Source organism: Sus scrofa, chromosome 13, assembly GCF_000003025.6.
Source record: "Sus scrofa isolate TJ Tabasco breed Duroc chromosome 13, Sscrofa11.1, whole genome shotgun sequence".
Lineage (NCBI taxonomy): Eukaryota > Metazoa > Chordata > Mammalia > Artiodactyla > Suidae > Sus > Sus scrofa.
Window position 1 is genome coordinate 53069036 of NC_010455.5, and position 144179 is coordinate 53213214.

Genomic DNA, 144179 nt, shown 5'->3' on the forward strand with positions numbered 1-144179 from the left:
ATGAAGTTGCCCTAATGCAATGGTGTTTAAGTGACCCTCACTTATTATACTCCTAATGGTTTAAGCCACTGAAATTAATTTGGTGTTTTGCTTAATTCATACAATATTTCTTTTTTTTATCCTCAGTGAAAATTTCAAGCATGGAGTAAACACTGCTTAGAAAAATAAAGGCAGAGTGGGGAATGTGGACGTGTTATTTAAGCAACTGCAAAATTATAGTTGCCTAGCAGAAAAGGAACTGAATGTGGGGTAGGAGGAGTGAGGTACAGGTCCTACTCTGTGGTTCACTAGTTCAGGGACCTTGGGCAAGGGACCCTTCCTCTCTAAGCTTCAGTACCTCAGCTATGAAATAAGGGTGTTTCACAAGATGGGACCCCGACTCAGGTCAGCAACTTCTTCCTATGCTGTTCTTGAATCATCAAAGGTTGACTAGAACAAATGTAGGAAGCCCCTTCATAACCGAAGGTAAATAGGGGTTTATCTTCCTTCCAAGAAAGTCCACACCTGTTTGTATCCAGCAGGTGCAGCAGAGAAAGGTTCATCATTGAACATGGGCTCAGAGAGGTGTGATTACATAACTGACACTCTCGGGGCGGGGGCGAGGAGGGGAGAGAGAGGGAATCTAACTTGTACCACATCTTGGAAATTTCCAGTGGCAGCCCTGGGAGAGGGTCTCCCACAGAGTTTGAGTCTTGCTGGGCTCAGGAGACACCACCTCACCATCTAACCAATGGAGAGAGAGGACTTGCCCAGACTCACTTTCCACCACCACGGAATCTCTCTAGCGTAAACTCTTACTACGAGTCCCCAAGGCACAGCTAGCCTAGATTTTACACACACACACACACACACACACACACACACACACACGTATGTGTATATATATATGGCTTAGCCAATTATCTTTTTTTTAATTGGAGTATAGTTGATTTACAGAGTTGTGTCCATTTCTGTTGTACAGCATAGTGACCCAGGTATATACATTCTTTTTCTCATACTATCTTCCATCATGTTCTACCCCCAAGAGACTGGATATAGTTCCCTATGCTATAAAGCAGGACCTCATTGCTTATCCTTTCCAAATGTAATAGTTTCCATCTACCAACCCCAAAGTCCATCCATTCCACTTCCCCCCACCCCCATTCCTTTGATGACTCCAGCCCATGAACTGGGAGGAGGCCCGCAGGAATCTCAAGAAAACCACACTGGTTAGTTCACGAAGGTTGATGCTGGTGGCTTATATACAGGAATAGTGTCTTTGAAAGAATGATGGGCTGAGTGCCTTGTTTACCTTTTCTGCTAAAAGTTCACCTTACGATTTCTACAGCTTTTAAAAATAGATGATTTTCATCTATTTTGAGCTTCATACAATGAGCAAAGTACCTCTAAAAACTGGAGATAAGGAGCCGGTCACTAATAGACTTTGAAGGCAATCTGTTCTTAAAACCTGTGTTCTGTCCCAGGTAAATACATTTTTGTCCTCCAATAGTTCCATCTAGGAGTTCATTAGGCGTTTCTGTCTGCAACACGAGATTTAAAATTTGGTTTTGTAAAAAGTGAAATCTACAAATGGGGATGTAAAATGGCTACTGGGATTTGCTAGCACAGGGGTACATTATAACCAGGAGCCCCCCCACCCCACTGCCTTTTCACAGGTAGAAAGCATCTCGTCAGTCCAGAAAGTACCAAAGCACACGGTCACATGCAGTCCCAGTGACATCCTCACACTCAGACCTTGGCCATTTCAGGTGAATGACATTCCAGGTCTGCTCTGTCTGGGCTCCACGTGAGCAAAGAGATGGAACAAACCACTGAGGAGAACGACACATAAAGAACAATGTAACTCCCGTTTTTACACTCTTGGCATCTGACATATTCTCAAACTCTAGCCCAGCATCCAGTGGAAACTCTTAACAGTGCATAGCTTCTGCCATGGCGACTCTAATTCAGCTACAGAAATGCAAGAGGCGTAAACCATTCCTGAAGACAGGATACAACATCAACAAGAAAAGGAAGCAGATTGAAAACCACTAACCTCCACAAAAGTTTCTTCAGGGCCAACAATTTCTGCCTCTTGGCATGAAGATAATGCCTATTTGTTGATCAAGGTGAGTGACAATTTAATTACTTAATGGGGGGGGCATTTAGGAGGGGGATAGGAGGAATTGGGGGGAAGGGGTCCTAAACTTCTAAAAGTCCTGTGCGTTTTCTCTGCCTTCAAACCGAGAAAGCTTGCTTTCCTCTGGAGGCGCAGAGTTAAGAGACTCCTACAGGTGTTGGATCCACACAAATGAAGCATAATGGCTACATTTCCTTTAAAATGTTTCTTTCTTTTTCTTTTCTTTTTTTGTCTTTTTTGGGGCCACACCCGCAGCATATGGAGGTTCCCAGGCTAGGGGTAGAATCAGAGCTGTAGCGGCCAGCCTACACTACAGCCACAGCAACACCAGATCCGAGCCTCGTCTGCACCACAGCCCACGGCAACACTGGACCCTTAACCCACTAAGCAAGACCAGGGATCAAACCCTCATCCTCATAGATACTGAGCCAGGATGGGAACTCCTAAAGAGTTTCTTAAACAACGGGAGTAGACAGGTGTTATCAATAAGTTACTTTCCTACCACCTGAGCGAAGGCAGGTGCCTCTAAGCCCAGGTCACCACTTTCCTTTGGTCCCTCATTTTCTTTACATCTCCTTTGCTATTCTGCCCTCACCCCAGCCCTGGCCCTAAGCAGCCCAATTTTCCTGCTATCCTCAGAAATCCATAAACACTGTTATTTCCCACTATTCATTTAGGAATAAAAAAAGTGATTAGGGGAGGCAACAAGTTATTGTTATCATTCACATTTGTTAAAATGAGCACTTTTATCCTAAAAAAAAATGAGTCTTCATAAAAGTAAAGGGTTTCTGGTCTCCTTAGAATGTGATTTTAAAACAACTAGCCAAGTATCTAAAAATAAAACATAACCAAAGCAGGTCTACCTTGACCAAAACACTTACAGCGCCGTGAGACCTCAGTATTAAGACTTATATAAGAACAGCAGTTGACAGTTCAAAGTGGGCCTTCATGTGTAATTTTCTCATTTGATCCTCCCATCTCATGATGGGGGCATTCATTATCCTGCAGCCCAGATGAGGAAAAGGAGATTCAAAAGAGTCAGGCAGCTCATTCAAAGTCACAAAAACGAACAGGTTGGGGTGTAGGGAGGATGGGACTAGTCGTTTCATGCCAAACGCAGTGCTCTTTCTGTGGCCAAATAATTTCCTATGAGTGGCACGTGGGTTTCTTAGGATGGGCTCTCGGATGGGCTTATGGCAATATCGCTTCTCGATCTACACAGAGCAAAACCTCTGTGCTCAGGGCCCTATGTGAAGGTGGACTGTAACCAGGCCTGGGGACTCTCAGGTTAGTGAGTGCCACCCTTACAAATGAACACACACACTAGAAAGAGCCAAGGGCCAGAGCAGAGCAAAAAGAAATTCAAGGGTCCCCTAGATTGGAAGAGAGGAGGGTGCCACTCAAGCTAGAAAGTGCAGAACAGGCTTGATGTGGAAGGGGGCCCTGGGTCACCCTGGGAGCCCTGGAGAGGAGGGCTAAGCATGCGGGGCTGAGGGCAGAGAGCCCGGGCAAACAGTGCTGCAGCGAGCTGGCAGAAGGAGGTAGTGCCCTCGGCATGGTTTGCTCGTTGCTGAAATCTACAATATGGCTTTAAATTATCAAGGGTCCTGGAATGCCACAGACATTTTGAAAACTACCTTCAGGATCAGAAAGATATGTGGAGGAGAGATCTTCAAACCTAGTGTAAGAAATGAGAGATGGGCACGTGACCCCGCCTCACCCCACATGCGCTTATCAACCATAGGTGGTTGGGTGGCGGTGAGGCGGCTGTGCGCCAGCAGACCCTACAAACTTAACAGAAGAGGAACCTTCTATCATGTGTAGATGTGAGCGTTTTGCTTCCATTATTAAAGGGGAAATAAACACCTTCCGGAACAAATTTGTGTTGCCAAGGTACGAACCCTTCATTTTGTAAAGGCGTTTTGGGAAAAGCGTAAAGCTCGCCCGGGACAGTCAGGGGACCATATTTCGTGCAACAGCAATTCTTCTAAATATAGAAGGCAGAGCAATCACAAGAAGGATGAGAGCGGTGTCCTTGGATGCCCCATTGAACACACGGATGACAGAGCTGCTGAGAGGGTTTTGCATTGACATCCTCTGCTCCCCGATTTAGCAGAAGGCTTCTCTGGCTGGCCCGGGAGTGGATTGCAAGAGCAGCCCCACAGTAATGGCATTTTGAAGCCGGCTCCTTCACCTGGTGCTAAGGCCTGCCTTCACAGGTACATAAAAACCCTGAACTCAGGGAATTTCTTTTTTAGCAATTTCCTTATCCAAACTCGGGGCTACCTCTAACGTTTGCCAGATATCACAGACCAATTTCTTTTTTCTTTTCTTCTTTTTTTTAACCTCATCTTCACAGCAAAAACATAAAAGGGGAGATCTATAAACATTTCAGATTCATAATATACTACTTCCTCTCGGTCCTTCTAAGCGGAAACTTTGCTCTTGAGCAAAGGTGAGCATCTACTACGAAGTAATTTTCCCTGGCAGGAGGGCTGGCCGTGCACTCGGTCGCAGCTGAAATGTGTTTTAATAAGGCCTTTCTCCTTTACAAGCCCGGCTGGCTTTCAGCTCCATCCCACAGCCAAGCAGGGAGGAAGATGGCTCTCAGATATCCTTTTGTTACTCTAATCAGAGCCAGAAGGGCTGTATTGACTTTCTGGGCCTTGGGGAGTTGTAGTTCTTTTGTATCCATCTCATCCAAGAAATCAAGTTTGATTAATTTGTCATCAAGGAAAATGTGTGATCTGCTCAGAGCCAGGCCTTTGAAGTGGAAGGATGAACTTGGGGCTTGCAAAAGCCCAGGTCAGCAGGCGAAACAGCGGTGGTGCCGAATGGAGCAAGTTCTTCACAGATTGCCTGTTCTCATTTAAAGCACTTAAAAAAAAATTAAAAATAAAGGAAAAAAACAAAACAAAAAAACAAACCTTTTCCACAAGAACATTCAGTGTTGCAAGGCTCCCTGGCCAGGGTCTCCTTTTGTTTACTTTAATTTTGAAAATAGAGTTATCAGGGCTATAAAGCAAGATCCAGAGAACACTTAGCCATGCCACAAAGTGTGGGGCTGGGAGGGTCTGACCTCCTGCCAATCTTAAAAGACCACTGAGAGTGGGAGAGCAGAGCAGGCTGAACTTGGTGTCAGCACGTGCTCCTGGAATGAATAATCGGGAGAGGTCTCCAGCTGGGTCATGGGACAGATGCTCATTTATGATGCTCTGGTCTTGTTAACCTGCACTTAGTGGAGTTCCCAAACTGCTGAAAATGCATAAGGTAGCGCCCCCAAGATATTATTTAATCCTAGGCTTAGTGTCATATTTCTTTTTCAGATGCTATATATGCTTTATAAGGAATTACGGGGGCTTTTAAAAATGACAGAGTAAGCAATCTTTAGACATTCCACAGCGTAAGAATCCCCATATTTAACATGTTGGTGCACAGGCCATTTTATGATGCTTACCCCTCAGGTAGAGACATAAAGACACTCTGAATTACTGAGCAAAAGTCAAGGGCTCGCTTGGCTTTGAAAGATATTTGAAAAGCACCAACAAATTATCAACAGCCCTTTGCGGTTACTGAATTCATTGTCAAAACAATTATTAGAGAATTTTAAAACAATACTGAGATTAGTGAAAACACTCAGCTTTAGAAATCTAAGGATATTTTGACTTAAAAAAAACACACACCTCTGCTTACAATAACATTCAAGCATTCCTTCATTCAAATATGCATTGAGTTGGCAGTATGTGTAGGCATGTGGAACTCGAAGATGTTAAAGATCTACTCCCTGTCTTTCTCGTGGTCTAGGAGTTCAGGGGTTGTAATGATGTTTACCAATCGTCTTATTTGTAAGCTCCATGAAGAAGGGAAGATGTTTTGGCCTGGAAACATTTTCATCAGCTGAACTTCCTTCTTACACTCCTGAGTAATGATGGCAACTATGTCCTTAGGAAAGATTTAATTGGAAGGTCCATTCTGGTTTTGAAGTGGTTGATGGCAAACAGACTCAGAAGTCAGGTACATGGAGCTCAAATGAGCCAGGCAGATTTGTTTTCTCTGAATATGGTTTGATGAGGTAGAAAGATCAGTAAACAAACAGTTAAGAGACTAGTAGGCTTGGCCAGTGTTGCCACCAACAACTTGCAAGACCTCAGACAGCTGAAGCTGGGCCAATCCCTCCAGAGGAAAATGCAAAAGTTTCATTTGATCGGCTCATTCTCTCTCCGGGGTGTATTTCACCAATACAGCCAACCAATGGAAGTACTATATACTAACGCTCTGCATGAGCCAAGTGCTGAGCTGGGTGCCTAAATATGCTGTTTGCCTTGAAGAAGCTCCACCTTCTTCCTTCTAAAAAGGAGAAACGGAGGCTCACAGAAGATGAGTCACTTGCTCAAGGCACAAGCTAATAACGGGATTTCAACCCAGTAACACCAATGCCAAACTAAGATCTTTGCATTATGCCAGTTTGCTTTTCTTCACCCCCAAGGCCCAAGGCTCACACCCAAAGCCAAGATGGGCATCCTGGAGGGGTGTGACCCAGGAAGAATCAATCCTATAGTCTCCCACCAAAACCTCTATACCTTTATTTATTTATTTATTTTAACCAGGGTGCCTAACCCTCTGGTCAAGAAATCACATTCCCTCTCCTCTGCTTTTCTCCTCTGCAATCTCTGGTAGAAGCATTTGCAAACACAAATAAAGGTCACCAGTAAGAAGGAGAAGAGGGATTTTGCATGATCCATCTGTGCTGGGATAATCCAGAATTGGCCGTGAATATATTGAAGGGCCTACATTACACCAGTAATTCTTTTTCACCTGCCATGCACACCAGTCAAATGTGTTATTCTTGTACATTCTTTGGGGAAAAGTGTTAGGCATGTGCATCTACAGATTGGGCACTCAATAAGTGAGGCAGAAAAGCAAACTTCAAATATACATTTAAAAAAAAAATTCCCAGTTAAAACCTTGAGAAAATAAGCAAGTGGGTGGTGCGTCCTAGTTATAAACTGGTTTCAAGTCCAATCTGCTCGTGTGGAAATGATGCAAAAAGCAGATTAGAAACTGTGTATTTTTTTCCACATTAAGTATGGGATGGAAGAAGGATCATTGATTTTAAGAGCCAGAAGATGTGGGGATCTGCCTGTGACTTTGCCACCAACTGTGTGACCTTAAACACAGTCTTTATCCTCTCTGGGTCATTTCTTCATGTGTAAAATGAAAAGCTGAACAAGGCCTGCAGGGATTTTTCTTTTTCTTAAAGCTGTAGATCCTTTCCTTTAGAAACAAACTCTTAAGACAGAATCTCAAAATTCTTGTACAGCAGAATCTTCAACTTCCATCAAGGCAGCCTCACCCTGGGAGAACAGGCTGGCCATTACCATGGATATGAGTGGGCTCTGAGATTAACAGTGTGACCCTGGGCACGTTAGGTGCTTCTCTGAACCTCAGTTTCCGCATACAGAAAATGGGGACAACAAGATCTACCTCCTAGGGTTTTGGAAATGAGCTAATTAATCCATGTGCTTAGAGGGTGTGGACCTCCATACATATTTGCTGTTATTATTAACGATATTATAGCGCTGGACAGAGCAGCATACCTCAGCAGAAGCATCTCACACTCTGTCCAGTCGCTGACTTATGGGGATGGTGATTGTTTACAAAGTATCATTCTGCACTTATCATTCAAGGGCTTATAACTAACTTTTCTGAACTTGACTTTCCTAAGTAGAGGAGTTTCTATGTAAAAAGATAAAAGTGATGTTTTTCACTTGAGTGATAGAACCAGAAAGAAATGCAAGGAAATGCCTACTTGGGTCAGAGGAATGGTTATTTTAATGAGGCAGGTGGGGGCTGTGACTGGGAGGGGAATGGGACTCCTGAGGTAGCTGGCACAGTTCTCTTTCTTGACCTGGGTGCCATTATAAAAATGTTCTCCTGGAGTTCCCATCGTGGCTCAGCAGTTAAACAAACCTGACTGGTATCCATGAGGAAGAGGGTTCGATCCCTGGCCTCGTGCAGTGGGTTAAGGATCCTGCATTGCTGTTAACTGTGGTGTAGGTCACAGAAGTGGCTTGGATCCCAAGTTGCTGTTGCTGTGGTGTAGGCTGGTGGCTACAGCTCTGATTTGACCCCTAGCCCGGGAATCTCCATGTGCCATGGGTGCAGCCCCAAAAAGACCAAAAAAAAAAAAAGTTCTTCTCACTACAATTCACTACGCTACATGTTTGTTTAGGGTGGTTTTCTATATCTTTTGTTTTATCGTACAGTAAAAAGGTCTTAGAAGTGATGTTTCATAAAACAAAATCAATGAATAAATAAATTATGCTTGCCGGCTCCCAAAAATGTTAACATTCTACCACCCAATGCACATCAGCATGGATGTGTTACTGTTTTACTACACTTTAAAAAATATCTTTTACAATAGGAGTTTTGTTTGCAGCATCTAAAAGTATTTCTGTAGAACCAGCCACCTGGGGAACACTCTTTGAAAGCCAAAGGACTTCTGTTAAATTTTTGTTTATGATTGGGTTTCTTTTTTTTGAAAAGATACATGCTAAAAATCAAAGTCTTATTCTTCAGAACTTGCCTATCTTCATGAAACACCAATTATTTTTGCCTTAAAAGTGGGACTATTGCTTCAGTGTTGAACTTTCATTTGCCATTGTTCTCCAGCAAGAGTAAGACACCAATGGCCAAAACTTTGCTAAGGCCTGAAACCTTCCTCGAGGTCTGTGCTTTCCAGAATTCTATGTGTGCAAAAAAACCAATGATTTAAGCTTCCCGAGTGAAAAAGGTAATTGGGGAGTAAGAGCTTGTCCACATCTTTGAGGCTGGGAGGAGCACACACTTTTAACCATACCATCTGCACAAATGGAACTAGAGTTCAGCATGCTTATGACTAGAAGGGCTTATGATTTATGCTTGCTAGTTAAATACGCGTATGATTTAAACTTATTTTCTCTGGCAAGAAATAAGCTAGTCAGCACCATGGCCTGGCCAGATGATGGGAAGTGGACACATATTTCAATGATACACATTTTAACTTGCGGAGCCTTGCAAGTGCTACTGTTTTCTTTTTATAACAAAAGACCTACCTTCCTGTAGGATTCCAGAGATTTCTTTTTAATACATTCATTAGTGAAAGCAGCTAAAAATTCTTTAACAGCAGTTAAACATTAGAAGTCACTGGTGTTGGCCTCGAAAAACAAAAACAAAAACAAAAAACCCCTGTATTTTAGGTGGGAAAGCAAAGACTATGCTAATAAAACAACCAAGAACACATTCTAAAAAGTACATCGATAACCACGAGATGATAAAATACATACAGAATACATGGCAGGAGTAATCAGACTCAAATACGAGAAGGAGATATTAGGAAATCTTAACGCCTTCAGAGCGTTATACCTTGCCCTTCAAAGCTTTTATTAAATTCGCTGTCTTAAAATCAATTGGGCATCATATGCATAATCTTGAACTGCTTGCTTTTATAGGGAGATACAGGGAAGTCTGGAAAGTCTGCAGACGAATGGGAGAAATAAGAGTTGGCTGGTATTTTCTGTTTGTTTTTCAAGGGGTATATTAGCTAGAAAGGAAAAGTAAAGCCACCTGACTTGGCTGCATAAGGGACAACTGAATCTTATCGGCAAAAGAGAAACAAGTGTGATTGGCTTATTCTAAAATGAAACCATTCTTGGTAAAGGGGCAATAAACAGAATGAAAAGAAGAGAAATGTGTTTTCTAAGGCACCAAAATGGACTCTATCACCAGATATGTTCAGCATGAGAGTAGAAGAAAGAGAAAGAGCTGCTTCCTGCCAGAGGACCATGGACGACCTACTAGGCATCATACACTATGCTAGGGTATGGGGATGGGTAGGCAGGAAGTTTCAGTAGGTGCTGGAATAAACAGGGTTTGACAGTCACCACACATATACCTGGAACCTCATTAAGACGAACCAGTGCAGTTAATTAAATTGCATGTAATTCTACACCTGAGGGAGAAGAACGACATTTCTATACTACAGACCCTAACCACAGGATGAGAATTAGCGGCAACAGATTAGGGAAAAGGTCTACAAATTCTACAAATGAATGAACATTTAAACTCCATGAAGTTATAGCTGGAAAAAAAAAGGGGGGGGGCGCAAATTCACAGCAATAGAGTCCCAAATTAGAAAACGGCAAGAATTTTCGCATGACGAGGCCAAACACATGCACTAAACACATAAATCGCTACATTTGCAAGTAAGAAAAGTACCGTCTAGTCTTACCTTATTGCTGCAAAAGGCTGGAATAAAAATTACTGACTTAGAGAAGCAACTTTCACATGTATCTGAACATCAAACACAACACACAATACAAAATCAAAAATAACTAGAACAGAAAAAGTTTTCAGTCTGACCTTAAAAATACTGAGCAAATCACAAGATGAAGCCAGATCAAAGGGGAGGGCATTACACCAGCTTGTAGCCATATGTGAAAGGGCCCCAAATGCACAGGGCACAGATGGTAGCTGAGGGGGAGGAAGGGGCACAAGCAGATCCAAAACAGAAGGCAAATAAACCTGCTTCAACTTACACAGGTAAGACAGTTTGAAAGAATGAATAATTTTGAATGCAACTCATAAGATGCTTAATGTGGGACAAATGGTGCCGGAGGTCCCAAGCTAAAGTGGGCTCACTAGTGTAAGCTCTGAAATCCTTTTGAGTTACAATCTCAATGAAACAGAAGCCTCAGTGAGGAGACATGCAAAGGGCTGGTGACTTTCTATTAATCGATTACTGAGAAGACACTTCAAATTAAAAAAAAAAAAAACATATAATGGCTGTCAGCCACATTACCTGATGAAGGGCTGAGAAATTGGGGGGGTGGAGAGAAACTTAATGTATGCTCACACAATTAATAGCTCTATTTGAAAACAGAAACCCTGTGACTTTATTAGAATGCTCAAAGTTCTTTCGTATCTCTCATTCCTCATTAATGGGAAGGGCTAAAATTAAAATTTTCATCTCCTTAAACGTTCATTATAAGTCACTTGTTTGTATGTAAAAAAAAAAAAAAAAAATTCTATAGAAAACTCAGAAATGCTTATGTTTACTTCATGCTTGTTTCTCTCATGCAAAAGTGCCACTTCAATAAATCCCAAACACTTGTTCCAAAACAAAAGTTTTTTTAAAAGAAATCCTGACTTCAACATGAGAAGGTGAAATTTTCAGCAAGAAATCATACATTTCGATAAATGAGTTAATCACTTTTTTAAAGCAGCAACCAAAACAAACACATTTAAACACAGATTTCTTCAACCTCATGATTTCTGAAGGACACAAGAGCATAGAATATCCAAAAGGCTATTTTATTGGATATTCTAATAAGGTACAGTCAACACACACATATACAATGGGACTCTAAATTTTAGTAGCAATGATGAACAAAATAATATTGACTTCACAATGACTCCTTATTTGATTTTTTTGACACTTCTATGTATTAAAGAATCCTTCCAGTTTAGTAACAGCTTTGCTAAGCTAAGTCTAGGAGTGACAATTAATTTTAGTGGAAATTCATTCCCAGGCTACTTTGATAGTCATTTGAACAGTTTTGCGTTATTTTACATGCAATTTTATAGCTCTATAACGTTCATTTAATCTTGTTCAATGATGCTGAACCCCAGATGCCATAAGACATTATAGAAAAGTAGTTACTGCACATATGGGGTAACTACTTTTTCTGAACATTAATTTCTTTTCTCTTAACAGGCTGAAATGGTATTTAGAAAAGAGAAAAGCCACCAGTCTGTATTAAGGGCTTTATGTTATGGACTTCCGGAAATGGGCTACCCATCACTGCTTGTGGCCCTAGCCATAAAGTTCTTATTTACAACCATCATCTTCTCAAATCTAAGGAATAATGGCTTTCTCCAGCCTTCAGAAGGTTGCTGGTATGAGACATTTGAATCAGGTCACCTGAGAAGCTTGGGGGCGGGGGGGAGGTTCTCCTCATTTGTCAGATCCGAGGGTTGGAAATAATCAGAGGTTCGAAAAGTGGGGTCTGGGGACCACCCACATTACAATCACTGGGGCACTTGCTAAGAAGGCGGATTTCTAGGCCTCCCACACCTGCTGAATTCAAAACGAAAGGTTGGAGGTCAGGAAATCTGCATCTTAAGTAAGCACCCCAGTGATGCTTCTCCATGCTAAGGGGTGAGAGGCACGGGTAGATGATCTCGAAGGTCCCTTCCACTCTAAAATCCTAAACCTCTGTGAGTTTTAAAAGTGGAGTCCTGTCAGCCAGACCAACACAAGTGACTCTGAGCCAGAATGGGTTAACCTAACAAGAAGTGTTCTTGAATTTTGATGTATATGTAAAAGCAGAAAACAAAAACAGAACTGCATCATCAGATGTGTGAGGAGTATGTTTGTTTTTTTTTCTTCACGGGAGATGCAGAGGAAGACGCCACCGTTAACCACTACATAGAAGAAAAGGTTCCAAGGGATTTTGCACTGCCTTCCTGTTCCTATTTTTTTTCCTTCTCACCTGCTGATGCCTCTCTGCTGTTGAGGTAGTGCTCCAGGCATTTCCAATCCCGAGTCACCAAACTCTTAAGTAATTTGCAATCAGTCTGCATATACTCTTGCAAGAAATAAACTACCTACAGGCAGTCCTCTACTTACATGTGTAATGAGGGAAATGTTACAGAAACATCTATAGAGGAAAGGTGAATGGCCGACTTACATTTTTAAGGGGGAACTTTCATATTTAGGCAGCAAAAAAAAAAAAAAAAAAAAGAAAAAAGAAAAAAAAGGAATCAAACTCTAATTTTACTTCTCCCTTTGGGCACAGTATTTGCCCACTTGGATAAAATATTTCTGGTATTTCCTATATGTTAGTTTATTTCATTCCTTCTCTTCCTAACTACTTATCGGCTCAATGAGAGCCCACAATTTGAGGTGGTTTTTTTTTTTTTTTTTTTTTCAAGCACATCCGGAGTGTTCTATCTTTGACATATTTTTATTAGGTGCAGGAGAGCTAAACTTTTCTACTGGTAGTATCTCACCAAATTTTTATAAGATCACAAGAGCTGTATGCAGTCGAACCTTAAAATAATTATACAGAGCTGGATAAATTATGTTGCTGAGCCAGCACCATCGCGCGGGAAGGCAGCGCCACCATGTGATCGCTCCAAATGCTGTTAGAGTTGTGGCAGTACAAAAGTTAGGCTCCTCTAAGAGGTGGGCATCTTAGAGCAAAGGCCCATCTCCTGGAATAATAAGTTTATTTTCAAACACCAACCTGTGACACCGCTTCAGTCACTGAATGTGACAGGGAGAGAATGAGAGCTGTTTATAACAAGGACTGTGGAATAAGATCAATGGCCAGATTAGATCGGATATTTAGTGCTTGTACAGGGTGATTTGTTTTGGGGTTAGGGTGACAGACTTTGAGTGCTGTCTGTTTAAGGAAGCCTGGATCAGGATGTAGCCTGCAGACCTGAAAGCCCAGCTCTGTTACACTGGCTACTCCCCTGTCCTTTCACAAGGGACAATCCCTCTGTTGGGAGGTTATACATTATGTCTAGTGGACCCAACCATACTCGACATTTCTCTGAAGGATAGTGTCCTGTGACTGATATAGGGTGCAGCTAAATTCAAGACAGTGGAGAAAGTCAGAGTCAAGTTAAACTCCACTTAGGCTTTACTAGGATTGTGTTTTCCTATTCATGGGGTTTTTTTCCCCATCAATTCTATCTTGAATTTAATAGACACATTATATTAAAAGGAAATGTCCTGTATAAACTATACACTCTTAGTTCAGAAATGTGGGAAAGTGGCCAAGGAAATATTAAAATGGAGTAAGTCAGCATTTCAATAAGGACTCACAGAAGTAAGCTGAAATACAGACAAGTTACTTTAAATGGGTATTATCCATCCTTATGCGATGGGTGTAACTTGCTAGATGTAAGCAAGCACCTGAAATCAGACAGCCTGGGGAAGAATAGCAAGAGAAAAGGTGTATTGATTTCAGTCAGAGTCCCTGGCTCTGCATCACAGATCTTGAGGCGTGACAAAGACCAGAGGGTGAGCTCTCTGGCTTCTGGATGTCTCGATGCAGAGCCCAGGCTACACCTGCAAGGACGTGGCTGAAAGACATTGGGACTCTGCTGCAAGCGCTCACTTTTCCCAGCAACGGCCAAGGTGGGTTCGCCACCCAACACAAAAGTCACATGCCCTGCAAAATATTTTCTTCTATCTCACAAGAGCATTAGCTTCTTTAATCCAAAAAGGTAATGAGAGGTTTTTAAACTGATTAAATCAGCTTAGTTCATACACTGTCTCTTATGAACTCAATATTCAATTAAAACAATTTCCAGAGCAAAATCTGACAAAATCCTCCCTTAGAGGAACATAGATGATAGGTTCTTAACTCCAGCAAGTTAAATCCTTCTCAGGGTTGGCATTTTCCGCAGGGTCAGAAAGAGTTGCACAAGTTCTCTGGGACAAAAATTTACTTTGTGTGTTAAGCCACGTTTTGTGATCATAAACAAAAGAAACTAGAAAACAGTGATGGGAGCCTAACATTCCTATTTCTTTCATTTTATTTTTTTACTTCAAAAGCTACATACATGCAAAAGTTGAACATGTCATCACAATACTTTAAATAAAGTTCAAAAATAAAAATACTTCAAAATCCATTTACTTCTGGAAATATATATGACAATTATAATGAAGATAAGTCAATTATATCCTTTTTGTCTAATCTATCAGAAAAATACTTATATTATAAAAAAGAATTGAAATTCATGCCACGAATATTTTTCTAAATCCTTGATGAGTAATTTAAAAACAAGTTGGATGTTAGCACAATCTTTTAAAGAAAGAAGTTCCAGGCTTTTAAAAAATGGGTCTGATATACCTCATTCTGAAGTCAATGAAGAAAAGTTGAGAACAAAAACGTTAAAAAAAAAACAAACTATGATCATTGTTATTATGGCTGATATGGTTAGTAATGCAAGTGGAGGGCACAACTTTTGTAAATAGATACTGTCTGAAGTCCATTAAAATGCCTGAATGGCGAAGGTTATTTACAAACACAGGTGGACGGCTAGAAGCAGCTACCACCTCTCTCTGCTGGTCAATACTGCGAGAGGAATTAAAAATCCTGGGTACAACGGAGCTCTGAGTGCACCATCCTTTTGTGACATGTATAAGCATGTCCTGGCTTCCCTGACTCCAGAAAAATAGCCATCAGGAGGAAGGGTCTTCAAAGGGCCCTGCCTCTTTCAGGTAAAACGCAGCAGGAGGCTTGGCAGAGTGGAAAGAGGGAAATCGGAACATTCTGAGTGTTCCAGGATTGGGGGGGTGCATGGGGGGGGAGGTCACTTCCTTCTACTAAACCCAGTACTTATTTGGTAACGTAATAGGACGTATCTCAACAGTTCCAAAATTAATATGAACAGAACGCAGTTAAGAGTTCATCTCTGTGAATGTTCACATTCATTCTGGAAATGAGATTTAACTTCTGTTCCTAAATGAAGAAGGCAAGGGGGAAAAATTCCCCTAGCTGGAGGACGATCCATTACAGGAAATGACATAGGATGTGAGCAGGAAAAAAGGGGACTCGTTTAACAGAATGTGTGTGAATTGACTTGGAAAGCCCTAAGTGGGTATATGCACCTGAAATTCGGAAGAAGCTTAACTCAAACAATTAAAATATCACCTCCTCTTTAAATCAGAAATTATAAGGTTTCCTACTGAGACAACCCCCTTGCTACCACTCTAAGCCTTCCTTTGAAAAGGCCAAATTGAAATTCTGGTTAGAAAATATTTCCACAGAGGGTCCAAAGACCTAGAATTTGATTTATATCCTGATCCTCAACTGTGATTATAGTTTTCATGTTTGGCAACCCAACTATTATTTTCCTTTCATCTCTTAAAAAAAAATGCTTAAAAAGGAAAAATAAAAGATATGTGTGCTGTCAGTGCAAAAATCAGATTAAGTAAGGTTTTCCTTTTCCCTGGGACAGAAAAAAACAATGCCCAGTGCAGAGTATGTAGGAATGTGTCACAACAAATAATCAAAAGACAGGTTTCACCAAGCTAGTATTCCTCTGAGTACAGTGTGGTTTTCAAAAGCAGTATTATCATGATTATGCATATTCTCATTAACTAGGTACAGCAGAGCTACTTAAAGGGAAACCGATTTCTTGTGCCTCAATGAAAGGGGAGTGCAGAAAACAATAATTAGACTGAATGAGGAATTTAAAAGGGCAAAAAAAAAAAAAAAATTGGGGGAGTGAAAAGAACAGAGAATTCAGAAAGCCAAAAAAAAGCAAGTAATGTGCCGGTAGAAACCCACCCCATCTCCCCCCACCCCACCTGCCACTTTGAGTCCTAATTGCTCAATCTGCAAGGACAGAAACCCACTCTAAATGGACCAGCATCGGGCTTCGGCAAGTCTTCTCTTCACTCTCCCTCCTGTTAAGACCGTTTCCAAAACCAATCAGCAAAGGACAAAGAATTCTTTACAGAGTGCAATTAGTGTTTTCCACGTCCACCTTCAAAAGCATGATGCTCTTCATGGGCTAAAGGACAGAAAAAAACAAAAAAGAAAAAAAGGAAAGAAAACTTTAAGCAAAGGATGGGGCAACCCTCCTCTAAGGCATCTCATTCAGTTTCCCCAAATGTTGGCAAGAACTCAAACACCTTTTTTGTGCCAGTAACTGTTAGCTAAGGCGTGCATTTCCTGAGAAACGTAATAATGAAAATTAAAACAAGAAATAAACAAGCAATGGGCAGTCTGCCGGTTTCTCCTGGCTGAGCCAGAGAGGATGAATAATCCTGATGAGCTGATGGGCTACAGGCAAAGGCTGCGGGAAAACTTGCCCCACAGAACTCGGGCCTGGGACCTCACTGACCTGAGAGGGGGCCTTCACAAGCCTCAAATTCAAAATAAAATCAAACAAAAGTAAAACAAAACGAAGAACAATGCAAAGGTGGTGGCACTTTGCTTATGTTCCCCTCCCCCGCCCCCACTCCTGAACACCCTCTGTGGGAAATTAAGTTTCCTTCAATGGATGGGTCTTTTATTTCTCCCAATCATATGTTTTTCTGTTTTTGTTTTTGCTCCCCACCCTCTTTTTGTCCAGCCCTATTGTCTGGCTTGAAAAAAAACGAATGACAATTAGGAACTCTAGAATAAAAAAGAATGCTACCAAAAATGTTTTTCCAAGACTTAAACTTTTATAAAGTGGAAGCAGGAATTGGGAGACCTGTGAAACATATAATAGTTCCTTCAAGGCAAAAGGCCAAGTTTGAAAATCCACTTCCTGTGATGATAGTTAACCATCATCATGCAAAGGGGCAGAGTCTGTTCTCTCAAGTGAACAGACTGTAACTTGGGTCTGGTAAAGCCAAGGGCCCCTCAGGATCCCCGAGCTTTGCTCCCTCCACCCCCCACTGGCAGCAAAGGATGTCCTAGGGAAGCAGACAAGGGCTTGCCCATTTCATCTCCCAAGCCCCCCCAAGTCTGTATTTTTAAGAAGGACTCCATTCTTCAGACTAGTGAGGGCTGGGGATGAGGTGGGGAACAGGACCATTTTCTCTTTAGGGATGGATGTTCACCCAAACTTGCTATTCACTTGGATAAAACACCAGGAAAAGCACACTTGATAGCTCCCAGGGTTACCTCCGGTTGGCCAAATTCCTCATGGTGGTCAGTAATTTGAATTGATGTAAGTGAACATTTCTCACACGGAGAATTTTATAGATATTTCTTTCTTTCTTTCTTTTCTTTTCTTTTCTTTCTTTTTTCTTTTTTTTTTTTGCTTTTTCGGGCCAAACCTACGACGTATGGAAGTTCCCAGGTTAGGGATATACTCAGAGCTGCAGCTGCGCCTACACCACAACTACAGCAATGCTAGATCCAAGCCTTGTCTGCACCCTACACCACAGTTCATAGCAACACTGGATCCCTAAACTACTGAGTGAGCCCAGGGATCAAACCTCATGGATACTAGTCCTCATGGAAACTAGTAGGGTTCGATACTGCTGAGCCACAATGGGAACTCCAATATTTCACTTTTCATGCTGTTTTTTTTTTTTTTTTTAAAGAAAGATTTTTAGGGCAGACATCAAAGAAAACGTGACCTGCTCTGCAATTAAATATGCTGTGCTTCTGGGCCAAGCAGGAGAGCCACAGCCTTCTTAGTGATGCTGGGCTTCCAATTATACATCCAGAGATGAGGTCTGTCCACTGATCTGTACTACTGAGTGTGAGGGACAGTTTGGGGCAGTCACAGTTGAGACAGTGCAATCCTGATGGGTTATGGAGACAGAACATTCAGAATTAGGAGAGTTCTGGGGAACAGAGACAGTTCTGTAGCCTTAGGTTAGTCTTGGTTGGAAGGGAATAGAGAAAAGTGCAAAGCCAGGAGTCAGCAAACTTTTTTTTCCAGAAAGGGGCAGGCAATAAATATCCTAGGCTTTGTGGGCCACAGGGTCTCTGTCTCAAGTATTAACTCTGGCTTTGTAACATTAAAGCAGCTACAGATGATATGTATACACATGGGCAGTGCCAATACACTTTATATATATACTGAAATCTGGATTTCATACAACGTTCATGAATTACAAAATGCAGTTCTTTTGATTTTTTTCCCAGCCAGTTCCTGTTGTGGCTCAGTGGTAACAAGCCTGACCAGTGTCCTTGAGGATGGGGGTTCATTCCCTGGCCTTGCTCAGTGGGTTAAGGATCTGGAGTTGCCATGAGCTGCAGTATAGGTCACAGATTCGGCTCGGATCCCGAATTGCTGTGGCTGTGGAGTAGGCTGGCAGCTGCAGCTCCAATTCAAGCCCTAGCCTGGGAACTTCCATATGCCACACAGGCAGCCCTAAAAAGCAAAAAAATTTTTTAAATATTAAAAAATTAAAAAGAAAAAAAAAAAAAAAGGAAAGCCATTCTTAGCTGCAGCCCATACAAAAACAGGTGAGAGGGGGCAGATATGGCCTGACAGTATAGTTTCCTCTAAACAATGCTCACGTCAGAAGACATTTGTCATTCAGCTGTTCTGAAGAACCTGAAAGAATCTGGGGGAGTGGGGGAGGCCTCTGTCCATTTCAGTTGCTCAGTCAAATAACCAGTCTGTATCCAGCTCGTATACTTATCAACAGCTGGACTGTCACCCACCCGGCTGGAGGCCATGCCCAGATTCACTAGGGCTCTTTCTCCACGGAAAACCTGTGACGTGGCTGTCGTACACTTGGGAATACTTACACCAGGATCCCATTAACAAGACACAGGAAAAGCGTGGAGCTGGCCACTCCTGACCCAGCTCACTACCACTGTTCTTCATCAAGCTGGCAGGAACATTTCTGCCCCAACCTCATTTTCCACATCAATTCTGCAGCACGTGGGGTAGAGCCCTACTGAGTAAAGGACTGCCTGCTTTATTTCAAATCAAGACAATTGCTTGTTTTTTTCCCCATTCCAATTTCTATTTGAATAATCTCTGAATTTTTAATTTATGCCAATAAAATATAGATTTCTACTAAGACCTGTAGCCTGTTCTGCCTGACTCGCAAACTTGACAATGGCATCTACATTGAGGGCTGCAATCCTGCCCCTTTGTTCAGCTTCCATCCCCCGTTCCCAGCCATCATATCAGCTAAGTGATGACGCTCCCTTGCTTAGTCTTACCTGATGGCTGTCACTGCCCTAAAAATTAGTCTAACCACTCAGAGGCCTAATTACCTCTGTGGCCTAAGTGTGCCTATCATGTTGAACCTGCTGCTAACCAACGTGTTACCTAGAAATTTAATTGAAGAATTTTGAAGCAGAAGGGACCTTGGAGACCATTTAAGACCAACCTCCTTGATATTAAGATGAGCAAGTGGAAGGATGAGAAAGTGTGACATGCCCGAGGTCACAGTGTTGACATGGGACAAAAACCCACAGGGACAAAAACCTGACTTAAGATTCCAAACTGCTTTTCTCCTCCTTGGAGTCATATGTGGAGCAGGTTCAAAGGCAATAAACAATGTGTTTGCCCCGTTCATAACGGGCGGCAGAACACACTGCCTGCTGGAGAGATTCTGCTGGGGTAAGTCTCGTGGAGGAGAAAAAAAAGACCCCCGGTGACCTTTTCATTAGTATCTTCAGTTGAAAATACAATTACTGTTCCCTAAAGAATCAAAGTTGCATCTACAAATGCTCCAGTTCCACACTGCACAATCAATAAGCAACTTCTGCAGGGCCAACTCTGCCTCTTTTATGTAAACTTTTGTTTAAAATTCAGACGCCAAGCACGTCCGGAACACCTGCAGCAGCAGATCCGTCCCACTGCTTCAAGTCTAAACCACTGGGCCTGTGACTACGATTCCTGAGAGGGAGGCCTCAGTTTTCATGTCATCCTAAGACAATCACAAAACAAAATCTGATTTTTTCCTTCTCCTTTTTGACAAGGGTTTGGGAACAGTGAATCAATAATGGAGTGTATTTCACCAATTCTAAGATGCGCTCCCCCCACCAACCGGCCCTGCACATTTGAGGACCCCTGGGATCAAGAATGTGTTATAGTTTAATTAGGAGCCTTTTATTTTTCTTTCTCAGTCAAACTGAAATAACACTTCGCATCAAGGGCATCTTAGATTCAGGGAAATACCGTGGTTTTAAAAAAGTGGGTTACTAACTCAGAATCGCTGGGGAAATAGGAAATTCATCATCTACGCGTCGGGCTGTCAATCCTTTTCTCTAACTCATTGTTAAAACTATAACCCACAGTTTGATCTACCAAACATTGGTTTAATAGCACTAAGCTGTTTTCATTATGAAAAAGATGACTTTTTCAAAAGAGCACACAAAAGCAATGAACATGAATCATGATGGAAACAATGGGTCCACACACCTATTCACACTGTGAACATTTCACCACTCTGCGTGAATTCTCTCCTGTGTCACAGTCATCCGTAATGAGGACGTATTAGCATTTCAGTAGAACACTCAATCATGCCCATGCTCAGAACAAGTTCCTCCACAAATACAGATGTTATACATTATAAATTCCTGTTTATGAAGGGGATGATTGAAAATCTGCCTGCCAGCTCATAGAATAACATTTTTGTTATTGTTGCTTCACGTCAAAGGTAATTTTTTTTTTTTTCCTGAGAGTGACAAGTTGGAGATCAGGTTTAAATTTTTGAAATCACAAAAACAATATGTATCTCCTGTTCTGATCCATGTGTGCAGGCGACAATAAAAGCTCATTTTTAATTTCTGAGACTAAACTTTTCTTTTTAGCCGCCTAAGTGGATTTGGCTGAATTATTTACTAGATGATAGAATTTCAAGGGATTCTTCCTTCACCTCATTTGCAACACAGTGTCTGCCGTTAAAAAGTATGAGAGAATAAGCTAGAAAGCAATAACCAGAAATGAAGCACTTACGTTTATAAAATACTGCTTTAAAAGATATGTGGGGCAGAAGTTCATAGATCTTTTCTAAAACGGTGGCTTCGCCCACTAACGCGGCATTGACATTCCACACTTGGACGACGTCTTCTCGGTCCCGGACGCTGACACTGACTCCTATTACTTCGTCATCTGAGGGGACGGCAGGGGGAAGAAAGAAATGAGGAATCAAGTCCGCTGGAGCTGGTTTTTAAGCACTTATGTTATCTGTAAGTTATAAAGCAGATGATCAAAACAAGATGGCAAAGGAGAACCCAGAACCAATACGGTTTCTAAGGAGACTCATTGGACAAAAGCACATGACAGGGCGAGAGCTGTAGCGGTCACATCACATTTAATCGGGGACTGAAACAAACAGTGTCCCGCCCAAACAAATTTTCCAGATAAGTAACTGACCCTTTTGAACATGTTACCGAAGCTCTGGCCTATTTCTTACTCTGTTCTGATGAGACTTTTTCTAAAACGAGTTGCATAATGTTCAGCCCTCTGAACGCCAAGTGAACTCACATGAACTTTTCCTCGATGCTTGGCTGTCTTTGTGAAGAACAGCAAGGGTTTCTCCTGACCTTCTGCCAGCCATTCAGAGATCTGGGGGGCTTGGTGCTCTGTGCCCAGACTGTGTGTTCTGAGCTGCTCATTCTGCTTCTTGCGGTTTGCTGGTCTGCACCTTTCCTGTCAATGCTCCCCGCTCCCTACTGCTGCTCCCCAGCCACCCCTCTTCTGGTTTTGGCATTTTAACTGTGGGCTAGAGAATCAATGGCCATCTGTTAGCACTGTGTATAAAGTAAGAGTCGATGTCTTCTAAGAGTGGCTCTGCTATTAGAGCACTTTGGCAAATGGGCAGGAAAGCATTTATCTACCCTGATGAAGGGAGGGCTTTTTAAAAAACTAAATTCTGGATTGGGGGCTGCTTGGTGGATATTTAAGAGCAGTGGCTGGGTAAGTTAAGGCTGTGTACTGGTCTATGGAGCTGCTCTGTGTATGTTAATTTGCAGCAGAAAAATAGAAGACTTATGACTCCTGGTTTACACGTTCATGGCATATGACTAAAACAGGGTCACTCTCAGCCCTTGCACACTTAGCACCAACGAGTAAAGTGTGAAAGGTAAGCATTAGCAAAGTTAGGAAATTCTGCTCTAATTAATATGTTTTGCCCGATTTTCCTTGTTTACTGTACATTTGTACATCTCAATATTGGCACCATCAGTTTTCCCAGTTGTCTTCTGGAGCTTAAACTGGTCCCAGGATTTACATACAAGTTTAATGAAGACATGTCCAATTTACTAGAGGAGTTCCTCTTCAGTAAAATAATTCTTTTCTCCATCCTTCCTTTCCCACCTTCACTTGCTCTTTCCTTCTTTCCTTTTTAAATAAATTTCATTATGGCTAAATGCGTATGACAGGACACTAAATAATTCCAAGTAGAGAGATGTCTGAAAGGAGGCAGAATCAGTCTAAGGTGTCAGAAGTTTAGGCAGGTGGCTACCTCGGGAGGAAGAGAGGGCATGGAGAAATTCTGGATGGCAGGATGTTCTGTTCCTTAATCTGGATGGCTAGTTACAGGGCTCTATTTACTGTGTGAATATTCATCAAGCTATACACATCATAGCTGTGTCCTTTTCTGTATACATGTCACATTTAAACAAAAATTTTCAAAAAAGAAAATAGTACCTGATCATGGCCCTCCATGGAAACTTGCTATCCCATCAAGAATTATGTCATATGTACAGGTTTCTTATTTATTTATTTATTTATTTGGTTTCTTATTTTTTTAAAGCTACCTTCAAATTATATTTGCTAGAGCTCAGTGTTAATTTTTTCTGGCCACACCTGCGGCATGTGGAATTTCCTGGGCCAGGGACTGAACCAGTGCCACAGCTGTGACCCCAGCCACTGCAGCGACAATGCCAGATCCTTAATCCATTGAGCCACAAAGGAACTCCTCAATGTTAAGCTTTTTGTGACCACAAAATCATCAGGTAAAGCTTTGGCATTTTCCACTTCCAAGAATAGGCAAGAAGATTCTAGCTCAGCCTCTTAGGAAAACATCAGCGTTTTCCAATCGTTTGGTTCCACCCATTTCTACCCTCTCGGTCAGAAGGCATTGTGGATGGGTGCTAAAAATGCAGAATAGTCAATATTGCAGTTTGGCTTGGCTTCTGGTACCTAGGTGTAGCCTCCTTGCACAGTACTTTCAGAAAGGCTGCAGCTTCTATGCAACAGGGGATCCATCAGCAAATATGTAATAGGTGTAAGTAAAATAGATCAGCAAAATCCTGCTTACTTTAGGGTATAGGCAGCATAAGACCTTCGAGCCAGGAGGAGCCAGTGTTTAAAAAAGGGGACGTGAGGATCAGCAAGCTGACCTGACCTGCTGTAGTGGCAGAGGCAGGTTAATGCAGAGCTAGTGGTTAATAGTTAATGGTGCTCAGGTTCCCAGGTCAACGAGAGAACAATAGGTCTTCTTTACTCAAGCCTGGCTATTTATGGTTTCTTAGACTATGTTCGCTGGTTCTGGAAACAGGAATAATTCATACAGAAAACTTCCTCTCCCAGGGATTTATGTGTTTATCATTACACCAAAGAGGCATTTTTGGCAACATGTTGTAAAATGCTAACTACTCTCTATTAAAACAGAAGGAATCTGTACTTTTAAGACAATTTAATCTTAACCCAGGTTCTATCTTCAGTGAATAAAAAGAGGTGTAAGAATTAAGCCCAACAAAGGCAGAATGATTGACACTGTTAGCGAGGTCAATCTGAAGCCCGCATGGCCTTGGTTAGGCTGATGGGGTTCCCAAAGACCACACCATTTAAGAAGTCTGAGGGCAAATTAATCAATACCAGTTAGTTAAAAGAAATCATTACTGAAAGCTGAACAGGAAAAATGTTATTCTAAATGTGACCTCAGAAGCATCCAGGGGGAACTACTCAGGAAACAAACAGAACTTTAAAGCAGCAGTTCAACTTTCCTCACTGAGAGTTCCATGATAAAAACAGAGCAAAATAAAAATGGGGTAGGGGATTAAGGGATAAAAACTCTTAGGCATAAAATCAGCTGCAAGGATGTGCTGTGCAGCTCAGGGAATATCATCAATATTTTGTAGTGACTACAGATGGAGGGTAACCTTTGAAAACTGTGTCACTAAGTTGTGCACCTGTAATGTACATGGTTTTGAACATCAACAATACTTCAATTAAAACAAAACCAAAGCAAAATAAAAACGTACTCACAGGGTTCTCAGGAATTCATTCAATATTTGAAAATGGTCTTCAGAGTAAAGTCCTGAGGATTTTATATGTTAGCCTCAATTGTGGGCTCATGGGCACTCATGGTGATTGACCCCTAGCTGCTACCCTTTATCACTCACTTTGAGTGAAAGGGACCAAGAGAGGGACAGGAGGAAGTGGCAAGGGATTGAGAGTGGAAAAAAGGATCGTTGACTAACAATAAACTTCAGTGGACAATAAAAGCATGTGCCCCTTCTGGAAGAATTGGAACTGATAAATGAAAACTCAGCTCATTTAAAAATAGGTAGAAATAACCTCCACCAATTGCATGAGGAGCCCAATGTCAAATTTTCTTCTCTTTTCTGGAAAGAATATAATGTTGTGTGTCAACTACATGTCCCTTTTTATTTTAAATATTTTCTCCTTTTTTCCTGCCTATTTTAAACAAATGGTCATAGATACTATTAAGATGAGCTTTAAGTGCTAAAAAAATAAGCGTATACCCATATGCACATCCTCATAATATACACATATGTAAATATACATATGTACATACACATACAACACTAAACACCATGATCACATGGAAAAAAAGCTAAGTAACTGCATAGTTACAAAATCATTGACTTCAGAAAATCTAAAAAGCCAAACACACAAAAACAAACGTTGGCAAGGAACAAACACAAGCCAAGCGCACGTGAGCGGATGCCCGGAGCTGGGGGCTTTTTTACCTGCGGCGGCACAATCTGTGAATTGTTCCCCGATAGTCGCTAACAACAACTCTTTCCAAACTGTGGACTGGCGTGGGAAAAGAATAAAAAACAACAACAAAAAAAAACAAAACCAAAGGGAAAAACAAAACACACACATGTTTTTAAACAATTATCTTCAGGAGCTACACATATCACATTTTTTTTTTAAGTCACATTTTCTTTAACCTCACATGCTATTTCCATGCCCATACCTGGAGGCTGCAGACACCTCTGAATCACAAGTGTAAACACTCACATGGCGGCATATGATGCATTGTTTGACACGTAACTTTACACAGATAGGTGGGAGGGATCCCAAGGTATAAACTATGTGTCCCAAGTCATAGAGTCAATCTCTAGTGACACCTCTGATGAAATGCAGAAGAATGTGAAAAACTTAGAATTTTCCAATTTCTCTACCTCTTACTGATTCAAAGGGTATTGGCTGGTTACAGGTGAATGCTATTAGTAAAATCCTTCTCTTCAAAACCTTTTCCTATTTTTCTCATGGTTTGTGAGGTACTTCCAAGGTTACACAAGTGAAGAACACCTAAGGAAATATCTGGCTTATTGATTATCAGAGACTTGCAGATTTCCCTTCATTTGAAGGCATTTTGTTTCTGCTAAGTGACTGTGTGTGTGGTGCATTTCCCTGGGAGAAAGACTGCATGCTCTGGTCAACTTCTTCTCACTGAGAAGAACAGGCATCTCTTCTATTCAAGGCCACTAATGCCAGCATCCATGCACATGTAAACTAACTGGAGGCCTGCAAGTTCTTCTACTGTTCCTCCTTGAAAAGTTCTTGGTCCCATTTCTCTTCCTCATCATGATTCACAGGCTCTGACCTCTATGAGAACTAGGTTTGAACCCCGACAGCCGGCTTAGTATCTATGACCCGGGCAGGTTCTCAGCACCCACTTGAGTATCGGTTTTCTTTGGTGGATAGGGAACAAGAAAAGGATCGACCTCCCAGGGTTGTTGTGACCACGGAATTAGTCAACAAATGTGTTCGACAGGCTCAGTCCTGTGACTGCAACAACAGGACTGGAGATTTAAGATCCATTCCATAAATAGCTGCATGTTTGCTCTGGACCAGGTGCCCAGTATATATTAACTATAATAAGATTGTGTATTATCATGTTCTAAGCAACTGAAAGCAGCCTAGCTGAATTTTTAACCAAGACAAGAGCAGTTCACCATTGTGCCCTTTCACTCCCAAGGAGGGTTTTCTTTCCTCTTCCCTAGACTTCTGGTCTACATACCTCACGTCTAGAAACCATCCCTTCCATTTTCTATCTGTCCCATCTGTGGTCGCTTATGCAGACAGCGACAAAGATGAAAGTGTTAAGAAGAAATCAGAAGATGGGAATGTTCCCTCCCCCATTGTGAATTCAGAGAGGGTTGACCTCCTGAATGCCCACTGGCCAACAGTGAATAGTGGGCTGAGCTGCCTGGGAAGATGACGCTCATGCAGACACGAAAGTGTTATTATTTGTGACTGAATGTGGTCAGGTGAACTGACAAGGAGGGAGAACAAACGTGCCTCTCGGCTACCTTTTACCCACACTGACATCACCATTGCTTCCACTAGAATCCAGTGTCTACTGTGGATAAATAAAGGACATGGCAAGAAAAACGTGTTCTTACTGAAATTCACAACCTTCTCTCCTTTTAGATGGACAGGAAGAGCTTTACAGACCTTGCTTGCTTTATTCTTTGCTCCTCTGACATTTTTTAATACATATATGCCAAATAACGGGTGAACCTTATACATATATGCCAAATAACGGGTGAACCTGTCTGCATCTTAAAGACAGTTTGCAGCTTTAACAAACAAATCAGGTCACGTCTTTAGGTTTGTGCTTATTGGGAAACAAAGCCAGGTCAAGCCTGGGGTCCCTGAAGACATCTCAATTCTTTGAGCTTTCCCAGAGGAAAGAGACCATGAAAAGGCGAGACTGGGTGGGATCTTCCCTTTCATCCATTTTCAAAGAAGCTTTATGTTTCCCAAGGCTTAAGAATAGACGTGAACGTTTTTTTTTTCAGTCAGTACAATAAACTGGAGCCCACTCCTGGAAAACCCAAGTTTCTGAAGCTTGACCACTGCCAGCTAGCACCCCAGCAGACTGTCCCACCAACCAGGCTCTGATCAGCCCCAATTGGCGACTGGGCCCAGCCTGGCATGAAACCCCAGAGAATGGTGAGATGCAAGGCCTCCTCCACATCCCCACACTCTGTGCCAGGGTCATTCTCAGAAGTGCCTGTCCCCACAGTGGGGGAGGGATGAGCCTTTGCTGGGAAGGAGCCTGCTTGTCACCATGTAAACTAGCTTCCACATGATAAGTCATGGCTGTGGAGGGCCTGACAGCCATAATCAGCTCTTCTGTCAGGTTGACAGGCATGGGGCTGCTCAGACTATATCATAGAGCCACACTATTACACAGATTCACAATATATTTCCAAGGTGACACTGTAAGGTAGAACACCTCCAAGGTCAGGACAGACGTTCTCACCCCCAGCACCATCCTGAGTCTACCGGGCAGACTGTCTAAAACAAGAGGTTCATTGTATGCAGTCAACAATAATCCACACTTAGCTTCTAGAAAAGGATCACAACAAACCTACCGTGCTGTCCTTGGGAACTTTCATCTTCCATACGCCACCCTTTGCATTACTTTCCTCTTCCCTGGATCAAAGACCAATGTTCAAAGTTATATTCATGGATAAAAGTCCTACATACATTGAGTTTAACAATGGATGACATTGAAAACAAAAAACAGTGGCGCATTCTTCAAGAAACTCTCCCCCATTTGTTATACTGGAAACAGAAGCAGATGAAAGAAAAAGCAAGAGGGAGGAGCTGGGGAGGGAAGAAAGTGGGATTCAGTGGCTAACAGGGCAGGGAAGGTGATGAAAGGCCAGGTTCTCATCCTCAAGGAGGTGGTGATGAGAGGTTCCCCAGACACTGTGGGGATGGACAAACTAAAACAAGTGCCTCACAGATGTGAAGGCCTTGACAGTTCAGTGTCATGTTCCTGATGCTGCATTTCAACCTAGTGTCATAAGCCTAACAGGAGACTCGGTCCCTGGAGAGGATGCCTGCGGTTTCCTTGCCTAGTAACTGCTCCCTCCTCTGGCAAAAGCACTCCAATTTCCCTTTAAGAAGTTCCTAGTCCCCTACTCCTATATCAGATCCTTTCTGATGTGATTGATTCCATGTCCTGGCTTTAAAACGGGCTTATGACCCAGGTTCACCTATGGGGAATCCTGCCTCCTAGTCTCTGGGGTTGGTGAGGGATGGACAGGTAAAGTACAGTGGGCCAGTCTGGCATTTTAATGGGGCTGGGGAATGTGGACATAGATAAACTTGTAAGGTTAAGACTGGAGTTTATGAAAGCCTTTTTATCACCACAAATGGGAGAGCCTGCCTGAAAGTTAAACCAAGGCAGAGGAAGGCAACAACGCAAAGCCGATGGAGAGGATCAGATTCCCAATAATGAGTACCTAGATCTGCCCCAGATCAGCCCTACCAGTACACTACTCAGGTACTATGCCTCAGAGATTCCATTTTTTTTGGCTCAACTTAGGTCTCTATCATTTGCTACTAGAGAGCTAAAATACATTCCCATGTTATTAACGAGTCCATAGCCATAATCAGGGCCTGACAGAATGGTCAAGCGACATGATGCAAGGATTTACCACTAACTGGGACTCCAGCCCAGGCAAAATGACACACTGTCCACCACTCTCAACATTACACCAAGCTATTAAAAAAAAGAGACACCTTCCCCTTGACCCTGGGCCATGACTAGTATCATATACCTCCCATGGGGTCCACATGAGACAGGTCTGAGGTGCTAAGATCTTTGTTGAACCACACAATAGATGCAGGGACCACAGCTGTTCCTTTCCCTCCCCTCTAGCCTTTAAGCTTTTTCATTCCACTGTCCAGGTATCATTGAACCAGTGACAGAACGAACCCAAACGATGCCACACCCCCCTACAAAGACTTGCATCATACCTGCAGTGAGCTAATGATGGCCTATTTATGGGGAGACTGCACTGGGGTGGTCAGTGTCATGGTGGGAGGATTCTGAGACACCTGTTCATCAGCCACAGAGCATAAGGGGAAAGAGTAGTGGGAAGGGGCCTATTTCAAAATGAAATCATGGCTAAAATGACTTTCCAATACCACCAGGAGAAGAAGACTTCGGCATTCCAATTCAGCATGCAGTAAGTATTTTAAGTTCACAACCATTTCCCTCCCACTGTAGTTAACCCCAAATTACACAGGAGACACTTACCAAAGTGGTCGCCTCTCGCCTCTCATTAAATGATAACTACATCTCAAAGGCAGGCTAGTCACAGGAGGAATATTATTGTACACACTCCAGAATATCTTTAAAAGAAAAACACTTTGTTTAATATACCCAATATTCACTTACTGTGCCACTAGATTATAAAATTAATGCATTAAAGAAAAATCAGATTCTCATTAAATCCTCTCCATTCAAACTAGATCGTTCTCGGTATTTTTTTCTGATTCTCTGCTAAAAAATATAACATAACACTAATGAATGTTACTTTCTGAAGTTGGGGCTAAGCTGTATGCTTCAGGAAGCCATGGGTATTAGGCAAACATTCCTATGCAGTATGTATCCACATAAAACTGGGTAAGGACCTTGTTAATGATTTTTCTGACAAGTAGGTAGCATCTAACAGAGCCTGTAGTGCTGACAAGATGTACTGGACCCTATTTCCTTACCACACAAACTCTCCCTTCTTTCTAGCCTAGAAGGGTCTGCTAGACTTTGAATTAGGGGATGGGGTAGAGAGGAGTCAGCTATGTGCTCTGCCCTCCTTCCTTTCCTCTCTCAGAAGGAAAGAGGGACGGCTCCGTTGCCCAAGATACGGGACATGAAGGACTTCGTTTTTGTGTCCTTTCCCAGTGGGACAGTTTTAGGAGGTGGGGTCTTTAGGAAATGATTAGGCCATAAGGATGGAACCCCCATGATGGGATGAAGGTCCCCATAGGAAAAGGAAGAGGGTTAGCCTTCTCTCTCCCCCAGGTGAGGATATAATGAGAAGATGCCTGTCTGTAAACCCAGAAAGAGTGCCTTCACCAGGGCTAGCACTCTGATCTTGGACTTCCAGCCTACAGAACTGTGAGAAATCATTGCTGTTTAAACTACAAGTCTATGGTGTTCTGGTGTAGCAGCTGGAACTGAGCCACTGACTGGCGGGTAGACAGAAACAGATGCATAAAAACAAAAAAGTAACATCGACAATGATAGTAACAGCAGTAATGGTAACAGGGCAAGAATTCAGCCTATGGACTTTCAGATGTTTATGTAATTTGTCTTAATGACAACCTCGTACAGAGGTACAATTATTATCCTTGTTTTATAGAGAAGGAAACTGAGGCACACAGATGAATCTGCCCAAGCATCACTGTTTGGTGTGATCACTGGGATTAGGACAAGGATTGAGTTTACAAAGAAGAAAACTCCTCCCAGTTTATTTGAAATGGGACCTAGAATCATTACACTATGAACTCTATTCACATAATCATAACACAAATGAGAAATATCATTCTGTGTGGTAAGATGCATCAAGGGTGACTGACTGGGTCTCCTAGTGGATCTGAGGAGAACAGAACAAGCAACAGAACAATTATAAAAATGAATCTCAGCTCATAAAGAACAAAGTAGCATTGGTGGAATGAAATTGTGTCTATGCCGAACAATAATCCTTATGGGTCCATATTTGAGCCCATTAAAGCTGAATTAATTGCAACGGCAGCAATAATGAATGGCAGGGTAAAACTGAAGGCAAAAATCCCATCTGACAGTAGATTTATTAGGAGTACTTTGGGTCCCTTATACTCAAATGGTGCTAAAGTAGGAAGTAGCTGCAAAGAGCTTTGTGGTAACAGCAGGTCCTCAAACAAACATCTGTCTTTGTGAAAATACCTAACTTATAAATGGTTTGCTAATAGTGCAAATTAATAAGATTACATCAACATTTCAGTGTTAGTCTACTGTGGGAGTGTGAATTGTCAGTGCTAGAATCTGAAGCCAGGTAGGTAGATTCCTCAATCAGTAAGCTCTTTCCTCTGAAGGTATCACTACATGTTTTAGGCACATCTTTCTCCATTCCTCAAACCATGGAACAGGTCATGAGCTAACAGGGAAAGGGCACCTGTGGAAAATGTTTTCCCACCAGCAGGTGCCCTTAATCATCTTGACTATGTCGTTGCCTTGGCTTGAGCCTGGGACTTCCGCAATGACATGGCTATGACCTGTGCAGAATGTACGGACAACATTATGCTAATGTAAAATTCTCTGCTTCCACCAGGAGGACTTTGGTGCTAGCAAACTGCAAGTCTCCTAAAAGGCATTTGCGAACAGAGCACCTGCACTCGCTCCTCTGCTAAGCTTCTCAAATCCTAACTTTTTACCCAGTATTTGAAGCACCATGGATTCCAAACACACAAAATGCTCCTCTCATTCCAAAGGTAAGAAAAACACACTAAGGATTGTGCTATGGTGTGTAGCTTTAGAAGCTTCTCTCTTTTTTTTTAAACATTCATATGTACGGTGGTTCTCTATGAGGGTTACAGGGCAGCCACATAGAAACTTCCTTTGAAAACAAAAACCGCCAACTGACTGTGTTAGTCTTGGCAAATCTGAGAGGAGAAGGTTAACAGCCCAGGAAGATGCAGTGACAGACTTCACTCTGACTTAATGTACTTACTAAAGTCTTTGCATGTTTGGACACGAACACAAGATTCGAGTGACATATGTGGTGATCTCACTGAAAAGAGCCATGTTAAAGTCTGTGGCACTAAGTCAGACTGTTTCCTTATTGCAAATCCCATCCAATGTGTAGGATACTAGTCAAGCATGTATGATGGTGAAAGAGCTCCAGGAAGGACCCAGCATCACACAGTGCTTCAGACCTTCCTCCTTCCTCTCCTGCGAAAGGGAAAGGGCTGTTTCACTGGAAGCTCGGTAATTCCTGGCCATACTCTGCATAAGACACTTTCATTTGAATTGAAATGAAACATCTACATTTCACTACAGATAGAACCTCGCAAATAGATTTCAAAAGACGTTAGAATTCATTCTAAGTGGTCTGCAAACAGCTTGCAGTAAAACTAAGCACAATGTTGATGAATAATGATGAAATGTTTTTTCCCAAAGACTTAATGATGACCGAGGAGTGGTAGGTCGGTTGGACATCATTCTTTCAGTCAATATATGTGGACACTAGTCGGGGGAAGCCACTGTGATGAGTCCCAGGGGTGGTAAGATTCATTAGACAATGTGACCACTTGACAAATCCACAATCTATTCTGATGGAAGCAATTATGCTCCTCCAGTTAGTCTTTTGCCAAGCAGATAGTCGATCATTACCAGAAAAATAAATTTTCTCAATTTTCTACTCAATATTCTTTAAGAAAATAAAAGAGAATGTACTTGAAAATACTTGAGAAGATGCCATGATAGATAGACAATAGCATGTGAAAAAAAAGAAAAGAAAACATTCAGCAAATACACCTCGAAAAAAAAAATACCCAAATCAAGGATTTCTTCTGAGGATCATAGCCCACAAATCTTTGAAAGTAAACTCAAAATTTCAAACAAACATTTTTGTTCATTAGGCATTTATACTCAGCTGGGGCTTGCACCCACCAAGTGAGTGAATCAGTGGTATTTATGGGAAGGTCAGAAAAAGCCCAGTAGACAGAAGGCAACCAAAGAGCTTAATGGATGATTTACTCAAGGCAGACACAGGCTGAAAGCAAAGTGCTTTTGACTTGCTGGAGTTGGGTACTTGAGAGAGCAATGGGTTTTGCTTTTCCAAAGGGCTGGACTTAAAGTGAGAGCCAAATTTGGAGGACTGATGGGGGAGCAGGTAAGACAAAGGCTAGGATGTTGGGGCGATTTCCCACCACACAAGAAGTCAGCAAATGAAAAGCAAAGTCTGAGCTGGGGAGCTAAGTAGGGTTCAAACATTGAGAGACTAGGAGATAGGCAAACAGCAAAGCAGTGTGTATTCAGCTTCCTGCGTAAAAGCCCATAGACATCTGTCTCTTTACAGATGTTAGTATTTTTAAGTGCATAGGACTTCCACTTTGGGGAAAACCCAAAGAAGGGATTAGTCTCAGAAGCTTATACACCATTTTAACAAAGGTTGATAAATTGTGGAGAGTGACCAAAGGAAAGGGGGTTGGGGACCCATAGAGGTGGTATGTTGTGGGAAAATGACAATACAAGGAGTTGCTTAGTGGGTTTGTATGCAGACTCAAGTGGTAAGAAAAAGGGATACCTTTACAAATGTAAATCTGTCACCTTTAAGAAGGAAATTTATGCCTCAATTTCAGGAAGAAAGATGGGGGGGTGTCTCAATCACCTTCAATTCAAAATGATTCTTATGATAAAGGAGAATTTTGGGGTGGCACATTCTGATTCCCTTTGAGGTTTTACAGGTGAAGTCACTAAAGTACCTTCACTTGGCAGGATTCAACCCTCACCTGCACAGGGGCCTCCACTGCCTACATACATGCCAATAGACAGGATCCCAGGTAATCTGACTTTAGTTCTTGTTCTGCACAACTGGGTCTGTGACCATAAATGTCGGTCCCATCATGCACATGCTCACTAAGTTTAATGATAGGTACAGAATCCTGCAATTCTTGCTATAAATTTTGTGCTAGATAGAACTATGAAGAAGACCAGGCTGCAGGGCTGTCTCTTTTTTTCAGAAGGGAGTTCCTCTCTTTCTTCCCTTGACCTAGAAGAGGAGGGAGTTCTGATCCCAGAGAGATGGCATTATTGGCTGTTTCCACCAAATGGTGTGGGTCACTGACCTCCCTGCCTCAGTCTCTCCAGCTAATAAATGGGGTTAACAATTCCTGTTCCACCCCTATCAGCATCTCTGATTTGCTGAGTGCCTCAAAGTACAAAAAGATATATTATGTCTTTATGGAAAGCGATCATTAATAACACATGATACTGACATTTCACCTAAACATAGATGAGGGGGAAGCAGACACTATTAGAGATGTAGTTTTTTTAGTGTTGACAGATCAAGGATCAACTAGAATAAAAGGACAGTGGGGCAAAAGCATATCCTCAAAAGCATGTCCTGAAAATCAGCACCCAGGCTAGTTCTCAGGTACTATGGCCTATTCACAGATATTAAGAACACTCAGGTTGGAATCCCAGAAATTACGGATAAGTTAAACGTGTTTTCCTAAGGAGAGATTTTTAGCTATGGTATAATCTGGGGAATGACTGCTTGAAATAAATGAACTAGAAGCAGCCGTTTTCTGATTGAAAACATGATTAAAGAAAGTACAAAAAAATGTAGTAAGAGAAACAGGCAAATAATGGCAGATGAATTTATTATTATTATCAGGCACTTACTATGTGCTTTTTACTTCCCATGCCATTTTATTCTCGCCACCTCATACCACGGGTATCATGATTATCCCCATCTTAGAGATGAGTCAACAATTGCAGAGAAGTTAAGAAAATTGCCTAAGGTACGAAGTGGCAGATATGGGACACATACCCAGACAGTGTGCCTACCCTGCACCCCAGCCCACATCCTCCCCAGTAAACAGATGGAGGTGAGGGCAAACCCAACACTTTAGTAAAAGCTGTCAATAGTAGAGCACTGACTGAGCACCAGGTACTACTAAGAACGATGCAATCTCCTTTAACCCTCACTCAACCCTAGGAAGTAGCAACTGCTCCTCTCCAAGTTTTACAAGTGAGGAAACAAAAGGGGACAGAGACATCAGAGACGTGACAGAACTTCCTGACTCCTCACAGCAGTGTTTCGCTATCAGCCCCCCTACGCTGAAGGGGACCTTTCTTGTGAAACTTTAAGACCACAGAGGGACTATACATCTCTTTATGTACTGCATGTATATCTGTGCTTTATACTTAAAAGCAGTAAGATTTTATTTACCCCCATCAACAACCAAATTCCCCCCATTGAGAATGTGTGGCTACAGCTTAAGGGATCCTTATGTGAGCCATCTGCCATGACTCAGGAAAGTGATTCATGTATTAATTTCTCATTCACTCATTCATTCAATCCCTCCGTATTTATGGAGTGAAAGGAGCCAGACTCAACACAGTACTGTGTGATTCTATCTACAGGAGATCCAAGAAAAGACAAAACCAATCCCAGGTGACAGGGATGTGAAAAGTGGCTGCTTCTGGGAAAGAAAGGCTGAAAGGAAAAAGGGCACCAAGGAACTTCCCAGCATGATGGACCTTTTTTTAAATCTTGATCTGGGCCATGGTTACAGGTTTATTTATCTCTGTCAAAATTTATCAAATAGTACACATAAGACATCCGCATTGACTTACGTGGGAAAGGAATCTGAAAGAGAATGGATGTGTGTGTACATGCATAACTGAATCCCTTTATTGTATAGCAGAAAGGATTACAACATCATAAATCAACGGCATTCCATAAAACTTTTTTTTTAAAAAAGTCTGCATTTACTGAATAAATGTATTATATCTCAATAAAGTTTTTAAGATGGTATTTCGTAGTATGTGCCAGCCTGGGTACTTTAAACTGGTCTCTAAAGGCCTTATGTCACTCACTTGCTGCCAGATGCCAAGGCTCAACCAAATGCTTTGTCATCACACAGGGTCCAAGAAACAAACTGACCCCTCAATATGACTTCACTAATGTTTTTCTAGATTTCCATCTAGGCACAGCCCTGATGATCTAATGTCATAGATAGTGGGAAAAGTCCAATGAGGACCTCAAAAAGAAAAAAAAAAAAATCAGTGGGATCTAAGACCTTCTCTATTAGGGCAGGCTTTAGAATCAAGCGCTCTGCAGTCTACACAGTGGCGCTGGGAAGAGGTAACAAGGTCCATAAAGTCAGACAGGGGAGAAGTGGAGGGAAACCCTTCCCAGACTCTGAGAACATCTGTCCCTCTGGACAGTGGCCCACGTGCTGCCTTGTGACATGGCTTGTACTTGGCACTGAGTGGTTATTTACAGCAGTGCTGTTATTTTGCTTTCCACATGCTTATGTCATTTTCTCAACTGGATCAGAAATGGCCTATGGTCAGGAGAGTGTCTTTACAGCCGGCTTAGGGCTCTCAGTGGCCACGCGTGGCACCTTACAGTCAGATTCCTGGGACTGCACAACTGCACACTCAATTTTCTGAATGAGATACTGGGAGAAATGTCTGAAAAAAAGGGTGTCTGTGCTCCTTCTGCATGTGAGCGGCTGCCTAAGAGACACAATAGAGGCCAGTCTACTGGAATTTCTAACACACTACAAAATTTAGGGGCGGAGCATGTAAATGATTTAATCTGGCTCTTCTAGAAAATTCAGGACATATGGTCAAAGAGAGTATGAAGCAGCCTTAAAAGCCTTATTTTGTCGACAACAATGTATTAAGCTAGAAAAGGAGGAGAAACTGGACAGAATTTGCTTATGAATAAAACAGTAATGTGATCAACTAAATAAGCCAGTTTTTTGTTGTTGTTTTTTAAGAAACATTCAGCCTAAGAATTGGACAGAGAAAGAACTAAGAGCACTATGAGCTTCCATCTGTTGAGAACCTACTATGTATCAGGTTTCCTGCTAAGCCTGCTAAAGACCTTTTATTGCTGGGTTCTCACAGCCACCCACAGAGGCAGACACTACCAACACACCAGTTTTATAGAAATTAAAGGGGCGATACCTGCCCAATATTAGGATGACGGACTTTGAATAAAGGATAAGAAACCGGTCTGAGGCCTTCCACTTTCATGCTCACACTCTCCTGCCCTTCCTATGTGACTGGTGACCTTCGATAACCCTGCAGGTGGGTGCCAGCACCTCTCACCCATGGGGAACCACCTCTCAGAGAGGGAGTGGCTGAGTGGGTGTCCGAATGGGGACCCAGGCTGATATCTTCCAAACCATACCATTGTCTGCTGCTCTTGATGGTCTGGGAAACACTGAGGAAGCAGACAGGATTCAACAGGTCACCAAGAGAAGAGCGGGTCACTTGGATGTGAGCTCTGCTGGCCTTTGTAGTAGACGTGGCTGGGGACAGTGCCATGGTATTGGACGTGAGGCCCTGGGTGGGGGCTGCGAGTAGGAATGTACTTGAGCACCCCAGGTGGGGGGCTGCCAGCAAAAATGGATGTGAGTACCCTGGGTGGGGGGCTGCCAGCATGGTGGGAGCTCTCAGGTTGGATGATTAAGTGGCCAACAGACAGCATGTTTCTTGATCTTACCTGCACTGTGTGTACCGTGTAGATTTTCTTCAGATTTGATGCACACTCAGCTGCTGTGGCACCAGGCAGGGATCTAAGCAAACACAAGCAAAAGAGTAAAGAAACAAGCAAAACAAGGGGTCAGTGTTCATGACATTTTACAGTGTAAGTCTGCAGGTCTTCACACAAATCAGGTCTGAAACCACAGAAGTGGACCTTTCTGAGATGCTCGTTAGAATTTAAAATGTGAGACTCCTACTTTGTGAAAGCAGATGTTTGCGTCTCCTAAAAATAAGCATATTTGTCCTGTGGAAATTTAACAGGGAAAATAGAAATGTAAGTAGGAACAGAATTGGAAACCTTAGAATCACATTTAGAAAAATACTAAGATAACCAAGTAATAACCGTGCCTTTCTGCCTAGGACTTTGGATGGGAAACTGGGCCTGTTGTATAGATGACAATGACAATGCAGGGCCCTGACCTGGTTATACGTTTTTTTGAAAATCTCCTTAGTTCCAAAGTGGTAAATATTCATGAATTCTTGAGAAACAGGGTGACCTTTTGCCAACTTTAAGAAAATGATTACTAAAAGCCACCCTTCGTTCCACTTGAATTTGCATGTGGTTCCAAAACCGCCTGCCTTTAGAAAATACTTTCCGTTGTTGTCTCCGGCTGATTTAATTAGCTCTGCTGAACTCTGTGGTCAGAATACATTAATCTTTAGTTTGCCATATGTTCCACTAGATGGCAACATACTACAGGCTTATTCACCAGAAACACCAGCCACCAGGACCGGCTTTACCCAGCACCATCTCCCAGGCTTCAAGGTAAGGGGACACGGTCTCAGCAGACTGAGGAAGTGAAGGCAGTCCATTCCTCTCCCTATGCTATGCTAAATTAGCAGTTCTTGTTCAGGAATTTGGGGGTCCAGATTCATCAGGGCTAAGATTAAAAACCTCAAATAATGCACGACAGCCCCACGTCTGGTTGGGTAAGAAATCAGAGGTTTGTAGAGAGAAGAATACACTGGCTCACAACTCTGCCACTGGTCCCTGGACTCTATAAAAGGAATGCTCTCTACCAGCCAATGACCCTCTGAGACACAGTCCCCAGGGAACCTCAAGATGTTGAACTTCCTGGCTAGAGAGGTGCACAAAAACCGTGCCCCAAACTGGGGACAGCTCAGAGGTGGAAGGGATGGCAGAGCAAAGGCCATGCCCAGGTGTAGGGTGAGCTTGAGATACAAAGGGCAGGCTACAGTTCTAGAACTCTGGACCAATCTGTGCTCCCCAGGTGTTGAATCTGCTATCAAAAATGCATTTCTGAACACAGCTCTCTAGCCTGGGAGCTGCTATGGAAGCAGAGTTACAGAATAGTGACAGGGGTGGGGGGGCAGCGGGGGGAGCAAGGGACCCCGTCGAGCAGGTGGAGTCTCATAAATAAATTTTCCAGAAGGAACCAGGTTTACAACTCTTTTCTAGTTGTTATAAACGTGCTGGACGTTGTTTTTGAAAAAAGGAAACCCACAATAACCACCACGTTTGCATTTTGCTGCCAGACCTAAAGCCTGAAGTAACTATGCTGAAGGCTATGGTGAGGAGTGAAGCAAGTGTGATGGAGGGGCCTGGCCCCTAGGGGCCCCTGATGGTCTATCTGGACAGCCACGTCTTGGGGTTCTCAAGTATGGACGCTGATAAACACTAATTTGCTCTTTAATACAGGTTATATGCTGTTGGGGGCTTAAATTACAAAAGGATGGGGAAAACTTAAAAAAAAAATTGAAACCTTAAAACTTTTAAACAGATTTTCATATGAACAACCTATTGCTTTTGTATGAAAATTAACTGGTATTTATTTCCATACTGATTTTTCTTGCTCTGAAGAGTTTAGCCGACCTATCCATCAAACATGCCTGGCAAACACATTCCTAGATGCCCAAAGCACACAGAGAGTGCACACAGGATTCTTTCCCTAATGGGGTAGCTCGAGGGTTGGTGTGAGGGTCCAAAGGGAGGAAATGCATGCTGCATTTTTTTTTCATTTTTAAAACTGTGTATTTTGAATTTTTACTAATTTTTAAAGTTATGATTCAACTTCTGATGGTTCAGAATGAGTATAATTTGAGCATTCACCTCATACAGTTTATCAACTGAAGTAATACAATGTGAGAATAAAACCATTTAACCTAGAAAAAATCAAATCAAATCAAAATCACCTCTTTTCAAAGGCCACTGTCTCCATGTTCTGGTCTTTTACCCATATTCAAGTGTGGGAGACAATTAGACAAAGGAATTTAAGTCCGTTCACAGTTTGAGTTTTTTTGAAGAAATCCAGTTTCCAGAGTCTAAGAAAGGGTTCTAGAGGACTAAGGCAGTGCTTCTCACTGAAAACAATGTCAGTAGCTAATACATGCGTACTGAATTCTTGCTCGTGTACTAAGCATCTCATCTTCATTACAGCACTGAATCCTTGCAAGCCTACTTATGCAGGTGTCATTATTACTTCTTACCACTTTACAGGTGAGCAACCCAGTGCCTACAAAGTTTGGTAATGTCCCCCAGGCAACAGGAACCTGGCTTAAATATAGGTGACCTGACATTTCCTGTTCTTTACTCCTCCCTGCTAAATGTCCAGTCAAGGAACATACACACTTACATTTTTATTTGTGCCTTTTTTTTTTTTTTTTTTTTTTTTTTTTTAAGGGCTGCACCATGGCATATGGAAGTTCCCAAGCTAGGGGTTGAATTGGAGCTGTAGCTGCCGGCCTACGCCACAGCCACAGCAATGCAGGATCCAAGGCGTGTTTGTGACCTACACCACAGCTCACAACAATGCTGGAACCTTAACCCACTGAGCAAGGCCAGGGATCAAATCTGCATCCCCATGGATACTAGTCGGGTTTGTTATCATTGTTACCACAACAGGAACTCCCCCACACTTATATTTTTTAATGGAGTTTTGCAACTGACTGTTAGGGGATTCTCATCAAGGCTTCCATTTTTGTATGGAGGATCCTGGGCTAGGGGTCAAATCAGAGCTACAGCTGCCAGCCCACGCCACAGCCACAGCAACACCAAATCTCAGCCACGTCTGCGACCTACACCACAGCTCATGGCAACGCCAGATCCTTAACCCACTGAGTGAGGCCAGGGATCAAATCCGCAACCTCATGGTTCCTAGTCAGATTCATTTCTGCTGCTCCCACGGTGGGAACTCCTGAATCCTACTTTTAATATAAGACTCTGTCCCTATTACTTTCTTAGAAGAGTCTTTCCAGTAGAGCAGGGTAGAGAAGGTCCTCACAAAAACCAACAGGATCTTGTTCAAAGACAGCTCTATTCTGCTTAGCATCTTATGATGCTGATGTACTGCTGTTTGAAAGGAAACACGTCCAGTTCTATGGAAACTGAGTTTCCTAATTTCTTAATGGAGGAGGTTGGATTCTCTGATCTTCCTGGTTCCTTCCAGCTGCTGGACAGCATTATGAGTATCTAGGTTTCAGAGTAAGAAAACAAGGAAAGCCATTTTTCTAACAGCCAAACCTGATTCAGACAGTTACTAGAAAACATCAATAAGCCTAAATAAGCCTCATATCCACACCTCAGCCATCTTTCACAAGCACAACAGGGCCACCGCCACAGAATCTATTTTAAAAGGGCAAACAAGCCAAGATTTATAAGTGATCTGCCTTGTAAACAGGTCAGTCTGTCCTGGACTTGCTGGTTCCAAGCTGAACTGGAAGTGAACCATCTACAGTTACTGTTTCTTAAAGTAGCAGTGCGGGTGGCACCTGGCAAAGCCACAGCCCCGGGCTGGCAGCAAGCAGCCCGTACCCGCCCTCCCCTGTTTCTCTAACATACAGTTGCAGCAACTGAAGGGCAGTGTTTGTAGTGGATTTCAATGACAGACACTTTTTTTTTTTTTTAATGGTGTCACATATACAGTATATTCTCACATCTTTAAAAAAACCTTTTTACTTCATTCATATTCCAAACCCAAACCTCCTGACAGAACCCTAACCAGACTCTCTCTGCAGACCAGCAGGTGATGTCTAGGGGTGATGTGGCCTCTGGGGAGAGGACAGCTGGTACTATCTGGAGACATTTTTGCTTAAACCAACTGAGGCACTGAGTGGGTCAAAGCCAGGGCTGCTGTGGACTCATCTACCGTGGACAGGATAACCCCCACAATGAAGAATGATCAGGTCCACTATGTCAAGAGTCAATACTGAGGAGCCCTGCTGGGCACATGGAACAAACTGCCTGAGAAGACTTTTAATTTATTTAATCAACAAAGATCCACTGCACACCTCCTTCAGCTGATGGGAATATAGCAGTGACCAAGCCCTTGGGCTTATGGAGTGTATGTTCTAGAACCTGTACCCTTGCTCTCTGAATTTCTCAAACTCCCAGAGGCAAAGAAACAATGTTTAGATCCTCTTTTTTTTTTTTTTTGGTCTGGGAGCGGGGAGGAAGTAGGGAAGAGAGCTGACAGAGAAATACACACATTGACTATACAGCCAAAGCTGTGCGAAATCACAGAACCAAGGGATCAGGAATTATTTTCACATCCTTTACATTCTGCGTCCCCCTCCCATAGTATACAGCTGGTGCTGAGAACATGGTGATGCAAAAGGTTGAGTCTGAACTGTTGCACTAGGAGTTTTCCCTCTGATATAATGAAAGTAAATAATGGCTCCCTTTTATTGAGCATCTATTATATGAAAAGGGGTTTGCATATAGTTTTGTATTCCTTACAGCAAACTTGCCAAGTTGGTATCATTATCCCCACTGACAAATTAGGAAATTGAGGCTCAGCGAGCCTTTTTGCAAGTAGCAGGCCTGGGTCCTTTTCCTGGTTTCTATGGCTCTGGTGCCCATGATCTTCCTTTTGGATGATGATACCCCTGGGTAAATCCCAGCAGTCACAGTCAGCATGGTGCTCACAGAGAGCACATCTTATAGCAAACCCTCTCTCAGCCTTTCTTAGGTTATCCAGCCCCTCCTTGGGTCCACCCACTGCCCTTGTCCATCACTGTCTCCTCTCCCATCCATTTGGCCATACCGCCAGGAAGGCAAAGGAGAGATGCCAGGCAGGGTTAGATACCACCAGAACCCCGGCACTAACGATACCCCTGAAATGTGATAAGAGGAACATAAGTCAAGAAGAAACCATCTGTATTTGTCCTCATTTTCTGAGGCATGGACATCAAAAGGAAGATAATTTCCCTGTGGTAGGGAGGCAAGAGAGCAGAGGGATTAAGAGGATGGTCTTTGAAAGTGACCAATTTGAGTTCAAGTGTCAGCTCTGCCACCAAGCAGCTGTGTGACAAGCCTGATTCTTCTGACCCTCACTTCTGCTTTCGGAAAACCATGGTCTCCAGCCCATGGCCCCGTGTCTTAGACCACAGGAGCTAATGCGTGCAGAGGACTCACCCAGCACCTGGCATCTCACAAGCAATGGCTGCTGTCATCACCCGCAGCAGCAGCTGAAGAGGAACAGAGGAGCAAGTATTTAGAACTAAGAGGCACCAGTGGGGCAAGAGAGTAAAAATTCCAAGGCGTCTTTGAAAGTTCCACAGAGCTGAGAAACCCCTATCTCCATCCTCTGAGGAGAAAGCCTATTCAGTGCCAGTCTCTCTGGCCTTAAGGCCACAGCTTCTGTGAGCTGTTTCTACTTGGACTTGGCCAATCCAGAAGCTGTGATGGTTGAGGCAGAAGTGGGAAGGGATCCTTCTGGGTTGGTAAAATAGATGATGAGTGTAAGATATCAGGAGAACTCAGTGTTACTGAAGACCAAAAGTCCCCAATCCAGCTCTATGTCACTCCTGTGTGTCTTCAACTTAACAATGAGTAAGGGGAAATACATCTCAAGATCTTCTACATAAAACTGGTCAATGGGAGTTCCTGTTGTGCCTCAGTGGGTTACGAATCCGATTAGCATCCTTGAGGACATGGGTTCAACCCCTGGCCTCACTCATTGGGTTAAAGGATCCAGCATTGCCATGAGCTGTGGTATAGGTCGCTGATGCAGCTCAGATCCTGAGTTGTGTGGCTGTGGTGTAGGCTGACAGCTGTAGCTCTAATAGGACCCCCAGCTAGAAACTCCATAGGTCGTAGGTGCAGCCTTTCGAAAAAAAAGGATGAAAAAACCACCCCAAAGCCCTGCAAAACTGGGTAACACCCCTTTTCATCTGAGGAATTAGAAAAAGCCAGGTAGACCAATAAGTTGGACCAGCTATTCTACTTAAATGATTTCCAGGAAGATAAACACCATTTACATGCAAAAGTGTAACGTGCTATTTACAAATCATTTTTATCTACTCATTAAAGCAGCTCCTGGAGAATCACCACAAGAGAGACTTTTTTAGCTCAATTGAAGTCTGAGACACTTTAAAGCACTTTTATCCTCTTAGTCAAGAGATAGTTCCTATGGTCCCAAGAGGTGAACAGACCACACAGCATGTGCTATACACAGGCATTATTAATGAAGCACCATGAGGTAAATAATGGTTGCAACCCCACCTGCAGAAAAGCAAACTAAGTCTGAGGGTAGTGACTTGCACCAAAGACTCACGGTTGACTAGTGGTGAAGTTGATACTTGAACCAAGGGTTGCCTGGCAACCTTGCTCTTTGTCATTAGCCTAAACAGATCACTTCTGGCATCACCCCAACTCTGCTTGATGCTGCGAACACAACTCTGCACCAAAGATATTCTCAATGCTCCTGCATCTTGCAATCCTCAACCCTGACTTTCCAGCCTCTAAATGTGCCTTCTCCCTAAAACCCCACACCTAGAGAGATGGTACTTCAGGCTAAGCTCAGGAGAAAAGTTCAGGAGGACATGGAGTTCCCATCGTGACTCAGCGGTTAACGAATCTGACTAGCATCCATGAGGATGCAGGTTTGATCCCTGACCTTGCTCAGTGGGTTAGGGATATGGCATTGCCGTGAGCTGGGGTAGAGGTTGTAGACGCAGCTTGAATCCTATGTTGCTGTGGCTGTGGCAGTGGCTGTGGCTGGCAGCTGTAGCTCCGATTTGACCCCTAGCCTGGGAACCGCCATATGCCACAGGTGTGGCCCTAAAAAGCTCCCTCCAAAAAGTTCAGGAGGACAGATGCCTCTGTAAGTACCTAAGGAAATTATCTTAACCAATACCTGGCTAGCTCTTAGTGGGCTACAGCACCACTTACCAGGGACCTGGATTCCTGGAGATACGTCCTACAAAGAAAAGAAGCTGAAAAGGTTTTTGCAAACCCTGCTCGAATCCATCCCACTTAAAGCATAGTCCACCAACCAGAAGCATCACCTGGAAGGTGGTTAGACCCACAGAGCCTCCAGGCCCCATGTGATGCATGCTAAATCTTGGGTGATCTCTCTATACATAAAAGTTTGAAACTTGGCTTACATCATCTAAAGCAAAGAATGTGAACAACCTGGGAAATAAAAGCTAATGAACTATAGATAGCATTATCAGAAAAACATTAAAAAAAATCATTATTCTCACAGATGCATTTTTTTCATCACTCAAAGAGATGATTAAGATAGGGTTATTGTTAAATGCGAAGGAGAATCCTAAAAGGCACTTAAATATGAATTTTAGGTGGAGTTCCCCTGACTTAATTATCTTCCATAACTCTGGCCCCCAATTTCCTTACAGGAGGAATTAAGGGACAGGCCCAGATGACCTCTCGAGTCCTATCCAGGGCCCCTATTTTATGATATGTGTCCCATTCATTGTTCATATTCACAGGGAAGCAGTATTCAGTGAGGTGATGGATGCCGCTGGTTGGGGTCACATGATCCTTAATTCAAATTCTGTTTCTGTTCTCAGTTAGCTGTGTGACCGCAGGGGAAGTGACTTTTCTGGGCTTCAACTGTCTCATCTGTAAAATGTTGCTGGCACATGCTACTTCAGTATGGTGAGGACTCGGGGGGTAATTACACACCCTTAGCTCCTAGCCTGTTGCCCAGTACACCCAAGTGAACAGTTGTGAACGTTAACAGGTTAAAGTGGAAAAAGATGTTTAAAATATTATATATGGTACAGGACAGCCAAGGTACACAGGCTCCATGCACGCAGTAAATATTTGGGGAAAAAAGAATGATGACACTGATTCACTTTACGTGAGAGATCATTTCATTTTGGCCAAGAGAATAACCTAAGAGGGGAAAACTTCAGAGCCAGGGATATGTCTACTAAAAGTCAGTCTTCCGTTGAATTTACTAACATCAGCTTCCGCCATCAGAGAGAAAATCTGCACACGCCCAGAGACTTGATGAAGGCCACATCCCTTGTACATTGTTCATGCCATTAAAGACGATTTCACTGCAATCACTTTTACTTTATTTGCTTTTTAGGGCCACACCCTCAGCATATGGAGGTTCCCAGGCTAGGGGCTGAATCGGATCTGTAGCTGCTGACCTATGCCACAGGCACAGCAATGTCAGATCCAAGCCTCGTCCGCGACCTATACCGAAGCTCACGCAATGCTAGATCCTTGACCAACTGAGCAAGGCCAGGGGTTGAACCTGCATCCTCGAAGATGCTAGTCAGATTTGTTTCTGCTGAGCCACGATGGGAACTCCTGTAATCACTTTTTTAGATAGATCTGTGGCTTGTGGGTACACCAGCTTCCTGTTTGAGAGTCACCTGCAAAACTGGGCCAGGGCCTACTACTAACATTTAATGATGCATCTATTGAAACTGTCTGCATAATCTGAATGCTTTATTTTTGCATATTTATTTCATTTTTTCTTGTTTCTGTCTAGTGTCACTCCTGGCCTAGGAGTTCCTTGACAGTAGTAACAGGGACTCTTTTTATCTCGATATCTAATTAGTCCTTTAGCACAGAGAGGTGCAGTAAAAGAGATGTAGAATAGTTTGAGAGGTGACAAACGAACTAAAAAAGGCCAGGTTCTCAACTGCCACCATGCCAGGTCACCCAAGTCTTGCCAGCAGTCTTGGGTCTGGAAATAATAAAATGGTGTTAGGAATACTGAAAATAGGAAAATATATTTTCAAGAAGCAGTACAACAAGGGCGAGTAACTTTTCTGAGTGAGGCTGCTCAGGGCCCTGAGGCCGAGCTGTAGGAGGCAACTACAACCCACAGCTGGATAGGCCAGAAGTCCCTAGGTCAAGGCCTTTCCCTGCCTGATCTAGCCAGAAACACTTTGCCTCTTACAGAAAGTTTAATTCTGGGCATTAAGAGAGCTTGTGGGTTCAGAAAGGCAAGAATAGGGGAAAATAATGGGAAAAGTGGAGGTGCCAGCCACTTTCTTCCTATCACCCAAGGCCTCCCATGCCTCATCCCAGGAGGCGACTCCTGGAGTAACAAGGATGACCTGGGAATCCTCTTTGTCAAGCCTGATCCCACCACATCCCCATTACATTTGCTATTAGGGAGCCACTGTTGGAATCCTTTGAAGGTGTTCCGCCCTGAAAGGAGTGGAAAGTCAGTACCCCTTTGAGCTCTTCACTGATGCTACTGATGTGACGCACCCCCCCTGGGAGGCCCAGGTCCATGCTGCTACCTTTGCATCCTCAGCACCTACAAGGGTGACTGGCAACTAATATGCTCAGTTAATCTGATCCATAATCAGAAAAGTGACTGTCAAATTTTGGGCAGTTGTTACAAATGCCTACTCTACCCCAAAGGTCTGAGGAAGTAGGTCTGGGGCAGGGTATATAGCATATCTTGTAACACTGACCAGGTGCGGCTAAACCTTAATGGGGTGGGGTTGGTCAGTGATGGAGTAAGGGCTCACCTTTGTGATTTTTTTTTTTTTTTTTTTTTGTCTTTTTGCCTTTTCTAGGGCCACTCCCACGGCATATGGAGATTCCCAGGCTAGGGGTCCAATCGGAGCTGTAGCCACCAGCCTATGCCAGAGCCGCAGCAACGCGGGATCTGAACTGTGTCTGTGTGAGCCACACCACAGCTCATGGAAATGCCAGATCCTTAACCCACTAAGCAAGGCCAGGGATCGAACCCACAACCTCATGGTTTCTAGTCTGATTCCTTAACCACTGAGCCACAACGGGAACTCTGCCTTTATGATTTAAAATACAAGAATGTGGAGGAGTTCCCAACATGGCTTGGGTGGAAACGAATCTGACTAGCATCCATGAGGACGCACGTTTGATCCCTGGCCTTGCTCAGTGGGTTAAGGATCTGACATTGTTGTGAGCTGTGGTATAGGTCATAGACACTGCTTGGATAAGGTGTTGCTGTGGCTGTAGTTTAGGCCCGTGGCTACAGCTCTGATTCGACCCCTAGCCTGGGAACCTCCATATGCTGCAAGTACGGCCTGAAAAAGACACACACACACACACACACACAAGAATGTAAATACTCACTAAGCACCTACTATGGGCACTGCAAGGTGCACTTTTGGGAGATAGACACAAGGCAGTTGGAGTCTTGTGGACAAAGGGGGAGAAAGAAGAGGCATCAGTGGTCCTTAATACTACTCAGCCTGTTAAAAAAATGATGTAGGAACGCAAAGGAGGTAGCTTAATCCTGCCTGAGCCAAGGGCTACTCCAAGACAATCACAGAGGTGGCACGTCAGGAAGGCCATGAGGATGGGTGTCAGCTTTTTAGGTAGAGAAAGTGGGGAAGGGCATCCCTAGCTGAAGGAACATCATGAGACAAATCTCAGAGGCTATGAGAAAGAAAGGGCAGCCTGCGTGCTCCAGTGGAGGTGGGGAAAGGCAGGTGGTGGTGATGCTAAAAAGGAGGTGGGTTTCATGTTAAAAAGGGCAATGCAGGAGTTCCCGTGGTGGCACAGAGGAAATGAATCTGACTAGGAACCATGAGGTTGTGCGTTCGATCCCTGGCCTCACTCAGTGGGTTAAGGATCTGGTGTTGCTGTGGCTGTGGTGTAGGCCAGCAGCTACAGCTCAGATTAGACCCCTAGCCTGGGAACCTCCATATGCCTCGGGTGCGGCCCTCAAAAAGCAAAAGGGCAATGCAGAAGTCTGCACCATCGTCTGTTAGTCCACAGTTGTCACTTTTTTTAAATCTGAGGAATGCATTCTTCGAATTAATGTGGCCCCACTTCTAAAAACCACCACCAATAAAACTTGTCAGAGCTGCTCAAGGCAAAGCAGGGATAGAGAGTCACAATTCCACGTGTCTGCAGCACACAACCCCACAACGGAGGCACCCTTAGATGGGGAGACGTGGAGTCAAGATATACTGCTATGGCTGAGGAGAGGCGCGAGGGGTGGCTGGAAGGACGAGGGCAGGCCGAGTGTTGCAGGCCACCTTGCCCAGCTGGGGTGGGGGTGGGGGGGAAATGCCTGAAGAAGGGACAGGCTTGGGAGCAGGAGGGCTAGTGTGTGACTGGGCTGGAGAGGACCAGGGCATGCAGAGGGAGGGGCAAGGAGAGGAGAGGACAGGCTTGGAGCCCGTCTCCCCAGGGTAAACCAACAAGATGTTCAGGACTGGATGGGGGAGGGTATTTGAGAGAGAAGAGCACTCAAGGGAGGCGGGTAGTGCTCTGGACCATAACAAGGAAAGTGGTTTGGGTCCAGAACTCAGGGGAGAGGTCAGGGCTAGGGTGCAGATTTGCAAATGATACTTAAGAGTAAAACGAGCCACCACAGGAGAAGGGAAAGTCACTGTGGGTAGAGGTCAAGAGCCTCCTAAATATTTATACGGTTTGACCTGTGCTAGGCTCTGGTCACGTAGCTGAGGATGGAGCAACAGGGAAAAGAATTCCGTGAAGTGTACATTTGAGTGAAGAAGAAAAGACACACGGCGCTAATCCTATGGAGAAAATAAAGCAGAGCCAGGAGCACTGGGACACAGTTAGGAGGTGCATGTCATTTTACCTCAGTGATCAGGGAAGGCCCTGCTGACAAGATGACATTGGAGCAGAGACTGGAAGGAGAGTGGAGGGCAGGCCTAGCTGATGACAGAAGGAGGAGCATCCCAGGCAGGTAGCATCCTCAGGGGCAAAGGCCCAGGCTTGGGATGATGCAGAAAGGGCCGAGGACCAGTGAGCTAGAAGGGCCGGTGCAGGAGGGGGAGTGATAGAAAGCAAAGGGGCAAGGTACACTAGGCACTAGACGGGGGCAGAGTCTCAGGGGCTATTTTTATAAGCACTTGGGCTTTTGCTCTGAGAGAAGAGGGCAGCTCAGTGAAGTGACATGCTTGAAGTGAGGCATTTAAAGGGATTGCTCTGGCTGCTGTGATGGGAATGAATGGTAGGGGCAAGGGCAGGAGTGTGGAGAGCAGTTAGGATGCCCTAGCCTTCATCCAGGTGACAGAAGTGGTATGGTCCAGGGTCTGGGATGCGAGTGTGAGAATAAATTGGATTTTGGATATGTTTTGAGGGTAGAATCAATAGCATTTGTTGATAACAGACATAGCAGGGAGGGAGCAGGATGGGAGGAAGGAGAGAAAGGAGGAGGTAAGAAGGAAGAGGAGGAGAGGCACAGATGACTCCAAGATTTAAGGGGCTGTGCACCTGGAAAGACAGGGTTTCTGTTAACTGCTCCTCCCCAAGATAAAGGAGGCAAGACGGGAGGGCAGCTGAGGAAGAGGACCGGCACATGATGCATCTGGATGTGTATGAGACACGCATGTGGAGACAGAGAGGAGGTGCTGCATACCCAGGGGTAAGGTTCTGGGAATCACCAGTGCACAGATGGAGCTGAAAGCCTTGTGACTGGGTGAGATCATTGGTGTGGATGAGAACAAGAGGCCTGAGCACTGAGTCCCTGTGGAGAAAACTCAGGGATAGGGGTGGGGGTTGGTCATCATGAGATGAAAACAAAGCCAATAGAGGCACACAACCAAGAGTGGCCTCCAAGAATCAAGACAGGAGAGAGTTTTAAATATCCAGAAAGGGGAGAAAAACCCTTCATCCTACACTGTCAGCAACCAAAATTAGCCCCAAATGTTTAAATCCTTAGCCACACAATCACCAAAAAAAAAAAAGACAACAACAAATAAGGACTATTCTTGGAGTTTTCTCCAGAAACCGCAAATAACTCTACTGCAGAACTCTGGGATTTGTCTGTGAGGGGACTAGATTAGGGTGACTGAATTAACACAAGTGGCTCTGGGGATTGTGGATCGGGATGGGTGGTAAGTTGGGAGCACTGGATAATAATGTTAGCAGTTAACCTTTACCAAACACCTATTCTAGGCTGGGCACCCTTGTGGGTGTTTCACATTCACTGCGCTCTTGGGCCCTATGACATATGGCCCGGGGATGACCCCCATTTTACAAACAATGCAAGTGAGGCCTCAGGAGGCTAGGTCATTTGTCCATCATCACACAGCAGGGCGGACAGGAGGACAGGCCAGGAGGGAGGTGCCCAAGACTTTTAAGTAGCAGGAGACCTCTGGACAGTGTGGTTCTCAAAACTGATGTGAGTGGGGGCAGACAGCAGCTACCTTGGGAGCAAGCTGCCTTGGGGGGCTCTCCTGAGAACCTCACCACTCTCTTGAGAATTGTGCATCTCTGTGGGGGTGGGAGGGAGGGGAGATACAAATGAACCTCCAGAAAGCAACATGTTTACAACTCTGAGGGGAAGAGGGACACCTCCAGACTAGTGGGGAGAGGTCAATAAAATCTTTTCATGTATTTTGATGTTCTGCTATTTGATGGATTTCTAATCCTAACAATCTTTTTTTTTTTGTCTTTTTTGTTTTGTTTTGTTTTGTTGTTGTTGCTATTTCTTGGGCCACTCCCGTGGCATATGGAGGTTCCCAGGCTAGGGGTCGAATTGGAGCTGTAGCCACTGGCCTACGCCAGAGCCACAGCAACGCGGAATCCGAGCTGCGTCTGCAACCTACACCACAGCTCACGGCAACGCCGGATCGCTAACCCACTGAGCAAGGGCAGGGACCGAACCCGCAACCTCATGGTTCCTAGTCAGATTCGTTAACCACAGCGCCACAAGGGGAACTCCTAATCCTAACAATCTTAATCTGCATAATCTTTTTCTTGGCACCTGATCATAATATGCCATGTTTTATCCAAATTGTATTTTACACACCTATCAATTAATAAACACATTTATACTTTACATTTTAAAAAAGCTAGGGGGTTAATGACCAGGTAAAATGAATTCATATGGGCAACCAGAGAACTAAATATTATTTCCAAATTAATAGGGTCATTTTTAGTGAAGAGGTGGACACTGTGGTGATAACATATTTCATTTGATTATTGGATTTCAGAGAACAAAAGTATGTAAAGACAGCAAAAAAGCTATAGTTTGTATTCACTGAAGTTACCGTATTTCTAAGAGATACCAACTAGCCTTTAAAAGTTGTGTTAAACAATAAAGATATACTGTACAAGACAGGGGATATAGCCAATATTATAATAACTATAAATGGAGTAAAACCTTTAAAAATTATGAATTGCTACATTATATACTGTGTAACTTACATAATACTGTACGCCAACAATACTTCAAAAAAAAAAAAGATACAAGATATACTTTCAAAGTTAACATTGCTCTGTAGTATTAATATCTAAGGTCATTCTTAAAATGTTGTGCCTGTAAGTAGACTAATTTCTGACCTGTTTAAAAAGAAACTCTCTTGATACTGTTTCCAGCAGTTAACAGTATCTAATGCAGACCAGAGGTAAAGGTTTAACACCTGAAAACAGATAGCAGGTAAAAGCAATTACAACACACTTTGGAAAACAAAGACACACATGATTTCATTCTGCCACAATTTGCCAAAACCAGTCTTGTTATGACAGCAAAATGTTCTTTGCATGTCATAACGAAAGTGAAAACGTTTTGGAGAAATGAGACTCACTGTACCTCCCCTACCCCCAACTTCTCTGTGTCCCTGGAAAAGACAATGACTCCAAGTGTCAAGTCTTATAAGAGGTGTCAATTTCAACAGGAAGAAAGGAATGAGCTTGCCATCCTAAGATGAAAATCACTTTTTAAAACCTTGCAGGTATTTTATGTAAGGCCTTAAAAACCAGAGTTGTATCTATTAAGCAAATTTCACAAAATACTGTCACATCTGTGCTTTCCCAACACTTAACCACAGTAGATATAGTGTCATCAAAATTTTCATAAGCTCTTGGGACAACCCTGAAATGTCATCCTCGAGCACCCGCAGATATCAAGGGGCTTTGCAATTCATTCGTGTATTCATTTGTCAAAAATTTCTTGTGCTCCTGCGGTGTACCAGGCACGAAGTTTCTGCTCACTGGCCCCTAACAGAGGAGGAAGTATTGAGGGACCAAGACACCAAGAATAAACAGTATCCTACGTAACACAATTCCGTAGCATTAAGACTACGAAGAAAACCGGGGAGGCAGCATTAAGCATTATGAAGAAAACCAGGGAGGGCAGGAGTGATGCGGCAGGGAGGTGCTAACTGAGATGCGGTAGTCAGGAAGGCATTTCTGAGAAGGCACTTGAACAGTCCCTCGAGAAAGCTCTAATTGTCCCCACTTTATTAACAAGGTGAGAATTGCTCACCAGTGAATCCCCATCGCCTAGCAGCGTGTGGGTCCACAGTAAGTGCTCAAGAAAGAACTGCCCAGTGGTTGAGAAAGAATTCAAAGAGGTGTCTGAGCGAGCACCGGTGGGGACTGGAGGCGCCCGCCAAGGCATAGCAAAACCAGCGCCGCACACTTCCCAGGGGCCGCTCAACTTTCCCCAGCGCTGTCTCAGCAAGGGTCATGTCCAGAGTTCCCCAAGAGCCCCGTGACTCGAGGCAAAGAGGTCAGCATCATGCTGCCCACCTTAGGGCGAGGACCCCCACCAAGCCCAGCATCTCCCACCGCCCAGCCAAGGTGCCCGCCCGCTGGCATTTCTTCTTTGGAAGGGAATAAAGGGGGAAAGTGCTGCTGAAACTTTTGGGATTGCGTGTTCTCTCTCTCGGCCGGGAGGCGAGGCCGCCAGACGGCCGCTCTCGCTGGCCCAAACCTCGGTTTCCGAGCCGGTTCTGCGCGAGCCCGCGCGGCGGGGACGGGGCCGGGCGCGGGCGCCGGGAACCGACCGCCAGAGCGCACCGAGCCCGGGGCGGGAGGAAGCGAGCGCCGAGACAAAGCGGCGGCGCAGGCCTGGCGGGCGCACGGCGGCGGCGGGCCCCGCGCCCCCTCACCTGTCGAGCCAGAAGGTCCAGGGCGAGTGCAGCGGGACCCCGCCGGGCTCGGGCCGCAGCGCCGACAGCTGCTGCAGGCCGAGCGGCGTGGCGGGGGCGGCGGCAGAGGCGCGGGGCCCGGGCGGCTCCCGGGCCCCGGCGGGGGGCGCGGCAGCCGGGGGTATCGCCATTTTCTCCGCCCCGCCTGCGAGGCCGGCGGACGCGCGGACCGCGGGGCGAGCGGCGGCTGAGTCACCCCGGCCCCCGCCCGCCCCACTGCGGCCGCCCCGCCCCGCGCGCGCCCCGCCCCGGCCCGGCCCCATGCCTGCCCGGCCCGGAGCTGTGCTGCCGGGCCACCGGGGCAGCAGCCGGCCTGCACCACGTAACAAAAGCACGGCCCACGCGAGTCGAGGAGGTCGCTTGCGCGCCGGCACCGACTGTCCGGGGACCGATGGACCAGCGGGCCGGAGGGAGGGCAGAGCCGCCGGCGCCGGGTCGGATTCCTGGCTACGGGGGTGGGGGGAAGGGAGGAAGGGTCAAGCGCTGGCTGGGTTCTGCCTCTGGACCGGAGGAGGGTGAGATGGAGGGGTGGGCTAAAGAAAGATGGAGGGATGGATGGATGGTCCAGTGGATGGTGTCTCAGACCCACATGGTAGGGGTTGGGGGTGGACAGACAACAGTAGTCTGAAGGAAGGGTGGGAAAGCTGGCATATGATTGGAGGAAGGAATGGAAGGATAGATGGAAGCAGAGTTTGATGTGACAGACAGATGCCAACGGATCGACTGACCAAATAGAGACTGGAGTGCCCAAGAGGGCTGAAAGAAAGGGTCAGACAGACAGGACGGCTAGCGGGGGCATGAGGTTGTTTCAAGTCAGTTCTGCATTTTTCCTAACTCAGCTGATTTGAAAGGGCCATCCTGTGCAGAGAGTGTGACCAACTTTAATGAGGGCTCCCAAGATCTCCACATTGGCCCCAAAGCACCCACAAGGAAGAGGAGGAGAGCCAGCAGTCTTGCACACAGCCTTCCCCCTTCTGCACCTTTGAATACAGAGGAAGTCCCTATGACCACAAGATTCCAGAGCCCAAAGAAAGAGGGATCCTCCTAGCACAGCCCCTTGCCAGGGGACACACATGTCATAACCGGCATGGGCACAGACAACCTCTTTAAGCTTTAAATTTTGGATAATCTCTCTCTGGCCTTTACCAGCTGTGGATGTAGAGTTCCATCTCCTCAAAGATTTTCTTCCTGGGCTAGCATACATAGCACCCAGCTTGATTGAGCATTCTCTGGGACTCCAGGATGGATCGGAACAGAAGCTGCAAAACCAGATGGATTTAAGGGGTCCATAACTACTTGCTGTGAATCCCGAGGCAGGGGAGGGGGAGTGCCTTCCCTAAAAGGTATTCAAGTTCAGACAAAATGACAACACTGAAAACAAGGCCACTGCTTTGCTATCCCTCCATCAAACATAATTTTTACAAAACATAGGATGCTGAAAGTGGTAACAGATTTAAAAGTTCTTCCGCCTCTGTTAGAGATTTAAAAGTTCTTCTACCTTTGGTTAGATGCATTTGGGGGGGTTAATTTCTCCTTTTAATTTTTTCAAGAAAATGCATATATGGCATAGTTTAAGCTATTCTGTGCACTTTACACTTACTAACTCATTTAATCCTCAGGAAGTCCAATGAGGAAGATACTATTATTAGAACATTGAGTAGATGAGAAATGGAGAATTTAAATTAACCCTCAGGTCACAGAGCTATTATGTGGTAGAGCCAGGATTTGAACATAGGTATTCAAACTCCAGAGTCTAGGCTTCTCACTGCCAGTCTCTACTGCCTCTTTAACTGGAAAACTACTAGGTCCACATAATAAGAATAAGAACATGAAAAGTAAGTCTCCCTTCTTCAAAAGGCTATCAATCTTTTTGCCCAGAGTAAACCACTGTTAACAGTTTCCTTCCAGAAAAATGCAAGTATGGACATAAAGCATATATCTAGATATATAAATTACATATGTACCTATATCTTTTATAAAGAAATAGAAGCTGTGCCTCATCTTTTTCTTTCTTTTTTGGCTGCACTCATGGCATGCCGAAGATAGTGGGTTGAACCCATGCCACAGCAGTGACAATGCCAGATCCTGAACCTGCTGTGCCGCCAGGGAACTCCTGTACCTTCTTATCTTAACGTTATACATTTGAAGGATTTCTTCATATCAAAACATATAAATCTACTTTAAGGACTGCAAAGTAATCCATTCTAAAGAAGTAATAGAATTTAATTCACGAGCTCTCAAGATTTATTTGGTTTGCAATCATTTTCTTTGATAGATAATGCTACCATAAGCATTTTTGTATTTAATGTCTTTCCTTATCTGCACAAGTTTGTTTCAGTATGTTTGGAGAAGTAGAACTTTGCCTATGCCTAAAATTTTATATACATTGCTAAATGACTATGCAACATGATTACATGCATTTATATATAATTGATTTATAAATAATGGCTGATGCTGAAATTTTACCTTTACTTAGTGACGTCTTTTTTTTTTTTTTATAAAATTCCAAGACATTGGTAGAAAGGGAGTTTTTGCTTTCTAATGATTAGAAATAGTCAAACTGTCAAGTTTAGCTTCTTCCTTATCTCTCTTCCTTATCTCCTAGAATAATATTCTCAGCAAGAAAGGGTTATTTTAAAAGTTTTATTTATCTGCAATTTCCAAAAGAGAGTATGTACCACATGATAAATTACTTTCAGAATTTAGAACTAGGATGGGTCTGGCAATTTATCTTTATTTGCTAACAACTATGTACCTCCCTCTTTTTTTGCTTTGGCTTCCAGCATGCTTGAAACTACATCAGATGTTCGATCACAACATCAATATTAACCAATAAAAAATTACTTTTTATATTAATATATTCCTATTTTTGTTTTAATGATCCAGTTGCACATATGCACCTTATATTGTGAACCCTTCAAATCTATTTTGAAAGTAGTTGACATATCAAAAATGCAAAATTTAAATGACCTTAAGATTAATACAAGAGGTCAGGCAAAGTGAGTAAGGTGAAAAGCAAAGAGAGAGCAACAGGCATTACTTTCCTTCCTGTATGAAATGTGTGAGAGACTTCACTATTGTTACTGCTTTTCAGAATCATCCTTAGAAGATAACAAATTGGGAAAACCCCCCTCATCGTTCCCACTTTGCAAGTGAACAGCAGGAGTTCAAATTTCAGGGTAGAAAGGGAACATGGAGATTACCTACGCACACCCATCATTTTACAAATGAGGAAACTGAGGCCCAGAGAGGTTAAGTGACTTACCCGAGGCCACAATTCTAGGAAATGACAGAGGCAGGACTAGAACGTGGGTGGCTGGAGATCCAGGCCAACGTGCTCTCTTACTGCATAACCCGCAACTCAGACGGCTTGGGGTGGCAGGAGGGAGGAAGAGAAGGTGACCCCACAGCCCCTAGCAATGAAAACAACAAAAAAGACTTGAGGCACTCATAAATAATTAAGCAATTAGCTGCAGCAGCTACTACCCTCCCTTCCAGCATTCAGTCACCAAGGCAACTTGGGCAGGGTGCCTGCTGGTTGCCTAGTAACAGTGTGGTCTGCTCCCCTGACATGCTCCCTAGGCATCACAGGATTTGAGAGCTGGAAAGAGCCTTAGACAGGGATCACTATTCCATCACCTTCATTTTCTAAATGGGGAAATGGAGGCCCAGAGAAGCCAAGTAACCTGCCCAAGGTCACACAGCTATTCAGAGGCACAGCCGGTCTCCATCTCCAGTTACTTTCCTTTCTACTATGGCTGCTTCAGGGACACTGGAGATGGAGGAGAGCACATCTCTCCACAGTTCTTAGAAGAATAAGAGAGTAAGATGGAGAAAGCAAGCAAGAAAGAGACAGAGACCTTGAGCTTTTGTATGCAATTAGCAGGAGCTGGTAATCCCATCAGCCCAACTTTCATCATCACCATGGCAACATGGGTGAGGTGGGTACTGGTTGCCTAGTAACAAGTGGTCCTCTCTTCTCTTCACATCAGACTCCCTGGGAGTCGCAGGAATAGTAGAATGTTGGAGCTGGAAGGGAAGGCAGGAATCCCAACTCAGTCTCCTTCTTTGACCAATGTGGAACCCAAAGTTTGGGGATGCCGTACTCAGTGATACAGCCACAGAGCTAGATAGTGACAGTGACTTATTCTTGGTCAGCTTGCCTTTCCTGAATTCCCTCCAATTGCTGCCTCTGTCACAGCACTGCGCAAAGGGAAACTTCACTCAGTAAAATCAGAACATGTCAGGGGAATGGCTACTGGTCCACAGGAGGTACTTCTACTGCTTGTCTGCATGTGACAATGCTGCACACAAGGTCTGGCACACGGTAGACATACACAAGAGGCACTCCGCATAGTATGAAACACAGGGTCTCTAAAGTCAGAAAACTGGAGTCAAACGCCAGCTCTCCCCAAACCTGGAAAGCTCCTTATCCCTCTAAGCCTCTGTCTCCACATCCAAGAAACAAGCATCCTGCCAGTCCCTACCTCTTGAGTTGTCATTAGGATTAAATGAGAAAAGGTACATGTCAAGTGCCTGATATATAGTAAAGATGTAGTAAATGTTAAGTACTCATCTTTTCTACTTTGAATAAATATTTGTCGCATGTCTGCTATGTAAATGCCACTATTCTAGGCTCTTGAAATTCATTAGCAAGCAATATAAACAAAAGAAATCCTACCAGGAAGCACACTTTCCAGTGGAGTGATTATATATATATACGCACACACATATGTGTGTATGTATACACACACACACACCATATATTTAAATGTTTGTTGAATGGGTGAAGAAACTCATTGGCAATATGCTGTGTTTGTCTTACTGGGCTCCTTGTCTAAGACTGAGAAGTTTCCTGTTTACAGGGTGTGATGCTATAAATACGCAGGCTTGTCTTGTATGTGGAAACTCCCGTTTTCCTCTCTTTTAAAAGCTCAGAGGGAAAAGGAAGGCAGTGGCCACTAGATGGCAGACCTCAGTCTTCCCAGATGAGGGCACTTGGAGGCTCAGGCCCAAGGCACAGGCTGTGCGGCAGATGGTCAGTCCAAGGGCAAGGCTAGGAGGCATAATGGAGACTAGAAATGCCTCTGGAATACTGGGGTTGTTGGGGGAAGCTGTAGTGTGGTGTAAGAGTGATTGCTTTAGTGAGACTGAACCTGGCCTTAACTAAAACCCTACCCTGGGGAAGCTGTGTGACTTGGGGAAGTTTCATTCATTCATCTTGCTGACCTCCAGGTTCCTCCGGTGTAACATGGATCCAGACAATAACAAGAGGTCCCCCCAGGGGGCACTTTGAGGCATGTATGAGAAAACACGTCTGAGGCACTTGCAAGATGCACATGGAAAAAGCTCAAGCAATGTTACTTATCTAGAATCTGAAAGACCCCTGAAGGTCTGGTGCAATGGTTGCAAGTCCAAAAGAGAGTGGTAAGGGTAATAGCACTATCTTAAAGCCTTGGCAATGAGGACACTGAGGTCCTCCCAATCACTGGGCCTGGGAATTGTGGCAATGAGGTTCAGTTGTCCCGCCCTCCACCTCCCTATCCACCTGTTAGCCCCTGAGCCTTAGTTCTGTTCTCCCTTGCCCCTTGAATTAGTCTTCTTCTCTCTTGATTCCCAGGGGTAGCAGCCACTCCCTGCCTTACCCCCTGAGATCCAGCCAAGCATCCTAGGCTCCCTGCTTCCAGCACCAGCCCCTACAACCCGCTGCCAGACAACAGCCTGAGAAATTGTCCCGAAATACCCTAAAGCACTCGACTCGCTTCTTATAGGTCTAAGTAGAAAGCTCAGACCCTTTCCAGTGGCCACCAAGGCTCAGCATCTTCTGGATCCTTCCTGCCTTTCCAACTCCATGGCTGTGCTCTCCCACTTCCTCAGTGCTTCTCTGCAGCCTTGAGGCATCTGCATGTGCTTGTTCCTTTCCAGACCCTCCTGTCCCTCTGCTCTGCATGGCTGCTCACCCATGAGCAACCTCGCTCAGGCCTCCTGGGCAGGATCTTCCCCAGCCTCCTGCTCTAGAGCCGGTCCTCTCCCTCCTCATTTATTTCCATCCCAGCATGTGTCACAGCCACACCAGAATATAGGGTCCCCACTGTGCCCTGGTACCCATTCTAGGGCTGGCCATATGGATGACACATCACCAAGATCTGTTAAATAAATGAACTGGGTATACAACAGCTATGATCAAAGGCAACGGCCTGTGGACTCATCACCCAGTTTCTAGGCTTTCTCCCCTGTCAGAGTAGCCTTTGTGTGGATGGCATATTAGTCTTCCTAAAAAGCACCTCTCCCGTGTTACCTCTTTGCTCAAAAGCCCACGCAAATGGCTAAATGGCTGGATGTCTCTCATGAGCTGAAGCCTGAGGTCCCCAGTCAAGCATTTAACATCCTCCCCACCCAACCCCTTTCCAAAGGCATTTATTTGCAAGTATATTTCCAAAAGTATTGGGTTATTTATGTGGATATATACACCTATATTTGCATATACTTGGAAATACAGGTATACGAAATGTGTTTGTAAATATATATACTTGGGCACATGACATAAGTTTCCGAGGGCAGGCCTGTGACCCCCTCCTCCACCAGTTTCCAGTGCAGCATCCAGCACATGGGAGATTGAACCTTACTGAATGGATGATCCATCTATTCTGTGCTCGGTAAACACACTTGTGTGCATTCACATCTCCATACTTTTGCACAAGATTTCTCCTCTCCCTTTCCCTGACCATCCAAATTCTCTAACCGTCCTCCAAGGGCCAGAGCAAGTTCCAATGCAGGAGATCAGCTATCACACACACTCCAGAAAGGGACTGGTGATCTAGAATTCCATGGCCATGGCTGAGCAGGTGCCCAAACTACTTCCCCCGGGAACTCTCTTGGCCTGGCAGTGGGCACACTGGAAAGTAATCATGCTTTTCCTTGGTTATGAAAAATGTCCCAATGACTTCAGAAATACTGGTTCTCATGATGGAGGATAATGTGAGAAAAAGAATGCATGTATATGTGTAACTGGGTCACTTTGCTGTGTAGGAGAAATTGATAGAACATTGTAAATCAACTGTAACAAAAAATAAAAAATAAAATACTGTGAGAAGGATGAATTTTACAACAAACAATATGAAAGCAACTGCAAAGATTAGTGGAAGTAGAAAGTTAAAAATACCTTTACATGGCATGCAAGGTATATTCTTGATAATTAAAATTTTAATATAAAATCTAAGCCATTTAATAAAAGAACAGTTGAATAAGTGTTTTTGTAAATTTGTTATGGAGGTTTCTCAAAGCATAATAATACTGACATAAACAATTAAGGAAAAGACAGGCCTATAAAAATGTAAGCTTCCCTGTGTCAAAGAGTGGCATGTATAAAATTAATACACAACAAACTGGAAAAAAATAAAAAGAAGACAAGAAATACTGGTTCTCTGGCCAGGTTCAAAATTCACAGCAAGACTTCTGCTGTGGCTGCACAGCAGTTCACTGATTGGAGGAACAATAATTCATAGAAGCAACTCTGTTGGGCATTTAGATTGTTCCCAAGGTTTACTTCCATTATGTGCTCCCCACCCCCACCATAAATATACTGTGTGAACCACTGGCTCCTTATCAACGAGTATTATTAATGCTCCTCCAGAACAATCAGTCAGCCAGAGAGTTGAGGATGGCTCGTATCAGAAAGTGGATCTGAACACGAAGGCCCGGAGGCCTCCACTTGGTCTTTGGAAGTTTTTAAAGGAGAGGGAAAGATGGACAGCAGAGAAGGGATGGGATCTGAGGAAAATCCAAAAGTGTGCCTCAGCCGACACTTGAAAGCTGTACGATTTGGAACAAACAATCAAGCTCTTGGTATCTCTTTTTTTCTCACCATGCTGTCTGGAGGTGAGGCTCTACACAAGCCAAAAACTGCCACATGAGTGCTGGGTGCTGTTTCCTTCTGACTATTCCTAGTAGGGACAGTGCCACCACGCACGCGCTTGTGTGAACACGGGTGTTCTCCTTTGCACTCTGGGGATTTACAGAAGAAAGTGCAGAGCAACCACCTGTCCTGGTTTGCTTGACACTGTCAGGATTTAGGCACGGAAAATCCTAGAAAACCCTTCCTCAGTCTTGGGCACACCAGGGCAGTTGGTCATGCTAGGAGACCGTCCACAGAGCACAACCTGTTGCCCTGGGCTCTGTGCCTCCCTCATGGAAGCCGCTCATCCCCATGGCCAGCAGACGATTGCTAGCAGAGGGGGAGAGGTGAGCAGCAAGCGGGTGCCTCTTCACAGCTACGAAGTTCACTGCTTTACAGGTAAAATTTGGTTCTGAGTTTTTTTGGTGATGGCTTGGATATCACTAAGCGGAGGATTTTGTAAGCCAGTGCTCCGAGGAAGGGCGTTGTGCTTTCTGAAACTTTGTGTTTAAGCTTAAGTAAAAGCATCATGGGAAGCTCCCCTTTGTAGTCTTCACAGAAGAGATTGCTCAGGTGGTGGACACTCAGTAAATATTGGGGTAAAATTAAAGTGAATACTGAAATATCTTATAAGTCATTTATTTCTTAAAAGCAGAGTAGTCAAATACTTGAGAAGCTATTATCAATTGATGGGCAGTTAGAAAAGGAAAATAAAGCAATTTTTGAAATAATACTACATGATTTGTTTTCTAAAAAAAAATTCTAATTGCATAACTATACCTACCATGTACAATATTACGCTAGGAATCATGATGATGCTTTCAAACAGCATTTTAGGCCAACAAAACTCCCCAGTTATCCTCTTACCATCAGCAGGAATTGTATAAGCCCAATAGAAAGACACTGTTCATGTTTTACTTCTTTTCTGTTGATTTTCACCTGTTACATATTATGTACATAATGTTAACTGGCATGTTATGGCATTTCTTTAAAAGTTTCTTAGTTTTTTAAGATAGTGTAAGTCTGTTATAAAATGGGCTCTAATGGGAGTTATGATAAACATGGTACTCCACTGATCACCTTGCATGTGTGTTTTGTTCATAAACATTTACTAGCATGAACAATGATCTTGGAGATAATTAAGAGTCATTTTTGTCTCTGCAAAACCTTTCAGATCCCTCAGAACTAAAGTCTGAATTATCCTAACTTCGAGTTGATTCTCTATCATTCCTTAAATGCCCAAGGATCATGTCTGCTTATCTTATAGACTAATATATTTTACATTGTATGAAACATAATCTTGTCAATAAAATATAGCACTTTTTTATATTTTGCAAAAGCACAGTTAATGATGCAAATAATTTCCTATCTTTCATTCTGAGGGAAAACCATTAATAAAACCGTACTCCTCGCAAGAATCAAAATTCAGCAAAAAGAGGACACAAACCACCCATAAAGGCAAAGACGTAAATTAGCAGTGAGGAAACAAGCCTAATGATTATGATGTCCAGATGGAAATGAATAACTGAATCATTCTCTGTCAAATCAAATAGCATCTTAATAAGTTGTTGCATCATCTCTGTTGATTTAATTTAACTGGAAGATATGAGAAAATGATTATGACCTGCAAAAATATCTTCATTTCCCCAGCTCATTACCATTTGGCCTGTGAATCCTCTCCTTTTATTTTGAAGATGATGTTACCTCCAAAATGCTTTTTAGGTTTCTTTCCCTCAAAAGTGGACCATGTTAAAAAGAGAAAGAGCCCCAAATTGGTATGAAATTATCAGAATTAAAAAACTGGAACCCCAGTGTTTGGTCAAGTCTTTTATCAAAGAAAGAATTCAAACACTTCTTTTACCAGGCAAGCTGGTAAGTACATGTTGTCATGGAAACAAGATATATTCAAATTATACTTGGAATGACGTTCTTCATCTAACTAGGTGTTCATCTCCTCCAAATGGGGAGAAATTGTTGTAGCTGAAATCCTTTATATTTCTTTCAAATCTGCATTAAAAACAATCATTTCCTTTATTTTATATAGAAATACACAGACACAGAGCCTCACTCTCATACAAGGGAGAATTAAAATTACTTGCAAAAGAACTGGTGCGTAAATAAAAGGCATAAAATGAAAATGAATCCCATGATATAAATCCACTGACACACAGTAAAGGGGTAAAGAATGGAAATCAGATCATATAATACAACCTTCACTTACAATGGGACAGATTCTTCTTCTGTAGCACTAGTGACTATTTTGTACAGAATGATCAAGGCCAGAACAGTTCTCTAGAAGTTGGGATGATATGTGTACTGTCAGGTGTACTGTCACCATTGCTGGTTACGACACAGGCCCTTGTTAATTCATACACGTCCAAGAAAGACATTTAAAAAAACAAAAAACAAAGCCAAAAAATGCCATGCTGTGATCAGCAGGCATTTCCCACTACTTAGTTAAGCAATCATTAAGAAACACATGGTATGGAGTTCCCGTCATGGCGCAGTGGTTAACGAATCCGACTAGGAACCATGAGGTTGCGGGTTCGGTCCCTGCCCTTGCTCAGTGGGTTAACGATCCAGTGTTGCCGTGAGCTGTGGTGTAGGTTGCAGACGCGGCTTGGATCCTGCATTGCTGTGGCTCTGGCATAGGCCTGTGGCTACAGCTCCAATTCGACCCCTAGCCTGGGAACCTCCATATGCCGCAGGAGCGGCCCAAAGAAATAGCAAAAAGACAAAAAAAGAAAAAAAAAGAAAAGAAAAAAAGAAACACATGGTATAAGCTAATTATTTGGGGAGAGGTTTAGAGCATGGAAGGCCCATGAAGTCACAAGGTATCTAAGAGGCAGCCTGAAATGTTTTTTGGGTCAAGGTAATACAGGGGAAAATCTTTTAGTTTTTTGTGTTTTTTTGTTTTTTTTCAGGTGAAGGTAATTTCTCTATCTCCCTCTGAAAAATAGAAAAAAGATTTTCGTGTTGCAGCCTAGAATGCTGAGGTCTCAACAAAGCCCTGATCCAAGCACTTAAGAAAATGGTAATTCAAATTAACATGCCAACAGTTCCAAAACAGACAAAGAACTCTTAATACTCAAAAATAAAATGACAACTGATTTAAAAATAGGCAAAGGGAGTTCTTGTTGTAGCTCAACAGCTTAAGAACCCAACATAATATCCATGTAGATGCAGGTTCGATCCCTGGTCTTGCTCAATGGGTTAAGGATCTGGCGTTGCTGCAAGCTGTGGCATAGTTCACAATGCAACTTGGATCCAGTGGTGCTGTGGCTGTGGTGTAGGCCTATTTGACCTCTAGTCTGGGAACTTCCATACGCTGAAGGTGCAGCTGTAAAAGAAAAAAAAAAATGGGCAAAGACCTGAATGGACACCTCACCAAGGAAGATATACAGATGGCAAATATGCATATGAAAAGATTCTCAACATCGCATGTCATTGAGGAACTGCAATTAAAACAACGAGATACCAGTACACAATGATTAGAATGGCCAAAATCCAATACACTGACAACACCAAGTGCTGATGAAGATATGGAGCAATAGAAACTCGCATTCAGGGCTGGTGGGAATGCAAATGGTATAGCCTTTTGGGAAGACACTGGTGATTTCTCACAAAACTAAATATACTCTTACCATATGATCCAGCAATCATACTACTTGATATTTAGCCAAGTAGCTGAAAACATGATCTCACAAAAATCTGCACATAAATGTTTAGAGCAACTTTATTCATAATTATCAAAACTTAGATGCACCCAACATGTCCTTCAGTAGTAAAGTGATAAACTGTGGCACATCCGTTGATTGGAATATTAGAGATAAAACAAAATGAGCTAACAAGTCATGAAATGACATGAAGTAGCTAAAGCGCATTTTACCAAGTGAAAGGAGTCAACCCGAAAGGGCTAGATACCATATGATGCCAACTATTTGACACTCTGGAAAAGGCAAAACTGTGGAGATAGTAAAAGGACCAGTGTTTGCCAGAAGTTAGCAGGAAGGGAGGGATGAAGTGACCAAGAAAAGGAGATGTTTAAGGCAATAAAGCTATTCTGTATTGTGTAATGATGGATACATGTCATTATATATACTTGTCAAAAACTATGGAATGCACAACATCAACATTGAACCCTATCCTAAACCACAGACTGTGGGTGGTAATGATATGTCATTGTAGGTCCAGTGACTGTAACAAAGGTACCACTCTGCTGTGGGATTTTGATAGTGGGGGAGGCAGTGCATAGGCAGGAGTAGTGGAAATAAAGGAAATCTCTGTACCCTCTGCTCAATTTTGCTGCAAAGCTAAAACAGCACTAAACAAGTAGAGGTTTTTTTTTTTTGTTTTTGTTTTTTGTTTTTTGTTTTTTTTTTTTTTAAGGGCCACACCTGCAGCATATGGAAATTCTCAGGCCAGGGGTCGAATTGGAGCTGCAGCTACAGGCCTACGCCACAGCCACAGTACTGTCAGATCCAAGCCACATCTGTGACCTACACCACAGCTCATGGCAACGCCAGATCCTAAACCCACTGAGTGGGGCCAGGTATCAAACCCACAAATCCTCATGGACACCAGTCAGGTTCATTATCAATGAGGCACAACAGGAACTCCCAAAGATTATGTTTTAAAGATACTAACAGCAATAATAGCTACCATGTTGTGACTGCTAAACTATGTTCCACATCTATTCCACATATCAGCCCTATGAAGTAGATACGATTATCATCCCCATTTTAGACACTGGAGGCTCAAAATGGTTAAAGGACATTCTCACAACTACAAGCAAGAGGTACAAAGTTCAAACCCAAGTCAGCCTGGTTCCAAGACTATGCTCCTAACATGTGCAAATTCTCCTCTGGAGGACAAGTCTCAGTTCTGTCAAGATATCTCCATGTCATTAGAAAAATGAGCTCAGCCTTTGACTTCAGGAAGTATTGGAATGATGCTTTAAAACAGAACACTGGAAAAAGTGTACAAAGCACATATCAAATAAACAAAATGGGACTAATAAGCCAGAGTTCAACTACAACAGCTATTTAGCATTTGCCGTAATTTTGGTTGGAACTTCTGCTTCTGGAGAGGAACTGTTTAAGAGATAAACCAGTAGGTCCAAGACTCTCAATCAACTCCAAATACAAAAAACATGAAGTAAAATCACACCAAAGCAGAGTATAATCAAATCACTCAATAACAGGAAGATGATACCTTATGAAGAGAGAAACAAAAATAAGGATTAGATGAGAGTTCTCATAGGAAATAATACAAACAAATGGAACAGTCTCTTTAAAGAGCTAAAAGAAAAAAAAAAGTCAATCTAGAATTCTATAGCCACTGATACATCTTTTTAGAGACAAGGGAGAAGAAATGTGCTTCTAGAAAGATGGAGTAGGCAAGTTCTTCTCAATTTTTCTCACTACAATGAAAACCCCTGAACATTATATGCAAAATAAACATAAGGTGGCAAGAAGGTGGCACACCAACTAGGGAACTTGGGACCCAAGGAATGACATGGTGGTGAGTTCCCTGGTATTTTTTCTTTCCACTTAAATCCCAGATTTGGAGCCAGAAAAGCTGGCAACCTGGAAATGCCAATGGTACAGACAAGAAAGGCCCTCATAAAAGCCTGTTTCCCTAACAAAAGGACATGAAAAGGAGCAGCCTGGCAAGACAAAAACATTTAGACACTACTCTACAACAGCCAAACACTATGGGCAAGACTGTGACCATACTTCTTCCCAAGCCAGCAAAGTCCAGAGGAGAGCTTAGGCTTCTGCCTTCATCAAGCAGAGTGGATTAAGCAAACAATGACAAGAGCAAAATTTCCATGACCCTACATATGCCATCTACAAAAAGCTCACTTCAAATAGAGCATGGTTAAACTGAAAGGGAAAGGCTGGGGGAGGAGATACCATATAAGTAAGAATAGCTCTATCAGATAAAGTAGACTTGAGAGTAAAGTTTCCTAGAGATGAAGGACATTATATAATGATGAAAGGATCAACCCACCACGAAGACATAACAACTTCAAATATGTACACACAACACAGAACCTCAAAATACACGAAACAAAGCTTGAAAGAGCAGAAGGAGAGGCAATCCACAGTTATAGTTGAAGACTTCAATACTCCACCCTTGGCAATTGGTAGAACTATGAGACAGAAAATCAACAAGAGTATAGAAAAAAATGAAAAACAAAATTAGCCAACAATATCTGAGATAGGTAGCACTTTAGCAGAATACACATTTTTTTCCCCAAATGTTCTGCAGTGTTCACTAATATAGATTATACAATGTACATAAAACAAATCTTAAAAAGATAACACAAAGAAAACAGGAATTTCCAAACACTTGAAAATTAAACAGTACACATATAACAATCCACAGGCTAACAGGGTTCATAAAGAAAGATAAATATACATAAAACTGGATAAAATAAAAATACAACACATTAAAATGTCAGATACAGCTATGGCACTGCTGAGAGGGAAAATTATAGCACTACATGATTATATTAGAGAAGAAGAAATATCTCAAATCAATAATATAAATTCCGGAGTTCCCGGAGTGGCGCAGTGGTTAACGAATCCAACTAGGAACTATGAGGTTGCGGGTTCTGTCCCTGCCCTTGCTCAGTGGGTTAACAATCTGGCATTGCCGTGAGCTGCGTGCGGTGTAGGTTGCAGATGCGGCTCGGATCCCGCGTTGCTGTGGCTCTGGTGTAGGCTGGTGGCTACAGCTCCGATTCGACCCCTAGCCTCGGAACCTCCATATGCTGCGGGAGCAGCCCAAAGAAATAGCAAAAAGACAAAAAAAAAAAAACAAAAAAAACCCAACAACAACAAAAAATAATAATAATATAAATTCCTCTATTAATAAACTAGAAAGAGAAAAGCAAAGTATCTAAAGCAACAGGAAGGAGTGAAAAAAACAAAATAAGAGTAAAAATCAGTGAAATTAAAAACAAAAAATAGTGGATATTAATAAAAAATAGGAAAAACAGACACTTTCTGCTTGCAAAAGCTAAAAGTATTCATCACCATCAGACTCATCTTAAAAGAAATGCTACATAAACTCCTTCAAAAAAGAATAAAATCTGAAGAGAATTTAGACCTATAGAAAGGAGTGAGGAGTACAGGAAATGACAATCACATCGGGAAACCTATGAGAATATTATAGTATAGCATAATTTAAACATGATACATTTAAATAATAATATAATATAGGGTTAATAACATATGTAAAAGAAAAATGTTACAAAAGCACAAAGGTTGGGAAGAAGGAATGGAAGAGATGAAAAAATAGATGAAATTTGCTACTGCAAATTTTTATACTGTATGTGAAGAGGCATAATACCACTTGAAGGTAGACTATGGTAAGTTAAAGATTATCCTATATACCCTAAGTAAAACACTGAAATATAAAAAGGAAAAAAAAAAAACTTTAAGGAGTTCCTGTTGTGGTGCAGTGGAAATGAATCTGACTAGTAACCATAAGGTTGCGGGTTCAATCCTTGGCCTCGCTCAGGGGGTTAAGGATCCGGCATCTGCCGTGAGTTGGTTGCAGATGTGCTTGGATCCTGCATTGCTGTGACTGTGGTGTAGGCCAACAGCTATAGCTCTGATTCGACTCCTAGCCTGGGAACTTCTCTATGCCAAGGGTACAGCCCTAAAAAGCAACAAAACAAAACAAAACAAAAAACAGAAATAACAAAGCAAAAAGTTATAGCAAATAATCTAGGTAAAGAGATAAGAAATCATAAGAAACATTTTATTAACCCAAAAGAAAGCCTAAAACTAGGGGAAGGGGAATGAATAGCAGGTGGGACAAGTGAAAAACAAATAGTAAGATGACAGATTTAAATCTTACATATTAATATTCATATCAAATGCGGACAGTATGTGAAAATTAGGGACTGTCAGACTGGATAAAATAGCAAGATCCAATAAAAATGATGTCAACAAGAAATATGCTTTAAATATAAAGACACAAGTAGGTTAAAAGGACAGAAAGTCTCTTTTTCTTTTTGCAGGTAATACACAAAAATTTTCAAATTTAACAAATATTTACTGAGTACCTCCTATGAACCAGGAATATGTGAGAAAAACCATTAAGAGAACAAAAGAATTTTAAGAATTCATTCAGGTGCAAACACACACACAACAAGCAGATACCCTGAAATCCCAGGGATAGACTGTAAGCAAAATTAGACATTACACTGATCCTTTGCTTGATTTCATGATCATACCCTACTATGAAATAATTTTTAAATGAAAAAAACAAGAGTAGATAAAAGATACACTGTGCTACTTCTAATCAAAAGAAAACTGGAGTGGTTATATTATTATCAAAATAATTACATTTCAGGTCAATTAATAATATAAAGGAATGGGTTACCGAATACAACTAGGAACCATGAGGTTGCGGGTTTGATCCCTGCCCTTGCTCAATGGGTTAACAATCTGGCGTTGCTGTGAGCTGTGGTGTAGGTTGCAGACGCGGCTCAGATCTTGCGTTGCTATGGCTCTGGCGTAGGCTGGCAGCTACAGCTCCGATTCGACCCCTAGCCTGGGAACCTCCATATGCTGTGGGAGCAGCCCAAGAAATGGCAAAAAGACAAAATAATGATGATAATAATAATAATATAAAGGAGTCAGAGTTCCCGTGGTGGCACAGTGGTTAATGAATCCGACTAGGACCATAAGGTTGCTGGTTCCATCCCTGGCCTTGCTCAGTGTGTTCAGGATCCGGCATTGCCGTGAGCTATGGTGTAGGTTGCAGATGTGGCTCGGATCTGGAGTTGCTGTGACTATGGTGTAGGCCGGCGGCTATAGCTCCGGTTGGAGCCCTAGCCTGGGAACCTACCTATGCCAGGAGAAGCAGCCCTAGAAAAGAAAAATAAATAAATAAATAAAGGAGTGACTTCATCAAGAGAACTCAGCAGTTCGAAACACTCTGCTCCTGACAATAACAGAACTTCAAAATCCATGAAGAGGAAATGGTTAGAAGTACAAGGAACTATATATATAAATCCATAATTGTAGTCTGAGATTTCAAAACCTCTGCCTCAATAAATGCTAGAACAAATAGACAGAAAATCAGTAAGAATATAAAATATTTCAACAACATTATTAACTGACTTGACCTGATTGACATTTATAGAACATTCTATTTAACAACCACACAATACACATTCTTTTCAAGTATACATGGAGCATTTAAGCAAGACACACCATATTCTGGACCATAAAACAACCTGCAATAAATTTAATAGAATTCCAGTCATACAAGTATCTTCTCTGATACAATTGGAAATTAAAAATTAATAATGGCAATATCCCTGGGAATTTCCAAATATTTATAAGCTAAATAACACACTCCTATATAAGCCATGGCTCACAAAAGCAATCAAAAAGGAAGTTAGAAACTATTTAGAAATGAATAAACATGAAAACACACACATCAAATTTGTGGGAGGCTGCTAAAATAGCACTGAGGAGACATTTTGTAATAAGAATTCTTGAACAGCAGTCTCAAATCAATGAACTCAGCTTCATGTTAAGAAACTGGAGAAAGAGAAAATTGGACTCAAATTAAGTAAAAGAAAGGAAATAATAAAAATCAGAGCAGAAACTAATGAGGTAGAAAACAATATAAAAGAAAAAAATCAATGAAACAAAAGAATAGTTCTTTGAGAATAAAAAAAATTGATAAACCTCTAGCCAGACTGTTCAGGAAAATATTGTGAAGAAACAAATTATCAGAATCAGGAATTAGATACATGGTATCAAGACAGACTCTACAGACAACAAGGTAATTCTAAAGAAAACAAAGACTGATGAAAAAATAACTTTATGAAAATAATAAAAGATGAGATGAAAAAATTCCTTGAAAGGTATGAACTACCAAAGTTTACTCAAGAAATAGATAATAATCTGAATAGTCATATACTTATAAAAGAAATGGAATATGTAGTTAAATACCTTTTCACAAAGAAAACAGAAGCCTCAAATGGGTTCAATGATAAATTCTACCAAACATTCAGGCAAAAAATAATACCAACTACACAAATTCTTTTTCTACAGAAACTGCATAAAGAAAAAAAAATTTGAAAAGGCCAGCCTCTCCCACTCTGAAAAACCAGCCGAAACCAGTACAAGAGGAGAAAACTAGAGATCAATAAACATTACGGTTATATTCACAAAAATCCCAAACAAAATTTTAGCAAGAGGAATATAAGGAAAAGGATAATGCAGGTTGGTTTAACATTGGAAAGTCAATTAATATAATTCAACATTTAACAAAAGATGCAGAAAAAGATCTGCCAAAATCCAACATTCACTCCTGGTTTTCAAAAATCTCTCAGTGAAATAGGAACAGGAGAGAACTTCTATAGCCATTTATAAAACCAACAGCTAATACCATACTTAAAAGTGAAAAACTGAAAGCTTTTCCTTTAAATGTGGGGAAAGGGACTAACAAGGTCCACTCTCACCACTTCTATTTAGCGAAGTACTGAGGGGCTAGCCAGTGCAATAAGGAAAAAAAAGAAATAAGCATCCACACTGGAAAAAAAAGTAAAATGGTCCTTATTCACAGACAACACAATCATCTATGTAAAAAACCTGATGGAATTTACCCCCAAAAGCTATAGAATAAATGAGTTCAGCAAAATCTCAGGATACAAGTTGGGTGCAAAAACCAATTGTATATTTATATACTAGGATTGAACAATCAGAAATGGGAATTTTTTAAACACCATTTATAATAACATCAAAAATATGAAATACCTATGAATAAATCTGAGGAAAGATGTACAAGAACTGTACAATGATAACTATAACTACAAAAAGAAAGAAATTAAAGGCCTAAATCTATATAGGAGATACACATTGATCATGTATAGAAAGATGGAGTAGTGTTAAGATTTCGATTTTCCCAGAATTGATCTACACACAATCCCAATTAAAATTCCAGCAAGCCTTTTTGTAGAATCTGACAAACTGATTCTAAGAGCTATAAGTAAATGCTAATGACTGAGAATAGCCAAAACATTCTGAAAAAGAACATCTTTAGAGGAATAACACACCTTGATTTTAAAATCTTATTAAAAGCCACAATAATCAATACAGTGTGGTATTGGCATCAAGATTGACAAAGATAAATTGAAGAGCAAGTCCAGAAATAGACACATATATACAATTGATTTTTGACAAAAATGCAAAGGCAATTGAATGAACAATAGTAGTTTTTCAACAAAAAAGTTGGTTGGAACAACTGGACATCCACATGCAAAAAAAAATGCCAATCCATACTTCCCATACCTCATACCATTAACAAGAATTAGCTTAATATGGAACATAAAACTTAAAAAAATAAAACTTCTAGAAGAAAACATACAAGAAAATCTTTGTGACCCTAGTTTAGGAAAGGATTTCTTAGATATGACATCAAAACCAGATTCATAAAATATTCCAAAATGAAAAACTAGACTTGGTGAAAATTAAAGACTTGTGCTTTTCGAAGACACTAAAAAAAGAATAAAAAGATAAGCCATAGACCAAGAGAAAATAACTATGAATCATATATCTGAAAGAGTACTTGACTCCAGAATATATTTTTAAAACTTTCAAATGTCAATATTAAAAATAAAAATAACAAAACAAAAAAGGGCAAAAAGTTGAACAGATTTATCAGCAAAGTTAAACAGATGGTTGTGGATCACCTATACTTTAATAAAAATTAATTAACAAATTACAAAGATGGCAGATAAGCACATGAGAAGATGCTCAACACCATTAGTCATTATTTTCAACCTAGGAGAATGCTATTCCCAGCCAAACTATCAAACAAGTATGAATGCAAATGAAGTGCACTTTAAGATATGTAAAATCTTACCAATATATATACACCAACTAAATTGAAAGAATAAAGAAAGAGAAAGAAAGAACAAGAAAGAGAAAGGTGTGGGCTGCAGAAAACAGGAGATCTGACCTAGGAAGGGAGGGAAGAGACCAGCATGATGGTGAATGGAAGTGTCCTGTGCAGACAACTGTTCAGATCAGACTGAAAAGAATGAAGGTTCCAGGAGAGATGTCTCCAGGGATAAAAATGTCACCACTCTATTGGATGATGGCGTTGACTGTAGTGAGTGAAACTGCATGGTTCTATCAGAAAGTCTGAGGTCAAGTGGGTTATAGGTATATATCATTTTAAAGGGGGGAAAATCACAACTATTAGCGTGAAGGAAGACAAAAAAGTTTTACAACTGACAAAGTGTAGTTACGGTGCATGATTCAGCTGTGAACTATTCTGCAGTGTGGAATTGCATAGTTCCACCCCTCACTGACGCCAAGCTGACTCTACGTAATTTGTATTCATTAAATGAGTTCTATGCCTGTTAGAAAGTGGCAGAAGAGTGGGAGCAAGGGGGTTCTGAGAAATGTTGCTGTTTAATCATAATGTCTGTGACACTGGCATCAAACCTTCTTAATGTCTTATGGAAGACTTGGAAGAAATGTTTCCAAGTCACATACCTTTTACATGACTTGTTTTACGATCAAAATCCACCTGCCTTGTCTCTAAGATAAGCTTACCCTTTATTTTTACAGAGACCCTCCCCAATAGTGGTAAGAATTCTGACCATTACAAGACTCTTTACTTCATCTAAATCAAAGCCCAATGCACAGGTTGGGGGAGGGAGAAGAATTTATAGGTATATGCATGTGTACGTGCAGAGAAGGTGGGTATTTTAAAGAATTAAAACTTTCATTTTTTTTCCTTACAAGAAAGTTGTCGGCTCACTGGGAAGAAAGACAGGCACATCTCTAAATGGTGTGTCTTGTGGGCCTCGGTTGTCCAGCTTAGAGCAATTTACTTTTTTTTTTTAAAGAGCATTTTATAAAGATGTCCTCCCAAAATGTGTATTTTAGAAATTATAGTCTCTATTAATCCCTAGAACAGAAAGTAACAATAATCAATGAGCTTTTTGATTTCTCATCAAATAAGCAAGTGGGGAGAGGATTATAGAAGTGGCAGCTCTGATAGATACTATTTGCACCATGACTCCATGACACAGGAAGAGAACATCTAAGGAACAGGTTTGATCCTATCCTCTGTGGCACTCACAGCAGCACCTTGGTCCCCACAGCCGGGTTCCATCTTTCTAAATCAAAATTTAAGATCACAACATGATTTAACCGCTAGAGGGAGTTTAAGCGACTATCAAGTATAATGGAAAAAAGAGGGGCCACATAAAAGAAGGCTTTTTTCTCACTTGGAGCCATGGCTCTAACTCTTTGAAAAAATGTATTACAGAAATATCAAAGAGTTTTTAAAGAAATATCAGGGATTTTTTTTAAGGTGGTGACAGGTATAGTTTTCTGTTTCTTTGAAATGTTGGAAGTGTTCATTTTTGAGCGATTAAAATATTGCCAATGACATGAGTTTTTCTCGATCCTGTACCAAGTGATACGACCTCCAGTTTAGTATTTATAAGATATTGATAAGTGTTCTCCTCAATTATGTATTAGCCAACACAGCCCTGTATGTGTATTTATTAAGAAATCAGTCTTTCAGTCCAGACAGACCAGAATTTAACCTTGCCATAGCACTTTGGGCTATGCGGCCAAAGACTATGTAATTAAGTGCTCTAATTAACATAAGGTTCTAGGTTCCTCTTCTGTAATATGAGGGTACAGGGATTTGTAAACGTATATTAGATAGTACATGCTAAACACCTCGGTGTGCTACTGGATGTAAAAAACCGAGGGAACGATAGGTTTTCCAGTAGGTAGGCACTGCACTATAAACCTACTGACTGAATAAGAGTTCCTTAATCCCTCCTCCCAAAGTCATTTCAGCATCAAAGCATGTAAATGCTGAAGCAAATCTGAGATACAACACTTGGACACGTGACCATATGGCAAAACATACTGATTTCTGTGGCCAACCCTGAGGAAGGGCCCAAGAATTCGTACCTTTAAAGCTTACATTCACTCAGAAAGCAGTGAGAAGTCCATGTCACTTTCTAGGTCCATAGCAACCTTTTAATAAGGATACTTTTTAAGGTTACAGAGGTGGCCTGACTGTAATAGGAAATGTGGTTTTTCTCCCCCACAATTACATATCTTCTTAGGACATGCAGAGTTGAGCAACTCTTACCACTACCTAATTTAATTATTTATTTTTTCTTTTTTACCACACTCATGGCACGTGGGAGCTCCCAAGCTAGGGGTTGACTCAGAGCTGCAACTAGGGCCTACTCCCCAGCCATGGCAACACTGGATGGAACTGCATCTGTGACCTACACTGCAGCTTGCCGCAACCCTGGATTCTTAAAGCACTGAGCGAGACCAGGGATCAAACTCACATCAAAGAACATTGGGTTCTTAATCTGCTGAGCTACAATGGGAACTCTACCACTATCTAATTTTAGAATAATTTCATCACCTCCCCAAAACAAATGCCCCAATACCCATAAGCAGTCACCCTCCAACCCCTTCTACCCCAAGTCCCTGACAATTATCAATCTGCCTATGTCTCCATAGATTTGCCTACTCTGGTGATTTTATATAAACGAAATCATACAATGCGTGGTCTTTTCTATTCGACTTCTTTCACTTAGCATCATGTTTTCAAGGTTCGTCCATGTGCATGCCTATGGCAGCACTCCATCCCTTTTTATGAGTGAATAATATTCCACTATACAGAGAATTCACATTTTATTTATCCATTCATCCACTGATGGACAATTGGACTGCTCCCCTTGTCCCCTTGGCTAGAAACATGTGTGTACAAATTTTGTGTGGATGTTTTGATTTCATTTGGGTATTTACCTAAATGTAGAATTGCTGGATCATAGGTAATTCTATGTTTAACTGATGAGAAACTGCTGAGCTATTTCCCAAACAGCTGCAGCATTTTATATTTACACAACAGCACTATATGAGGGTTCCAATTTCTCTACATCATTGTCAACACTTGATATTGTTTGTCTTTTTTGGTAACAGCCATCCCACTAAGTGTGAAGTGGTATCTATGGTTTCGATTTGCATTTTCCTAATGATTAATGATGGTGAACATCTTTCTATGTATTTATCAGTCATTTGTATATCTTTTTGAAGAAATGCCTATTCAATCCTTTGCCCATTTTAAAATTGGGCTGTTTGGCTTTTTACTGTGGACTTATATAGGCACTCCTTATATATTCTGGATACAACTCCCTCATCACATATAATTTGAAAATATCCCATTATGCAGGTTGTCTTTTCACTTTCTTGAAGGTATTCTTTTAAGTGGAAACTTTAAAATTTTAATAAAATCCAATTTATCTAATTTTTTTCATTCCTCCTCTTTGTGTTATATCTAAGAAACTACTGCCTAATCTAACATCATAAAAATTTACTTCTACACTTTCTTTATTTACAGTTTCAGCTCTTGTATTTATGTCTATGATCCATACAGAGTTCACCTTTGTATACAGTGTGAGGTAAGGGGCTACCTTCACTCCTTCGCATATGGAGAAAACTGTTAAGAGTTTTCACTAAACCATATTTTGCTTATAAGAAGTGTGACACTATACCTTGCCTATACACATAAATGATATATTCAGTCAATTAGTCAACAAATACACAGCAGGGACAATATTTTGAGATAAGACCTGATCAGTCTCTCTTCCCCTGTTTTTCCCTTTCTTTCCCAATACTGAAGCAGATAGCAGGTTCCAGGCTTCCTTGCCAAGGAGAAGCTTATGTAAGGTAGCTTCCTGACTCCTGTTTCTCCAAACACCTAAATTCTGGGCCCAGAGATTCCCAGAACTGGCCGATTATACTGTCCAGAAGAACAAGAAAAAATAGATTTCCCTTATGCCAGAGGAGAGAGGAGATCCCCAGAGATGAAGGCAGAAGGAAGGCAAGAAGAGGGTACAGAGACGGGGAGCTCTGCATGGGGTTTCCCAGACACAGTGCTGAGAGGAATGGCTGGGGTGGCATGATACATATTCCAGCCCAGATTCTCATAAAGCAGCTAATTATCACTAAACAACAATGGCTTATGATGACAGAAACAATGGCAACAACTGACCCAACATTAGATGTCATACTCTTCCCTCCCCACACCTGTACCCACTACCCTGAGCAACTGTGTGGTGCGCAACCTGGGTGCTCTCCTGAAATTCTGGCACATCCCAAAGAAGCAAGGATCTTCAATGAAACCCCAGAAGCACCAAGGTTACATTTTTTTTCTTTACCCTTAAGGCAAAATGGCAACTCAGTCAGAAATTAAGTTTCTATGAAGCAGCTATATTTTTGGCCCCTTTCAGTTTATGGACTGACCTTCATATGTTACACACCAAGTACTGACAACCCACTATGCACAGGGCATCCTCCTATGCTAGGCTGAGGTGCAGAATATAAGTCAATCAAGCCATGGTTAGCCAAGGCATATATAGTCTGGTGAGAGCAAACATGAATAAACTGTATCTACCGGTGACTACACACCACCTATGTGTACACCTTGTATGACATTCTTTTTGCAAATGGATCGAATTTAATGGACTCTTCCTCACAAAAGGCCTTGGCTAAGGATACATGCTAGTAATTGCTGGGGCTTGGATGTGAACTAAGGTGTGTCTAACTCCAATCCATTTTCATTCCTCTCCCAAGGAGAGGCCAATCTGAATGCTATTTTTTTTTTTTTTTTTTTTTTTTTTTTTTTTTTTTTAGGGCTGCACCCATGGTATATGGAGGTTCCCAGGTTAGGGGTCAAATCAGAGCTGCAGCTGCCAGCCACAGCCACACCAGATCCGAGCCTCATCTGTAACCTACACCTCAGCTCATGGCAACGCTGGATCTGAACCCACTGAGTGAGGCCAGGGATTGGACCTGCATCCTCACGGACACTAGGTCAGGTTCTTAACCTGCAGAGCTGAAATGGGAACTCCCAAGTGCTATCCTTTGATAACTCAATGCCCACTGGAAATAGACTTTGGCTTATATTTTCTAAGAGATGGGATGAGACTTAAGTCAGGCCAGCCTTCTTTATCTTGATGTACACTGGCAGATGACTAGCCAGAAGCCTGAGGTTGGACAGAAGTCAGCCAAACTGGCTCCCATGATCAAGAGAACTGTGGCCTTGATTGACTCTGTCAAGGTCTTTCAACCGGTCTTTCAAACAGCTGCTTTCTATTATCAATCACATCATCTATATGTGCAGCAAAGAAATAACAGCTCAGTTGTGGTGGGTGGAGGGTAGGTGGGGGAATCCCAACTTTTCTATCTCTGTGCAGAAGGCAGAATCTGGTTATAAGCAAAAGGGAAATTTTTCTTATAAGGAAAAATCCCACAGAGCTGTTCTGCTTTGAGATACTGGCACTCAACTCGGGGCCTACGAAATTATTTTAAATTCTTGTGTGAAGCTTCCTAGAAACAATAAAAGGAAAATAAGTTGACTTTGGCAATGAAATGCTAATGGCTTTTCCTTATGTATTAATCCTCTGAACAAATGGTGACAATGAAAGGAGGCATATAAATGCTGTGAAAGCCATGATTTATATATTTTCTGTTGCTGCTTCTGCTATTTGATTCTGGGCAGATGACTAAACCAAATCTCAAATCCCAAAGAGAAGCATACAGAGCCAAAGAGAGAAATAGAAAACATGGAGAAATTTAAATCACAAGGAGCTAATGTCTCTTCCTTGGGGTCCTCTTCTGAAGAATAAATCTCTCCCTATTTGGGATTATATAACCACTGAACTTTCATTTTCTCATGTACAAACTGATCTTCAGAGGTGAGGACCCTGAAACATCATTTGGTCCAATGTCTCCTTTTGTAAAGAGGAACGTCTGAGATTATGAGACATTAAGTGACTTGTACAATGGCATATGTTCACTGGAATAAACACTATTAAGATTTTAATTAAGTGGGAAGGGTACTGACCTCAGAAGGAGAAGACCTGGACTCTATGCCCATTCAGCCATATATGAGTTTATAAAATGAACATCTCTGCCCTCTTTGAAAGGGCTATAATTCTGTGAACATGAGGATCATGTTAGTTTTTGCTTTTAAAAACTTAGTAGCTTTCTTTGCAGTTACGATGAAGGGACAATGCATACAGTGTTTATGAGCATGGGCCTTAGAGCCAGACTTACTCCCTTGCAATCCCAGTTCTCACAGGTTACCTTTCTGCCTCTTCAGCAAAATGGAAACTGTAAAAGCACCCGCCACATGCCGCCCTTAGAATGATTAAACAAGATAACACGTTTCAAGAAGTCAGCACACTGCATGGCACGACAGCAAGTGCTCAGTTAGCACATGCTGCCATGATATGATCATAAAGCAACCATAAAGATGATCATAAAGATGATCAAAGAGTTGACATCTTTGTGTGCATTAAAGGAAGGCATCCCTTGCTCTGGGCTGATGCAGCCCAAATGCTAAGGTCCCCATGAAGGTTGGATCTCATTCTCCATGGTTATGTCTGGCTCTAAAGAAATCATTTCCCCAAATCCTTTGCATGTAGTCAATGACATGTGTTTGTTATAATGTAGGCCTTCTAGAAAATGCTTCCAAGGGGCCCTACTTAGACGGCAGGAAAAATTTTGCTCTTCTTTTCCTTCTTTCTGCCTAGAATGCAGAAGGAATGGATGGGGTGACAGCAGCCTATTGATTATGAGGGAAGGGCTAAAAGACTTTCAGAAATTCAGTTCTTCAGCCAATAATTCAAGGCCAGCAACCACTAACCTATGGACTTTGCTTCATGAGGAAAACAAAATCACTTACATTTTTAAATCTACTATTATCAAAATAAAATTCCTAACCAAAATACCCTCCAGAATCCACTTCTCTTTTCTGATCAAATATTTGTAGACCTCGGACTTCTTGTGTGGCTCACAAAATATTTGTAGAACTGCCTGGTCAGCCACTTATTTCTGGCCACTTAGGGGTCCTAAGTTAGATCCTCATTGTCTATCACTTAGATTTTTTTTTTTTAACAAAAATGTAAAAAAACTGCCCTCAAAGTCCTTGCTATTCCAAGTGTGGTCTGTTTACCAGAGGCACAAAGGTCACCTAGGAACTTGTTAGAAAGGCAACATTTTCAGCCCCATCCAGAAATAGTGAATTAGGATCCCCAGTGATTTCTGTGCACACTAAAGTCTAAGGCTCTGCACTAGACTTCCAAACTCTGCTGTCATTCCTCTTAAACACTACAGCCAAAATCATCCTCCTGAAGCACATGAGTAGTTTTCTAATAGCATCACTTTCCTCAAAAACCTCTAAGGTCTCCGTACTGCCTACAAACTAAAGTTTAGACTCCTTATCCTGAAAAGATTTTCTATGGTCTTGTGTTGTCCTGAAAGTGCCCAACGAAGTGACTGCCACACACATACAAGGCAGGCAATAAATACTATTCTGCATAAAAGAAAGCAAAAAGTGAGTGTACCCAAGAAAGAACATATTTCTTAATTCTGGCTTTCCCATGCCAGGCACTGAGGATACAGTGGTATGAAAAACCAGACACTGTCCCTTGCCTTCATGGAGGTTAGAGACCGACTGGAAGGACAAGATCTTAAAAAGAAATAAAACTATGTAGTGATAAATTTTAAGTGCTAAGAAGGAAATGAATGGGGAGTTTCTGTTGTGGCTCAGTGGGTTACAAACCTGACTGGCATCCATGAAGATGCCAGTTCCATCCCTGGCCTTGCTCAGTGGGTTAAGGATCCCACATTGCTCTGGCTGTGGAACAGGACGGCAGCTGCAGTTCTGATGAGACCCCTAGCCTGGGAATTTTCATATGCCATGGGTGAAGCCCGAAAGAAGGAAAGAAAGAAAAGGAAATGAATGGACAATGACACGGTAAGCTAGACTGGTCAGAATGGCCCAGAGTTTGGGGAGCCATTTGAGGGGCTATTCCAGGTAGAGGAACAGCCGGCACAATGCCTTGAATGTGGCCTGTCTAAGGATCAGAACCAGAGCTGCCCTTTTAGGCTTACTCCAAATTCCGGGAGGAAGGTGGTATGGGCTTCACCTTCCAAATCACTTAAGAGAGCATGAGGGCTTTCTTTTCCCTGACAGATGTCTTCACTGGCACCACGAATGAGACAGAGAGCAGGGTATGCTTCAGAGTCCTGTGAATCCAACCCTGGAAATCAGACGCAGTGAAACTGGAATCTCAACTCTGCCGCTTACCAGCTCTCAACTCCCTGGACGCCCAAAGCCTCTTCTTCCTCAAATAAGAAGTGGGTTTAAGAACAGAACCAACTTTGCGGTTATTGTGAACGTTAAGGGAGATGATGCTGGTAAAGCTCCCCAGAGCACTGCCACCCACATCGACGCTGACCTGAATATTAGAGGTTACAAGATTGTGGTGACGATGATGATGGTGACAGTTAACTATTGTTAGCTGCGGGCAGAGGGCTTATCCCGGATACTCCAGTTCTCCTCCCCCCATCTCGTCTCCCACCCCCAGGCCTTCAGGCCCCGCCACCCCCGACAACCTCCCACCGCGCGCGAGGCTACAGTGACCCCAGGGCGGGCGCCGGGCGCCGCCGCCGGACCCCGGTTACCTGGGGCCAAACGCGACCTGTCGCCACCTCGCGTCCTGGGCCCTGCCTCCCTCCCGGCTGCCTCCCGGCCCGCAGCTGCGGCGGCGGCGCCCCCAGCCCGGCCCGGCCCGGGCGGCGCGGGATTCCTCGGCGGGGCTGGCGGCGGCGGCCACGCGGCGCGCTCCGGCGGAGGGGAGGGGGCTCCGCGGCGGCGGCGGCGGCGGCGGCGGCGGCGGCGGTGGCTGCAGCAGCGGCAGCGGCGGGCCCGGCGGGGGGCAGAGCCCAGAGGCGCGGCGGCAGCGGCGGCGGCAGCGGAGGAGGAAGAGGAGGAGGATGCAGGGAGCTGCGGGCGGCGGCGCGGCCCGGTCCGCAGTGAAGCCCGCGGCGCCCGAGGCGCAGGGAGTGGCCGTCGCCTCCCGCGTGCACCATTCCTGAGATGGCGGCGGCGCGGCGGCAGCTCGGGGAGCCGAGGAGGGGCCAGCCGGGCGCGGGCTGAGCCCCGCCGGCCCGGGATCTCGCCTGGGACCCGCGTGGTTGGTGGAGCCCCGGCGGGGAGCCAGGCCTGCGGAGCGGCGAGGCCAAGGGCGGCCCCGGAGCGGAGCGCAGCCGGGCCCGGGGAGGCCGCGATGGCGAACGCGAGCGAGCCGGGCAGCGGCGGCGGCGAGGCGGCCGCCCTGGGCCTCAAGCTGGCCACGCTCAGCCTGCTGCTGTGCGTGAGCCTGGCGGGCAACGTGCTCTTTGCGCTACTCATCGTTCGGGAGCGCAGCCTGCACCGCGCCCCATACTACCTGCTGCTCGACCTGTGCCTGGCCGACGGGCTGCGCGCACTCGCCTGCCTCCCGGCCGTCATGCTGGCGGCGCGGCGGGCCGCGGCCGCCGCGGGGGCGCCGCCGGGCGCGCTCGGCTGCAAGCTGCTCGCCTTCCTGGCCGCGCTCTTCTGCTTCCACGCCGCCTTCTTGCTGCTCGGCGTGGGCGTCACCCGCTACCTGGCCATCGCTCACCACCGCTTCTACGCCGAGCGCCTGGCCGGCTGGCCGTGCGCCGCCATGCTGGTGTGCGCCGCCTGGGCGCTGGCACTGGCCGCGGCCTTCCCGCCGGTGCTGGACGGCGGCGGCGGCGGCGAGGACGAGGACGCGCCGTGCGCCCTGGAGCAGCGGCCCGACGGCGCCCCCGGCGCGCTCGGCTTCCTGCTGCTGCTGGCCGTGGTGGTGGGCGCCACGCACCTCGTCTACCTCCGTCTGCTCTTTTTCATCCACGACCGCCGCAAGATGCGGCCCGCGCGCCTCGTGCCGGCCGTCAGCCATGACTGGACCTTCCACGGCCCCGGCGCCACAGGCCAGGCGGCCGCCAACTGGACGGCTGGCTTCGGCCGCGGGCCCACGCCGCCCGCGCTCGTGGGCATCCGGCCTGCCGGGCCCGGCCGCGGCGCACGCCGCCTCCTCGTGCTCGAGGAGTTCAAGACGGAGAAGAGGCTGTGCAAGATGTTCTACGCCGTCACTCTGCTCTTCCTGCTCCTCTGGGGGCCCTATGTCGTGGCCAGTTACCTGCGGGTCCTGGTGCGGCCCGGCGCTGTCCCCCAGGCCTACCTGACGGCCTCCGTGTGGCTGACCTTTGCACAGGCCGGCATCAACCCCGTCGTGTGCTTCCTCTTCAACAGGGAGCTCAGGGACTGCTTCCGGGCCCAGTTCCCTTGCTGCCAGAGTCCCCAGGCCACCCAGGCCACCCTCCCCTGCGACTTGAAAGGCATCGGTTTGTAAGGGGACCTCCTGCCACCTGCACCCCAACCCAGCCTTTCCCTTTGGCTTGGACAGTGACGTCGTTTTCTCCCCCCTTCTGCGCCCCGTTTAATTTTCTAAGCTGCCTTCAAAACGCCTTTGAGAAGTGGCTCGTCACTTACTTGGATTGTACAGACTCCTTGAGAGGGGGCGGTGGTTTCGAAGTTTCAGCCCCACCCCAGCTCTCCACGTTCGTCCTCCTAAATATATTTTCATTCTGACAGTAGAGACCCTGGAGTCTTTGTACTGGTACTGATGTCTTTTATTCCATATGTTACTCCTTTTTTTTTTTTTTTTTTAATTAAATAAAGGCTAAACTAAATTTCTTCATGCAACCTTTCCTAAAGGCCATGGCCAGTTTTCTACAGAAGCTATTTTTGACAACCTCAAGTGGCATTACCTTTTTGCAGTGAAGTAGAGGAAACCAGGGGGGCTTCACAAGTCTCATTTCTTGAGGGTCTTCTGTTGGAAGCAGGAGAAGGAGGGAAAGTTGTCTCAAGTTCCCTCTGAATTGCCGGCCTTGGGGTCGTGGGGACTGCTCTGGTTCTTTGAAGGCGTTGAGAACTTTTGTGCAGTATTGATTCTGAATTGAAAGCAGAAAATGGGAGTGAGTAGCAAGGCAGTGGTTTGTAGTTGGTAACAAGTAATGCAAGTCAGATGTTTCCTACCTTGCTTTATACCACTAGAAACAGCCCATCAGCAGACAATTGCTCTTTGTATTATACCAATCTTGAGTGGAAACATTTCTGTAAAATTGTAACTTTCAAAAGAGTAAAAAGTGTCTTGGTTAGTAATGGTGTTGGAGAACATACAGTATTGCATGTTTTTGTGTGTACTGATTGTGGTTCGAAGATTGGGAGGGCTCTGAGACAAGCGGAGTACTAAATCAAAAGTTATTTAGGTATTTTTTTTGCCAATAAAAAGTAAAATAATTTGGTGGAAACAGCTTGTGCTTTGAGGAGCCCAGTTTTATTCTGTTGTATGAAGCTAATTTCCACTTTGACAATTGTTCTTCTTTTGTTCATGGTATAAATGGATGGAATATAATAATACTCTACTTTGAGACAAAGCATTTCCTTAAAATGTTTGTTAGGTTAAGCTGTGCTGTTCTACTGATGTTTAAGTTAATAATGAGAATTATAATTTTAAATGATGTTTCTTTGTTAGACACAGTGTCATCTTAAATTGAAAGACTAAATTCTGCAAGTACTGTATAATATTTTTTGGCTTATAATGCTACATTTTTATTAATGTATCTTCCGTTTTGAGGATTTATATCTGTATTTCTCTTTGCATTATATAAATATACCAGTATTTTCATTCTGGAGTGGCTTTTTGTTGCTGTTGTTGTTTGAGGCCATGACAGGTAGTAATATACATCTAAGTAAGATACTGATGTTCTGTTATCCTTTTAGTGCATGCTGTCTACGTGGCCATCAGAATTTCAAGAAACTTGGAAGCTTGGTAACCTAAAACAGTATAAAAATCTGCAACTCTTATCTTTAAAAAGAAGAAGCAGTAGATATATATACTGCCTTAAAACTGTTTTCTATAAACATAAAATGAGTTCAAGCAAAGCAATCATTCTGATAAAATAATTAAAAATGAGTGCAGTAAATATATTGACATTTATTTCAGTTGAGCATAATCTAAACTATTAAATATTCAGTCCAAGATGGGTAAGTCATAGTAAGAGGGTATGGCTCATTTATCTCAGGTGAATGGTCAGCATTATTTTGTCTGTAAAAGTCAATCGGTCTATGGAGACAGTCTCGCATTTGGAAAATATGAGTAAATATTAGCTAATTTCTCCCCAGGTCACAAGACCAGATGTTCATTATTCAGTGGCCACTCATCAAAAATCTCAGCTAACCTAAAGATGTAGAAGCCCAGGAAGTGTCTCTCCTCATCTACACCCCCCGACCCAAGTGGTCCAAGTTCAGAAAATAGAACTTGCTAATCCCGTGTGGTGTTAGAATTTTTAGTACCTCTCCTGGCATGGAAACCAAGCTGTCAAGGCTAACTCCTGTGTGACCCCAGCCTTAGGCAGTAGCTCAATCTCCAACTATATATAGCCTTAAGCTCATGGATATTTTTTTATAGGAGAATCCATAAGCCAGTGATTCTCGAATTCTAACGTTCATAATAATAACTGCCTTAAGTACCTGCAGAGATTATTATTAGAAGGGATCGAGCGACTTCCCTGGTGGTACAGCAGGTTAAAGATCCTGAATTGTCACTGCTATAGCACAGGTTCAGCCCCTGGCCTGGAAAGTACCCGCTTCAGGCATAACCAAAAAGAAAAAGGGAAATTAGAAGGGGTCGCAGTGGGGCCCAGGAAAGAGCATTTTAACGAGATTCTCAGAAGTTGGAGGCATACCTCAAACCTATGTTTGAACATGATTTACTTAGACACCATGTGTACAAACTTGGTGATCTGGTTTTGTTTTGCTTTGTTCTCACTGGATGGGGGATTTCTAAGGAGAAGTCAGTAATGAGAAATGACAGCCAACTGTAAAGGGAAAAGAAAGAAGAACAAGAGAGGCAGAGAAACTAACCATCCAAGGAAATACTGTTTAGGAACAAAAGTCCCCTCACACCTCAACAGCTATTTCCATCACTGAATTTTTTAACCTGAACTTTGATTGTTAATAAAAAATCATCAAGAAAAGTTTAGTTGTCTTTCAGAAAACTCATTGTACCAGGACAGGTACAATGTATTTGGGGAAGACCACCATTAAAATCATTCATTTTGGAGCTCCGGCTATGGTGCAGTGGGTCAAGGATCCAACTACAGTTCAATCCCCTGCACGGTGCAGTGCCAGTGGGTTAAGGACCTGGCATTGCTGCAGCTTCATCATGGGTCACAGCTGCAGCTAGGATTTCAGTCCCTGGCTGGACAACTTCCAGATGCCACAGGTGTGTGTGTGGGAAACCCAATTTTATTTATTTGAAAAATTAATTTAACATAACCTCACCCCTGTCCTCCCCCAGTGAAATCAATGTGTTATGTATATACTTGAAGCAAAAGAAAAGAGGTTGCTTGTCTATAAATTTTTGTCTGCATGTCCTGCAGGTCAAAAATGAGTATTTTTAGGTCTTTTGATACCATATATGAAATCACTTTGCATAAGGACATATCTACTTAGGTTTCTACCTGACCATGTTCATTTTTAAAAAAATGAAAGATCTCGAGTAAAATGAGGAAGCAAATAAACTGATAACCATAATGATAAATTATAACCTCCATTATCCACCATTCAAACTTGCCAAATCTTATCATTGTTGCCATATTTATTTCTACTTTTCCTTTTCTCCCTTCTTTCCTCCCGCTTTTCTTTCTTTCCTGCCTTGCTTTCTTATTCCTTCTTTTCCTCCTTTCCTCCATCCCTTTATTTCCTTCCTTTCCTTCCCATTTTGTTCCTTTCTCTCTCTCTCTTTTAAAGACATAAAACACGACACAATTATTTCTACAAACATTGGGCATCACCATCAGCCATCTACATTTTCAAATGCCCTGCCCCTAAGAGGTCACAGGGTCCTGGGTCCTGGGGCCGAGTCTGGATGGATCATTGGGTTGGCAGCATTGGTTCTACCCTTTTATGACCCACAGGCTCAAGTACAGATTTCTGGTCTGCCGCAGAAGGACTTTCATGGTCCAGCCCCATCACTACCCTGGCCTCATCTTCTTCGTGTATTTCCATCTCTCCCTTCTCTGGTTACCTCTGAATAAGCACTCCCTGGAAAGCCCACCTCACTCCCCTTTCTCTCCCTGGGAAGCTCTCATTAAATCCTCTGCTAAGGTAGGATTTACAATACTTAATAATTAGGATGGTACAAGCATAACTAACCTGTACGACCATACCTCTGGCTCTTGGCTGAACATCAGGTTTGTGCTGGACTCAGATCCAAGATGTTTGGAAGGCCTTCTTGGCCCAATCACCCCTCCTCTGGGCTCTCATGGTGCGTTGTGTTTACCTTCATGAAGCCTGATGCACGCCTGGCTTTGTGGCTCCCTCTCCAGTCTCACCTCCTCACACTCTCTTTTCAGGCTTCAGCCACTCTGAGTCACTGGCGGTGCCCTGAACAGATCATACCAACATGCCTTTTGCATGTATTGTTCCTCGTGTCCAAAGTCCCTCCTCACTCTTTTCCCAACTCAACTGCTGTTAAACTTTCAAACTTAAGGGGTGACTTCTTAGACATAAAGGGTGAACAAAGCTCTACGGAGAGAGGGAGATTGTCCCAGGGCAGGTCCTGCAAAATTTTCAAGTCTCCAAACTCAGTCATTAAATCTCAGTGCCATGGCAGGCTGAGTAGCAGGCTTACTGTCATTCAAGCTGTCTTGAAATTGAGGTGAATTGAGATGGCTGGAGTCATAAAATGTACTAGACCCAAAATACTGTTTTCTATTTGCCAGACAGATGTGTGACTCCGTGTGACCTTCTAAGACCACTGAACTTCAGGGCCCCCATTGTGAGGGACAAAGCAGGTCATTGGAAACTGTCTCCAACCATCCACATTGTAGACCCATATCAATATCCTCGCACTGTTTACTACTGTTTCCAGAGTACATAGAATTAAAAACAAACTTGATCAGAGTCCAGGGATTCTTTATGCTTTTTCTCCAACATGGGCAAAATTTGGGGGTCTAACTCAGCCCATGAACAGAGCCCTCCTGCCCTCCCTTTTCCTTCTTTTGGGGATGTCTTTGATGATGATGTGATGCTTGGAGCCACAGCAGCTGTTTTGCAACCATGAGAAGAGATACTGCCAACATTATGAAAATAGTGGACCAGAAAGACAGAAAGAGCAGGCATCTTTTTTTTTTTTAACACTGTTAAGGTGCTTACTCAAGCAAGCAAACTCATATCTCTAGATTTTAGATTTCTTGACTTGAAATAATAACTATTACTTCAAACATTAATATTCATAATGACTACTATTTTAAACAATTAACCAACAATACTTAGAATGACTCCATCCTCTCTACTCCCTTGCCTGATATCCTAGAACTATCCTAGAACTATACTGACAAATTTTTAAAAATCAGACCTATTTAATTTACTTTTTCTAACTATCAGATTATTTAGCTGGCTGTTAATTGTTAGATTAACCTGGCTCTGGAAAAAAATATAAAATAGATTTGACTTGATTTCTTAGATTGAAATAAAATCTAGAATACTAAAAAAATGCTTTTACAAGGTCAATTCTATTTAATAGCACTTAAAAAAACTGTTATCATGATCAGTATATTTTCAAGCTTTTGATAGACTAAATTTACTACAGGAATCTGGAAAACCACATGAATTAATCTATCAAATCCATAGGAATTTTAAGCAAATAAGAAACCAGTTTCTCTGTTGGGCGGTACAGGAGAATATGAGGACAAGAAAGGTTGAGCTCTCTAGCTAATGAGTTTGAAAGCTAATTGGAGAAACCTGGTAAATATGCCCCAAACCAGAAATCAAGGTAGAACATGATATATGTATGCCAGAAGGGAGATTCAGAGAAAGAGCCTGGAATAACAAGGAAAACAGGAGTTCCTCTTGTGGCTCAGCATATTGAGAACCCAACTAGTATCCATGAGGATGTGTTTTCATTCCCTGGCCTCTTTCAGTGGCTTAAGGATCCAGCATTGCCATAAGCTGCAGTGTAGGCCTCAGCTGCAGCTCTAACTGGATCCCTAGCCTGGGAACTTCCATATGCCACAGGTGTGTCCCCCAGAAGGTCCCAATTAAAAAAAAAAAAAACTAAAAAAAAATTAATAAAATTAAATTAAAAAAAGAAAAACAACAAGGAGAACAGACCTCATAGTAGATTGCCTGGAAAGGGCCCCCAGCAGTCTATCGCTGATCCCCTAACTGAGGGAAACAGGAAAAAACAGAAGATGGAAGTAAAATTGTTCAGGTTCCATCTTCTGCCTCTTTTTTGTTGTTGTTTTGTTTGTTTTTCCTTTTTAGGGCCGCATTAGGGGCACATGGAGTTTCCCAGGCTAGGGGTCAAATCGGAACTGCAGCTGCCAGCCTACACCACAGCCACAGCAAGGCCAGATCCAAGCCTGTCTGCTACCTACACCACAGCTCACGGCAACGTCAGATCCTTAACCCACTGATCGAGGCCAGGAATCGAAACTTCGCCCTCATGGATGCTAGTCAGATTCATTTCCACTGAATCACGATGGGAACTCCCATCTTCTGCATCTTTCTGACTCCCACATTCTCCCCACTCTGGGGTCTGTTTTCAAAATGAATTTTTCTAAGGGAAATAAAACAATGCAATTCTCTCTTCAAAGTTTTCTGTTCCAATTCTATGTGAATGCTGTAGTACCAGTAAGGGAAGTGGTCATTTTAATGCAGAAAGTTTGTTACACAAAAGCTTTCTGCAGGGAGAACCAGCAAATTAGATTACAAATGTCAGAAATGGAAAGAAATCAAACAGGTAGCCCTCCAGAAGACCACTCCTCTCTCCTCTCAAAGGAAATGGGAGTAGTAGGCTTAGACACAGAAAAGGGTATTTTGTGCTTTTTCTCTGAAGAAAAGGAGAAGAAAAGTTTTAGTAGGTAGTCAACACACCCTTTATCCTGGCAGGCATTTAAGATAAGTAAACTGCTTGAATGTATATCTGAAAGCCTGAAGACTCAAAGTCACTTCAAATTACACAGAGAAAACAGGCACAAATGTCTTAAGTTGCAACGTCAACGCATGAATGCAATACTCTTATTTCTCAGTAACATTAAGGAGACAGGTAAATTAAAGCTGTTACCACTTGGCTTCCAGGAGGAATAATTTAGTCATTTATAAATTAAGTTTTAAGTGGCCAGCCTACTCTAGGTGGAGAGCATGTAAACTCAGAGAAAAGCATATATTTAAAAATATCACCCGATACATTTATATTACCTGAATTATGCCAGACTGCGTAGTTTTCTAGGATGGAAATCTTATTTTCTGCCAGGATGTGATATCTGCGAAGTGCATGCTGTGTTTTGGTTAGAACTTTGTTGGAACCTAGAGGGTGCAAAAAATGGTTTCATTTTCTTAAAGATATACAGAGGTGCTACAATTTTGAAAGGCTTTGAAAAATTATTACAGTTTCAATGCTGACAATACATGCCTTATTACAGTATTCTCCAGAGATCATAAAATCTAAAATACATGAGGAGATGAAAATTTTCCGTCTTTTTCATTTAACATTTTTTTTTTTTGCTTTTATTCCCCCTATGTATTTTCCCCATATAGTTCTCTAGTCTTGACCAACTTGCATTGCAATGTGCTAAATAGAAGGAAAAAAAAGGGAGAACAAACAGGGAACAAGCCCAGTAACAGATATTCATTCCACAGAGTAATATCTAAAGAGTATAACTGTACAGTGTGTGGTTCTTTTAACCCACAGTCATGATCAGTTTAATTTGCATATCTATCTTGAGGAATTATGGGATACCCAGAGCTATTTCTAGAATTTGATTTGCATAACTGTTCTAATCTTTTATAAATAGGGTGACATGTGGTCTGACAAAAGATTTTTTTTTTAATTTGTAAGTTACTTTATAAGTTTTATAAAGATATTAGAATTAAACACCTTTAGATATATATTTAATATCTGCCTCTATTGACAGGAGCACAATTACACAAAGGTACGATTTGTCTTCTGTTAATGGCATATTACTTTACCTTTTGCTAGTAGGAAAAACAGCTTTGTTCCCTTCAAGTGTGTCATTTGAAGTTTATTCTTTTTTTTTAGCATCTCCCAATGAGATTAAAATTCATTTAAACATCATAAGAAAATGTTCTGATACAATGAGCCCCAGTGAGTTTCTCTGTCTCTAAAATACTTTTTTTTTTTTTTTTTTTTTGTCTTTTTAGGGCCACACCTGTGGCATGTGGAAGTTCCTGGGCTAGGGGTCGAATTGGAGCTACAGCTGCTGGCCTACACCACAGTCACAGCAACGTCGGATCTGAGCCGAGTCTGTGACCTACACCATAGCTCAGGGCAATGCTGGATCCTTAATGCACTGAACAGGGCTAGGGATCTAACTTGCATCCTCATGGTTCCTAGCTGTGTTCATTACTGCTGAGCCAAAACAGGAACTCCTTTCTCTAAAACTTGTTAATTCCTGAGTAGATGATATACTTGAGTTTGGAACAGTGGCAGCAAGAAATACATTTACACATTTTCTTAGTGTTTGCTGAGTAGATGATATACTTGAGTTTGGAACAGTGGCAGCAAGAAATACATTTACACATTTTCTTAGTGTTTGGAATATGAATGCTCTTGTTACTAAAGTATATAAGTGAGTTTAACCATTTCTGATTTGAAAACGCTTCTTCTATTGAGTTATCAGTTTCCTATTAAGACATTCCTTCAGGATTGTGATCAAGATAAAAATTCCATTTTGCATGTTTGAACACTATTTTTTAGCCTCAAACTCTTCTTTACCTTTTGCCCTATACCTGGGCTAGCAAGCCTCAGTGGGTAGGTATTCTCACCCCAGCCCTGCCTCCTGGCCACAGTAAAAACTAAAACCAGACCATATGATCTGGCAATCCCACTCCTGGGCATATATCCAGACAAAACTTTCATTCAAAAAGGTACATGCACCGCTATGTTCATTGCAGCACTATTCACAATAGCCAAGACATAGAAACAACATAAATGTTCATCGACAGATGAATGGATTAAGAAGATGTGGTACATATATACAATGAAATAAAAAGGACAAAATAATGCCATTTGCAGCAACATGGATGCAACTAGAGATTCTCATCCTAAGTGAAGTAAATCAGAAAGAGAAAGACAAATACCATATGATATCACTTATATCTGAAATTCAAAAAAAGGCACAAATGATCCTATCTACAAAACAGGAACAGATCATGGACATGGTGAGCAGACTTGTGCTTTCCAGTGGGGAGGGAGTGAGATGGATGGGGAATTTGTGGTAGGTACAAACGATTACATTTAGAATAGGTAAGTAATAGGGTTCTACTGTACAGCACAGAGAACTATGTCCAGTCTCTTGGGTTAGAGCATGATGGAAGATAGTTGTGAAAAAAAAGAATATATATATATATGTGTGTGTGTGTGTGTGTGTGTGTGTGTGTGTGTGTGTATATATATATATATATATATATGTATATGAGACTGGGTCACTTTGCTGTATAACAGAAATTGAAGGAACATTTTAAACCAACTGTACTGTAATAAAAATTTTTTTAAATAAATAATTTTTAAAAACCAAAACTAAAACCAAGCAAACTGCCTCGCAGTTGCCACTTTTGACTTGTACCTGCTTTCTTCTAACCAGACCATTCTATGATGTGATGAATCAATCTTGTCACATTCTTACGGTATGTGCAGCAGCATCAATCCTAACATCCAAACCAGTTTTGGGGGTGGGTGTTGTTTCCACCTTCTGCAGGGCAACCACTACACAAGAACACAGTAGCCAAGTTTTCAAGATCACGGAACAAAATACTGAGTAGAACAAAATGATGCACTTTTGAAAAGAATGATTCCATTTGCATCGATTAGGGTAGAAGTGGAAGCATTTAATGGAGACCTCGAATCACTATGGCTAGAGTGTCTTAATGGTTTTACCGGACTTTTTTTTTAATTTTTAATTTTTTAAGGTATAGTTGATTTATAATGTTGTGCTAATTTCTGCTGTACAGCAAAGTAATTCATATATGTGTGTGTATGTGTGTGTGTATATATATATATATGCATATACATATGTATATGTGTATTTTCTAACCATATATATGTGTATCTATATATACACTTTTTTCCCCATTTTCATGGCCATACTTACAGCACATGGAAGTTCCCAGACTAGGGGTTGAATTGGAGCTGCAGCTGCCGGCCTACACCAAAACCACAGCAATGCAGGATCTGAGCCACATCTGCGACCTACACCACAGCTCGTGGCAACTCTTGAGATCCCCGACCTGCTGAGCAAAGCCAGGGATCAAACCTGCATTCTCATGGATACTAGTCAGATTAATTTCTGCAGTTCCACAACGGGAACTCCTCCACTCTTTTATAAAATACTCTTTTCCATAGTGGTTTATCATAGGACATTTCTCTGGGCTTCTGAATGACTGTTTCAGGAGGTCATTTAGCAACCGAGCTAGCAGGTCAGCCCTGTTTTCCTCCCCAAGTACCTTCACTCTCTTGGGTCCAAAGTAGCCAGATTCATTGCTGCATTCCCCTGGAGAGGAAGTGAGTGAGGCAGATCACTTCTGCAAAGGTTCCATTGCTAAGAACTTAGTTATCTAGTCATACCTGGCTAAGGGCTGCTGGTAAATGCAGTTTCTAGATGTCTGGATGAGTGGCCACATGCCCAGCTAAAACCTCTTGGGGGATGGGCAGGGGTAGAGATGGAAAGAGAGGAGAAATGAAAGAGGAGATGGGGTGGAGAAAGGAGAGGGGAGGGGAGGGAAGGAAAGAGAGAATATGAAAATGACAGAAGGAATTGTGGAAGACAATTGGAGTCTACCAGCCATGCCTTGCATTTAGGGATTTTTTTCTCTCACCCTCCCTAACCAAATCCAGGAAAATTAACAGAAAATAGTAACATCAGCTGTCCAAAGGACTACGATTGCAGATGACCGTTAACTCCCCAGGACCCAATCATGGCACCATAATTAGCAATATTCTTCTCTAAACCTCTTACTTTGAGCAGCAGGTATTTTCTTTTTTTTTTTTTCCTTCTTCTTCTTTTTTTTTTTTTTTTTGTCTTTTTGTCTTTTTGCCTTTTTTAGGGCCGCTCCTGCAGCATATGGAGGTTCCCAGGCTAGGGGTCTAATCGGAACTGTAGCTATCAGCCTACACCAGAGCCACAGCAACGCGGGATCCGGATCCGAGCCGCATCTGTGACCTACACCACAGCTCATGGCAACACTGGATCCTTAACCCATTGAGCTAGGCCAGGGACCGAACCTGCAACCTCGTGGTTCCTAGTAGGATTTGTTAACCACTGTGCCATGACGGGAACTCCAGCAGCAGGTATTTTCTTTTAAATTTTTGCACACAAGTAAGCATTCATTCATATATGCATGTTCTGAGCCTGAAATATTTTGCTCCCCCGTTTCAAACTCCAACTTGGGACTTCATAAATAACATCTTAATAGCAGATGTTTAGGTTTAAACAGGCTGATCAGACAAATGACCTTGGCAACATCTAAACAGAGAGCCATCATCATCATATACATTTGCTTTGTCCATCATGGTCTATCCCAAGAGACTAGATACAGTTCCCTGTGCTGTACAGTAGGACCTCACTGCTCATCTGTTCTAAACGTAACAGTTTGCGAGATGACAACAATTGATAAGATACTGGATGATGGAGAGATGAGGCTCCCTTATACAATTTTAATTTTTTGATATTTAAAATTTTTCATAATAATTTTTTAATAGGAACCTACTGTACAGTTCAGGGAAACCTATACAACAGTTTGTCATAGCCTATATGGGAAAAAAGAATGGCCAGTTCACTTTTGCTGTGTATCTGAAACTAATACAACACTGTAAATCAACTATACTCCAATAAAATTTAAATAATAATAATAATAATAATAATGTTTTGTTTTACTAGTTTCCTTTTAGGAATGAACCTCATACCATGCCAGCCTCACTCTTGTCTACATGGAATAGGCCTGTTCTGAGTCACATTGAGAAAACTCAATTTATGAAACTTCTGCACAGTTATTCAAATCCATCTTAATAAAACACAGTTTTCTCCAATTTTCCCTGTAAAACTTTTCAGTTTCTGCTACAGAAACATTTTTCCTAAATTACATCCTATCTTAATCCAGATGAGGACAATTTGGATTTAAACACTGTGGACATTTGCTAACACGTCCTCTAAAGATGTGAAATCTTTTATCTATGATTCAAGTTATCTGAGCCCTTTCCCTTAAGGATTAGAGACTGGCTTAATATAAAGATTTCTTGGAACACAGTATACTATGGAGCTGACCTAAAACTGGTATTTCTTTGATAGATTATTACATGTCTCAAATGTTTACCTTTTCCACGAGTTCAAACACAAAATGATAGTTTTTTTTTTTTTAATTTTAGAATACCATTTTTACAAAGCCCCATTGGAAGGCTTAACATTTTAAAAAAATATTGCCATTTCAAATTTTATATGATACTGAAATAAAACCTTACACTAGCAGGTACAAAATATCTTCAGACTAAACCAGTGGTTCTCACAGGGACACAAATTACCCTATCCCCACCCCCACCCCCTTGGGACATTTGGTGATGTCTAGAGACATCCTCATGTGTCACAACTCAGGGGAACTACTGTCATCTAGTGGGTAGGAACCAAGGGAGCTACTAAACATTCTGCAATGCCCAGAACAGCCCCATGGCAAAAAACCCTATCTGGTCCAGGAAGTCAGCCATGTTAAGGTTGAGAAATTCTGAATCAAAGTGAGAAAATGCCTGGAGTTCCCTTGTGGTGCAGCAGTTAAGGACCTGGTGTTTCCACTGCAGCAGCTCAGGCCACTGCTGTGACATGGGTTCAGCCCCTAGCCTGGAAACTCCCACATGCCATGGGTGCAGCCAAACCAAATTTAAAAAGCAAGAAAATGCCTGGAATTCCTGGCCGTGGTCACCATTCCAAGGAGTAGGCTGCGGTTTCATCTGGCTGGCCCAGTTCATGGGTGACTGCTCTAGGCTTCATAAGGATGAAAGTTCCCTGTGGACATAAGGACACACACTCGTTATGAACATAGTACAGATCAGCCTGTGCATTCTGTCATCAGAAATCATGCTCACACCGTGATTTTCCACTCTTTTGCTTTTAATCTTTTGTGACATAGGTTTTATGGACATGCTTTCTAGACTGAGTTATTTAGTTCAATTTGCTGCAATATTGGACTTTCTAAATCATCTGGATGATTTATGGGCCCAATAAAAAAGAAACCTGGGACATATGAGAAAGTGGGGCAGGGAGAGGGGGAACTTGTGCTTGGGGGTTCAGAAGCTGAGTCCCCTGGGTGGGGGCATGTAGGGGAAGAGAGAGGAAAAGGGACTCCATACCAACCACATGGCCAGCAGGAGGGGCAGGACCAGCTGGGCTGCACCCAGGCCTGCTTCCTTAATCTAAGGATGTTCAATCCCCAGCAATGTAACTGACACTAACATTCTCCAGGGGAACCCTCCTGTGAGCTTCCCTCTAGAAATAGTGCTGGAGCAGGGTGGGGAGGAGAAAGAAAATGGATTCATTTATTCTTGAGGATCATAGGAACTTTTGAGGGTGGCAAGAAATAACAACAGCATTTAGCTACTCTCTTGACTTCTAACTAGAAAGGTGTCTCTTCAAGTGGCATCATGACAAACCAGTTGCCTTTCTACTGATGCGTGTTCCTTTGTTCTTTCTCAGTGGTCCTCAATTATGGGTGCTCCTTAAAAGGAAAGAATAATCTTAATGCCCAGGCCTTACCCTAAACACATCAAATCAGAACCCCTGGGGGTTGGTACAAAGATAATGATGTGGGAACTATTGCTTTTAGAATGGATAAGCAATGAGATCCTGCTGTGTAGCACTAAGAACTATGTCCAGTCACTTATGACGGAGCATGATAATGTGAGAAAAAAGAATGTGTATATGTATGTGTAAATGGGTCACCACGATGTACAGTAGAAAAAAAAATTGTATTGGGGAAATAAAAAAATAAGTTAAAAATACATTTTAAAAAAGAGAATGATGTGGGAGTTCCCATTGTGGCTCAGCAGAAACGAATCTGACTAGAAGGTTCGATCCCTGACCTCACTCAGTGGGTTAAGGATCCGGTGTTGTCATGAGCCTTGGTGTAGGTTGCAGATGCACCTTGGATCTGGCATTCCTGTGGCTGTGGCTGTGGCTGGCAGCTGCAGCTCCGATTTGACCCCAGTCTGGGAAATTCCATATGCCGTGGATGTGGCCCTAAAAAGACAAAAAAAAAAAAGCATTTGAATGGCACCTCTAGTTTGGGGAAATGTATACTCTGAAAGTGCCCTGATTTTGGGGTGGGGGGGCTGGGGAGATGGAAGGGAGTCATCTACTTTATTAAGGATTATGTTGCTAAAGATTGTTATCATCTTGAAAAATACCAGAAAAAATACAATTCTCTTTAATGAAGAAAGGAGTTTTGCGGATTAACAAATGAGACGGACGATATCAGAGAATGCAATATTAACAGGTTGAAACAGATCATAAAAGTCTGCCAGTGAATTTTAGACTGATCTTCACTGAATATCAAAAAATGTCCTTTTTTTAAATTAAAATGATCCCCGACTTTATAATCTTCTAAAAAATGAAGTCAGAAAAGAGAGGAGGTAAGATTTCTGATATTAAAACCAATGAAAAAGTGAGTTCCCACTGTGGCTCAGTGGTAACAAACACGACTAGTAACCATGAGGATGTGGGTTTGATCCCTGGCCTTGCTCAGTGGGTTAAGGATTCTGTGATGCTATGAGCTGTGGCATAGGTCACAGACATGGCTTGGCTCTAGAGTTGCTGTGGCTGTGGTGTCGGCTGGCAGATGTAGGTCCAATTTGACCCCTAGGCTGGGAACTTCCATATGCCGCAGATGCGGTCCTAAAAAGACAAAAAAATAAATAAATAAAACAAACGAAAAGTTAGCAGATTTGTCTCATCTATCAGTGGTCTGGTTTTGTCAAGCTCCAATAGAAGGACTACATGAAGGTCTTCAGTTACATAAGAGGGTTTGTGAGGGAGCAGTTTTGGCACAAACTTTTCTACGGTTTTTTTTTAAAAAAAATGTTGCTTTTTTTAAAAAATGGCTAATGTCAGAAGTGACAGTCTTCCTGAAAGTCAGTGTCTGCAAATAAATCCAAAGGTCCCATGTGCGTTTGGTCAGTAGCTTCTGGCATAAGATCTATTTCTACTTTAGAAAGGACAGAACCCAATTCACAGTATTTACATCAGACTAGATTGTTGACTTAGCGTTTCTTGCGTAAATTCTCACTTGGCCTTACTGTTGGAAATTCTGGTCTGTGAAGTCGACTACAGTGAGAGTTCGTCCTGGGAAGAAAAAGCACCACCGCTTTTATAAACTAAGAGTCTATGTGCGTTGCATAGAATTATTTTAAAGATGCTCCAGGAAGCATGATTCTAAGTTTTTGAAACAGTTATTTGAAAGGTGCTAACAAGTTAAAAAATAATAACCAAGTAGAACAGCAGTCTATGTCTCCAATAAAATAATAACCAAGGAGAGAGGTAACAAATAACAAAGTTCTGTTTCCCTTTGGATGGGAGCCCATGAGGCGTAGGTATAGTTCTAAGTTTTCTACACAACCTTCACATTTGTTCTCTTGGCTGTGCACACATGACCTCAGTGATTTAACAAAATGAAGTTGGTATATGTAAAAGCCAAATTTTATAAAAGTTGGTTGTATGTCTTTTAACCTGGGGGAAAATGGATGACTGACCCAATCAAGTTTTCACCACTTATAAAAAAGCATGTGTTGAACGTTATATAAAAACAGCACTGAGCAAAACTGCTGAAGTGCCTGTTTCTTTACCCATAATTCCACTTGAGGTCTATTTTTTTTCCCCCAACAAATTCAATGAAGAATGTTTCTTGAACGCAAACTAAACTAAACCCAAAATAAGCCTTCTATGACCAAGTATGGTGAGGCAAAATCCCATACATTTATGGGACATGTTAACCCTGGGGCTAAAGTTACAAAGACTGTGCAATTGTAAGTCCTGGCTGAATAAATAACTACAAAATGGACATTTTTTTTTTTTTTTTTTGCAATGGTTAGCGGGTTGGCACGGCCACTTTAGTCACTGAAATGCATTTCAGAAGTTGTTTATTTGCAACGTTGAATCCATTTACAATACTTGGTAGGTTTTTCAAGGCCAGGCTACACTGGCAGCGTCGGAGGGCTAGCACCTAGCACCTTGCCTAACCACCCATGATCAACACCCCATAACAATTTGCTGAACCAAGACAGTGAAATCCCATGGGTCCATTCCTGATTCCAGTCACTTTCGCATGTCACAATTTTCATGCTCCAAAACCTCACTGATTTATACATTATTTTTGTACTACCTTAAAATTCATGCAAACAGAACCTTCCTGGATGTAAACTGAAAATGTACACACTGTTAGTGCTGTAATACCAACTGTGGAGTCTTTACCCATTTTCAACTGTGGGCTACATAGAAATTGGCTTGTAATAAAAACTGACAACTGTGACAAAAATAAGGATATAATATGAAAAATAAATCAAATGATATACAGTACTGTCATTATTCTGATACAGAATTTTCACACAGCAATATTGATACAGGTACAAACGGCAGGATGTCGGGCAATCCATTACAATAGACCTTTGGGTTACAAATAAAGTTTCAAAGACAGCTTATAATGATTTCAAAATGGTAACTAGTGTGATGCCAGATTAAAATCAATACTGCCTCTTCAAGCGACATTTTCTAGAACATCTCTAACTAGCAGACTGTCATAAAAAAATTAACTTGATAAAAAGAAATAAATATATTGTATTGGAAAGGTCTTCTTTTTTAAAAAATTCCCAAATCTAGAAATCTGGACTAAATTGCTTTAACTTTCCATTGTTTCTGTCCTCCCACTAGTCAAACAGCAGACCTGAAACCCATGTGCATAGGCGGGTTCAGTCAAAGTCAGAAGCACCCCATCTCCACTCCATATAAGAGACGTTTGGGGTGTTTGGTTCAACTATACATTCTCTTCACTGTTTAGGTATTGGCAAAAAGCTTGATTTTCATCAGTGATTCTGCCAGCAAACTCAAGGATGCAGATCCCGATTTTAAAATGCTAGAAAGCCGGGGACGGTAATCCCAAACAATAAAATGAGAGGAGTGAGGGAAAGAGACCAAGGTGTGCGTGGTGTGTGTGTGTGTGTGTGTGTGTGTGTGTGTGTGTACGGTGGGGCAGGGCAGGGAGTAGGGGGTGTTCAAGGAAAAAAAAATTTCTGTAACAAAATATCAAATTCCCATTTGTATTTTAGTGAAAATGGGTGAATTACTGGCATTTTAAAGAGCCAAACCAAAACACAAACAGGGAAATGAGAACTCGTTCCATAATACCCTGCACTTAACATTTCTATCCAAAAGATAAATCCCTTTTCAAATAAAAAAAAAAAGTAGAACATCATTTAAAAATCAAAGTTGGAAATGTTACTTGGAAAAGTTGACGAAGCAATAGCGTTTCTTTCTGGCATATTATTTGTTTGGCACAATCACAGGTAAGTAGACTTTACAGACACCGTGTGGCTGTTCACATTTAAAGCTTCTCCCCTAAGGTGATTACTTTCGAGCTAAACAAACAAATCGGTTAAATGAAGTCCGTGAACAGGCTAAACCAGGCATGCATGGACACGTGTGATGCATTCTCCGGCCGAAAAATGGAACCTACAATGAAAAAGAAAACTGAGTCAGAGCAGGATATATTAAAGCAACAAACAAACAAAAAACTCATCTTGAGAACTCTCTTTAAATAACAACAGCTAGTGTTTTCAGAGGGTTAACTGTTCATCAAACAACAGGCTCAGCCCTTTCTTATGTATTATTCTTTTCCATCCTTACACCCAATCTGTGAACATGGCAAATACTTTAATGATACCCATTTTACAGATGAGAGACTGAGGCACAGAGTGATCAGTAACCTGCCCAAGGTCACATGGCCAGAACTTGAAGCTTGGCTGGCAGGCTGACCTGAAGGTCTTTTAATCAGCAAGCTACACTGACTTTTACTTTTGCTCATTTTCATCCCTTTCAGAACCCCTTGCTACTGAAGCTCTACAAGAAGAGCGTAACATTACAGGCACAATCACGTCTATATAATAAGCCGAAAAAAAGGCACGGATAATGAGCAATACATAAATTCACACATTTGTGCAAAGATGTGAGAAGTCTAAATTCTGGGTGGGGCAAGGGGTGAGTAACAAGAGGAAAATTAGGGAAGGAGGCAAGCTCGATTTGCAGAAATGGAAGACAGCAAACCCCAGGCTGGGGAGGGCCCTCAGTGAAAGATGGTCGGCTTCAGTCTAAGAGCCGTTCAATGGAAGAGCCCCCTTCTCATGCCTTGGGCGAAGCTGGGTCGAGGAGGGTCAAGCAGCAACTGGTGTGCCACTTCTCTGTGCCAGGGACGAGTGGAGTGCCCTCAAAACACATATGTTTTCTAGAGGCAAAGAGCAAAAAACCATTCTACTTCTCCTAGAAATGGTGACCTCTTGAGAACTAGCCTGCTTTGCAAGTTACAGGGAGAAAGTTTAATTCCAGGCCTGGAGGCATTTGAAAGTCAATGAAGTCCGGTGGCAGACTACCTGGTTGGGGGTAACATGAGAGAAGCCAGCTATTACAGACTCATGCCTCAGGGATCCTTCTACAGTTTACACACCGTATGGAAATCCATCCTTCCTGCTCCCCAACTCCAATGCTTCATCCAGAATCATCCTGGTGTATTTCCTGTTGTGTTTCACCAAAAGAGGCTGCCCCACACCAGTTAACTGTCCTTATGAGAACATCTGAGATGCATCTTACGGATGCCTTCTAAAGAACTTCCTCACATGTCAAACAAAAGGCCATCTGCAGAGAGTGGCAGAACCATTCTAACCTCATTTTTAGGTTGAACTGATAGGATGGACCCAACTCTACGGGTGTCCAACAACGGTCAAGGCTAATTATTCTGGGTCTATCTTTGCTTGTGCCCTTCTTACCTCCTTTTTCCTTTTTCTTCTCTTCCTCCTTCTTCTTTCCTGCCTTCCATTTTCAAAATGGTTCTAGAAGGGCCGGGGAGATGGTTGAGATCAATAAATACAGAGGGAAGAAAGGAGAGCAGTAGGTGGGTAGGGGTACATGTGGTAAACAGGCAGAGCCATCTCCATTCCTGGGGTCTTTCTGCAAGAGTGTTACCTTCAAGGTGGTAACAATAATGTCTACATGGGGGTTCCATGGCTGTCGGCTCCATGTAGAAGCGAGCTAGAATGGTTCTGTCACTGTGTGTGTCAGAGGGTTCCCGGATGGCTGGCTCATTGGTTGCCACCAAGAATATGTCAAAGAAGGCAGGTGCAGCAGGAATGGTTTGGTCAAATTACAAGTGGATAGGATGAGACTGCTATCTCATGACCTTTACAATCTCTCCTGACCCTGAGACTCTGGGAGCTTCCTTTAACTAACCAAGCGCTCAACTACTGCATGAACTAGTGGTTCTCAATGTGGGGTGACCCTACTCCCACTCCCTGAGGAGACATGTGTATATGTCACAAATGGTGGGAGGCAGCAGGATTACTAGCATCCAGTGATACCCAAAGATGTTGCTGAACATCCCACAACTCCATGGCAAAGAGTTACGTGATCTCAAATGTCAACAATGCAGTGCGAAGGGTGAGAAAAACCAATACAGGCAGAGATAGCCAAGGAAAAGCAACCCCGGATGAGTGATCTCTAACTGCAATAAGCATGTCAAACTGTCAGAGAACACCAAGCATGTTTCTTTTAATTCATGCAATCAGCAGATATTTTATGGATTGTTGTCAATACACTGGGCCCTATTTTAGGTGTGTGGATACAGTGATGAACAAAAGAGGAAAGGCTTCTGCCCACCATGGAACTTTTAGTGACGGATACCCAGTAAGACAGTTTGGGGCGCTAAGAACTGCCCTCACGGTGTTAGTCTTGTGCTCTGTGCATCTCGACACTGTGGTCACTCTTTGGCCTGGCAACGTATGTTGTCAACAGCAAAAGCAGCAGAGGAGAAAAATAACACTGCTGGCCTGCCATGGGCCAGGCCTCAGAAAGGCACTGTGTATGAATGTCACACTAAAGTGGGGGGGGGGGGCAGATTTATGCCTCATTTTGACAGGACCTAAGCAGCTTCCTCTCAAGGTGAAGTAATGTATCTGACTGAAGTCACCCCCAGTGAGAAAAGGAACATGTCACAGTCAAACCCAATCCCACCAGGCCCAGACACCAGGCTCTGGGGAAAAAGGGACTCTTGTGCATGAGCACATAGCACTCAGCCTGGTATAGTGGACACACTAAGAAGATATCAGTTAAATGCCTGTCTCCCACCTCCAACCCCACCATAGTCTGTGAACTCCCTGAAGGTAAAGGAGTGACCTTCTCAGGTCCCTAGACTCCCCCTTTTCCCCAGCCCCCCTAGTTTCCACAAACTTGGAAACCAAAGGCTCTTGCTCAAGCAAGGCCCCTCTAGAGTCTAGGAAGGGCCCTGGCATTGTGTTTACAAGATTGTGTGCTTTTGTGAAACCTTTAAAAATGTCTTTTTCTTACCCAGAGCACTGAGACTGTGGAAGAGTCCACCTAGATCTGCCCCAATCCAACTTCATATGATGCCGAGACTCTCCTGCAGGTCCCCTTCACACCTGGATGCCCTTTTCTTATTTTTATCCTTTTTCAAGATCCAGCCTGAATCCCTCCCTCCCTCAAGCTTTTCTCCACTGGACCAGCCTGTAGCAGTTCCCCCTCCCCTTCCCTATGAGTTCTTAACTGCACAGCCCAAGATTTCTGATATGATTTACTCCGTAAGTACCTGCCACTTCCTTGACTGGCCTACCTGCTCCTAGCTCTGCATTCACTGTACGACAAACCTAAGAGTTGTTGAGCAGTCACTAAGGCCAGACAAAGTATTCACAGAAGATGCATCTTCAGATGTGAAAACAGGGCCAAAAGCTAATCATTCCATGCAAATGTGACGGTTTACTTTAGAAGCAACTACACACTCAGGGCAATATTTCTAACAGAGTAGTTTCTAACCAGAGAATTCTAAAAGTGACCATGGCAGACCCTTTAGCATCCTTGAGAAGACATGGTTCTCAATACAATGGCAGCACTTGTGCTTTTTTTTTTTTTAATTAAAAAAAAAAATTGGGGGCCACATCCATGGCATATAGAAGTTCCTGGGCCAGGGATCAATGTGTGCCACAGCTGCACCCTACACCACAGCTGCTGCAATGCCATATCTTTAACCCACTGCATGGGAATGGGGATCGAAACTGCCCCTGCAGAGACAATGCCTGATCCTTAATCTGCTGCACCACAGTGGGAACTCCTGGCAGCACTTTTAAAGAGAAAATAGTGCTGATACGACACAGTAGTGTTGTGATCTCTCTCAAAACAAGGGCAAATTGTTAACAGTAACACAAGAGTTACTGTTGTGGCTCAGTAGATTAATAACCCCGACTAGTATCCATGAGGATGTGGGTTCGATGGTTGATTCCTGGTCTCACTCAGTGGGTTAAAGATCTGACATTGCCATGAGCTGTGGTGTAGTTCACAGATGCAGCTCAGATCCTGCATTGCTGTGGCTGTGGTGTAGACTGGCAGCTGCAGCTTCAATTTGACCCCTAGCTTGGGAACTTCCATATGCCAAAGGTGCAACCACTGAAAAAAAGGGGGGGGGAGAATATAATGGGATACCTTTAGGAAAGCCTAATCATGTGACATAAAAAGCACTGGCCCTATTATAATGTGGCTCTTAATAAAAACAGTTTTGTTACAATTTTTTCAACAGAAGTACCGAGTTTAAAAAAATTCAGATGGTGTGATAGCACGTAAAAAACAAATTTCAAGTCCCACACTCCCATGGTTTCTGGTTTCAATAACTCTGAAGAGTGCCATTGTATCTTAATCTGCTAAAGTTTTCAATTGTTTCATCTCATTTTGGGGGAAATAGGTTTATATTCATATAACCTTAAATAATGCAATTCTTTATCTGCTCCTTTCCTGTGAGTATAGGATTGACCTGGGGCCTGGGCTGGTGAAGGTGACCTGACAGGGACCTGGGCTTTCCTCTGAGCTGTGTCCCCAGAGAAAGAAAAGGAAACGGGGAATGGGGGTCAGCCTCCTGGGTTGTGTGGCACTGCACCTGAGTTGGAGAAGCCTGGAACCTCTGTGGCTGGGGGCATAAAAGATTTGCAAGAAATAGAGTGGTAGTTTCTGTGGGTCAAGGGGATACCGCCCACACGCTGCTGATTCTGTGTGGCAGCACAGGCACCCTGTGTGGATGAGGAGGGAAAAGAAGCTGTGTGCTTGGGTAGCTGATGAGTTCCCAAGGAGGCCAAGGTACTTCACCTCCTATGCTGTGTCCTATAAGACTATGTAAATGCAGAATTAGACAGGGGTTCTAAGCCAGAGTGATTCCAGCCTCCTCCAACACCCCCACCTCCCTGCCCAGGGGACATGCGGCAATGTCTGGAGACATTTTGTGTGGTCACAGCTAGAAGAGGGGCACTACTGGCTTCTAGTGGGTCAAAGCTAGGGATGCTGCAAACCTCCTACAACACCCAGGGCAGCCCCCACAACAAAGAATCTAAAATGTCCAAAGAGTGCAGCCTGAGAAAACGTGTATTAGACAAAAGTATATTCATGCCTTGTGAGTCTTTCTGCCAATCTGAACCTGAAATCACAGCCATGAAGCCGCCCTAAGAGATGAAATGCAGACAGTGGCTTGTGATATCCCTGACAGAAAAGAGGAAACAAATAGCACATTTTGTTCTCTTTCACCCATCTTTTGCTAAATCTTGGTTATATTATCTATATTTTAGTATTTAAAAAAACTTATACTCTATTCTGAAATTATGTTTACAGTGCTTCACCATAGGTTGGTTCAAAAAGTGAAACAGCTAATAATTTTTTAAATTTCCCTTTTCTTTTTTTTTAATACACTGACGAGACCCAGGTTTTAATAGAATTTTTTTTTCTTCAGAAAAGGAAAATGTATTAGTCAAGTTTTAAAGTACAGCTAAAAAATTTTTAAAAAAGCCAAAATGAATGCTAAAAATATTCACATAAAAAAGGAGCAAAATTTAAAAACACTTTAAATTAATTAATTTTTTGGAGGAAACACAGCTTAAATACAAAAATTGTTTTAAAAGAATAAAAAATAATAAGCAATACAAATAAAAGTATTAGTCACATAATTCTAAACTTCCGAAGTCAATGAATCAAAATGGGATGGAAATGGCTCATCTTTGTAAATTCTAAAAGTGTGGGTATTAACAGAAATGAGTGCTACTTTTTTTTTTTTTTTTTGTCTTTTTTTCTTTTTAGGGCTGTACTCATGGCATATGGAGGTTCCGAGGCTAGGGGTCCAGTCAGAGCTGTAGCTGCCTTCCTAGGCCACAGCCACAGCAACACGGGATCAGAGCTATATCTGCAACCTATACCACAGCTCATGGCAATGCCAGATCCTTAACCCACTGAGTGAGGCCAGGGATCAAACCTGCATCCTCATGGATTCTAGTTGGGTCTGCCAACTGCTGAGCCATGACAGGAACTCCAGAAATGACTGTTTCTTACACAGCAGACTGTTCCCAGTAGACAAATGATTTGGTAATGCATTCTCAATTATTTTAAAAAATTGCTAAAAGTTAATACATGTTAAAATTATTATTTGCCTAAAATGTGTTTAGAAAACATGTACCCGGTCTTCTTAGGTAGACTTATGTTTTATTCTATTTTTGAATTATCAAATGTGAGGCTAAAAATTTTGCAATTACAAAACTGTAACCTGGCAGTGACTGTACACTCTGCAAATTGATTGATGTGTCTAAAACAACATAGTAAACTCAATTCTAGTCACCACCAGTTCCTACTTACAGTTCAGTTTCACTCAGCCAGTACTATTCCCTTCATCAAAATAAGCAAACATCTGTGGTTAATGTTTAAGCCAAACCAAAATGGAAAGTTTAAAATTTGAGCAGGTGTAGTCCTTGTCTATTCATAGCCTTGTGTTTTTATTTTTTATTTTTATTTTTATTTATTTATTTATTTATTTTTATTTTTTTGTCTTTTTGTTGTTGTTATTGTTGCTATCTCTTGGTTCTTGGGCCGCTCCCGCGGCATATGGAGGTTCCCAGGCTAGGGGTTGAATCGGAGCTGTAGCCACCGGCCTACGCCAGAGCCACAGCAACGTGGGATCCGAGCCGCGTCTGCAACCTACACCACAGCTCACGGCAACGCCGGATCGTTAACCCACTGAGCAAGGACAGGGACCGAACCCGCAACCTCATGGTTCCTAGTCGGATTCGTTAACCACTGCGCCACGACGGGAACTCCCATAGCCTTGTGTTTTTAAAACACCAAGCCCTGTGACTACAATCAGAGTTAATCCATTTTTTTCTAAAACAAAACAAAAAGAAAACTGGGGAGAGTAATGAACACATCACATTAGAACATAATTTTCTATACCATGACTATCTACATTTTGACCATCTACTAAGGATGCGTAAGATTTCAGGATATATTTCACCAGGATATATTTAGAAAAAATGTTTTTTCTTGAATTGTTTTGAATAGCTTGCGGTCGCATGATACTCTGGAAGAACAGTATTTTCACCAGGATAAGTTAATTTTGCTGAAACAAGTAACAACTCTAGGACTAAAAACAGGTCATTGACATGACCTATGAAAATGTATTTTATGGACAAGAAAAAAACCAATATGAAAAGCTGTAACATTGAGTTTTAGAAACACATTTCAAGTGAGTATCTGAACAGGAGGTAAGTTCAGGTTTAACATTAAAATTTTATTTTATTTTTTTAGGACTTCAGTTCTTTTTTTTTTTAATTTTTTTTTTATCTTTTTGCCATTTTTTGGGCCGCTCCCGTGGCATATGGAGGTTCCCAGGCTAGGGGTCTAATCAGAGCTGTAGCCACTGGCCTATGCCAGAGCCACAGCAACGCGGGATCCGAGCAGCGTCTGCAACCTACACCACAGCTCACGGCAACGCCGGATGGGATCGTTAACCCACTGAGCAAGGGCAGGGATCGAACCCGCAACCTCATGGTTCCTTTTCGGATTTGTTCACCACTGCGCCACAACGGGAACTCCTAGGACTACAGTTCTTTTCTCATTTATTCTACCAAGAAAACCATCATCTGATATTATAGACTTCTACCGAAACTGTGATAAAAATACAGCACAGAGATGAACCTGGGTTTATGGGAGCAGAATGACGTTGTTTCCTTTCAAAACTGACCTTGCATTAAACTTGAACTACAAACTGTAGGAACCAGGGAAAGAGAATTCTGGTCCTCTTTTCAAAATATCTCAGATTTGGAAACTATAGGATGAGAAAACTATCTCATCAGAACTATAGGATGAGACAAATTCCAACCCTTGGACCGTTACCCTGCATCTCAGTGAACATCTTCCCCACACAAACCAGTTTGGGTTAATTGCACTGAAAACAAATCCTCTAATTAAGGACAACAACAACTTTCAGAGAATATAGAATATTCTCAGCTTTCAGAGAATATAGAATATAGTCAGCACCACACAGACCATGAAGCGTCAGAAAGAGGGGACATCCAGAGCCTGCCCTCTGACCTATCACCCGTGAACTCAACCAGTTACTGAGCCCCTCTGAGTCTGAATGTGGTTGTTCAGAGGATGGGACCAAAACCAACCTTACATTACAGGCTTGTTGTGAGTATTACGTGAGAAACACATACACTGAGTTTAGTATCGAGTAACTGGTACACCACGGCATTCAGCAAGTGGCAACTATGATTGCTATTTATACAAAAATAGTTCCTCAGAATGTGTCACTCATCACTTGTTTTAGGAAACTGGCTGCACAATTCCAGTGCCTAGAGTACTCCAGGGTGTACTAACACTACAGAGACAGAATAATTCTTAAAGAAGGGGGAGTTAAGAGAAAATGTTTTAGCAACAGCAACTCAAATGTACAAAAGGTGACTCGTGATCCATAGGGCTGATAAAAAAAAAAAAAAAAAAAAGGACCAATGCCAAGGGCCTCTGAACCAGCTTCCCCTACCCTGGGGGGAGTTGGTCACTGAGCCAGATAGCTAACGGTTTAAAACCTTTCCTGTCTCAAAATGGCCAAGAATAAAAGGTGCCTCTCATGCTTAAAAACCACCATACCATCTCTAGCGGTAAAACCACAGGGCGGAATGGTCTAAACAGAACAGGAAGTATTTCTCAAGGAAACCACAGGGGAGCCCAATTCCGCCTTCACATGGGTCCAAACCGCCAGTCCCCATCACAGTGCCTAGAGCGAAACCCCAGCCAATTTATTTCCCCATTTCATTCAGAGAGAGTCAAAATATTAGCTGTTATCTGTGACTGTGGCAAAGATGTTTGTCTCTTACTATGGTTTTGAACCCTAAGCCACAAGTGTGTGTGTGGGGGGGCAGAACAAAGAATTCAGTTTGCTTGAAAACATTCAATCCATTTTAAGATGAGAGTATACAATGTGTAGAGACAACATTACAGAGGACTGCACTTGTCTCCAACAAGCCACAAGCCCTGGGACATGTCCTTTCAGCACCCTCAGACCTCCCGTAACTGCTGGGTGAAGGAGGCTGTGACACCAGGAGAGCAAGGCACCTGCAACCTGGTATCTACCCCTGGGGGACTTTGCTGGGACGATACTGAGCTTCAGACTTTTGACTCTAAAGGGCAAAGACTGTCCAGGCTCCACACACTTCTCAGCTCCTTCCTGTCCGCCACTCAATCCCTTGCAAGAGTGAATAAAGTTGTCTCACAACTGCAGACAGGAGAGTCCGAAAGTCCTGGGGACACAGCCTTTAAAGCCCCAGCTGATTCTGCCATGGGTCCTGCCACTTCTTGTCAATAACTTTTCAAAAGTGGTGTTTAGGTCATTGTGATGCTGAGCTATTAGATAATAAGAGAAATTTAAATATCATTAACCTTCAGGGTTTTCAACAATGTATCCTGTGTGCAGAGAGTGAACATACAATACAGGACTTTCAAATTAAGACGCAAGAATGACTGCGTCACAGATGATTTTCTGCAAAAAACAAAACACAAACTGATTTACTTCTGCCTTTTCAGTTGGTCTAACATTAAAGTGTTTGCAAGAGCTTTCACACTCTGATTTCTGCAGAGAAGCATCCATCCATACATATATTTATTTACATATATAATATATATACATATACCTGAGCATTCCACACCAGATATAAAAATTTTGAAACAAACTTACCTGCTTGAAATTACTTTTTTTTTTTCTTTCTTTTTATGGCTGAACCCATGGCATATGGGAATTCCTGAGCTAGGTGTTGAATTGGAGCTGCAGTGCTGGCCTACACTACAGCCACCTCAGCAACACTGGGTCTGAGCTGCATCTGCAACCTATGCTGCAGCTTGCAACTATGTCAGATCCCTAACTCACTGAGTGAGGCCAGGGATAGAACCCGCATCCTCATGGGATACTATGTCGGGTTCTTAAACCCCGCTGAGCCACAATGGGAACTCCTGAAATTACTTTCATAAAATATCTCTAAGGCCAGGACAGCAATGATATATGTAAATCATTACCAGAATAAAGATGGTAAAGGACACAATTCTTTCAAGTGGAAAGGGGGAAGGGAAAGGGGGTGGTTTTCCATTGTCATCTTCTCTGACTTCCAATTTCTAGTACCTTTGCCCTGGGTTTCAGGTCCCATAGGCTTTGCTCAGAGTTGACCCATGGGTGGGTAAGAGAACCACCATGAATAAGAACGTATATACTAACTTTGCGAGTCATCGGATGACAGCTGTCTCCTACTTTGCCCATCGGTGTGCAAATCCGTATGCTCTTAACCCAGATACTAACAGCACAGCACATGCCTCCACCACACTGGGGGTCTTTGTCGCAGGCCTGAAATGTGATAAACAAACAGATAAATATGGATAATAGGAAAGACTCAGGCTAAAGGGATCTAAAATTAGCATTAAAAAAAAGTTCATTTACTATCCAACCACTATGATTTTAATAATCTCATATATACAAAAGAACTGTAATCTTCATTTGCTTGAACACATTTATGATTAAATCTGATCAGAAGAGATTTTTGTCTCTGTTGAAAAATAGCCTAGGAACTCCCATCATGGCTCAGTGGTTAATGAATCTGACTAGGAACCATGAGGTTGCAGTTCGATCCCTGGTCTCACTCAGTGGGTTAAGGATCTGGCGTTGCCATGAGCTGTGGTGTAGGTCACAGATGTGGCTTGGATCCCAAGTTGCTGTAGTTCTGGTGCAGGCTGAGGCTACAGCTCCGATGAGACCCCTAGCCTGGGAACCTCCACATGCCGCGGGTGCAGCCCTAGAAAAGACAAAAAAAAAAAAAAAAAAAAAGAAAAAAGAAAGAAAGAAAGAAAGAAAAATAGCCTAAATAATGGCCTATACATTACAAAAATCTTAAACCATACCATTTAAAAAAAAACAAAATCAGCTCTCTTCTTCTGTGCTTTGTGGTTGAATTGGCTTTGAACTTAAAGAAGAGTCTCTATTAGTCTTTTGCTATATACGGCCATTGGGAATTATATAAATTGAATCACAAGATTTTATGACTATTAACTGCAGAATACACTGGACCCAATATTAAAAAGGGATTTAAATGGTTTCTAAATCTGGCATGAAATGCTCGGGACCCATAACAGCTCTGATGTAAATTTTTAAAGTGCTAGTCATTTTCTCTTTCAAATATTTGATTTTGGTTCACCAGACGATGTTTTTTTATACCATTTACTTGATTTTCACCATTTGCTTTTGAAAGAGGGAAATCTTAGAGGTTGAGAATGGACAGACCAAAACCTTTGCTTTTTGTTACTCTTTTTTTGGGAGGAGGGGTGAGTATCCTACAAAAAGGAAATTCTTGGCTTAGGATATACATATGTGTACATTACAAAATTAGCCGAACTATTCTACAAGATCCATCAGATTTAGAAATGAAATTACCAACAGTGATTACTCAAGACATTTGTTCCTAATATAATAATTGTAAATACATATAATCAAAGAATCAACTATGGAGGAATTTCCATATTTGACTAAATAGAGGTAAATAATGAAGTCTAAGCTTATTTGCATGAAAATAGACCTGAAGAACCATTGTTCTTTCCTAGAATCAACCATAAAAGAGGATGCTTTGTTTGAATGCTGTGCAATAATCTGTTTTGCTAGCGATAAGGTAAAAGCATTCTATACTATATACGTAAGAAGCTAAAAAATCAATAATTCAGATACAAACTTAAATGTAGATTTAATGAAAACAACTAAAACACTTCTTCAAATTTCTTAGTTTTGGAAAAAGCTATAACTTCTCAAAGCATAAATATATGGGCACATTCTTATTCATTATTTTTTTTTTCATTACAAGTGATAAACTATCTTGCTTTAGAGTTGTTTTTTCCCCCCTTAGAGTTTTTTCTCCAGCTATTTAAATAAACATCTGGATAAAAACCACAATTTTCTTCTTGGAGTGTTTGGACATTTACAGGAAAATATCTAAACATTTCCATTTTCCCTTTTTATTTGTATGCTAGAAATCACGTATATGTAGCAATTACATTCCAAGAATGAGATGTTCAGTATATGATCTTTTCCAATATGGTTTTAACAAATCTATGCGGAAACATAAATCAATTTAAAAATAACTACACATATTACCCCCCAAAAAGTAAATATTTAAGATGGAGGCTTCAAGCAATATTTTATTTCAACAGATGCTCAGGACCAGGAATTCTGAAGCCCCACTAGCGCTTTTAATAAGATGATAAAAATCCAGCCAAAATCTCTTAAAATGCAATCAATCACTTGGATGTTTAACATCTTAGAGATGATATATCTAGATAAGTTACTGAGTTTTTCATTTGACTACAGATGGTTCCTGTCATGGAAACAAAACTCCATTTCTTTATTGCCATGTTGCACTGATTTAAAACAACAAGAAAAACAGCACATGTAGAAATATAATAAGCCTAGTCTTAAACCTGAACAGATAAACATTCAGTGTGATAAAATTTCATTTTGTAACAAAAAAGCTTCAGCACTTGGAAATATTTACAAAGAATTGCATAGGTTTATATATTTTTAATTAGACAGCTGTTTCCTGATGCCCTTCATCTTTAACCCACTGCAGACCTACTCAAATAGTGTTGTCTTGTGAATGGAACAAAAAGATACTTATATCACAAAGGAATTTGGGGCTCAGAGGATTAGGAGAAATTTTAAATGAGCCAGCAGGGGAAGATGGGGAGGGGGTGAACTAATCAGGTTTCAATTCTCAAGTATTAGAGAAACATGTAAAAACTTTTTTTTTCAACCACAGGGGCTGACAAAGCTATTCAAACACATTTGTAAAAATCTCTATCAGCTATTCTAATAAATACCATAGTGCTTATAATTAAATATCTATTGGCTGTAACCCAAAATTCTACTGGCTGTAACCAAATACTGTTACTGTAGAAGGACTATCAACATGCTATAAAGCTATTAACTAACATGGAGACAAAAGAGCTTAATTTTCTCAAGAGAATGACATTTCCCTTAAATTTGAATGTTATTTCATTATCTACACATTATCATTTCAAACATTGAAGTTTTATTTAAAGCCTATTATGTGGACTTAGATATATGAAATAATTTAATGGAGGTGTAAAATAATTTCAGATTTAGAAGAATAAAACAGCTGAACAACCAGGAAATGGTAGCGGGTTTTGCATTGCTGATGTAAAGCAAACTAGACATTTTAATTTTGTGCTGTAAGGTCATCCTTCAGATCCACACAAAGAAAACTGTTGGTGGACGGAGGGGAGACCTGAACCAGTTCCTACTTTCACAATGATGAAAACATCTCTCTAAACAGAAACGTCTACATGGCAACTTATTCCATAATGAAGCCTGAGCCCTGGAGGGGTTTTATCAGAAACTGGAAATGGAAAACTTTTTACAGGGAGAACCTCAGGTCGCTGGGGAACCACCCCCCCAAACTCCCCGAAACCCCAAAAAACCCTAGAACTCAGAAGGAAGCATCCACATTGCTTTTCAAAATGCACACAGGGCCTCGGACCAAGTTATTTCAAGGGGTTTCTGCGGAGGATGCACAGGGGAGCAAACTCCCTGACAACAGAATTAAGACTCCCGGGATCTGGGGGTTTTCATCTTGTACCTGTGCATTTCAGGAAGGGGTCTCTCAAATTTTAAAATAGAGGCTTGGAATGTCTGGGAAAAGTACTCGAGAACACCGAAAGGAAACTTCTTTCATTTTAAGAGGGAAGCAGAGGAAACACGAGGACAGAGGGATAAGCAAGAGGGAGAAGGTCGTGATGAAGGTGGTGGGGTGAGTCTGCGGTCACCTTCTCCTCCAGGGTAAGTCCGATGTCCCGGCCGCCCGCTGCTTTGGGAGCACGGCACTTTTCCAAGTGAGCCAAGCGGCTACTGGGGCAGGTGTCCTCAGCTGGGAGCGACCCTCCCAGGGCCCCCCGACTCCCCATCGCGGTCTTCCCATCCCCGCCAGAGCCCCTCGGGCGCGCAGCAGGCGTGCATATCCTGTGGACAGGTGCGCCGAGGGCTGCTTACCCCGGTGATGACGGCGGCGTCCCCGGCGGGGGGCGTGAGCAGCAGCGGCGGCAGCAGCAGCAGGAGCAGCAGCGGGGCGCAGCGCGGGATCCTCATGGCGACCTCGGGCCTGGCAGGCAGTTGCGGGGCCGTTGGGGGCGCGCGGGACGAAGCGCGGAGCGGCGGGGCGGGCGGCTCACGCGAGCCTGCCGGCGGTTATAAAGGCTAGCCCCGCGGTGACTCACGTCGCCGCCCGGCCGGCTGCACACGCGGGGGCCACCGCGCGGGCACACCCCCCGCGCCCACCCGGTCCGGCCCGGCCCGTGTCCCTGGCGCGCACGTGCCGCCGCGGTTCCCTGTGCCCCCGCCCCGGGCGCCACGCAGGCAGCGCCCCCCACACCGCGCCCTGCTCCGGGCCGGCCCCTTGCCTGGCGCCCGCCGCCGCCTTCCGCACGCGCCCGCATTGCTTTTGTGGTCGGAGACACCCTCCTCTGCTGTCCTGGTTTCCCGAGCTCCACGTGCTCAGCGCCGCAAACTTGCAGCTCATTTGCTCTCCAGATGTGTAGGGAGCGCTTACTACGTGCCCGGCCTTGTGGACACACGGGGGGAGCAGGGGAAGTCCTGAGAGCCTCTGAATTTGGTCAATTGTTCAGTGGGTCTTTACGGGGCTCTCGCTGTGTGCCACCTGCCTCAGGGTCCAATAACCGAGCAGGAAAGACAGAAACATCAAACACAAACGCTGGAAACGTGGAAGACCTGGGTGGGGGCACAAAGCGAGCGCAAAATTACCCCTCATCCCACATCCCTGACGACACTGAGGGGGTTTGTCCTTCCAGCTATGGGAGTCCAATTTACGTCTTTCACTTCACATGCTGTCCCTTGCTGCTCACATCTGTTCCAGAACCTCTGCTCTCTGATTTTCTTTGCATGCACTTCCTCCCTTTAACATCGCGCCAGCTTCGGGCAGAGCAGCTCAGGATGATGCCAAAGCGAAATCAGGAGATGGCCAGGCTTCGGGTGCCAGCCTGAGGCCCCATAAGCCCTAGCTAGACAGCTCTCTTGTCTTCTACTTTCCAGTCCAGGATAATCACCCTTCAGTCTTCATAAGATGTGATAGGGTGTTACTGGGTTTCCTTCATTTCCATAAATATGACTTTACTGCCTGCTGGGTTCTAGGCCACCTATGAAAGACCAGTGACAGATTTGCCTTACACTGGTGACCCTGAGCCTAGCTCCAAGAATCTCAGCCTGTTTTACGTCAACGAAAATGATTTCAAGAATACGCAAGTGTGACCATGCCAAACTTGCTTCCACTGAGGTTTTGGGAAGCCCAGCTTTCTTCCTGAAACCTCAGAACCTCTGGTTTTCCCTAGTCCCAGTCAGGACTACAAACTGTTGAAAAGCAGATGCATCTTCCAGCCTCTATAAAAAATGTGGTGAGGAGAGTACTCACAAAGTTACTTTCAGACTGTGGGGCTTCCCCATGCCAAAGCTTTCAGACTGAATGTGGGGGGGGGGGGGGACCCAAGCAATTATCTGAATGTTAAACAGCTGAATATTTGGAAAACCAAATCTTTGAATGATTTAAAAAACTTTTTGCATGCATGTGTTTTTATGTTTGGGAAACGTCTTGAAAGAGAAAACAAAAAAAGCATCAAACCTTTTTTTTTAAGTTTTAAAATTTGTTAAAATTGGATTTAAAGTCAAATAAGTGGAAACAGTAGCAAGTGACAGATTGGTGGAAAGTTTCCTTTTCCAGTCTCCATGCCAACGCTAGCATGGGAATGCTGCCGGGTAAATGTAAAAACCAGTCAACATAGATTTTAACATTCCTACAACTTTGAAAAAATGGTCTATTTCATATTGGTTACTACTGAATGCCAGCTTGGGTATTCCCTGCTTCTCCAAGCATAAAAAAACAGGTTAGGCCTCCATATGAAAATCAGTTTTCAAAAGTAGATGGCTTCATACACTCCTGTTTGGAAAACAATCCTCATAAGGCTGTTTTGAAACAAGGTTGGAAACACTTAAAAATAGGGTTGGTTTTGTTTCATGTTGTTTCTTTTGATCCTGCTATTCCTTTTTATTGTTTTAATGCTTTAAAGGAGAAATGAAGGCCTCTGATATGACAGATTTTTGTATCCATAGCCAAGTTAGAAAATTGAAACCTGAAAGATTGTTCCATCTCATAAAAGAAAGGATAAAACGTTGAGTTTAATTAGTTCATAAAAATCAGTTAGGAAGGCCATTAATGAAATAGAAGTTGAAGAGTACCTTAACTCTTTCTCTGTTTCTCACTCTTAATATAGTCACTTGATCAATGCAGCTTTGGGATAGCTATAGGAGAACCAAACTTTGTGTAGGTCAGAGTGTAAACTCCCACATTCTGGTAGACCACCAAGGCTTAGCTGCTGAAGGGACAGTACAGAAAGTCCAAAGACTCCAGGTTTGTGAATCAGACCAACTGGGATTGGAATTCTCAGTGACCACTGGGCAAGGTGGTCATTTTCTAAGGCTCTGTTTTTTCACTTATAAAATGGATATAAAATTCCAAACTCAAGAAGATGTGGTACATATATGCAATGGAATGTTACTCAGCCATAAAAAAGGGTGAAATAATGCTATTTGCAGTGACGTGGATGGACCTAGAAACTATCACATACAAGGAAAGACAAACATCATATGATATCACTTATACCTGAAATCTAAGAAAAAGGATACAAATGAACTTATGCACAGAACAGAAACATACTCGCAGTCTTTGAAAAACTTATGGTTGCCAAAGGAGATAGGTGGGGTCAGGGGGAGGAATGGACTGAGCGTGTGGGATTGGCATATGCACACTGAGGTATATGGAGCCATTGGCCAGTGAGGACCTGCTATATAGCACAAAGAATTCTACCCAGTGTTCTGTGATAATCTATGTGGGAAAGAACCAGAGAGAATGGATATGTGTAAATGTATGATTGGATCACTTGGTTGTGTAGCAGAAATTATCACAACCTTGTAAATCAACTATACTTCAATAAAACAAAAAAAGTCCATAAAAATTCCAAATTCATGATGTACAACCTCCCTGGAGGTTATAAATTGCTTAGCACAGTTCCTAGAACATATTGGGAGCCCTATTAGCATTGCCTCCTTTAAGTCTTATTATTTGGTATCCTCTAACAATATCAGCCAACGCCGATAGTTTTTTCTTGATTGCCCACCAGATTAGATTACACACTCCTTGCAAGTAGGATCCTTATGTCTCTGTTCCACACTCCTCTTGGCACATAGTACAAAGATAGGACTATAACAGTCACTGAGGAATGGATGATCAACAAAATATACCCTATGGAGGACAGTCTGGAGACAGGTCACAAGAAAGATATACAGTGTGAACACATTGAATTTACATGAATCAATTAAATATAGTTATCAAAAAGCTAGAAGGATAAACACCTGGGGCAGTTGATTCAGCCTGCTACTCTACTCAGGGGACATGTGACTGAAGTGAGGTAAACCGGGAGCTACAAATCTCTCATTACAGTGGCTCTGGGACTCAGGCTGTTGAAGGCTCCATCTCAACTTGTGCTTCATGCTTGCCAGTGTAGGGTAGTGTAATAGATTAAATTATGCCCTCCCCCCAAAAAAAAAGCTGTTTTCAAGTCCTAACACCCCAGACCTGTCAGTGTGACCTTATCTGGAAGTAAGGTCTTTGCCAATGTAACCACTTTAAGATGAGGTCACACCCAATTAGAGTGAGCATTAAATCCTTGTGATGTTAGAAGAGAAAGAAGAGGATACGTGGACACAGAGACACACAAGAAGGCCAAGTGAAGATGGAGACAGAGATAGGAGCGAGGCATCTACAAGCCAAGGAACATCAAGGACTGCCAACAGCTACCAGAACCTGCCAGAGTCAAGGGAAGACTCTTCCCCAGAGACTTCAGAATCAACAGAAGCAGCATGGCCTCAGTGATACCTTGATTTGGGACTTTCATCCTCCAAAACTGTGAGGGAATAAGTTTCTGTTGTTTGAAGCAACCCAGTTGTGGTAACTTCTCATGGCATCCACAGGAAGCTAATCCAGGTGAGCAGAGCCAGAGGTTCGCACCCTGGCATTCAAAGGCCTCTGCTGGAATTGATGCCTATCACTCTGGCTCACATTTTAATGGCTAAAATAGAGTTGAGTGACTTATCTGTCTCTATCTTCAAGGTGACAGATGATGCAACTCTCTACTACACTCTGGTTTCCAAGGAGAACCTTCTAGTGAGCAGCACCATATTTTACAGGAAAGGGATCATTCATGCCTTAGACCACCTAATGAACATGTAACAGGAAAGAATCTTTGTAGCCTATTATAAATTCATCACTAAATGGATGTTGTCTCTAAGCATATACATAATGGCCATCACTGGGATCCCTGCCTCCCAGATACTGAGCATTAAGCTAAAATACTTTTGTTTAGCTCACAGGAACTATCCTGACCAGGCCCACTTGTGAATGATTAGAAGAAGTAAGAAATTAACACCTCCCCTCTGGAGGCTGACAGGAGCCAGGAAATGTTTGACTTTACTCCCTCCTCTTTCAGTATAAAAGAAGCCTGGATTCTAACTCAGGGAAGATAGGGCTTTGGGACATGAGTCCACCATCTTCTCAGTTTGCTGGCTTTCTAAATGAAGTCACCATTCCTTGCTTCAAAAACTCATCTCTAGATTTATTGGCCTGTCATGCAGCTAGCAGTATGAGCTCAGACTTGGTAACAAGCATAATAAACTGTCAATGATATTAGTCAACTGTCAATGATATCATTATAAATGATAATGTGTTATTTCCTTTGTGTTTTTTTCCAGCTTAATATTCCCTATGTTAGAATTATTCAAAGACTCTGAAAAAAAAGTAAATGTAAAAGCTGCTATTTTCTGGAGTTCCTATCGTAGTTAAGCAGGCTAGGAATCCAACTAGTGTCCATGAGGATTCGGGTTCAATCCCTGGCCTTGCTCAGTGGGTTAAAGGTTCTAGCATTGCCTCCAGCTACAGTGTAGGTTACAGATGCACCTTGGATCCCAAGTTGCTGTGGCTGTGGTGTAGGCCAGCAGCTGCAGCTCCAATTTGACCCCTAGCCTGGGAACTTCCATATGCCTCAGGTGCAGCCCTAAAAAGACAAAAAAAAAAAAAAAGCCATAATTCACTCATTCAGCAGACATGTACTAAGTACTTACTATATGCGGATATTGTGCAAGGCATTGGAGGTACAGCAGTAAGCAAAACAGTGAATCCAGCCCCCTGGGAGTTTCTAGTCTAGTGGGAAGAATGACATGAATCAAATGAATATACAATTATACAATTACAGGAAACAGATGTAGGGCACTGGGAGAGAGCATATCAGAGATCTGGAAGTTTCCTTAAAGTAATGGTGTCTGAGCTGAGATCTGAAGCTTGAGCAGGATTTAACTGAGGAAAATGGGGGCAGCAGGAGAGGGAGGTGGCTGGGAAATCCAGCCAGGGGAATTGCTTGTGCCAGAGATTGGCAAGAACATCCATGTTCAAGGAGCGGAAGAGAGGCCAGAGTGGCCCAAAGAAGTCTGGTACTAATATGCAGCCAGAGAGGCAGTACAGACCCAATGGTGAGCCATACAGAGGCCATGCTGAGGATCTTAGTCTTCATATAGCCCGGGAAGAGGAAAAACTTAAGAATGGACCAGGCATGATGCAAGTCTTCTTTGAAAAGAATAACCTCACTGCAGTGCAGCACATGTCCAGTACCAAACTCCTCGTGGCCTCCACCCTAGACTTCTTCAAAGGCAACACCATCCTTCTGAGGATAACCTTGGACTCATCCTTGACCCTCTCTTTCCCCCGCACCTCATGCCCAGTGCATCTGGAATCCAACCACTTTGCCCTCTGTCATGGCCACACTTCTTGCTCTGAGCCTTTCTCATCTCCAGCCTGGATTATTGGCATTGCCTCCTGACTGCCTTCTGCCTGGTCACACCCTTGCCCTCTACATTTCATCAGCCCCTGCCCAGCTGCCTCAGCTATTCTTGTAAAGTCAGACCCTTTGCTCAAAACCCTGTGGCAGTGTCTTGTTCCCCTCACTGAGATTTTAGGTCTCAGTTTTATCTATTCTGGTGACTAGGTGTCTTCCCACCAGCTCTGCGCCAGCCATACTGGCCTCTCAGAGGCTCTTGGAATACATAGGCAGGCTCCCACATTGGGAATTTTGTCCTGAAACTTTGCTTTGTCAAGACTGCTCTTCCCCCAAATAGACAGGAAGGTGACTGATTCCCGCCTTCCTTCCAGTGTTTGCTCAACCCTCCCTCAAAGATGCTTCTTCTCCCTACCACCCTGGCAAAGATGCCCCAGCACTCCAGTTTCCTTCACTCTACTCCTCTTCCTCTTTGGCTTTCTCCTCTGGCACTTAACACTTTTGGCACTCTATTCTTTACTCATATATTTATTATCTTGCCTGACACTGTTCACACAGATCAGAATATAAACTTCAGGGACTTTTTTTTTGTCCTTTTAATTTTTTTTTTTTTTAGGGCCACACCTGTGGCATATGGAACTTCCAGGGGTTGGGATTAAATAAAAGCTTGCTGACTCCTGCTTAGGTGATAAAGAAGAGGAATATGAAGTTTCTTTACTGCTCCTCAGGGCAAATTTATTACCACCAAATTTTCCAGGGCTGTACTTTTAATGATCTGTTTTGGGTTTCCTAGTTTAATTCATCTGCTTCCTGAGTTTGGGAATATGCCCCCAAGTACTTGTTTTCTGATGGACCCCCTACCATGTTGATCCTGGTAGAAGTACTCTCACTTCGATTGCCTGTTTACATAATAGATGCTCAATAAATCCTGGCCAGGAGAATTTGAGGTGGAAGAGCAATAAATATGTGTTTGGTCTACTGTCTTGAACTGGGAGCCTGAAGCCTTTTCTCACAAATGTAAATGAAGAACACTTTCATTACTCTTGTATATGAAGTTCTAGTTTTATGGGTGATCCCACTTTGCTTGATGACTTACTTCTTCCTTTCTTCCACTCTTCCTTTCTTCCTTCCTTCTTCCTCCCTTCCTTTCTTTGCTTTTTAGGGCCACACCCACAGCATATGGAAGTTCCCAGGCTAGGGGTTGAATCAGAGCTGCACCTGCTGGCCAACACCACAGTCACAGCAACGCAGATTCTGAGCTGCGTCTGCAACCTACACCACAGCTCACAGCAACACCAGATTCCCGACCTAATGAGTGAGGCCAGGGATTGAACCTGCATCCTCATGGTTACTAGTCAGATTTGTTTTAGCTTCGCCACAATGGGAACTCTGATGACTTACTTCTTGACAACTTACTTTGTGTGTGTGTGTATCATCTTCATAGGATTCTAATTATTACAGCATAATAGGTGGCCCTGGTAATTTTGTAGCTGGTCCCATTTGTCTTTGTGTAAATGATTTTCATTTAGATAGATTCAAAAAAGGTAAAAGATATTCTGCTTGTTTTTTCACCCCTTCATTCTTATCACTGTACTATTATAAGGTGGCTTTTCTTGTTAATAAACCCATAATATCAGTTCTGAAATATCTTTTTAAAGTAATAATCATGCTTTAAATGTGACATATGAAAAATGGAACTGCTTTTATAATTCTAAATAAGACATCTATTTTAATCTATTTCAATGCTGATGATTTCTCTTTATTTTTAAAAATAAATCACCATGTTCAATCTGAAAGCCAGTTGTCTACAGAGGCACTCAAATTATTTGGTCTATTCAAGTGATAATGTATGATAAAGTTTATCCATTTTTAAATAGTTGAAATATTAATCCAGGAGAAAGAGTTTTCTTAAAAGAATTAGTATAAAATACATTTGCAATAATATAAGGGGTCAGAATGAACATTCGGTTCTAAAAGATTTAGGTTTTATTCATTATAATACTGAATGTCTTAAATGTTCATTTTTAGCATTGAAGAGGAACCTGAAGGCTAAAGCTTATATATTATGTATTTCATTAAAAGGAAGGGATTATTATGTAAATCTGTAGCATATTTGGTAACTTTCTGGAGAGAAAGAGAAAGTCTCATATAGTAAATAGGTTTTTTTTTTTTTAAGATAAAAAACAGGGCTAGGTAATCACTTCTTTATTATTTTAGATCAACATTTATTCACTATCCCATACTAGTAAATTTCATTTAGCAATTCATTTTTCTCCTCTGAATCTGGATCATATTTATTTTTCTACTGAAGGAAAGGGCATGGATCAATAAGTCATCCTGGTATAGGAATTTTAGGCACCAACCAGTTAAGAGAGTCTTCATTTCTAAATGTAAGGCTGGCTCTCTCTGTGCTTTGCAAGTGGTTGGTGCTCAGTAAATCTCAATACACCTTCTATCAGAGCCCCGGTTATCCTATGGGGCAGTCATTATCACAATCCTCATTCTACAGATAAGGAAAGCGAGATTTGGGGAGATTAGCTATGCTACAATAACTTCTAAGTGCTAGAGCTGGGTTTTAACCCAGATCAGTCTGATACACAAAGCCTCAATTTTATTGCTCCTCTTCCCAGTTGTATGCTTTACTTCAATAGTACCATAAAAATTTAGGTAGCCACTAATTAGAAGAAGCAACCACGATGTTGTGAATGTTCTTCAAACTCATCTTAAAACCTCATCGCTCTTTCAACTCAGAGAACAAGACTTAAAAACAAAATGGCAGAAGACAGGTGCAATTCTGGATTTTTTTGTTGGGGGGGTACTTTTTCCAGAGGGATTCTCTAAAAACAGCTTTGGAGGAGCTACTGTTATTATTATTACTATTATTTGTAAAGGAAAGAAGTGCTCAATACTTCGGCTCTGCAGGTTACTTATCAGAGTTCTGAGATAGGATAGATGCTCCTATTCACACAAGCAGCCTATCAGAGAGATCATGCTTGCATTTTTAGCCAGAAGGGTCAATAGAGTGAGCTAATGTTGGATGGAGGGTGGGGGCTGCAGTGCAGCATTTGCCCGTGAGTGTCTCTCCTTAGAAAAATAGTGAGTTCTATGATCAAATGATTTTGGAGCCCTCTTGAGGAATCACAATTCATATCAATACATTAAAGGCCCTGACAAGTCCTGCACTAAGACACCAGCCCTACTTGGCACAATCCAGCATTTCCAAAATATTTGGTGAGAGAACCCCTGATGCATGGGAGGAGATCAAGTTTGAGGCAAATCTAAATCCTCTAACCTTTAGCACAGCACAATCCTTAACAAAGAACCCTACTCAATTTAGCATAAGTGTTTTAAATACAATGAGCTCATCAATCAAATACCGAGATGTTGAGATATTCTAATTTATCTATTCATCTAATTTGCTTTACAGATAAGGAAACTGAGAATGCAAAAGATTTCATCTTAGAGGAAAAAAGAGACAGAGCTGGGAGTAGGTCAGGCCTTTCCTGTTCCTATTTCAGGATTTATTGTTTTTTGTTTTTGACCTTACTTATACCTCCTTAAAGTATGGGTACACATCTACAAAACAGTTAAAAGCACATTTTCTAAAAACAGAGACTATGCTATGGATAATCCTGCCCTGCATGTCGATTCATGGTAGTCACTGGTTCCAGTGTTCCTGCAGTAAGAGAGATGGCCAGGGAATTCCCGTTGTGGCTCAGCAGTAACAAACCCAACTAGTATCCATGAGGACGCAGGTCCGTCCAATCCCTGGCCTTGATCAGTGGGTTAAGGATCCAGTGTTGCTGCAAGCAGCACCATAGGTCGCAGATGCACCCCAGATCTGGCGTTGCTGTGGCTGTAGTGTAGGCCTGCAGCTGCAGCTCCTATTGGACCCCTAGCCTGGGAACCTCTATATGCTATGGGTGCGGCCCTAAAAGGACAAAAAATAAAAAATAAAAAGTAAATAAAAAAGAGAGAGAGATGGCCAGTAAATTGTTCACTGATGTTAAAGTACCCTGGGTCTCTATCCACTGGTGTCACTGGCCCTTCAGTTTGGCAGAGTCTGGGTTTGCCGAATGTGTATACAAGTATCATCAACATTTGTGCCACGAATTAGCAAAATGGATAGCATAGGCTTGTGTGGCTGGGGTGGTTTTTGGAAAATTACTTTTTGTGGGATAAACTTTGACTTGAAGAATTCTAGGTGGTAATTTGGTAACTCATCTGTTTACTTCTAAAATGTTTTTGAGCTGATAGATGCAATTCACTGTAATGAAAGCATTTCCAAGCCCTAGCCAATGATCCATTGTAATTGCCCTTTTATGATCTTATTATAGCAGTCTTCCCTCCATTTTCTCTTGGGTTGGTCTGTTTAACAGACCTCCATCATAATAGCTGGAGATGGAGGAGTAGAGAGGGTTGTGGTTAGATGAATTACAGATACTTCCAAGTGATTTTTTTCCTTATAGAGTGGGAAACCAACCTGGCCTAAGGGGCTCACAGTCTTCCTTAAAGCCGATGAAAACCCCCAAATCTATCCCAGCACCAAGTGTTTCCAGCTACTAAGTTATTATTATTATTATTATTTGTCTTTTGTCTTTTTTGAGGGCTGCACCCACAGCATATGGAGGCTCCCAGGCTAGGGGTCCAATCAGAGCTGTAGCCGCTGGCCTACACCACAACCACAGCAAGGCAGGGTCCAAGCCGTATCTGCGACCTACACCACAGCTCATGGCATTGCCGGATCCCCAACCCACTGAGCAAGGCCAGGGATCGAACCCACAACCTCATGGTTCCTAGTTGGATTCGTTAACTACTGCACCATGATGGGAACTCCTGCTAAGTTATTTTTAAATTAATTAATGGCCAGTCTGAGTTGCATATTGATCTCTGATACATTCTGTTTGTGGAAAATAGTAGGTGTCAAACTTTGTAGTAGTTGCTGTTGTTGTTTTGTCTTTTTAGGGCTGCACCCGTGGCATATGAAGTTTCCCAGGCTAGAGGTCAAATTGGAGTTGCAGCTGGTGGCCTAGGCCACAAACTTTGTTTTTTCTAGTGGAACTCGCAAGTTTTGATGAGAATCCTGTCCGATAAAGTTCTTCCCAGTTTGCTCTCTTTGACATGCAGACAGGGCAGTGGGAGCTGGGAAAGGAAAGCAAGGCAATTTTATTCACCAGAGACCCTGCTCTGCGCCTGCACGCACCATGAAGTAAGTGCAGTGAGGACCAGCCTCCAACAGTGCAAACTGATTTCTAAAAAATAAAAAATAAACTGATTTCTTTAAAAAAAATTTTTTTTTTTTTAGTTTTTGTCTCAGAGCTTTGTCAAAATCAAAGGAATTTATTCATTGTATAGGTAAGTAATATATTTTCTCACTTGATCGTGGATTTTTTTTATGTAATGATTTTTCTTTTTTCCATTAGAGCTGGTTTACACTGTTCTGTCAATTTTCTACTGTATGGCAAGGTGACCCAGCTACACATACATGTATACATTCTTTCTTCTCGCATAATGACTTCTTAAATGAAGAGCTCATCTCATTATGCCCTCTGAAAAGCATGGCATATATGTCTATGTATAATTGATTCACTTTGCTATATACCTGAAACTAACATGACTTTCGAAGTCAATTCTACGCCAATAAAATTTATGAAAATAAAATATACAATCATACCGTGGGGAAAAAAAAAAGGAAAGCCAATTGTATTTCTATGTACCAGCAACAAATGATAAATAAAAGTTAAGTATTTAAAAAAAAAAAAAGCATGGTGGGTTTTCTATGATTGGAACCAAGTGTCCCTGTTCAGCAGTCTTGCCTTTGAATCCTAACCAGGCAGGGTTCTTTCCTGAGGTCACACAAGCCAGCAGCCTCCACAGGCATGCCTGCTTCTGTCTTCACTCCTGCAGGATTGTCCCTCTCCTCTCTCACTACTTACTCACTTTTCAAGGTCAAAGCTAGGCATGGTCTCCCCTCCAAAGGATGGCAGTCCACATTTAAGTCGCTCTTCTAAAATCTGAGAGCATGAGGGGGGTAGCCGTCGACCACGTGGGAGACATATCTAGATCTCAAGCAGAGCTCCCGCACTCACTCCCTGAGGTTGCACGGCTCTGAGCCTCAGCTTCTCACCTAAAAAATGGGTATAATGATGGCTCCCTTCTAAGAGGGTTTCTATGAAAGCTAAATGAAATAAGGAATACATATAATCTGTCAATTGCATCATTATAAGAATTCAATAAATGGAAGCTAGGAGCATCCTTATATTTACTTAGCAGGTAAGTAATAACAAGTACTTAAAGTTTAAGTGAGTCCACGTAATATGCTCAGCAGATTGCATGGCATATAGTATGTGCCCAATTTTTGTTAGCTCTTATACTACGAAGATGCTGCTGCTGCTGCTGCTATCACAGAGTAAAGGAAAAAAAGCAAGTGACATATCTAAATACTTATGTGCCTAGCACAGTGCCTGGCATAAAAGAGTGTTTTAAAATGTCAGCTATTAAGCAATGAGGTCCTGCTGTATAGCGCAGGGAACTATATCCAATCATTTGTGATAGAACATAATGGAAGATGATATGGGAAAAATAATGTATAAATATTTATAACTGGGTCACTGTGCTGTACAGAAGAAATTAATAAAACACTGCAAATCAATTATACTTTAATAAAACATTTTTTAAAAAGTCAGCTATTGCTACTGCATATTCTTTTGTATTATTGTCTACCTATTTCTTAAAAATGTCAATCTGTTTCTAATTTTTCTATTTTTTCCAATGTTAGGCCTCCGGGGGTTGTTTTGTTTTTTAATTTTTGAATGAGTCATCATATGCCAATGAATGAGCTCTTGAAGTCAAAGAGTATGAAATGTACAGCAACCCTACAGTGCACTTTATATGGTAATGCTATTGTTTACTTTTCTTAAATATTATGTTTATTAAAAGTTTGAGCAAATTTGGGGTTTAGTAATGTGCTGTCAGAATTTGGGGTTCTAGTCAATGGCTCCCCTTTTCCCTTGGTGGGGTGCTGCAGATTTAACAGATAATGAATCAGTGTGGAAATGTAAGCTGTGAAAGAAAGGCTTTCTGGTTTGGCCTGCTTGTTAAAGTTTTTTAACTTCAATATGTATTTAAAGAAGGTTGCTCTGGGAGTTCCCATTGTGGCTCAGAGGGTTAAGAACCCAAATAGTATCCATGAGGATACAGATTTGATCCCTGGCCTTGCTCGGTGGGTTAAAGATCCATTGTTGCCATGAGCGGTGGCGTAGGTGGCATACATGGCTTGGATCCTGCATTGCTGTGGTGTGGCCAGCAGCTGCAGCTCTGATTTGATCCCTAGCCTGGGAACTTCCATATGCTGCAAGCACAGGTCTAAAAAGCAATAAAGTAAATAAATACCTAAAAATACTAATCAAATAAGTGCCTCCATGGCCAACACACAGCTTCAGCTCTTGAACACTCTCTATGCTTCTGAAGTCCCTCCCAAATAAACACCCTGATTTTTTTGTTAACCACTTGCTAGCTTGTGTTTTGCAGTTTTGCCAGTGATGTACAGCTGTCTAAATAAACACATGTTCTGCTTCAACTCCATTCTACAAGCATTTCTGAGCCCTTTTTTCCATGTTCTATAGAACTTCTCAATTCCACAGGAATCTTTTGGCTGCAAGTGTGAATGGAACTCAATTCAAGCTGGCTTAAACAAAGAGAAAGAATGTATGGACTCTAGAAACTGGAAGGACCAGAGGTGGGTCCAGGCTGATCTTCGATTCTGTTTTGGGTTGAGGTGGTCTCCTTTGTTGGGTCTCATGAATGAGATATCTCCAGAGGCTCCAGGCTGACACCCTCTCTGTTTCTTATTTACTGAAAGCAGAGGCTAAACCTCCCTCTCCAATAATTCCAGCAGGGAACCTGGAATTAAGTCTCAGTGGACCATTCTGGGTTAGATGCTCATCTCCAAACAATCGCTAGAGCAACAGGATGGACAGGCTTGTGATACGGGGGTGTGATGATGACACATGTGTACAGGTGGTCCCAGCAGAGCACTTGAACTTAGGGTGAGAAAGAGGTGGCTCTCCTAAGGAAAATAAAGGTGAGGGTGACAGAGAAGGAGAGGATGTATATGTACAGGCAAGAGATGAGAGCCCTGCCCCTGAGCCCAGAGGGCTACTGTGTATACATCTCAGGTACTGATGAACGATGAACACCTTCCCAAGACACAGGAAGCAATATAAGTGCTCCTCTGAGAACCTTCTCAAAGACAGAAGACCCTGGGGCAGTCCTGGCATGGCTCAGTGGTAACGGACACAAGAAGGATCCATGTGGGATGCAGGTTTGATCCCTGGCCTCGCTCAGGGGTTAAGGATCCCATGTTTCTGTGAGCTGTGGTATAGGTCACAGATGTGGCCTGCATCCTGTATTGCTGAGGCTGTGGTGTAGGCTGGCAACTGTAGCTTCAATTCGACCCCTAGCCTGGGAACCTCCACATGCTGTGGGTTCGGCCCTAAAAAAAGAAAAAAAAAAAAAAAAAAGAAGAAAAAGAAGCTGGGAAAACAGAAGCTATCTTTCAAAAAGTATCCTATTTCTAAAGGAAAACATTACCAACGTCTTTCCCTTTGGCTTATCACTTTATTCACCATACTGTTTGACTCAAAGAATGTACTTCATTTGTTTAAATTGGATAGTTCATCTCTAACTTCCTACTTGATGACTACGTATATTCCCTATACCAGAATGAGGTAAATGAAAAAGAAATTAGTGGGTGCCATTTCCGAGATGTATGGTACAGAGATCAGCAGAAAAAGCCAGAAACAAACATAAAGCAACCCATGATTACTCATAATAGAGATAACCACCAAACAGTGAGACTTTATGGGGCTAAAATTATGAAATATTTATAGACTGGTTCATTTTGTTTGCCACTGGAAACTAGTTTTCATTTTTCACATTTCTCTTTGTTTCTCTCAGGAACCATGGAAACAGACCTTCCTTTTTTTTCCTTCTATGCAGATGAATTCACGTCAGCATTTGCTGACCTTTTCAGGGCGTATTCTTTTTGACTTTGGCCATGTCAGTTATAAAAGAAGGCAAAGAACCTGATCATGAAAGCTTTCAGAGGATAATGATGTCAAATCCAACTTGAATTCATAATGGCACAATCACTTTGCAGAATTTTAACACACACACACACACACACGCACACACATATAAAATCAGTGATGGTGTTTCTGCCTTAAAATAATTATATTCCTCAACATGACTTTTGGAAGGAAAAATAGTATGCTTCATTCTATAGACCTATCTCCTAAAATTTGCATGCAACCTCACTTTTGTAAACTGAATCATCTGTTAAGGTCCAGGGTAACTCAAAAATTTTTTTTCAGTGGATCATGGAATAATGTTCATTTTAAAGGAGAAAAATGCTTCTGAGCTCTCTTACATAAGCTATCTTACAAGTCTTATCTTACATAAGTCTCTCCACTTATAGATATGGAAACTGAGATACATAGTTGAAAAATGACTTACCTAATGTACACTTAGAGTGATTTCCTTCTGTGACTTTAATGTGTACCTACATATATATTTGCAATTGCAGATTTCGTTTTCAGTGTTTACTTAAAATAAAGTAGTTCTATAGGACCAAAAGAGGATGATTTTTTTCACAGCTCTCTTGTAGGTTGGATATAAGTTAGCATTAATTATAATGCTTGTAGATAAAACTTACAAATTTCAGAGTTCCCGTCACGGCTCAGCAGAAATGAATCTGACTAGGAACCATGAGGTTTCAGGTTCGACCCCTGGCCTTGTTCAGTGGGTTAAGGATCTGGTGTTGCCGTGAGTTGTGGTGTAGGTCTCAGACATGGCTAGGATCTGGCGTTGCTGTGGCTCTGGCATAGGCTGGAAGCAACAGCTCCGATTAGACTAGACCCCTAGCCTGATAATCTCCATATGCCATGGGTGCGGCCCTCAAAAGACAAAAGACAAACAAAAGAAGACAAAGAAACCCAGAACTTACAGATTTAAAAAGGACTTTTTGAATGAAAAAAGGCATAGTTTAAACACGTGCTTTCCAGCTGGGGGTGATTTTATCTCCTCCCCCAGGGGATATTTGGCAATGTCTAGAGCTATTTTTGTTTATCACAACTTGGGGTGCAACTGGCCTCTAGTTGGTAGAGGCCAGGGATGCTGGTAAACATCCTACAACACACAGAATAGCCTCTGAAGCAAAGAATGATTCAGCTCTAAATGTCAGTAATGCTGAGGTTGGGTTAAGTGAACCCATTTCTGTAGGTAAAGACTCCCACAAAGATAATAAACCCGTTTTTCTACTTATTCTGTTGGCTCTGTGTTCAAGTGTCATAGGAACCCCATATCTTTAGAGAAGCTAGCTTGAGAAGGCTTCTGACTTAACCTCTGCCTCTTCCTTCCTGTGAAAGTGAACTTCTCCTCTCTAAGGTCAACCTTCTTCCACGGCTAGACAGCTGCTTAGGACTAAATCCAGTACATGTAACAGAAAAACCCAACTTCCTCTGGCTTCACCACGGGTTTTTTTTTTTTTTTTTCTCCCTTCCTCCTTAAAAGAAGTGAGGAGGTGGCTTTCCAGGGCTGGTGCGTTCCATCCATGATGCCATCAGAAGTGGGGGCACCTTTCCACCCAGTAATCCTTAGCACTGCGGTCCTCTTGCAGGTCCCTGCATGGTGGCACAATGGCTGCTCCCTTGATAGCCCAGGGAGTGGGGGTAAGGGAGAGCAAAGGGTAAAGAGTGCCTACAGGTTGAGAAGATCCAACTCTGGGGACCACCCTAACTAGGTACTCACCCATTAGAGTCTAACATCACACCAGGTTCATTTCCTACGCAGGACTTACCGTATTTGATGATGACATTTTTATCCGTTTTCTTGCTCTTGGTCTCTCTCCACTGGATGATACACTTTGTAAGGAGAAGGCAGTCACCCTGCCGAGGCTCTGCCCACCTTCCCTGGCATCCTTTTGAACGTTTCTCCTCCCTGATTCACCGTCTTAGAACTTTGTTTTTCTTAGGCTCCTGGGGCTTTGCCCAGAGCACCACGTGGCTTGCCTCCCTCTTTGCTTGCACTGGTCCCCCTCACTCAGAAGAGTGAAAACTGCACTCTTCTGGGAACACTGCCTTAAGAAATCATTTCTACATGACTCTTGGTCTCAGAGTCCTATTCTGCAGAATAAACTATGTTGTTTTTTATTTACCTGGTGCCTAGAACAGTGCCTGACATATAGTGAGTACTTGAAAACCTCTGCAAGACTGGTTAAAAAAAAACAACAGTAAGCTTGATCAAGTCACCAGTGTGAGAGAAAAGATGCATTTGAATTCAGATGAGCTCACATGATTCAGTAACCATCAGTAACTAATCTCTGTAGAGGGTTTTCTGTCTTTCGTTTTTTGTCTTTTTACGGCCATACCCATGGCATATGAAAATTCCCAGGCTAGGTAGGGGTCGAATCGGAGCTGTACTCACTGGCCCAAACTACAGCCACAGCAACGTGGGATCCAATTCACGTCTGTGAACTACACCACAGCTCATGGCAACACCAGATCCTTAACCCACTGAGTGAGGCCAGTGATGGAACTCACAAACTCATGGATACTATTTGGGTTCATTACCACTGAGCCACAATGGGAACACCATCTATAAATGTTTGGTCCTATGTAGTGAAGTTCATTGAAAACAATGAACAAAGTTGGATATTACAATTTTTACTTAGAGGTCAATACACTATGAAAAGGGGTAGGCTTCAAAATGTGTATCATTCTTAGATTAGCTTAAGTTCCCACGCAGAAGTCCTGGAAATCTCACCCTGCTAGGTGCCACAAGACTCTCTTTTGGGTAAGCAGGCTGATAGAAACACAGCTAGAGGTGATGCTAAGTGAAGTTACTGCACATGAGAGCTGGAGGTCTGGGAAGAAGGATGAATTCCTACTGGGAGCCTCCATGTTTTGTGCAGAACTCTCAGGGCTAACAGAGCCTGCCTCCTCTGGTTTAGGTGGATGCTCTCCCATTCTGCTGTCTGTCCTTCATCATCCTGGGTACTTGCCCATAGTGATTCTGCTACAGGTCTTGGTGCTTGACTCCTAAGACAACACTTCCTTGAAGCCACAGAAAGCCCTTTCCCCCAAAAGCATAGGCTTAAAAGAAGGGAGCCCAAGGCTGGTGGTGTACTGTTTCTGAATTTCAATTACTCTCTTATCTCACATTTATGTTAGTCCATGTAGGGCCAAGTAAACATCTTCTCACCACAAGCCACTCTTGGCTTTGGAGTTGTCCTCCCTGCATTCAAATCCCAGCCCTGCCACATTCTAGCTCTGTGATTCAGGGCAACTCACTCAATCCTTTTTGGCTGCAGATTCCTAATGATAGAATGTGAGATATTTGAGCACCAGGTCTCAGTCTATTTAGAACAGTACCATATTCCCAGTGACCAGACAGTGTCTGAAATATGGTTGGTGCTCAGTAAGTGCTTGCTGATTAAATGAGTGAGGGTGTTTGGGAAAGTTGAAAGAAACAATGAATGTAAAGAAATTATCATAGCATCTGGCACAAAATAATGTCTCTATAAATATTAGTTACAAATATATTCAATATACATATAAATATATACTTTCATTTACTGTTTTACATCTGGTAACAGTTTTTAAGCAACATGTTAGAATTCATCCTCTTGATGAATAGGGCATCTCCATATTTTTGATGGCAATCGTACATGTGGTGAGCATTGCTGGTTGTCCAGTTAGTCTCTATTCCCTCCCATTTTCCCTCCTAACAGAAGCCAGATTCTGGTCAAGTATTCACAATCCTTCATGTTCCTTGACTTAAGAGAATGTGACCCAAGACTAGGCTCCAGGAGTGAAACCTGAGCCATCTGAGCCAATCACAAGCCATACCATGTGTCCACATTGCCCTGCCCCATGATGCTGATTGGTCATGCAACTAAGACTGATCCAATCAGAATGAAGGAAAGATGGGGTGGAGAAAGGCAGAGAATCAGATATGTGATAACATCACTGAACTACTGATGGCTCCACTCCTTCCTGTTACATCAGATAACATATTTCCTTGTTATTTAAGTCATTTAGAATGAGATTCTTGCAGCCAGAAACATCCTACCTAATGGACTACACAATTATTTAGTGGGTGATACTAAAAATGCTTTCTTCAAATAATAGTAATGATAGTTATTACTCATCATGGTGTGTTAAAGCTTGTGCAAATACCATGAACTGTTTTACTTATTTACTCTTCTTAACAGTCTTAAGAGGTAGACAGTATTATTAGCCTCATTTTTCAGATGAGGAAACATATGTCCAGGTACATGTCAAGGTCACTAACACACACACACACACACACACACACACACACACACACACCACTTCAAAACAGGTCAATGGGAGAGCTGGGATTTAAACACAGGCAGTCTGGCTCCAGAGCCAAAATTATACCTAGCCACAAAACCTAATCATTAAACTGTACAGTATGTACTGCTGCTAGGAAGGTTCACAATGAGAAGAGGATAATGGAGAAGAAGAAGGAAAAAAAAAAAAAACATAATGGAACATGGTTTGGTTTTTTTGAAAAAAAAATGCACTAAACCTTTCTTAAGAAATAATTGAACACTAGCACAAAATTATTGCTAGTGTACCCTGTTTCATAAAGCAGTCTTCTTTTGAAAACGTGTATTCATTTATTTAGTCATTCATCAAATATATATTGAGTCCTTATGTGTCAGTCATTGTGCCAGGTGCTAGAGGTACAATAGAGAGTTCCTGTCTAGGGGGAAAGATGGACAAACAACAATCATCAGGCTGATAAGGACTTTCATAGGAGAACACACACTACCTGCATTATGGGAGCACCCAAACATGGTACCTCAACTATTTTGGTGCAAGAGTAGTGTCAAGCAAGGAGTGTTTCCTTGGGGAAGACATAATGACTTCCCAGGAGAGAGATGCGAGGACCTGTCCAAAGACTTGAAGGAAGAAGGAGGCAATGTGACATGTCCTCGAAACTGCAGAATGTGGTGGCCATCTCAATTGGAAGGGAAGAGAGGCAGAGTTTGGGAGGTAGCAATGGTCAAGCACTTTGGTCTTTGTCTAAGTCCTGGTCCTCTAGGCCAGAATTAAAATATTGATTCTGGAGTTCCCGTCGTGGCGCAGTGGTTAACGAATCCGACTAGGAACCATGAGGTTGCGGGTTCGGTCCCTGCCCTTGCTCAGTGGGTCAAGGTTCTGGCGTTGCCATGAGCTGTGGTGTAGGTCGCAGACGCGGCTCGGATCCTGCGTTGCTGTGGCTCTGGCGTAGGCTGGCAGCTACGGCTCCGATTAGACCCCTAGCCTGGGAACCTCCATATGCCACGGGAGCGGCCCAAGAAATGGCAAAAGACAAAAAAAAAAAAAAAAAAAAAAATTGATTCTTCATTTGGGACATACAAGCCCTGAGCTGTAAGGCTAATTTAAAAAGGAAAGTAAGGTAATTAAAGAAGCAAAGCATAGGAGGAAATGAAAACATCTCCTTGATGGCCACCATGTTACAATGACCCAGAAGGAGGCACAGCAAGCAACTTAGCAGCAGAATCTACTTGGGACATGGGACTTCTTTGAAAAGCTTGTATATAAGAAGAAACCCAGGAGTTCCCGTGGTGGCTCAGTGGTTAATGAATCCGATTAGGAACCATGAGGTTGTGGGTTTGATCCCTGCCCTTGCTCAGTGGGTTAAAGATCCAGCGTTGCCGTGAGCTGTGGTGTAGTTTGCAGACGTGGCTTGGATCCTGCGTCGCTGTGGCTCTGGTGTAGGCTGGTGGCTACAGCTCCGATTAGACCCCTAGCCTGGGAACCTCCGTATGCCGTGGGAGCAGCCCTCAAAAGGCAAAAAAAAAAAAAAAAAAAAAAAAAAAAAAAAAAAAGAGAGAGAGAGAGAGAGAGAGAGGAAAAAAAAGAGAGTACCATAGATTTTAGCCCTTTGTTCTGCTTTGCATTTCTTCACAGCATCATCTTTAGCAGCTTGAAATGCTATTGTTTGTGTGCTTTGTTTGTTATCTGTCTCTCCTCTAGAATGGATTTGCCATAAAGGCTGAAATTTTGTCTTGTTCACTCCTGCATCTTCAGAGCTTGGCACAAAGTTACCATTGAGAAGATATTGGTTGAATAAAGGGTTGGAAAAATCTGATGAAAATATTTAAAAGAAAGTAAAATAGAACAAGTTGAGTTATAGGAACATGTTTCCAGACTATTTACAAAATAATAACAGATGAGTGTTCAGATAAGAAGAGCAAGTTGTGAAATTGACTATAAGACATCTCCTGTGGTCAGTCTTCCAGATTTATAATTTAAATGGAAATTGAAAATGCTCAAAGACTACAATGCTTTTCAAAAAGAATTTTCTAATCTTCAACTCTCCTGTAGACTTTAATTTTTTTAATATTTTATCTTATTTTATTTTTTAGGACTGCACCCATGGCATAAGGAGGTTCCCGGGCTAGGCTCGAATCAGAGCTGTAGCTGCTGGCCTAAACCACAGCCACAACAACATGGGATCCAAGCCACACTGGTGACCTACACCACAACTCATGGCAATGCCCTATCCTTAACCCACTGAGTGAGGCCAGGGATTGAATCTACATCCTCATGAATGCTTGTTGGATTCCTTTCCACTGAGCCAAGATGGGAACTCAATTTTTTAAATTTTTTAAGTTTAAATATAGTTGATATACAATGTTGTGTTAATTTTTGCTATGCTGCAAAGTGACCCAGTCATAAATATATATGTAGATTCTTTCTACATAAAAATAGAATATATACAGATTCTTTCTCTTGTATTATCTTCCATCATGGTCTATCCCAAGAGATTGGATATAGTTCGCTGTGCTGTACAGCAGGACCTCATTGCTTATCCATTCTAAATGTAATAGTTGGCATCTACTAACCCCAAACTCCCTCCCCATCCCCCTTAGCAACTACAAGTCTGCTCTCCATGTCTGTGAGTTTTCTACAGACTTTTATGAAGAAATTTTATTACCAATTAGATCCTAGGCTGCAAAGGTATCAGCTTAGGGAAACAAATGTATGTGTGTTTGTGTGTATGGATATATTTTTTCATGATTTTAATCAAGTAAGCGAGAGAAATATGTCTAGTTTTGAAGTTTGCATCTCAGAATCTTACATTTTTATTGAAGGCAATATCATGCATAACATGTAACATCCATGCCAATGACCTCTTTGACTGCATTGTAAGAAGAAAGACCTACTTTCTACTGAATCATTTCTAGAAGAAATAAACACTGAAATGGCAATCCCAAGAAAAATACTGCCTTCGCTTAATTGGCGTTCATCTCTACTTTCTACAGCTTTCTTTATGTTAGATGTTTTAGCAGAAATCAATTATGTGTATATATATTTAATTATATACATGTGTGTGTGTGTGTGTGTGTGTGTGTGAGTGTGTCTATATATATATATATGTTTGTTTTTAGGGCCACACCTGTGGCATACAGAAGTTTCCAGGCTAGGGGTCAAATTGAAACTGCAGCTGCCAGCCTACACCACAGCAATGCCAGATCTGAGCCACATCTGCAACCTATACCACAGCTCACAGCTATACTGGATCCTTAACCCACAGTGTGGGACGAGGGATTGAACCTGCATCCTCATGGATACTACTCAGTTTCTTACCACTGAGCCATGACAGGAACCCCTAATTATATATTTTTTAATGAAATATTTCATAATTGTACCAAGACCAATTCTGTCAGTGACTTGATATGGTAGATATACATTCAATTTAGATATTGAATCCTGATCTCCAAACCATGTGATTATAGTGATAAGAATGGGGTGTGGAGATATGGAATTAAGAAAGTCTTTCATATGTTGCATACATTATTCTTCATGAGGGCAGTGGAAATTAAGAAAGAAAGCATTCTTAAAATATCTTAACAGTATATTATACAAACAAGCAAAACTCATAAAATCAGAATGATTTGGGGAAATTCATTTTTCTTGAGTAGATTTTATAAGTATATGTGATATGGTTAGTAATATTCTAGACTGCCCTACTTGGCTAATTAGTCCATTTAGGGTAACTTAACTTGCAGAAAAAAATGTACCCTCAAATTTCAATGGCCTTCAATCAAAAAAGCTTACTTCTAATTCTCATTACATACCAATCTGAGAGCAGGCTTTCTACCTCCAGGATGGCAGAGTAGGATCATAATATACTGTTTTTCCTGCAGGTCACAAGGCTGAACTCTGAACAAGATACATACAAAAGCAACTACCTGGAGAGTGAGCAAAAGCAGGCAGATTTTGAAAGGGAGTCAAAACTTGGAACAGGGATTATCAGAGCATGTTTCCCCCTTTTACAAGCTCATTAGAGAACAAGCTATAGTCACAGCATGGGTGGGCTAAAACTCCACTAGAAAATCTGCTGTCTTCCTGGCCTAGAGAATCAAAGGGCCTGGAAAGTGTGGATGGAATCCCAAAAAAGAGAGCTCCAAGAGAAAAGGAGCCTCAAATTCTGTGCATATACTTTCCCCCGAGTCTCTGAGCTCTGAATGATACATGCATGGGACATACTCAAAATAGCTTGGGGGACAGCTAAGAGAAGTGGATTGAAATTTGAGCTTCTGTCCTTCAGAGGCAACACAGAGTTCAGAGTCTGAGTCTGCTCTGTTTCATAGCCTGCTGAAACAAAACTATCAGCAGTCTTCGTAAGAATGTAAGAGAATCAAGAGCTTCCACAACATAACCAGAAAGAAAGCAGGAAAAGGAAACCAAGGAACAAGAGACAGAGGGGAAAACAGAAAAAATAATAAAATGCTATAACATCATGTTGATAACTCCATTAAATATTAATGGTTAAAAAGTTCCTTCAAAAAACAGAGATAATCACTTCTGGTTCTGGCTCATCACTGTGACCTAGGCTACACAAGACCTTTCTAAACTGTAGCTTCTGTGACAGCAAGAAGGAAAGGAGAAAAGGGGAAAGTACATGATGACTTTTAGAGCTTCTACTCAGAAGAAACTGCCATCATTTTCACTAGCATTTTATTGGCTAAGGCAAGCCACAGCACTGAGATTGGCTTCAATGGGGCAGAGGACTGTAATTCACTTATGGGCTGGGGAAGCCAATAATTTAAAATAAGTAATAAAACTACTCATAAAGACATGCTTATGATAATGGAAGAGTAAATATCTTAGGATCAATGACTCCTACATAACAGGAATGTTCTTAGAGCATAAATTTTCCTGGCAAATCCAGCATTATCTATGTGACCACAGCTCAGTAGCCAACTTGCCTGCATGATCCATACCTCTTTCTCAGAGATTCTTTCTCTCGCTAAGTGGACCACACAAAACCACCTCTGTGTCTACAGCTAATTAGGCAAAGGTGTGGATACCTGACCCTTGTTAGGAAACTCAGATGTTCAAATCTGGTCAGTCCTATTAGGTGCCTGAGGCCAAGCAAAGTTAATTTCTATATTTTAAGTTAATTTGAGAGGATTTGTGTCACTCCAAGCATACCATTCACATGGTAGTCTATAAAAACAGTGCTAGAGATTCATTTAGACTAAAGTGTGAATGTTGCCTCTGGAGTTGTACAATGGTGCAGACCTGGTTTTCTGTTTCAACAGCAAAAGTCGTTTCTTATCATGGTAGACAGAGAGAAGGAAAGACAGAGACATCATCCTTAGGGTAATAGGCCATGACAATAATAATTTTGCTGATCATATTGAAAAAGAACAAACCTCCAATTTAGTGCTTGAATCTGTACAGTATCAGATTTGGAACGGGAATAACTAGAATTATAGAAATACTATGAATGGAGACCAAGGTATGAACTTTGACTAATTATAGACAGACAGAAGTTTTTGCAATTTTGGTATAAAAATTTGTGCTACAAGAATTGACTCTGACGTAGCCACATGTCACTTATACTTGTTTGATAATGCCTTTCCCTTCTCAAACATGAAATAATATGATCCAGTACATATTTTATGTATAGAGATACCTTTCATTGACTAATTTATCCTCACATCTTATTCCTGGTAGGAAATTCTACATCATATAGCCTTAGTTCTTTGATTTATCTTCAAAAATTGCATAAGCTTATCTCTATTAAATTCATTTTGCTAACTTGTCACTTTATATAGTGAAATTCTAAATATAAGTTCAGGGTCTCATATATTTTAGGAGTTTTAGCCTTCTTTTGTCATGTAATTTAAAAATATGCCATATAATCTTATCTCATACAATTCAAAAGAGTAATACAAGATGCATAGACAAAGGCTCTCCTGCTGTTTTAAACACCATTTAGCAAGTTTTATAGTTGAAGGGTTTGCAGATGTAACTATCACTTTCTTATTATGGTGAGTATATGAATATTTTTTTATAAACCAAAGATGCTTCTATAGCCAGGCCCAGCATGACACTTTCAAAAGCCATTTCTAAGCCCCTTTCTCTCAATCCTATTCTAGTATTTTGGGGAAGCCTTAGAATACAGAAAATTCTCAATTACTTAGATTTCCAGAGAAAAATGTACAGCAAAGAAAGTTCCCCAATCATTCCTAGTTGGCTTTAGTTTTCATTCTTATTTTTAGAATGTGCTATGATGTTAAAAAATATATATACATTTGTCTTTTCATGGCCTTCCTACGGCATATGGAGGTTCTAAGCTTAGGGGTCGAATTGGAGCTGTAGTGGCTGCCCTACACCACAGCCACAGTAATGCAGGATCTGAGCCACATCTCCGACCTATACTACAGCTCACGACAATGCTGGATCCTTAACCCACTGAGCGAGGCCAAGGATCGAACCTACGTCCTCACAAATGCTAGTCAGATGGCTTTCCACTGAGCCCTGATGGGAACTCCTAAAAAATATATTTTTCCATTATCAAGTACTCTGTGTTCATTTCCTTCAATTTTATATCACTAGGGTCTAGAGAAGTTGTATCCAGATACAGATATTTTCTTTAGATTATGCCATAATCAACTAAATTCTGGTTAGAAAAAAAAGAGAGGAGTTCCCATTGTGGTGCAGCAGAAACGAATCCAACTAGGAACCACGAGGTTTCGGGTTTGATCGATGACCTTGCTCAGTGGGTTAAGGATCCGGCGTTGCTGTGAGCTGTGGTGTAAGTTGCAGACGCAGCACAGATCTGGCGTTGCTGTGGCTCTGGCGTAGGCTGGCAGCTATGGTTCCGATTAGACCCCTAGCTTGGGAAACTCCATATGCTGCAGGAGTGGCCCTAAAAAGACAAAAGACAAAAAAAGAAAAAAAGAGAGACACTGACACCATTTCCTTTTTCTTTTTTGGAGAGCACTTCTTAATGTGTCTATTTTTAATTCTTTTTAAAGCCACACCTGCAGCATATGGAAGCTCCCAGACTAGGGGCTGAATCAGAGCTACAGCTGCTGGCCTACACCACAACTGCAGAAACTTGGGATCCTAGCTGCATCTATGACCTACACTGCAGCTTGTGGCAACTCTGGATCCTTAACCCACTGAGTGAGGCCAAGGATCGAACCCCTATCCTCACGGACACTATATCATGTCCTTAACCCACTGAGCCACAACTCAGCATGTCCTTTTTTATAATGTGCTAATCTGCTGTCTTGGACAATTGGTTGAAAATTATAGCATAGTACAACAAAGTAGATCAGTTGATAATTGAATCTGGCCATCTTTTGCAAAGTTAAAAGCAGCATATCAATTTAAAGTATTGTTATTGCTGATAATTAAGGAGACCAAAATCACCGGCTAAGGCTAAATTCAATCTGTTACCCAGTGGAACAGATTGTAAAAATATTCCCTTATAGCTCTTTTGAACCATAAAGTTTCTTTTTAGAAACAGTTTTGCATATAAAAGGAAATTGTCAATGTTTAGCTAATTGGGTTTTGCCTGATGGTTCTAACATTGGTTTAAATGTCCTTGGTGGGCTTCCTGAAAAGCTTCATTTAATAATCAAAGAGTGGAGTTCCCACTGTGCACAGTGGAAATGAATCCAGCTACTATCCATGAGGATGTGGGTTTGATCCCTGGCCTTGCTCAGTGGGTCAAGGATCCAGCATTGCTGTGAACTGGGGCATAGGTTACAGACAAAGCTCAGAGCTGGCGTTACTGTGGCTGTGGCATAGGCCAGCAGCTGCAGCTCCGATTAGACCCCTAGCCTGGGATCTTCCATATGCTGCAAGTATGGCCCTAAAAAGCAGAAAAAAAAAAATTCCAAGTTGCAGTAAATGTTCTGAATGATGGCTTTGAAATACGGACCCAGGATTATATTCATCTACCCATTACAGTTTTTACCACCGATACTATTATTCACTTAATATTTGCTTTTTAAATCAAGTTGGGCCTAACACCTGGAACTACATCATTATTTTTGAGAGCAGAAAAATTAGTGAAATCATGCATTTGATGTGCTAGTAGCATCTGTTTTCCTAAAATACATGACAATAAGCACGTATCTGTTAAACCATTCCTCTCACCATAAGAAATACTGCGTTACACAATCTTTAAATTATGAATGTTTCAATTATTCTCACTCTGCTTAATGAGATCAAAGGATAAAGCAACATATGTTAGATATGTAACCAGGTTTCCTTCAGAACATCTTAATTTTCAAGTTTAGCCAATTGAGAGTCTAATCTGATTATTTCTTGAGGCTTGACTGTTCCTTTTCTTTTAGATCAGAAGAATTTCTGTTTCTTTCATTCTTTTTTGTTTCACTTCATAATGATGACATTTTCCTTTGAATAAATAACACCCATAAAACTTTGATTATTGTTATCATAGGCATACTAAAGTACCAAGTTAAATGAAATTAACCAGATTCCCCATGCATGCACATGAGAGACAGATTAAAACAAGAGCCAAGGCTAGAATATTAAATGAGAAATTCAGCAATATTGAAATCAAACCTACGTCTATCAAAAGTGTGGAATTTCTACCTTGACGGCTACCATCAATAATGTTCTAGGCAAATGTATGTTACAGTGACTCAGACTCTTTGATATTTCTGCTGTTTGCCATCATGTTTTACTCTGGAAATAGACTCTTCTTATCTAAATCAGAATTCCAAGAAGATTACTTTGATTTTTTTTATTTTTATTTTTTTTGTTGTTGTCTTTTTTTTTTTTTTTTTTTTTTTTTTTTTTTTTGCTTTTTGTCTTTTTAGGGCCACACCTACGGCATATGGAGGTTCCCAGGCTAGAGGTCTAATCTGAGCTGTTGTTGCTGGCCTATGCCAGAGCCACAGCAATACCAGATCCGAGCCGCATCTGTGACCTACACTGCAGCTCATGGCAACGCCAGATCCTTAACCCACTGAGTGAGGCCAGGGATTGAACCTGCAACCTCATGGTTCCTAGTCAGATTCATTAACCATTGAGCCACAGAGGGAACTCTGCAGATTACTTTTAAACACTTTGAACCAAACTGCTAACATCTTGAAACCTATTAGATAATCAGATGGTTTTGGTTTAAATGGAAAAGGTATCTCCTTGAAAATAATATAAAGGCTTGCACAAATTAAAGTCATTTCCCTAATGTATATTGCAGGGTTCATTTTAGCCCTCAAGTCTCTCATCTTTATTACAGATGCTAACGTCCTTATTACTCTATTACGGGGCGGGGGGGGGGAATCGTGTGAGCCAGAGTGATGCTTTTAGTTGGCCTTGCTCTCAATCTATGTGACAAGGTGGAAGGTGATCTCATTTAAGAAAATGATGA

The 144179-nt window shown here is 42.2% G+C and overlaps 3 protein-coding genes across 8 annotated transcripts; 1 reads left to right on the top strand and 2 right to left on the bottom strand.

Moving 5' to 3' along the window:
* EIF4E3 (eukaryotic translation initiation factor 4E family member 3) lies at positions 11165-83300 on the bottom strand. 4 transcript variants are annotated; one of them, XM_021070855.1, is made up of 8 exons: positions 83189-83300; positions 57223-57370; positions 37837-37909; positions 29865-29959; positions 28186-28246; positions 25540-25606; positions 21554-21709; positions 11165-16696 (listed from the first exon to the last, which is right to left on the bottom strand). In XM_021070855.1, exons 4-8 carry the CDS (start codon positions 29888-29890, stop codon positions 16650-16652), a joined length of 357 nt encoding a protein of 118 aa, XP_020926514.1. In that variant the 5' UTR covers positions 29891-29959; positions 37837-37909; positions 57223-57370; positions 83189-83300; the 3' UTR covers positions 11165-16649. The 4 variants fall into 4 exon arrangements, with proteins under 4 accessions (XP_020926514.1, XP_020926515.1, XP_020926516.1 ...); XM_021070856.1 differs by lacking the exon at positions 83189-83300 and adding an exon at positions 82422-82473; XM_021070857.1 differs by lacking the exons at positions 57223-57370; positions 83189-83300 and adding an exon at positions 55104-55195.
* On the top strand, positions 83003-85502 carry GPR27 (G protein-coupled receptor 27). The gene has a single exon (XM_021070852.1). It carries the CDS (start codon positions 83027-83029, stop codon positions 84155-84157), a length of 1131 nt encoding a protein of 376 aa, XP_020926511.1. The 5' UTR covers positions 83003-83026; the 3' UTR covers positions 84158-85502.
* Positions 100005-115660, bottom strand: PROK2 (prokineticin 2). Of its 3 annotated transcripts, XM_021069213.1 has the most exons (4): positions 115534-115660; positions 111706-111831; positions 102902-102964; positions 100005-101594 (listed from the first exon to the last, which is right to left on the bottom strand). In XM_021069213.1, exons 1-4 carry the CDS (start codon positions 115627-115629, stop codon positions 101490-101492), a joined length of 390 nt encoding a protein of 129 aa, XP_020924872.1. In that variant the 5' UTR covers positions 115630-115660; the 3' UTR covers positions 100005-101489. The 3 variants fall into 3 exon arrangements, with proteins under 3 accessions (XP_020924872.1, XP_020924873.1, XP_020924871.1); XM_021069214.1 differs by lacking the exon at positions 102902-102964; XM_021069212.1 differs by lacking the exons at positions 102902-102964; positions 115534-115660 and adding an exon at positions 115311-115497.

Excerpts from the sequence above, each read along its gene's own strand:
- EIF4E3 (XM_021070854.1), bottom strand. The coding sequence starts at position 54,088 with ATGGCGATACCCCCGGCTGCCGCGCCCCCCGCCGGGGCCCGGGAGCCG. Across the intron at positions 37,910-53,918 it reads TGGACCTTCTGGCTCGACAG|ATCCCTGCCTGGTGCCACAG; the intron begins GTGAGGGGGCGC and ends GTGTTTGCTTAG. Across the intron at positions 25,607-28,185 it reads AAGTTCCCAAGGACAGCACG|TCCACAGTTTGGAAAGAGTT; the intron begins GTAGGTTTGTTG and ends TTCCCACGCCAG.
- GPR27 (XM_021070852.1), top strand. The coding sequence starts at position 83,027 with ATGGCGAACGCGAGCGAGCCGGGCAGCGGCGGCGGCGAGGCGGCCGCC.
- PROK2 (XM_021069213.1), bottom strand. The coding sequence starts at position 115,629 with ATGAGGATCCCGCGCTGCGCCCCGCTGCTGCTCCTGCTGCTGCTGCCG. Across the intron at positions 111,832-115,533 it reads ACGCCGCCGTCATCACCGGG|GCCTGCGACAAAGACCCCCA; the intron begins GTAAGCAGCCCT and ends ATCACATTTCAG. Across the intron at positions 101,595-102,901 it reads GAAGAAAAAGGAAAAAGGAG|GTTCCATTTTTCGGCCGGAG; the intron begins GTAAGAAGGGCA and ends TTTTCATTGTAG.